A 144,179-nucleotide genomic window follows, 5' to 3' on the forward strand; every position below is an offset into this window, starting at 1 on the left:
AAAATTAAGTTCCAATAACATCAATGGAATCGGAGATAATCCACGACTAAAATTCAAAACACCTTTTTTCGTTCAATGCACCCTATTAAGAACTAAATTCAGCCAATGTGCAACAAAACATATGTATTAATCACAATTCTAAACAAGATTTGAAAATTTATCCTGAAGCGCCTTTATACCTTTTAAACTAATTGATAAAAACTAATAGCATTTTGTAGCATCAAATATCGACGGGAAAACATTATTTAGCACAAACACAGTGTTCGTAGATTTCCTTAAGAAAATTTCCCTCTACTGATTCAAAAACTTTCCCTTTTCTTATCAAATTTTCCCTAGTTTTTTGAGTATATAATTCCTGTGACAGAAGTTATATGATAAGATTAAATTAGCTATATTAAAGGAAGTACCAACCACATGTTTTATTCATTTACTTCTATATATTTTACTTTTTCACATAAAAAATGCATTCTGTCCTCAGGAAACTCTAAGCTTCTGGAGAACTCCTATGGGTGTTTTGCATTTACAAATGAAATTTTCTTCATCTAAATATGCTACCCAAATAATGTACAGTGGCTCAATAAAAAAGTTGGACATATACATACTCACACATTCCAAGAGAGAATAAACGTTCCAAGAGTACGCTTCATTGAACAAAAAATATATTTTAATTACTCTGTATTATTTACTTATGAAAAGTAGAAACATCAATGGCAAAACTTAATTTCATGACAATAAAAATACAAAAAGTGAAAATAGCGTAAATCCATCTCAAAAAGGAACTCGGACACTTAATTTGTAACAAAATTTTATAATGTTAGTAGATAATTTTAATATATATATATATATATATATATATATATATATATATAGGGTTTGTCCGGGAAGTAATAGGACTGATTTTATTCCGCCATGACTGTACTTCGGAGCGTGCGCGCACCGACTGGATCCGGTAGAGGGCGTTCCTAGCTAACAAACGAGCGGCTGGTCAGTTGTCTCCGAGCACACGGAGAGTCAGGACAGGCTTTTTCGCACGAAGTGTTTCTGTGAGTATTGCAAGCCGAAAATGCAGCGTTCGTTAGAGCAGAGGTACGCGATTAAATTCTGTGTTAAACTCGGTAAATCTGCGACAAAGACGTTTGATATGATCAAGCAGGCTTACCCAGATGATGCTTTAACAAGAAGTGGTGTGTTTCGGTGGCACAAGGTCTTTTTGGAGGGCCGGGAAGAGGTAGCCGATGACGACCGTGCTGGAAGACCTTCGACTTCGACAAACACCGACAATGTGACTCGTGTGCGCGAAGTTTTGAACTCAGACCGTCGACTAAGTATTCGTTTAATTGCCCACATGTTAAATTTACCAAAAACTGTGGTTCATGAAATTGTGACGGAGCATTTGAACATGCACAAGGTGTGCGCGAAGATTGTCCCAAAACTGCTCACTGACGACCAGAAATTGCGGCGAGTGGAATTGTGCCAAGAAAATTTGAACATGTGTGAAAGTGACCCCCAATTTTTGAATAACGTAATCACAGGTGACGAATCATGGATATTTGAGTATGATCCCGAGACCAAGAGGCAATCTTCCGAGTGGCACACGCCGACGTCTCCTCGCCCAAAAAAGAGAAGAATGAGCAAATCAAAAGTGAAAACGATGCTCATTGTCTTTTTTGACATCAAAGGCATCGTCCACCATGAATTTGTTCCTCCTGGACAAACCGTCAACGTCGAGTTTTACGTGGAAGTGCTCAAGAGACTCAAACGAAGGGTCAATCGGGTCCGACTAGACGTCGGAGCCGACTGGAAGCTGCACCACGACAACGCCCCGGTTCACACTGCCTTTCTTGTGAACAGCTACCTGACCAAGGCCTAGGGATGCGCTCGAGTCGAGACATGTCTCGAATGTCGACTCGACTCGACTCGAATTCGAGTCGAGACACACTTTGTAAAATTCGAGACGAGTCGAGACAAACGTATTTCTCGACTCGAATTGTCGAATCGAGACGGCTCTTAAAAATCTCGACACGACTCGAATGTCTCGAAAATCTTTCTATAATTTTTAATATTATAGAAACCAATTCCAGCTTTTATTCCTTCAGAAAGGTACAGAACGCATAAAATTAATAGTTAATCTTTAAAGATCAAGATTTAATTTTCAGCTCAATTCAGTTAATTAGAACTAATAGTTAATGTCGTTGTATTTGGTTGTACTGCAAATATAATGATAACGATAATAATAATTCCTTATCTAGTTTGTATAAAACTATTATCCGTAGTCTAAATCTAGTTTGTATAAAACTATTGCGATAAAGTGAACTTCATAAATTCTCTGAATGAGCAGTTGGTGGTCTATAGTAATTTAGCATAGTTATAATTATTGTGTTTTCGTTCCCATGAACGCAATAGGGTTACGTAACTTCTGGATTATTCGCTTGCCCAACTATTCTGAGGCTTTAATATGTTGCAGCATATCACGAGCTACGGATAATATATAATGTAACATTTGTTGTACATCACATATTATGATACGATATATACTATTTTACATAGTATATCTTATCTAATATAAATAAAATAAAGAGTTTGTTTGTGTGTTTGTCTGTCTGTCTGTGTGCGACCTGGGGACCAGACGAGTGGACCGAGAGTTCCCAAAATTTGGTCACGGGTACCGTAGTCCAGGCCCCAGATCAAGACGAAACGTTTTTTTTTTTAATTTCGAACCAGGGGGTCTCGGGGGTGACGTTTACTGGGACCGACCTGGGGACCAGACAAGTTGACCGAGAGTTACCAAATTTTGGTCACGGATACCTTGGTCCAGGTCCCAGTCTAAGGCGAAGCGTTTTTGTCAAAATTGGAACCAGGGGGTCTCAGGGGGGCATTTAGCGAGACACGTAGTAAAAGTAATCCAAATTGATCGACATTAGTGTCAAATCCATAGTTTTCACGGTCGCTGAGATCAATGGTGACACTTCCATCAGCGATGACTTGCAAATTCAGCTACTACTGTATGCGGGCCGGGTGTCAGCGGGTGAGGAATACCGAGACATGTATAAATAGCCCATATTGATTGATACTAGTGTCAAATCCATAGTTTTCGCGGTCACTGAAATGAATGGTGATACTTCCACAGGTGTTGACTTCCAAATACAGCCCCCATGCGAAGAATGGGTATATTAAGCTAGTATTACAATAAATGGACTGCTTGGATGCCAAGAACTAGTACAGATAAGTACCATTCACTTCTATGAATAGGTATTTTTTAAAAGGATTTTTGTAAACACTAAGTTATAAAACAATGAACTACATACAGTAGTTATGGTTTTGGTTCCCAACATAAAAGAAATATGGATTGTTCATGAGATATTGAACTTCAACTTTCACTCCTGGAAAATTTCAATTTTGGAGTTAGGCCACTTGGCATCAAAGCAGTTCACTGTAAGATAAATACATTCCTCACATTAGTAACATAGTTGTTCAGGGGCCTTCGATTTCCATCCTCTCAAATGAAAGCTAAACGATTGCTTGATACATGCTGACTATATAGGAGAAATAGTGTATTAAGTTTTCGAGCTTTGGTGCGTATCCGTATTTACACTGTGATATAACTTTAAGTTCACACTCAAATCGAGCTAATTGTTTAATGCATTTCGAAAGCTTTTGTTTTTATGCAGCTCATTAAGGAAAATCTATTTCATAATCGTAACATTTATGTACTAAGAAACTATGAACGTAAAGTGGACTCGACCTAGCCCCGTGGCCGCTGTGACTCAGTGGCACAGCTCTCACCCTTGGTGTGTGAGGACTGTGATTCTGTGTGTGTGTGTGTGAGGCAATAATCCACAAATATTGCCTCAAGTGAGTTTAAAGATTTCTAAACACTAGTGCGAAACCGGGCTCTGCCGTTGCGATCGATTTACAGGTCTTGAGACGAAAGTAAGAAGGGACTTACAGTAAGTAAAAACAATTAATATGCCTGTAACTTTCCCCCAAATGGGTGTATCTTAAAATTAACCTCACCATTATTTTTCTAATTAAATTCTAGCCCGAAATTATGTATCATATTACCCTATTCCCATTTTGAAAACTTGACCTTAATTCAAAATGGCGGATTTCAAGATGGCTGCCATCAAGGTCATATCTACCATACGACTTCCCCCCAGGACTTATATGTATCCACATGGTTTTTCTTCACTTTTCTTCATTAACGCTCCGTTTACAAAGGGTAGTAAGGGACTTCTGTAGTAATCTCTAATAACCACATCACAACTCTTAAAAGTTATTTAAAAAAAATAGAAAACATGCACCATGGCAAAAATTTGTCATCACAAGTAATGGTGCATGCATGCCTTCTATCAGCAAAAAAAGTTTCATTGAAATTGGAGCCGGACATTTGAGTGATGTCCCTTGTGGGATGTGATTGAACGTGACGTCAGAACACATCGCCCCCTTCCCGGAATTTACGGGAATTAGGTGACCTGAGTGAGCACATGTGGTGCCAGCTCTCTCCAGCGACCTATCAAGGATCATTGCCTGTATGCCAAGACGTGTCGCCGTTTTTATCCATGCCAAAAGTCGACATACTGACAATTAGGTAGGTAGTCATGATGGTCTGGCTGATGTGTGCGTATATTTTAACTCGTACATTTTGTCTCGACTCGAATTTCGAGACGTCTCGACTCGAATTCGAGTAGAGTCGAGACAGAGACTGTCGAGTCGAGACACGAGTCGAGACAGAAACATATTTTCGAGTCGAGACACGAGTCGAGACAACATTTTCTCGAGACGAGTCGAGACAGGCTTAAATCTCGACTCGACTCGACTCGAATGCATCCCTACCAAGGCCGGCATCCCAACGCTTCCACAGCCGCTCTACAGCCCAGGTGTGGTCCCCCAGGACTTCTTTTTGTTTCCTCGCCTGAAACGCCCGATGAAAGGCAAGCATTTTGAGACGACAGAGGGGATCCAAGCAGCTTGCACCGCGGCTCTCAAGGCTATTCCGGAGAATGACTTCCGTGACGCCTTCAATGCTTGGAAATCGCGCTGGCAGCGCTGCATCGACGCAGAAGGAGCCTATTTTGAAAGTTTTTAAAGAATTGTAACGATTGGCTCAATAATTTTTTTTAAATCGACTCAGTCCTATTACTTTCCGGACAAACCCTATATATATATATATATATTTGGCAATCCTTTATTTTCACGATAGCTTTCAATCTTTGGAGCATTTATTTTACAAGTTTTTTGAAGTATCAATTTTTGCTCATTTAGTCCGAAGTAGTGCTTTCAACGGGTCGGGTTGAAGACCGACCCGACCCGACCCGTGACCCGAATTGACTGACCCGACCCGACCCGACTGACCCGAACCGTGATCCGATCTGATTGACCTGACCCGATAACACGACCCGAGCTGACCCGGTTGACCCGGCCCGACAACCCGACCCGAGCTGACCCGACCCGAGAAGTCTGACCCGACAACCCGACCCGAACTGACCCGACCCGACCCGGTTGCATAGTGTAAACAGTTGCAGAGGTGAAACCATTATAAAGAAGAACTAATTTAGTCCAAGTTAGATCACTAGGACTTTCATTAGTCCATGTTAAAGAAATACAACGACTTAATTTGCATATCGGTAAGAAAAGTGAATAAAGATACCAATTATTTGAGTACACTTTGGCTCTGACCCATTTATACATAAATAGATACCAAAGATACTTCTGATTTTAAAAAAAAGCCTCTCGTGAGGTTTGTATGAACCTCTCCCGCCACAAAAGTACGGCATTTCGATGTATTTTATCAATAGTAAACATTATTAAAACAAAACAATATTTAGATTTTTTTATTGCAATTGCATAACGATAATAACAAACTATAAAAATCACAAAAGAAACATTCATAAACTTATAAAGAAACAAAAGTTGTTTTTGTAGTAGGTCTATAATCTCTTTGAGTAATGAATACGGAATTTGTCTGAATATAATACGAATATACGGGAGTGAAACGAAATAACCCACAAATGTGTGCTTATCAAGAATTTACGAACACTTACACTTTTACAAACGTTTTTCGTTTTTTTGGTATAAACTAGTTGTTTTTTTTTAAATTTTATTTATTATACAAAAGAGATGCTACAGAATTTAGACCAGTGCTGGAAGATTTAAAAAGATATCTACATTTGTTCTCAATATATTATACATTACAATCAAAACATATTTTTACTAACACAAGTCCTTAAAAAAATAAGAGGAAAAGAAAGAAAAGAAAAAACAAAGAGTAACAGAAATACCATACTATACGGAAATTGAAAATCCAAATTTCCTACAATTTATTTTGATAATATCCTAATTTCTCACACTTAATATTTCTAAATTAATATGTAAATAATAGGGAAATCGGTCTTCCAGATTTCTCATACTTAATATATCTAAACTATAAAGGGATAAAAGAAACTAACTATAATATGTCTAAACTATAAACTGGTCCTCCAACTTCCCGATGACTGACATGCATAACATGTGGATAGTAGAAGTTGGAAAATGTTGTCCCAACGAGCAATAGCTCACTTTAAGGGACTAAGAATTTCTTTTTGGTATTTTTAATGTAGTAATGTGTCAGTATCCACTGTCATTTATCATTTTTATGGCTACTAGATTATTCAGCAAATTTATTCCAAAAGTGTTTTTTGATTTCTATTTTAAATAAAGGTATTGTTTTTGTGTCCTTTATATCTTTAGGCAGATTATTATAAGTTTGTGTAATGTTATGCTTAACGCTATTTATACCATACTTTGTTGTATTAACACTATCAATATCAATATAATTATTTTTTTCCAGTATTATAATTATGTACCTCTTTCCTCTTTATTAAAAGTAGATTACTATGTATATTATTTGAAAGTACATTATGGACATACATTCAGGATTGGATTTTAATTAATAAATCGAATGGCAATATATTTGATTCCATAAATAAACTCTTACTTGGATAGTCCATAGGTCGACCATACATTGCTCAAATGGCTTTCTTTTGTAATATTATGAGTGGTTGTATTTTAGATTTATTAATATGTCCCCAAATAATACACAAATATATCAAATGACTTTGTGTATATGCATTGTATACCATTCTTTTTAAGTTCGTTGTTCGGGTTTTTCTAAAGCGGTACATAATACTTACAATAGGAGTTATTTTCTTTTCTAATTTTTTAATGTGTAATTCCCAAGTTAGATGTTGATCTATTATTATCCCTAAATATGTAGTGTATTCGACTCTTTTCACCTCCAAATTCTTAATTCCAATTTTGTTAGAAAGAATTAACTTTGACAACGGCTTGTGAAAAATTATATAATGAGACTTTTCTAAATTTAATGACAACAAGTTTATGCATAACCAATGATATAATGTAGATAAGTCTTCTGTAATGTATGTTATCAGTTCCTCTACAGTATCAGCTTTATAGAATATAGCACTATCATCAGCAAATAAAGTTATTCTACCTCTTAGATTAAGCAGATGAACATCATTTACATAAATTAAAAACAGGAACCTTGGAACATTAAATATGGAACCTTGTAGAACACCATACTCTATTTGAGCCTCATTACTTTTTTCCATTTACTAAACATATACGGCCTTATACAGAGTCGTTCTGACGCGTGATTAGTGCAATACTAAAAAGTTCTACTAGAATATGTTACCTGCAGTAGTCAGTCCTTTACTATGACGCTAATCATACTTCAAAACGACTCTTCATAGGCCCAATTGTGACTTTTTAGACAAGTAACTTTTAAACTATGAAAGAGATATACCTCTGAATCCTAAATTTTCTAGCTTTTGAAGCAATATGTTATGTTTGAGTGTATCAAATGCTTTCTTTAATCAATAAACAATCTTGTTGCAAGTTTATTGTTATCCAAACATTCTTGAATTTCTACTACTATATCAGTTACACATTTAAGGTACTTGATTTTTTCCTAAAACCATATTGATATTTATAAAAATAATTTATAGACTCTAGATAAGTTACCATTCTATTATGTACACACTTCTCTATTAATTTGGAAATGCAGCTTAATACTGATATTGGAATATAATTATTCGGTTTTAACTTATCTCCACCTTTATAAATTGGAATGACTTTGGCAGTTTTACATTGCATTGGAAATTCGCCTAGAGTAAAGGAAAGATTTACTAATTCAGATAAAGTATGGCTTATGGTGTCCTTGCAATTTATTAACAATTCATTATGTAATTAATCTTTTGTCTGATTTCTTTTTCCTTTAGCGAACTAATAATTCTAATAATTTCCATGTGGGTAACTGGCGTAAAAAAAAGAATGACTCGTTGTATGGTATACCCGTATTCAAAGCTGTATTTTCCATTACGGGTATCTTTGATGTTAGTGTTTTACCAACATTTGCAAAATGATCATTCAACACATTTGGTATACGTTCATTATCAACTAAGGCATTTCTACAAAAACTAAGGTATTTCTTAAAAGAAAAAAAGCTGGTTTAAACCAGCCTACCCTGCTACGAAGGTATGATGAAATTCGTTCTGTTAGAACATGCATATCAGTAAAAACACTACCACAAACTTACCTGATCGCTTCGCATATTTTGTGGCTCATTTCTTTTTAATTGTTTGTTTATGTGTACGGTACAATATGTAAAATATCTAACATTAAGAAAGATTTACGTTGTACTTCTAATCAAGCATGGAATTCTCTCTCTCTTTGTAAATTTCGCTGCGCGTTTGCAACGTTTACGAAAATGAAACAATTTGGCGATGAAAGTTTCAGAAATTTCCTTTATTAATTACAACTTCTTTATTTCTGAATTTTTATAGAAATATTTTTGAAATATGTGTTGTCTATTTCTGCACATATCTAAGAAGACCTTTAACATTTTCTATAGGAAGAAAGAGAGTTTATGTAATTTTTGAAGGACACGCCAGACAGTTAGAAGTGTGTCTACTATTAATATCTCCGAGAAGAAAGAAAGAGTCCGCAATCATAATATGTTTACTGTTGTCCGGAATCTTTTGATTCACATGGGGAATGTGGGTAGGGGATAATTCATTCGAAATAGCGTTAGAGATCTAAGGATAAAGTAGTGCATACTTAATGTAAAATAATGTGTCACGCTTGTGTGGAGTTTTAAGGAAGCATAATTTGTAAAGATGTCTCGCTTTGTTCCTGTCGCATTATTACATGGTAGCAAATGCCATTTTCCTTTGAAGCTAATTGCACAAGCCCAAGGAAAGGTTAGTATAGTTCTTCGTATATCATTGTCAGGAACAGCATTATGGTTATAATTTTGGGTAGGCCCGCACCATTGGTTATGGATACATATATATACACATTTGATTGATTAATGACAGGAAATTACGGATGGCATTTAGAACTCCCCCCCCCCCCCCGAATTCGTTTCCGGACTCCATAATCGGGTACGTTGTTTTCGTCTAAATTGTGATAAAGGTAGAGGTCAATGTTCCGTTAAGGGGGTCCAGTGTCTTTGACACCACTTTATTCTATTGATTTTCGTTTATTTGCATGAAATAACGTTATATTAGGTTAGCTTAGCTTAAGAGGTCCAGTGTAGTTTTGGGCCCCCTTAACGGAACATGGACCAGGGTAGAAAACAAACGAGCCCCACGGGGCTTATAATCTTCGGTTGTTCAATATATGTTGTGAAGTAAATAACTGGAGATCTGCAAGATTGTGTGAGTGACTGAGAAAGAGAGTACGTGAAGTCAAATCATAAGTAAAGACCACAAGAAAAATAACATCCACACTTCCGCGTTCAATCAGAAATTCATCAGTAACTCACCACGTGACTCGATATCAGTAACGAACCTAGAACAGATACATTCTCATATCCGGAATCAAAAGATCCAAATCACTGAATCGAATAAAATGACCAAAGTAAAAACTTACCAAATGAGTAATTGCATGTAAAAGAGGATTCTATTAGAGGCATTTATTCCGAAGTTGGGCATTCGCTTTAGCCACGTTTTGTCGCTGTCATCTCCTTTCCACATTTTCTACAATTTGTTATTAGGTTAATTAATTCGTGCTCTTCACAAACTTTTGAAAGATTTTGCTCGTTATCAACGTATCGCTTCACAAATGTTAAAACTGTTACTTCACTGCCCTTGTACATTCGCCATGTTGATAACATAAATGCTCGTTTCTTTCCCACAATGCAACTGTTCGGTTATCTTGCGCCAAGTAGTTCCCTCCACTCGTCGAATAGTCCCATGTTTGTAACCTTTATATACAACAAATAAAGATATTTTTCGAGATCCTTATATATTATCAAGCTCACAAACGATCAAATTATCCATATCTTTACTGTAAATTTTAAAAATTTTGCCGGAAACGGACGCCCAACTTTGGAACTTAACCCCCATTAGATAATGAGGGTAACGTTCGTTAGTTGGGCAACTCATGTATATTGTGAATGAAACAACATATTTTAAAAAATTATTCACAATATTATAACACGCAGCTCCGACAAACGCTAAGAGAAAAAATAGTGGAGTATGTTGACTACAAAGGGTCCAGAAGCACGTAAAAAACACAAAAGTTAAAGGAGAAATGACTAGTGCAAGTACTTAGACGTAACAGAACGTAACCAAATGTAGCCTAACCTAACCTAAAATAACCTAAGCTAACCTGATCTAACCTAATATTAGTAGAAATAAGCGAAATTCTATCATTTTTTGGAAAATTATGCTAGACTCATACACTTAATATATCATAAACCAACCTGACATCAACTAACCGAACCTAACCTAACCTACCCTGAAATAACCTAATGTGAACAGAAATTACCAAAATTGTAACATTTTTTTTAGAGAAAAGAGCTGGACCCCTTTTGCTAAACATAGGCCAAAATAGTTGTTAACCATGTTTGCTCTCCCAACCACCACACAGGCAACATTCGTACAAGATTATAACACACCCAAGGCAAAACACACAATCTCGAAGTTCATATTAACTTTGATTCGAAACATTCTCTGTGGAGTGATGATGAATAAACACAATACTAACCTTTATATTGAATGTTTTAATACAAACAAGTTGGAAAAGACGAACTAGTAAAAAATTACGGATCTCTCTCCCAAATCAATCGACGTCTCCGGAGCCGGTATTGCGACAATAGTACGTCGTTACGTGCTTACCCACCGTCGCTGACGCGCCTACTCCCTACAGACGCACCCCCTCGTTGCCGCCCGGCCCCATCTGGTGCGCTCGTGCTCTTACTCGGTTAGATAGCATTCGTGCGTTTTAGTGGCCGCCTAACAAGTTTTGTGTACTTTAGTTTTTATGCGTATCGTACGTCTACACTGTATTTATACTCATCACAGTTACATACAACGAATAGTAAATTCCACCAGGTGAGCTAGAGTCACTACCAAGTGATTTAGGGGAGAAACAGAGTAATACCCATTCTGATGTGTATAGTCACTTAACAACAAAAAAAATCTCTCTAAATGAAAGCAGCAAGTGAAAGAAGATAAGACTTGATATAAAAAAGTAGTTTCGATATTCAGTGGGAAAGTTCCCCCAAACCCCATGACTGACTAAATAACAATAGCGTTAACATTATAACTAATATCTGATATGCTTAACAATTTTAAACTAACAACGTAACACACTAGTGTCACCGAACTACTTTCCCCAGACTCCAGTGTGCAGTGAGAGCTTCTTCGTAGCTAAGCGATTAGCGTACGTACCATTCGAATGGGGAACCCGGGTTCGATTCCCGGCGGGAGCTCGTGTGTTTCGGATTCCACGTTAATCAATAGGTCCGCGTCTCATATAACCTCACTGCAGAACGGAACGTTAAACTCAAATTCAACTCATCTCCAGTGTGCAGTGCGTGTCTCAGAATACCAACTAGAGATCTAGACCCGATATTAATTTCCACCGGTAGAGTACTTCTGGTCATTATATTGGACCTGTATTTTATATTTATAAATGTAGAGTTACTTGTCTAAAACCATGACAAGTACTATAGCATGGTTAAAATGATTGAGTGCATCCGCCTGTAGATTATTTCAGTGAATCAGTACAGTGTAGAAAAGCTGTATTTTATGTTTACGAGTGTAGCGTTACTAGTGTGTAACCACCAGAAATGCTATAAAACTCATATAACTGCGAAAAATCATATGTACGTGCTCGTAAATACAACATACTACGTAACCTATCCGAATCATTCTATCCTAGTAACCTAACCTAATTTATCCTAGTAACCACACCTAACTTTACTAGCCTAGACTTAGCTAACACATCCTAACCTATTCTATCGCACCATAACATGTTAATGTGTGTTTTTTCCATCAGTAATCGCTTTCATAGTACATCAGTTTCCAAGCATATTGTCAACCTGTACTCAATTATTTTCTCATGCGCTAAAGAAAAAAACAGCGCGGAATGTCTTAGGAAATAATTTAGAGCCATAAAAAGGTAAGAAAAATTATGTTTTAATTTTACGACCTATTCTCAATCTGCACGGCTACTGCTACCAAGGAACAAATTTTTAAGGGACTACAAGTGAATTTCAGTATAAAATAATTGCATATAATAGGATAGCAGGTAACAAGAAATTATGTAATCATTTTAAGGGCATGTCACTTTGCACGCATATAATGGATCTGTATTGTTTCTTGCGCATTCACCAGGATAATAACAGCCCAGAATGTCTTAGGGAATCGTTTAAAGCAAGAAAAGTCCCCTCTTGATTTCACGGAGTATTCTTAATCTGCATCGAAAAGTTTTCTAAGTTCTTGCTGAGTCTTTACTTGCAAATGATGTTAAGTGTCAGTGAGTAGGTCCAGAAACATTAACCTAAATTAACTTAACCCTGAAACTACACACTGGGGTCCACTAGACCCCGAGTTGAAATTATCAACTATGTTTTAAAAGTATATATTATCTTTGTGTAAACTGATTTGTAAGCTCTCAGAAACAATTCTGTTCTTGTCAAGATTACTAGATTCATTTTAGTTGAAAAATGTGTGTGTTGTTCTAGTCTCCCCAGACTCCGGTGTGCCGTGCGGGTTACAGAATTTGTAATAATTTTATTTATATGTTTATTTTATTTATTTATTTATTTATTTATTTTACAAAAGCTGTTGGGCTTTGTTCCTCAGATACGGGACAGAAGTACTCGAAAATTGAATATTTTGTAGGAAAAATAGAGTAGTAAAAGTATTCTGAATATTACATAGTTATCTTCTTGTTCACCGTGGAGCGTGTAAATCCATCACTATTCTTTTGCAACATCCTCGTTTATGCGCATAGCCATCGTCGCTGATGCGCCTACTGCACCCCTGCATTGACTTAGTTAGGTATAATTCGTGCTCTTAGTTAAAACGTACCACAGTTTCATGCCTTTTTTCCCCCACTTTTACAGCATATGTTCGTATGCTGTATTTATACCCATAATAGTTAAGCCTATCTAAAGTTTTTCTGCACGAAAAACATCCAGGACATAAATGGCTTAAATAAAATGCTGGAAAGTAGGGCCAGAAATATAAGGATGGTCCCATGCCAAAACGGACTAACTGCATTTTTGATGAAATTAAAGTAGAGTGACATTTGTGTTGAGAACTGTAAAGTTCATCACTCGCCATAGAATCCACCATCACAACTTACTCCAACAAATTAAAGAAGCTACAAACTTAATTCATCCTGGCATGATAAAGTTCTCAGTTCACAAAATCTCAAATTCATCACAAATGTAGTTAGTTCGTTTTGGCATGGGACCACTTATAAAAAGTATGTGAAATTTACGGGAAGAAAATGGTAAATAGGTTATTTTTCGTGAAATTCATACAAACTAAGCAAGTTCAATCCGTTATTTTCAAGTGTTAAAAGCTGCTTCTTTTGTATACTGTTTTGAGGAGAGGCATGTTAACGTTAGACTTTAGAATGTATCGAGCTAATTAGTTTCCTGTATTGAAAAGTGACAGTTCTGCGTGATAGATGTGACATTTCGACTTTCAGTTTAATAACAACGTGCGCTGGTGAGGAGCAGGAGTTATCAGTTTTGTGAAAAGATACAAAGTATTGAAATCAGGGTTGGCAAAAACCATGGTTTTTATTGAAAAATCCAAAAACCCGTTTTTTTTTTTTTTGTTTAAACCTTTTTTTTTTTTTTGTTGTTGTTTAAACCAAGTTTTTTTGGTTTAAATAATTTGCTCTATGTATTTATATTAGATGTGGACAGAAAGAAGTTTGTTTGTTATTATGCAACGACAGGGTTATGCTGGAAGGGGTCTTAAAAGCTTAAAGCGGGATCCAAACAGCTTCCCGGCTTACATCCGAGAGAAATTGTCCTCCATTTGGACTCCAGGCCACAAATGCAATGAGTCTGCCGACTCACTCACAAAGGACTCCTGATAAAAATACGTTGTACTGACCTTTACATACTTGTTAATATAATTGTCAAGGGTCATTTCAGGACAAAAAGATAAATAGTTGCACAAGTGAAACCATTATACAGAATGACATATAAATCGGGAAACTTCCGCGTTAGCCATTGTTAAAATCCTGTTATTACTTTAAATGTAAAGCAAATCCTGTTATTGCTTTGCATGTAAATCTAAGGTCAACGTATCATAATCAGTACGCTAAAACTGAGGTATTAATTTCCAAATTTAGTATGTAGATATCATTCAATAAAATTAAAACTAAGTCCAATTCAAGCTAATGTTGGAAGCTACGTAGGCAGACAATTTGGCTTCGTTTCGTATCTTTATTCTTAACATCTTTATGTAATACCGAGGTTATAAAGAAGACTTTCGCTTTAAAGTGACATCCAAACCGCTACTTGGTTTACACATGAAAGAAGGGTTATGGTTCGACCGAGAATTGAACATGGGACACCTTGATTAAAAGGTGAAAAGGAGATAAAACTAATGCAGATGGTTTGATATGTGGAAACGTCACCATGAAGTTCACACGATTTCAAGCATTTTTCGTTTTTTTTTTCTTTCTGGTTTCAACCAGTTTTTTTTTTTTTTTTTAAAAAAAAGAAAAAAAACTGGATTAAACTAAGGTTTAAACCAGGCAACCCTGATTGAAATTGAGCAGAAATTGTGGTAAATGTATGAAGATTTTAAAAGTAAAGAAAGGGGGAATGTTATATATTTAACTCGCCCTAAATGCTACCTATTCTTAAAAATAAAGAAATAGAGAATGTTATATATTTAACTAGCCCTAAATGCTGCCTACTCGTTTTATTATTATTAATATCTAGTCCTGTGATCTTCTGCGTTCCATATATCTTCTGACTTTCGGTAAGTTTAAATCCTTTATGTGTAGTGTTCCCATATTTAGCAATTTAACCCCCAATTCTTTCTTTCTTTTTTTTTTTTTTGTGTGTGTGTGTGTGTGTGTTAATTATTAATACAAATTACATCAATAAAAACAAAAATTAAAGACTGCAAATATTTTGATTAATATTAATACTTATACTTGATTAATATTTTAGAAAAACATACGAAACATAGATTGGGGGTCAAATTTGTATATAAATTGGCAACAGTGTTAAATGTAATTATATTGTACATACAGGATTTAAACTTACGAAGGGTTGGAAAACATATGAAACGCAGAAGACCATAGGACTAGATAATAATAATAATAATAATAATAATAATAAACAGAATAGGTAGCATTTTGGGTTAGTGCACAAACTATTTTAATATTAAGAGTTTATATATATTTTCACACACTGTTTGTTAGAACATAAACATGTGAATAATACCGTAGAGGATATTCTTAAGCCTTAGCCGTGAAGAAGAGTGCCCGTGGGGAGTAGTTGAAATGTTGGCTAAAAATTCATTAAAAAGAAACATTATAAGGTTAGTTTTTGATATTTTGTATATAGGAATTTACCTAGGAATTAAAATTACTAAGGAAATTTAAAATAAATTTTCAGAAAATTTTAAAGTTTACGAGATACGGCAAATCTGTTGTGCCATCGGAATTTATATCTTCTGTCGAAAAGGCGGGCGAACCAAATTGAGAATGCCGATCTAATATATATCCGATACATTCATTTGTGTATATATACAAATGAAAGTAAATATATTTCGGGAATTATTTAGCTAATACTAAAAACAAATCAAACACTTCCAAATTATCAAAATTGATTCGTGAATTCAAACAATGGCTAAATGACAACTGTTGATGTTTTATATTTGATAAAGGAAATTCAGTTACCATTATCAATAAGGATGATTATTCAAATAAACTTTTAAATAAAATTAACAACGAAGGTTTGATAAAAATGGATACAAATCCTTTGCTCGAGATCGTACGGGAGAAGATAATTGAAGAATCGTGGTTAATTGCTGACATCTTAGCTGATCATCCCTATACTAATGGATTTAGCATACCTATCGTCTACGGTTTACCAAAATTGCATTAAGCTAATGTTCCATTGAGACCGATAATATCAGGCAAACGTCATCTAGCATACAAAATAGCCAGATGGTTGGGTAGTTACATTACTACTTACATGGCAAATAAATTTACCGTAAACAACAGTTACGAGCTAAAAACAGACGTTTGTTCGTTAAGTCAATGCCAAGAAGTTAAAATTAACGCCGATAAATGTAGTGGATATGTCTCGTTCGATACCATTAAGCCAAGCTATTATGTGTACCCAAAATGTATTTTGTGAAAACAAATTTGATAAGGAAAAATAATTAGACTAAGGGAGACAAATGATCAAGACAAGTGAATTATGATGGAAAAATCGATGGAATGAATGTGCGAGTAAAACTCAGGGACACGATCTAGTTCAGCACAAATTTACGTGATCGGGGATCGAACTGGGGACCCCACGCATCATAGGTAATCAAGCAAGTTTCTGTTTTCAAATCAGATATTTCATCTGTTTAACATACAAGCGAAGTTGTGGATAAATTTTTCTTAGAGAATACAGGGGGGGGGGCAAGATGGCGACGGACATCTTTACATCTGGAGTGTCATGCTCTTACAATTGTGCAATTGTGAATTTGTTCATAATTTTAAATTTTGACAAAATTGAATTCTTTACAATTTTTATATATTATTACATCTTTTTTATATGTCCTGATTCTCTAACCCCCAAGTAATTTTACAAATAGTGTAAAAACAAATTTACTTAGAACAGGCGAATTCGTCCATGTTGGAACGCGCCATTTTATACAAATCTACGTTTTCAAAAACAATTAAAACAAATTTAGTGAAGCAGTCCACTGGGCTATAAGGCTGGGACTTTCTTTATAAATCTGCCGAAAGGGAGATAACTAGAACTAGAGAATACAGATTAGTATCTTTAGAAAAAAGTTTGGAACAACAATTAAAAGTAGTTTGCTTAGGCCTGTTTAACGATTATTCCAAAACAACATTAGAACAATGGAAATTGCTGAAGTTAAAGTAAATTATTTCCGCAAGTGACTAAAAGCAATATATTTTCATTTTCAGGCGAATGTGTACTTGACTACCAAAAATTTCCAACAAGTGAAACATCTCCATCAGTCCGTTTGTAGAAATGTGGTTATATTTACTAGGACAGACCTTAAGAGAAGTAAATTACTTCGTGTAAATAAGCATAGTGCTTGTTTAAGCAGTGTTGGTGTAGTCAGATATGAAAGCACAGAAGTACCAAACATAAATGTTAATAGCGAAAATGTTACGAAAGTATCATCATCAGAAGTTGTAAAAGAAAGTCCACTAGATGTTATCCCAGAACCTCCGCCAATACCAGCTCCACCTCCAGAAGTGATTGATGCTGTACAAGCAGTTGGAGAGCCAAGTTTTGCAAGTTTAGGACTAGGTGGTTGGACGCCAGTAGGTCTTGTGCAACATGCGTTGGAATTCTTGCATATTGATTGTGCTTTGCCATGGTGGGGCTGCATAGGAATAGGTAAGTGTTTATTATTATTATTAATATTATTTGAAATAAATTATTTAATCACAGTTGATGTCAGATTAAAGCTGCTTACCAGGGTTGGCAAAAACCATGTTTTTTATTGAAAAAACCAAAAAACCAGGTTTTTTTGGTTTAAATAATTTGCTCTATGTATTTATATCACATATGGACAGAAATAAGCTTATTTCGCCTTGGTGTTAGTATGCAACAACCGGATTATGCTGGAAGGGGTCACATAAGCTTAAAGCGGAATCCAAATCGCTTCTCGGCTTACATCCAAGAGGAATTGTCCTCCATTTGAACTCGAAACCGGGACTAATTGGCCACAAATGCGATACGTCTGCCGACTCACTCATGAAGGACTCCTGATAAAAATACGTTGACTGATCCTTACATATTTATTAAGGTTAGTGTAAAGGCACAAGTTTTGCCAATAGATGTCACTACAGTTTTCTTATCTCTCTCATGTATTTTTTACCTTTCACGAAAATTTTCAATTTCTTTTATAAATTTCAACCTAGAGACTTCAAATTTTTAGACAAGGAACTTCATAACCTATTAAAGGGAACAATCCGTGCCGATTTTTTATTTAGAATTTTCTTCATTGTTGAAACAGTTTCATTGTTAAAGGTTTGGATATCCATTTCAACAATCAAGTCATTTCAACAATGAAGAAAATTCTAAATAAAAAATCTGCACGGATTATTGCCTTCGATAGATTATGAAGTTCCTTTTCTAAAAATTTGAAGACTGTAGGTTGAAATTTGTAAGAGAAATCGTGCATTTTCGTGAAAGATAAAAAATGCATGGTAGAAATACGAAGACTGAAGTGCCATCTAGCAGCAAAACTTGTCCCTTTAAACCAACTTTAATATAATCGTCAGGAGTGATTAGGACAGAAGGACAAAAAGATAAACAATTGTACAAGTAGAACCATTGTACAGAATTACATATGGACAATTTCAAAGTACTACAGAGTACAGAAGAATTAATTTTGTCCAAGTCAGTTCACTATGACTTTTATTAGTCCAAGTTAAAGAAATATAACGACTTACTTTGCATATCAGTAAGAAAAGTGAATAAAGATACGAATTATTTGAGTCCACTTTGGCTCTGACCCATTTATACATAAATAGTTACCAAAGATTCTTGTTATTTCAATAATTGCCTCCAGTGGGTTTTGTATGACCCCCCCCCCCCAAAAAAAAAAAAAAGTACGGCATTTCGATGTATTTTATCAATAGTAAACATTATTAAAACGGAACAATGTTTAGAATTTTCCTTTTGTTGCATAACAATAATAACAAACTATAAAAAAATCACAAAAGAAACATCCATAAAGTTACATAAAAAATGTTGCTTTTGTAATATAATCTCTTTGAGTAAAGAATGGGGAATTTAGGTCTGAATATAGTACGAATAATACATGGGAGTGAAACGTGATAACCCACAAATATGTGTTCATCAAGGTTTTACGAATAGTTACACTTTTACGAACATTTTTCATTTTTGGTTTAAACCAGTTGGTTTTTTTGAAAACCTTGGTTTAAACCAGCCAACCCCGCTGCTTACCACGCCAACTTTAGTTAAAAGTTGAAAGTTTATGTAATCCACAATCATGCCAATATAATGAGTCAGCGTAACACATTTATTCGCAAATCTTGCTTAAATAATTAGCTGGAGATGATATTTGAATTAGACGAAAAGACTTGGTATCCTAGGCAAACTTCTGATAAATAATGAAAAAACAGTCTTTCGACATTTTGGGTCTCACGTTAGCTGCAAATCAGTCATAAATATTAAAAAGCAATTTTCGAAGTACAAAAATTGTTTTGTGTGTATGTTGAGGTGTATCAGACTAGTTGTCAATGCAATAGTTCTTGCATTGGGATGACAAAGAAGGGTATAGGAGCTAGAATAAAAGAACTTGTAAGAAAAGTTTGAAAACAACTATACATATCTAAACATAACAACAACAAAACAATTATTAGGAAAACATCGTCGCTGTTATAATAAATATGTTTGTTTTAATAATTAAGAGAAAAGATGCAACCTTATCAAGAATTTTGGTGTAATTGCCGGTATAATAAGCTTCATTCAAAAACTAAATCGTCAGTAACTTTAAATTGTATAGGTAATACAGTTTCTGAGTTGAAGCGATTTGTATAATATATGGATGATACTTTAAGGAAACGAAATGAAATATTTTAATATGTAAATTGTTGGGTCTAAGATTGTTTTATTTTTTATATCTTTATTTTACATTAAATAACTTAATATTATGAACATGACAGTAAACTGCTCAGAAATCCTTCTGAATAATTCTTGGATGGCTGTGGAATTCCCAATGAATGTGACTGGCATTTTCAGTCCAAGCGCACGCCCGTTTTCACATTGTTTGGAATTCATTCCACGAAATATGGTGTACTTGGATAGATGATTCCATATCTATTCCATAGATGGGTTTGTTCAACGAGGCATTTTTCATAGGAGTAACATTTCGTCTGATTCTTTTCCTGGTGGTATATCTCCAAGTTTGAATTAGGGTGTAGGTGAACAATTGTGATATTAATATTAGCGTTTTCTTTTAAAAGGATTAAGTTACATAAGATGTAATTACCTTTGTTAAGCCTATGTTCTTCAATTAGTGGTCTGGCAGTCGATAGCAATATAATTGGTGCCTCATAACCATCCGGGGTAAGGATTCCCATGACACTTTAAAGAGGTTATTCATTGTTAATTTAAGTAAAATAATCTCTTAATTAAGCTTGAGTTCTTAACCAAATGGTGTTTCGACTCCCAAAAAAATTTTTCGACTTCAGTTTTTTTTTTTAAACATTTGCTTGTAATGGTTATTCAGATTTCGAGATGACTCCAGCGGGAAAATACTGAATCTAAATCAAACCTAAGAACTTACTAATTTTAGAATTATTGTATACTGTGCCTCCAAATTGTTTCATTAAGAACTACGGAATAACGAAGATGATCATAGTTACAGGTGTATTTAGCTTTGCTATAGACAAATAGTGTAAAATTTGCTTTCACTACACAATGTTCTTTTTGTACCCTTTGGAAAATATGAATACCTCAACGTGGTTCGCAGAAGAACTTGTAATAGAACACTGAAGAAAATGTACCTAAGTTTGGAAAATTAAGCTGAACATATGAACTAAAGGTCAATAAAATAGTTGAGTCGTATATCGTATCATGAAGTCAGCGTCGACATGTGTAAAGTCAGCGACTAAAGTTCTTTCCGTTTGATAAAATTAGTTTAGAATGGAAGGAAAATGTAAGTACAGTTTTCAGTAAATTAAAAAGAATTTAATTTTCTGTACGTTCCAGCTATACCACTGTTATTCCCAAAATAAATTTTATCAAATGGAAAGAACTTTTGTCGCTGACTGTACAATCTTTGGAATGTCTATTTAGTTGTATTCAGTTTTACTAAATAATTAAGCTCAATAATTGTTAATAAGCCGTTTATATAAAGAAACAAAAATTCTTGTCCATTATCTAATTATGATATATTTTTGCTTGTAAATATCAAGATTTTTTAATGTTAAATTGTGCCCATGTTCTGTTCTGTTTGTAGGTACTGTTGTGGTAAGATTGTTAATCTTTCCGCTTGTGATCGTCGCACAACGCAATGCAGCGAAAATGAATAATAATCTTCCTCAGCTTCAAGTGCTTCAAATGAAGATGACTGAAGCACGTCAATCAGGAAATACCTTGCAAGGTAAGAATCACCTTAGGATATGTAATATTAACAAAATTGATATTTCTTCCTAGCGTTATGTGAATAATAGTGTGGCGTTACGGCTGTGCGTGCGTAAGTGTTGTTGATGATATATCTGTGTTATCGGAAGGTGTAGCAACGAATTCCCTTGTGCATGTGCTAATCTTATTTGTCATTGTGCATGTGTATAGTATTGAAACAAAGGGATCCCAAAGCTATATGGAAATTGCTTTTCAGAAAATATAGAAAATACTGAAACACAATCTCACACACTTAATATGTATACGTATTTACGACAGCATTTTTTAAACCTGTTAAAACGCTACCAGAGGAGAAGCAAATAAGAAGACATAGTAAGAGCAAATAAGATAAAATTCTTCTTTGGACATGGCTTATTCCATATACCAATAGACAAGCTATGCTGTTCAACCATTGTGGAATACAGAGCTCGAGTGCAATTAAAGCGCCCACCAAGTGTGAACTACGTAGTGTAATTCGATTTCTCCAAGCGGAAATATATAATACAATCATTATTTATAATGGAATTAGCAAAGATTAAGGCTGGAATTCAACAGCTGTGCGCACGACTGCTTTAGAGAGCTTAAAGAAGAACTTACTGACATACACAACGATGTCTGTTAAGGGCGGAAATCTGTCGTGGCAGGCAACTTTGCTAAATGCGTGAATTATGTTTCGGAAAAGGCGAGTATGGTATAATACGATTTCTGAACTGTCTGCTGAGTTCCCTGAAATTTTGAGATTAGCTCTGGAATTATATCACGTAGTTCACACTTGGCGGGCGCTTCGACTGCATTTGATTAGATTTCACACTCGCTACTCCACAGTGGTTGAATGCTATTAATCATTCATTCATTCATTCACAATTGTTGAACGGCAGTTTGTTTCTCAGTGTGTGAAATGAGCATCGTTCAATTGAGGGTTTTGCTTTATCCCTTTTATGTCATCTCACGTAGTTCTTCTCTGATAGTGTACTAGAAATTGAAGAAAGTAACATATATATATATAATGAGTGGTTGAGCACTGAGTTGAAGAGTGGTACAATGTATGGCTGTTTTGAGAGCGGAATGGGTAGCATAAACGCATAGGCTCGATCAGCCAGAAACCCAGGTTCAATTCTCGTCCAGTCGTGCAGATTTTTCACTCGTTGTGTATCATTGTATTAGCACCTACAGAGAAATTCGTGCAATGTAATCGGTCTATTTCGTATATATATGTGCATGTACACTATAAGTGTTTCTGCAAATCACTACATCAAATAAGAAAAGAAGTACGGAGAAAAGAAAAATTGAAGAAGAGTGTGGCCAGGTGAGCAGTATGTTGTACTGAAGAGAAGTTTTTCAATGTAGGATTATACTTTAATTATTTTCTTATATCAGAAAACCTGGCCAGCCATGGTCCACAGGTGTGCATTCTATTCCAAAACCACTGACAACTTCTAAAGTCTATTTTCTCCCTAAAATCTTGACGTACATAGACGTCTAGAGATTGACGTACATATAGTTGTTTGCAAAGCTAAACCAAGTTTTCTTATCAGCAGTAAAACTGTCAAATTGTTATTAGTAGCCACGTACGGTTTGTCAACCAGTTGGATGTTGCCGGTATTCCAAAAGCTTAGCCGCTCTTCCTGTCGCCATGGTAAACAATAAAGGCTGGGACTTTTCCGTACTGAGTGTTGCAAACCAATAAGCAGATAAATAAAACAAGAATAACCATTCAAAATAGGAATAAAATACACACAGGTCATTGAACGAAGTGTTTTCTCTCCATATAATAATAATAATAATAATAATAATAATAATAATAATAATAATAATAATAATAATAATAATAATAATAATAATAATAATAATAATTTATTATTTATTATTATTATTATTATTATTATTATTATTATTATTATTATTATTATTATTATTATTATTATTATTATGTGCTCATATTTTGTGCCGGGCTACTGTGCGTTTTCGGTAATGTTCGGAAAATAGACTCGATTCTGGACAGCCTGTTGGACCGATATTGTATTTTTACCCTATGAATCGGGCTTGCCCGATTGACCCATATGAATAGGGTTGGCCTGATAACCCCATTTTTATGAGAACAAGCTTAGTCTGTCATGATTGTAAATGGTGTGTTGTTTCACCTTATTATCTTAACACAAATTGTTCTAATTATCATATTGGAGCTCGCAACAAGTTTACTAGGTATAAGGATCGAGTAAACCAAATACAACGGGTACCGGACGGGTACCTCTTTACCTGAAAAGTTCAAGCACTAATTATAGGTTAAAATCATACTTAATTAAGAGCTCCAATTGTTTGCATACACTTTCTTTTAGTTAGCCGACCAACGGACTTGCGGTTACATAAATATAAATGCTCAAATTTAAATTATTGCGTTACATTATTGCAATGAGCATGAATGTGATTTACTATTAGGAGTTAGCGTGATGCACTTATGTTAATCTTTTATAAATAACATTATTATTTATTATTAATATTTCTTGTTTATGCCCTTCATGCAACTTAGAATCAATCTCACATAAAGCACTATATTATTTTGAAAATTCTCACATAAATAGATAAAATTAACAATTGGAACTCATCACTCCAAGAGTTTAAAACATGTCCTAGTTTTCGTTTTCCTCAGTTTCTGAAGGTGATTGATCTATCCCAGTGACAACATGATCCTTGTCTCCATCAAAAACATTTTGCAAGACACGATAACTTTGTTCAATGTCTTGGGGCAACCTATAATAATAATAATAATAATAATAAATAATAATAATAATAATAATAATAATAATAATAATAATAATTATTATTATTATTATTATTATTATTATTATTATTATTATTATTATTATTATTATTATTATTATTATACTATATACTATACTATACAAATGTAATACTTGTCAGAGAAAATGTCACTCAGCTTGCTTTGAACAAATTAGTAAAAAGGAACATATCCAATTAAGTTAATTTAAATGTAGTGCTTGTGTTCAAAAAGATAATTTTTTGTTTGTGGTAGTTCAACTAGTGCTAGGCAACTACGTGTCTCTGAAAATGAAAAGAGACAAGATGACCAGTTATCTTGTTGTAAGGGTTCTTCTATGGACTTTGAAATGATATCAAAATTACTTGAATTTAGTGTAAACAAGATCAAGAGTGAACTTTTACATGAACTATTTGAACTTAAAAATGAAATTGTAAGTCTGAGGAAAGAAAACTCTTTGTTGAGAAGTTTGTTAATTGGAGAACAAGTCTACACCCGTAAGATCTCAACTTCTAACCAGGACTTTGAACAAGACTTTACACCGACTCCAAACATCAATGATCAAAATAATTTCCCACATTTAACGGATAATAGTGAAACTGGAAAAGATGAGCAAATATCCTCTAAATCCACACCTTCACTCTGGTCTCAAGTAATATCCAAAAATAATAAACCATTTCAAGCTCTGAGAGCTAACAATTTGCCGATTTCAGATTCTCGGAGAGAACCAAGGAAACTCACCGTTGGCTGTGGCTCAGGTAATTAAAACCTGGTATCTAAATCAAGAAGAAAAGCACTGTTTGTAACAAGACTTAACCCGTTAGTTACTAGTGAAGAAGTTGAAGGAATTGTTAAGGAACTCAATGTGAAAGAAGTGGTTTGTACCAGATTGAAGACTAAACATAATTCTTATTCTTCCTTTCATATAGAGGTGAATGAATTAGACTTTTCCCGAATTAATGATCCTAAAGTGTGGCCTACAGGTGTTCTCATAGGTCCTTTCTATGGTAGATTGCGGAGTTATGGCGAAGTTACTAATCATAATTCTCCTACTAAGCATGATGAACCTAAACCTTAAAATTTGGTATCAAAATGTCCGTGGACTTAGAACTAAAAGTAGTGATTTTTTCTCTTCAATTTCTGATTGTGAATATGATATAATTGTAGTAACAGAAACATGGTTATCCGATATTCATAGAGACTACGATTATTTCCCAGATACCTATACATGTTTTAGAGCCGACAGATTATATAGTGAAGAGTCATGTCAAAGAGGTGGTGGATCTTTGATAGCAATAAAGAAAAACTTTATGGTGAATCGCAGGTCTGATCTTGAACTTATAAGTGAATGTGTGTGGATTGAATTAAAATGTAATACTGGAAAGAATCTCAATATCGTGTGTTTATTTTCAACCAACTTTTTCCCCTGTGAATTTTGAAAATTATTTGAACCATATTTCTAGTAGATTAAATCCTTTGGAAAATGATATATTGATTCTTGGAGATTTCAATATATCCAAAGTTGATTGGTTAAATAATGAACAGCTTCCAGGAATCCATTATTACTCCAAATTGAAGTTTCAGCAATTTTCTGTTTTTTTGGAAAATACTAACCTGTGTGTTGAACCTTCAGTTTCTGCTCTTGATCTTGTTATAACAAATGCTACTTCTATGTCAAGAAAAACCAATCAGTGCATGGTCTATCCTGACATTTTTCATTATCCGATTGAAATCATTGTGTTTTTACCTAAAGGTTGTAAAATAAATAAGTTTTCTGAACGTTTTCAGTTTGTTAGAGGTGATTATTATGCATTATATCAACAACTGGCCAATATAGATTGGTATAATATCTTGTTAAAACCAGATATAAATGAAGCTGTTGTCGATTTTGAAAAAGCAATTGTATTAGCTATGGAAACAAATATTCCGAAATCTAGGCCAAGAATATCTAAATATCTCCAAAAAATCTGTTTCTTTATTAAAAGCAAAGAATTTAGCTCATAAAAAGTATAAAAATACATTAAAACACGAAGACTATTTATTATTTCCTAACTACCGCAAGGCTTTTAAGACTCAGTTAAAAGATGACAAACGTATTCACTATACTAAAATGGAAAATCAATTAAAAAGTAATCCTGAGAAATTTTGGAGATATGTATCTAAGGGTAATAACAAGACTGCAACTGGAATAGTAGTAAATGATTCTCTGGTTACCGACTGCGAGTCGTTGGCAAATTTGTTTGCAGAGTACTTCGCATCAGTCTACCAGACATTTTCAAATATTAGCAATACAGATAATTATTTAACATCATCAGAAACTTTTTGTGAAACGAAAATACATCCTATTACAACTAGAAATGTAAGAGATGCTATTAAATCCTTAAAGACTAAATCTGCGTCAGGTATAGATGGAATACCTGTTTTTATAATAAAAGGTATAGCTGAGGTAATCTCACCAGTGTTAGCATCTTTGTTTAATTGGAGTTTAAATGAAAACATTTATCCTGAAGCCTGGAAAATTGTAGCCGTAACACCAATACCTAAGACTAAAGGTGACAAAATTAACGATTATAGACCAATATCTATAATGAATGCTATTCCTAAAATTTTTGAAAAAATAATGTACAACTACTTGTATAATGCTGTACGTGATCAGTTGGATGTAAATCAACATGGGTTTATAAATGGTAAATCAGTTACTACAAATTTGGCATGCTTTGTACATAGTTTGTTTTCTGTTATTCGATCGGGTGGTCAGACAGATGTTATTTATTTTGATTTTGCCAAAGCTTTTGACAAATTACCTCATCACTTATTGATAAGTAAGTTGTATAAGTACAAATTATCGAATCAAATAATAAAGTGGCTAGATTCGTACTTAAACAATAGGAAATTCAAAGTAAGGTATAATGGCTATATGTCTTCTATTCATAATATAACATCTGGTGTGTCTCAAGGCTCTAATCTTGGTCCGTTGCTGTTTTTGTTGTATGTAAATGATCTACCTGAGAAGTTAAATTGTAGATATTTGATGTATGCCGATGACATAAAAATTTTTAAAGAAATTAAAACCTTTCAAGATCAAGTATCCTTACAAGATAATATTGAATTAGTGGTCAAATGGTCTGAAACCAATTTTTTGCCTTTGAATTTTACCAAAACTAAAGGCATAATTTTCTCAAGGAAAACTAATCTTCTTTTGTATAATTACACAGTCGGTAAACAGAGAATCGATTTTGGAGCCTATGTCAAGGATTTAGGAATAATTTTGGATAACAAGTTATTATTCAATAAGCACTTACAGGTAATAACTTCTAAGGCTAGGAAGAACTTAGCTATGTTAAAATGTCTATGTCGTAATTTTTCGAGTGTCAACACCTGTAAGACTTTCTACATTTGCAATGTGCGATCCCATCTGGAGTACTGCACTGTTATTTGGAATTGTGAAACTAAGTATTTTGTAAATGCTATAGAATCTGTTCAAAACAATTTTTTGGCTTGGTTACGATGGAAGTTTAAAAACTTCAAAGATAAGAGTCTGTCTTGCATATCTAAAGAGCTTTATTTGTTACCTCTAACTGATAGGCGGTGTATTTTTGATTTAAGTTTGTTTCATAATATTCTTCAAGGTGTCTTTTCTATTGATGGTCTCTGGTCCATAAGAATTCCATATCGCAATGTTAGAAATTTTGTACCCTTTGTTTCGGATGTTCCTACCCTGAAGAGTTCAATTTATAAAACTATAGATACAGCCAATAAATACTACAATGCTATAGATATCTTTCAAAGTAATTTTATTAAAATTCGTTCACAATTAATTAAAATTCTAAAGGACAAATACTTTTTTTTTAACTTGTAAGGTGCCATTTGAATTTCTTTTTAAATTTGAAAATTTAAATTTTTTTAGGTTGTTTTCTCGTTCTCTTTTTTAACTTTCTTTCTCTTTTCCTATCATCTTTTTTCTTTTATCTTTGCTTTTTTTTTGGGGGGATACTACACTTCTTTTTATTATTATTATTATCTCGGTTATGAGTTTCACATGCCATATGCTTATTTTGTATTCTTTGGTAAATTTATCTTATTTTTATTTCTGTCTTTATATGAGTGTACTTTAATTAAGGTGTCAATTGATTGGAAAATCATGCTTAAATTATTTTATGATTTTCATGTATGTTCATTTGTAACTTTGACTATATGTATGTTCCTTCTAATATGGTATATACTTTTTTTCCTACTGTATACTCATATCAATGTTATTTTAGTCTTTAGTCTCATGACAGGGTGTACTTGTTTGAGATGTACTTAAGATGATATTTCTGCTTATTTGTTTTCTCATTATGCTTTTCATTGTATTTCTATCTGTAATACCCATTCCTTTTTTTTTTTTTTTTTTTTTTTTTTTTTTTTTTTTTTTTTTTTTTTTTTGCATGTCACTTTCATGTTATTTAAATGTAAGCGCCCTATATTTGTATAATCCTTCTTGGGGGCACTTTGTGGCTGTAGCTGTTTGTCCCTAATAAACATTTAAACATTATTATTATTATTATTATTATTCGACAGGCCATCTGTGTATAATGACAATTTAAAACGTTTTTCTTTAAGAAAGAAAATGCTTAAAAAGCTTTCTATTAAGTACCTAGATCCTCATATTTATTAATGTATGCAGGTTAATATCTGAGTAATAAAGCTATCATTATTAATTTCATGTGTGTAGTATCCTAATTTGTAGTTTGGCCAGTTATCATACACGTGATGAATCGCATTAGAAAGAAACTGACCAATTATTGACCTGCCTAACTATATCATAAAGTTAGAAATGGTGTACTTAGGTACGAGCAGAGCGAACAGGCAGAATCTTTATTAAGCCTATTGCTAATGTTATTATTATTATTAGCAATAATAATAATGATAACTAAATTCCTGGCGCAACAGCCCTTAGGACGCCTAGACTTAACGGCACTCATTTCTGTGGGGTGGGATGATGTGTTGTCAGCAGATCGGCTACCCTCGCCGTTAATGCTGGCTTCCTCGACAGCAGTTTGCTACTTTTTTCAAGTAGCTTCCCAATTGTCCTCACGATGCTGGGTGGACGCCGCAACGCAAACACCGTCTACGAATGGTCACACCTATCTTTTCTCTGACCAGACCCAGGACTGCTTGACTTCGCTGATCTCGCGGGGAGTGATATTCCAGTGTGGCTAGGGCGTTGGTATTAAAATAATAAATACATATTTAAATAGTGATGAAATTAGCTAGGAAATATAGATAAGTACTAAACTGACTCCCTGGAGCTACGGTCCGTGAGGGGCTACGCCTGCCCAATGTCGCAATATAACAAGCATTAACTACGCATTGAAAATATTCGAGATAGGAAGATCTCGGTTTTTAAACTGTGTTGCTATTCTTTTACGCAGTGCTCGAGGTGGAAGATCTAAGGAAGTATACCCCGCATACTCCCCCCTCATTTATTTAGAGCATTGCCTTTACGTCATTTATGGAGAAAACATAATTCAAATGCTTGGATTGGAAGTAGAAAAGTTTTGCTCTATTCGATAACATTTACATACATCCCGACATAAGTTACATCAAAATAATTTGTGTTTTAAGCTGAACAAAGTAGAATAAAATAGCTTTCATATATTGTCACATGACGTGGACTGATTGCAAAGCCTAGCAACCGATATGTACCTTCTTCAGTCACGCTGCAAAAGCTACGGATGTCAGGCGTACGGATGTTACTGTACAATGTTACTATGATAACAATAATGGGTTAGCCATACTGAGAGCTGAATAAAAGTTCTACCTGGGTTTTAGCGGCAACGTCGGAATCTAGTTACAAAGAAAAATTTATGGTAGGGACAAGTAAACCCTTAGATCTTGATCTTCGAGGAAAAAAAATGGTTATGTTTTGTCGTGTACTATATCAAAGCTATCAGTATCCCCTCATTTCAAGAATTCCCATTCGCTACACTGAATGATCCCTACCTATGCATAATTCCTTTTGGCAATGCGTGTCTATTTTACCACATCGTCCCTTAACAATTACCTTAACTTCCTCTATCATTGGGAGACCTGGGTTCGATTCCCGGCGGGAGCTTATGTGGTTCGGATTCCACGTTAATCAGTAGGTCCACGTCTCATATAGCCTCGCTGCTGGACGGGACGTTAAACTCAGTCAACTCAACTCTGTCATGGCATGAGTGGCCAACTCGTCGACCGGCAAGTCGTGGAAGGTAGCCCGCGGCGATCTGTTCTTAAGCTACCCATTCCAATGCAAGTGCCCTAGTGGATTAACCCCGTTAAAACTAAGCAGCATAGTGGACAGTGCTGCTCAATTTGTACAATCGTAAGTAAGGATAAATACATCTTTAAATAAGAACTCTCTGCTCATACTCTGCAATCATTTTTTATATATTTTGCATAATAAAAAAGTTTTAAATCGTAAGACTTTTTATCTATTCATAATTGCCATAAAGTCCAACGAAGTGCCTCTATTTTTACAGACAAACAAGTTGGCATCTCTATTCCTTTTATTTAAAAAAAAAAGAAAAAAAAAAGAAAAAATGTTTTTCTACTCATTATGTACAGGAAAGCTTATTTGTAAATTGCTGAAATTACTTTTGTGAGATAACTCATTTTTGTTTACGTCAACATGATCAATTTGTGAGTTTCTCAAATATACATTGTTATAGGCTTGGAGAAAGACTGGAAAGAAGTTGTTTATTTCTTTTCAAAGCTGTATCACTTTATCTTAATAGTATTATAATTATGACCTTTGGGTTATTTATAATTGAATCACTGATCTATATTTAGATAAGTAAGGCCAGTAATTTCTGAAATGAAAATTATTCCTCAAAATTAAAAAGGTTGGCCATCGTGCTTTATGGAAACTAAGGAGTCCTGCCCATCCCATACTCACCACCTTACCTGAAACCAAAAAGATTTTCCCGATCCATCCTAAGATCATGACCGAAGCGTCCGATTATTGTATTAAGTACAATACATCCCGCTCACCAATTCCTAGACATCCATCTTATGAAACAAATGAATCACAATTTTTGTGCGAACTTCTCGTGTCTTGTATTTTAAGAACCTTTCATTCAAGCTGCACTTCTTACTGAAAGAGATGGAAAAAAATATTTCTATGTTGTCTGCTTACCTGAGCTAAAACTTGTTTCCTCCCTCGCTTAAAAAAAAATAGTGTAAGGAATGTAGTTGTTTAATATTATTATTATTATTATTATTATAGCTGCAAGATATGCGCAGGAGATGGTACTCTTCATGAAAGAAAAGGAAATGAATCCTTTCAAGAACGTCTTAGTTCCTCTAGCACAGGTTAGTTTGTATTTATTTATATACATATAAAGCCGTATACGTTTTATATATAGATAGAGTAACAATGATATTGTGTTCCAGTCTGGAATTACGAAAATTAATTAAATGAAAGGAGGAAAGTCGACTGTTTCTAAATCGTTATAATAAGGATGACAAAGTGACCAGAGTGAGCCACAGAGTGAAATTTCAGCATCGCACTAAAGTTAGGCTGCTATATGTCAGGTTTTGACATGATTATAACAATGTTGCAAACTTCCACTCGCTTTGCAAAGGAGGAGGAATGGGCCAGAACAGACTTCAGTGGCCAAGTGTGGCACTTTTGGATTGCAGCAATAACTGGTTTCCAAGGTAATGCGTTGAAAGCGATGCCATTCATTGCATTTAGTAGGAGTATGTTACGTCGTATCAATGTATGTTTTCTTGCTTGTATAGTTGTCAGTCAGAGATAGAACGGTTCAGATATAAATGGAAGAGAATATTCACTAATAAATGGATTTATGGGTATATGTGAACCATTAATATTTGATTTAAAATACAAATGTGCTACAGCTTATTTTTAAGAATGTGTGTAAATACCCTAATATTAAATTGGTTTGTAAGGAATGTGGCGTTGACACATTGTATCAGTGACAGTACATTGAGCACATTATGACCATGCCCACTCCAGATAAGTTACTTAACACAGTTTTAAAACTGCTGATTCGTGCCACCTATTCTGCAACTAGACGTTGCAAATATGTTTACTCAGAAGATTTTCGTAATGTTCTGGGAACTATGGTGGTGTCGTGTTATATATGAATGTAAATAATTAGTTTATGTAAGATGTGTATACTTTTCAGTGATTATTTATCTAGATTATTGTATTGAATCCATATTACAGTAGATAAATACGAGGGTTGTGGAGTAAGTCATGGCAACCCAGTAATATTTCGACAGTTGAAGGATGCATTAAAAATGTATTACACACAACTGAATGAATATCCATAATGGATATTTTGTTAGTGGGAATCATGAAAGTAAATCCAAACAATCCTGTGACGTACACATGTATTAGTGCACATGTTACAGAACCTCATTTTATTATGACAAACCCTCAAAATAATCTCCCGCACTGTCCACATCACTTTGCCATCGATGTTACACAAAATTGTCTGATAATGATAAACCCTCAAAATAATCTCCCGCACTGTCCACATCACTTTACCATCGATGTTACACAAAATTGTCTGATAATGATAAACCCTCAAAATAATCTCCCGCATTGTCCGTAGCACGCTACCATCAGCAAAACCAACCTCTGCACCATGACTGAAGGGGTAGTGTTGCGTACAGCATTTTCAATGTTCGGCCGGCTCGCCTATCAGTCTACTTCACACAGTGGTTTCTTCATTTTGGGAATGAAGTCAAAATCACACGGTGACAAATCCGGCGAATACGCTATGTGCTTTAATTCTTCCTATCCTCGTCGGCACAGTAGGTCTCGTACGCGGGCTGCCTTATGAGTCTTTTTATTATCGTGCAGTATAATTGGATTATGCAGTAGATCTGGATGCTTCTCCGTAACAGTACGTCGTAGATGTAACTGCAGGACGTCTTTGTGATACACTGGTGTGACTGTGGTGCCATGAGGATCGAAGTGGTAAACAAGTACTTCCTTTGTGTCATATACCATAATCACCATCAGTCGCGTGGGTGATTGGTTCTGCCGAAATTTCTGTCTACACGTTGATCCTGGATGTCTCCACTCTGAGGACTGCGATTTCCACTCAGGTTCATACACTCTAGGGCGAAGTTGTCCCTCTTCATACTTAAAGCGCTGTAGGTGATCGGAATAAAGTGCATATCGTGTCCATTTTTGAACTTTCGTGAGGGCACTTGAAACCCATTTTGATACAACTTTATGTAGGTTCAGAGCTTGCGTCAAAATTTTATGAATGGCGTGTTTCTTAATCGTACTCTCCGTGTCATGTCTCGTTCTCCAACAAATGTTCCAATACGACACGTGGCACATCGGTCCGTGTACTGTGGCACGTGACTATTCCATGTCGCTGGTTGCTTGGGTTCCTCACTGAAAAGCTGTTACCCATATTGCGATATTTCGATATGGCAGAGCATTATTCCTTAATGCTCCTATCAATTCATGGTGATACTTCCATTACTCCACCGGAAAACGGCCACTTTGATCTAAGATCGCTATTCCACTCTGGTAACTTCCATTTTATACCACGACTGACTCAGCTGTTTTCCCAGCGCTCCGTGCTCATCCAGTACGACACAGAGTTATCTATTGATCAGTGTAAAGTGGTCGTGCCAGACTTCTTCCCAGTCTGCATTTTCCATCCACATTTTCATATCGTTATAAATTACTGGGTTGCTATGACGTATTTTGAGGGTTTGAATAAAATTATTAGTTCAGTAAATAACATTTAAATATAGCAAACACTAGCACGCTAGTGCTAATAAGAGTGTCACTGTATTTACTTATTCCAAACTGCTTACTCGCATAAATAACGCAGAAACGAAGTCAATGACTATTACTTGTTTCTTACTGATCCAGGACTGAGATATTCATGTACTTCGTTAAAATTGAGGTAATTGAGGTTTTGTGTGTGAGTCTTGTGAGAGAATATCAGCCAACAGTTTGTAAAAGTTGTGAATAGTAACAAATTGGTATCATAACTGTACTGAAAAACCGGAAGACGAAAATCCTATCTGGATAATGAATTTTCATCAAAATTATTTGGGAATCAGTCCTGATCAGATCGTCCATGAACATGTTCAATATTTTATAAAGGAAAAGAGAAGAATACAAATTTCCTTCTGAGAGTTACCAGTATAGCAGTTATCATTAAAACTTTTGTCAATGTGTTCGTTGGATACAAAATCGTTGGTGTGTGTAGCTGACGTTAGTACATAGACTTTTTTTTTTTTATATAATTCTACAAATTTTACGTCTCTCGTACAATTAAATTAAAGTGTTATCCTTGAGAAACTTATCGCCCTTTGTAATTTATTCTTTTTAAACGGAGAATAATGTAGAAAGAACAAGCCAAAATTAATATAATAGATCGAATCATGCTCTTCCTTCCTGTATTTTCTTTTGATACTGTTTTATTTGCCTATAGGCAGAGTCAGATTAGTAAATAGACAAATCTCTCACGTGTTACTGTTCTGTGTTGTTTTAATTACCACTTTTTCTGTGTCTATTTTTCTTCCGTCTTTTTAAAAATAATTAATCCAATTATAGCTTGTGATTTAATTCCAGGCCCCAGTATTTTTGTCGTTCTTTCTGGCTCTTAGAAGAATGGCTAATACCCCGGTCGAAAGCATGAAAACAGGAGGAATGTTCTGGTTTACAGATCTCACGGTACCGGATCCATATTTCTTGTTACCAATTGTAACAAGTGTTACAATGTGGATCACAATTGAGGTGAGTATACGAAGGGTTAACTTCGAAATTAGATTGTATATTTATACAATGATAGCCGAGTGGTCACCACTCATACCTTGGTTGCTTGTCCCTGCTTCTATATAACAATGGATTTAGGATTTTCGGTGTTGATTTCATTTCGAAGTACTCGGGGAGCTACTTTACTTAAAAGGTAACGAACTTCGGTCTCGAAAGCCAAAAGTCAGTTAACGTTAGGAGACGATGTATTGACCATGTATCACCTAAATGAACGCAACATAGCCCTTTGTAGACTCTTAAGTAACGTCATGGAGTTACACAATATGTAACAGTGTAATCTTGAAACCATCGTTAACTATTCTAAATGCGAGTTTTGATTATATGTATTGTTATATATAGACAATTAATTAACAATATCGGGTACATCGTTCAGAAACCGCATCGTTTTGGCATTAAAGAATGAATTAACCGTACATTCATTTGTCATTTCTCAGAGGTCGGTTTTGCTAAATAAACAATGAGATTGCATATCAGAATTATCGCTGGAGTCCAAACGCTTGTGTGCTCCCTGGAAATTGGTAACGAAAAATATACATAAATAATTCACTACTTTCAGCATTGTGTTTGGATAAGTTTCGTATTTTTTAATATAGTTTCCTATACAGAAAAGGAAATATTAATCGTCATAAATCAATATTTTTCTTAACTGTGAATGTCACATCAGCATTCTTACGTGTGTATATCACAAGTCAGTAGTTATTACGCAATAAGTCAATGTAAAACTGAGAATCACATTCAAAATACATGATGATATTTGTTTAAATGATTGTTTTTTTAATTTAATTACAAAGGGGTCTTTAATTTAATTTAATTACAAAGGCGTCTCTAGTGATGAACTTGTTTTCATTTCGTTCATTTTGGAAACTTACATTCAAAATTTAGTAGTTGGTAGATACTGTTTTTTAAAAGTTCCCAAAAAACTTAAGCAATTGTATGAATGTGTGCGTAACGGTTGTTGCTTTCAAAAGAGACAAATGGTAATCTTATTACGTTTTCTGAGAAGCGAATAACGTTTTGAAAATGTTGCTTAATACAAAACATTATTTTCTAAGTTTGCATTTCGCCATTGTTTAGAGAATGTGCCATGTAGTATTGGTAAAAGGATTGCTAGTTATTTTTGGAGATATTTAATTGAACCTTTGCTTTATTTACACTTGCAGGTTGGAGCAGATTCTGCAAAACTATCATCAGCAAATATGCAAATGATGAAATACGTTTTACGAGCTATGCCTGTAGTAATACTTCCATTTGCAATAAACTTCCCTGGGGTAAGTTACTATTGGACAGATACATCCTGTACTGGACATTTGGTATCGTAACAATAAAATAATAATATTATATGGATATACGTAGTAGAGATATTATAAACTTTTTCTAATCCTTTTCTGCATACTTTTTTTTTTTTATCTCTACGTGAACATATTTTAACTTTCTGTTCGTTAAGATTTTTGTAATTTACTTGTAGTATTAACTACTACAGCATTATTTTGTTTATAAAATTGAAGAAGTTTTTAATTGATATCAATGTTATATAGGAAATACAAGTTCTTAAAAAAAAAAAAATAAAACTGTTAATTTTATTTTCTCCTATATTTTGTTCTTTACGCTAAAAGCATCTGAGGGAGAATCCTTTGAAGAAAATAGTTACTGAAACACATGTTGGTCAAGTTTGTTTTCATCCGTGTATATAATAGATGCTTCTTTTTTGTATGCTGCAGGCCTATATACAAAAATATATTATTTCTCACTAACTAAAATATAGGAATTCTTACTTTTCATCACCATGAGCCATAGTGACCAGCTCCTGTTGTGACTGTGTAATTACTGCAAGTTTGAAAAATTACTAAAAAGAAATTTTTCCAATGGTAAGGACATTTATGCTTATTAATTTTTTTTATCATAGTTTAAGTAGATTTATTTGCGTTTCTTAGATTTATAATGTGGTTCCACCTTGTATCTAAAAATGCTGATCCAGATTTAATTCATGCACCTTTGTCCTTAAGTATGATTCATACGTTGCATTCTCTATTTGCGATGACGATTTGTGGTTTATTTTTGTCCTTTTTAATGGTGTGCTTTAGAGGCTGCTAATTGTTTAGATAGGTCTAGCACAGAATGTGTGCCTGACGTGCTAGGACTATTCATACACTAACGCTTATAATTTGTAAAGATATTTTCTGATTTCATCAGTAGTTTGAGTGCTGCATAAAACCTATACTTTCTAGATATTTTCTGTAATTTATGCGAGAGTGAACTCATTTTTCAAACTAGCAGTAAACAAAATCACAACAGGAGCTGGTTACTATGGCTCATGGTGGGTAAAGGTAGAATCGCTATATTTTCAGTTAGTGACAATTAATATGTTTTTGTATATAGGCTGTAAATAAGCATGTGCATGTTATAAAGACAGAAAATAAATGTCTAAGAAATTTGCAGCCCACACGAAGAAGTATTCATCACATACACAGATGAAGATAAACTAGGCAAGTATGTGGTTCAATAACTCTTGTTTTCTTCAACACATTCTCCTTCAGAAAATGTTTCCAGCATAGGAAAAAAAATATAAGGGGAAATTAAATACATAACGCAAGGCATGTGAAACACTTTACTTTTTGTATGATATACAGTTGCGTAAATCAAAATGAAAACCTTAACATATTATGATTTCAATGTTCATTATTAATTCTGCAACACATGCAAAGTCGTAAGACTGGAAGTTCGACATCTCATTTACTTGGTTTCAGTTTACACATCTATATGCATGTTCGCAGTGAATGCTTGCAAGAGGATTTTTAAAAGTAAGTTTTATGCCAATGTATAACCGTTCCCACTTTTGAAACTGGACAGTACAAAATTACACGAAGTAAAGCAGTGGTAGACTTGTGTGCTGCGTCACACTTAGCCTGGCAATCACAAGTGAGATCGAGCGCGAGCGTTTAGAATAACTGTTTTGAGAATGTTTATTTACTAGAATTTTGCAATGGAGTCTCTTCATATATTTACACACACACACACACACACATGAAAAGCAAAGAATATTATAAATCTGGTTTTAAGTATCTGTAAAGCAATATATTAAGGTTTTCATAGTGTATAATATGCAGTTATGTATATAAAATATGAAAAATATATAGTAGCTACTTTACCTTATGGGCATTGTTATATGATGGGAATTTCGATGTGTATACTTATCTGCTGACATCTTCCAGGACAATAGTACTTCAAATTGTCTAATCGGGTGTAGATCGAGTATAGATATCGAAATTATCAGCATATAATGAAATTCCAATACGCTTAAGATAAAGTACTATAATTTTATCATATTTATATACTTTTGAATAAAGTTTTACGAGATATTAACAGTGAACATTTGTGTATGACTAATTTTTGAAGAATTTAAAAAATATTTTTATGGATATTGCATGTATATACAAGATAACCAAAAAGAAAGTTCGTTTTTGATGTCTCATTTGATGAAGCACTCACAGAGAGGAAACGAAGTTACGTACAGGAAAGCGATGGGAGTTGGGGTAGTTTAACTATCGATCTGCGCCAATATAGGGACGTTGCGCATGTACAGCAATCACAGCTTGTCCAGTGTCGAAGAGAAATAGAGGTATCGAAGTAGCTCGTTCGTGGTTGTTTGCTGTATGACATTTCTTATATTCTTATATTCTTGCGGTTGATGTCAGCAGCCGCATCAAGTCAGTAAATACGTCAAGCATTTGGGGGAATGTGAATGAATGCACCGACAGGTATTGATTCCAGAAGTTCAGGTCGGGAGATCTAAGGCATTGTGGTGTACCCCGTAGTGATTGACACAAGTATTGGGTTTCGAGGTTCTGAAGGCTGCCGTAGAGAAGGACAACAATCAAACGTGTTTCCAAGGAAAGAGATTTCACCTGCACCACATAGGAAAGGTGTACAAGTTGACCAAATGGGTCTTCACACATTTTCGGCAGCTAACAAGGAAGATGAGTGACAGGTGTCATTGCTATCTTGGCACCGCACCACGTCCATACTTGGTCGAGTGCTTGTGAGTAACAAAGAATGAGTCCAGTACGACAATTCCAAGCATACCAGACATTGGTTGTCACCACGATATCTTGCACCTCTCACCTCAAGACCACCGCTGCACCCACGCAAGATTATGCTCAGTGTCTAGTGGACAAGTCAGCAAGTGGTGTATTACGAGTTCCTACCACCAGGCCACACCGTCACTGCGGATGCAACATGTGGTGCGGGACCTCATGTGGTGTTCTTCCCGGGTCTGATTTCCAGTGGTTCGGATTCCACGTTGAGCTGTAGGTCCACACCTGATTTAGCCTCGATGCTCAAAGGAGCAATAGATCCCAATCCAACCAACCAAACTCGCATGCCATTGAACCAGAAATCTTTCGTACCAAGGTAAGTACACTTCCACTGTGCCCGCAGATCGTTTAGACATAGAATTACAAACAAGAAAAAAGAAAGTTATCATAACTTTAAATTGGGTATGGTCAAAAGTTACATTTGTGTGGTTGGGGGGGGGGGGACTCTTGCGATTGATGGAGCCTGCCCCTTTCGATTACAAGACTGCTCTATGACCCCTCGTAGCGTAATCGCTAACCCTCTCGCCTTTGGTACGAGCGATCCCGGGTTCGATTTCCGGTGGGGACACTCGGTCGAAAAAATGTAATAACTTATTCAGGCCAGCCATCCTGAGTGAGGTTTTCCTCATTCACACTAGGCAAATGCCGGAATAGTAACCTTACTTAATGATTCCAAGTCGCTTCTTTCTTCCTCCCCAGTTCCTTAGACTCTGATCGCCAAGAGGCATCATGCCTCATACGTAACGGTTTAACAGCCGTAGCTGCCGAAAGCCCAGAAATCTAATTCATAATTCTAACAAGGCTGTTTACAGTGTCAACGGTTCACAATAGAATATGGCACCTGTGGTTTAAATGGCATTAATGTTTTGATTAGGATCCAGGATCACTTAGCGAATTGCTTCTTTCACATCATCTTAGCTTAAAATATGACCAAAGCAAACGCTTATTATTAACACTGTGTTATAGTTTTGGGAATATATCATTTCCTTCATAAAGTACATTCGGATAATGCGTCTGATGAAGGTGTCTAAATTATAGTTCGAAAACTAGAATGAGAACTTGGGGTGAAGTTCTGGTTTGGATATCGAAAGCGGCAGTTCAGAAACTCAACATACTCCTGTGACGCTTTATACCTTCTACACAACTTAATTCTCATTGTCTGTGACGATGCGAGACAAAAACTATACCGGAAAAAAAAAGAAAAAAATACACGTCGCAAGTCGCCATTCTCCGCGATTTACTTCCAGCTGATGCGAAACACGCGTTGAGTAGTCTTTCGACCGTTGTTCTATGCACCTGATGGGTCAGGTAATTGTCTGTGGGCTGTTTCTTGTATCTTGATCACGATCCTCTTCGGAAAACAATGCTGGACGTTTAAACGGATCGTTTCAGGTTGTTTCCATCCCTAAATCGTCGAAACTAGTGACATGTGCTATCGTCAGTTGCATTTTCCCCATACTTATTTTAAGCTTTTATTTACTGTAAATAAATAGCAATAATTAGAATATAGTCGAAATGGTGTACATATGTTTTTAAAATATAATCTCCACATGTTTAAGGAAGCTTTGTAACTTTCATTTTAAAATATGCGTTTCGAATATAATGTGTGAATAGTTTTAGTTACTCTATAACAGTTATATGATAAATCATCATTTTGAAAGTGTCTTCAATGTAAGCGCTGACTACGCGCCCTCAGCTGATATCGGTTATGGGCGTACCTTCCTGCGTGCGAGTGCTATACCAAACTCCCAGTATCTAAAGTTATTACCACACCCACCAGTTAACAGCTATCTTTCCAAAAGAATATTCCTCTGGAGGAGGAATGAAAGGACCACTAATTTCAAATAATCAACTTCACCAAGGTTGTTTCCGACCAGATCGGTTTAAGATCTCCCTCTCTCCCTTATTTCCTTTAACTTATTCAAGAGAGGCAGAGACAAAAGATGGGTTAAATATCTCTTAATCCTTTAAATATCCTCGTACAACCTTTCTTGTCGACCAATTCTAAATTAACCAATTTATTCACCCTGTTTGCAAAAATCTAGGGGAGTTCTTAGTATAACTAGCATACCAGACTCAAATTATAATGAAAACTCATCAAGTTTCCTCTTCCAGACATCTTTATTTCAATAAAGAGCGAATGAAAGCAGAGAATAGTCTATGATCTCAAGATAAAATATTTATCTGTCTCTATTTGTCCTCCCGGAGACTGAGAGGGACTTAAGTATATCTCCATCCTAATCCCTAAAGAATAGGGAATTAGTTCCTACTATAATAGATCTAAGAATTTCTTACTTCAGTCATTAAGACAAAATTACATAAACTAATACTCTAATTAATCAGGATCCACTCAGGAAGCGTTCTCTTACAAGCTGATGAAGTGAATCAATGTACAGTACTAAAGGTGCCTTCACCACTTATCCAGCACCTGGCGTAAACCTAAGCGAGGAAAAGCCCGGAACCAGATCTTCCTCAAGAGGAATACTATCTAACAAAATTTATTAGGAATAGGTTCAACGAGGATATAGGAACAGACCCCAATAAGAGGCCTTTCTAGATCAGCATTCAGATCTATAGAGAGAGGTTAAATTCACCCGTTCCAGTCCCCTAGCATTCTAGAGCAGAACTAAGTGTGTTTTTAAAAACAAACTATCAGCCTTATATAGCCAGACGTCGGCCGGACTCGAACCCGGAGCCTTCCAATTCAAAAGCAATAAGCCTGGCTACAGGACCCAAGCAAGGAGCCCAGGCAAACTCAATGTAAACTACAAACACTAAATATCCTAGTTAAAATGCTTAAAGAGAAATCGCGAGCTAAACATTATCCAAATATATATATATATATGTTTATTTCCTTAGATTGAGAAGTAAAACAAATATAGCTCTAAGCTACCCCGTGGACTCTCTTGCCCACTCGCTATACTATACATGAACTTGTCGGCTTATTCTGAAAATACCCGTACGACAGTCATCATTTAGACTGTTCTAACCAAGGAACTCCCATCCCCTGAAATGGAACCAGAGAAGGACAAAACTGCCTCTCCCGCTATTCGAAGCACTAAATGGTTCCCCGCCTCAAGAGAATGCCTTCTATATATATATATATATATGAGAGGTTCGGAAAGATATCAAAGTGTTTTTCTAGCAAAACTACCTATTGGCCCATATAGATGGCATAGACGGAATAAAAGAAAACGAAAGTAAACCCAGGTCCCCGTTCCCCTCCGTCTGTATCCTAAATGTTGCTGGCAACGGACAATGTTTTCAACTAACATTCGTTATCTATAAAAAGAGGATTTTTTTTTTTTTTTCGTTTATATGCTACAGAAAAGAATATGCAAGATTAATATATGGATTATACATGTAGAGACCTGCTCGGGCCGAACTTTTCGGCCCCAACCCAATCCAGCCCGAACGTACCTAGGCCCAGCCCGGGCCCGAAAAGTTTTGGAGATTTTCGGCCCGAGCCCGGCCCGATAAGTTTTTCAAAATTCTTGGCCCAAACCCGGCCCGGGCCCGATAAATTTTAAAAGTTTTTGACCCGACCCCGGCCCGATATTTTTTTTTAAAAATTAGCTCGAGCCTGAATCTTTTTAAAAATTTAGTACTAAATTTGACCTAACCGTCAGAAACATTTTCTAAACTCTGGTTCACAACCTGACGCTTGCCTCTCGAATGGTACCATTGCCTCTTAGAACTTTGCCTGTCATCGAGAGAACAAAAACTCCATTCCCTGTAACAAAAATCTAACTTAATTGATTTTTAGTATAAAGTGAAAATGGCAATATTGTTTAGCGACAGGCAAAACATTCCCACCCCTTCTTTTTATATTTTGAGTTCAGTGAAGGTCAAGGTCAGAGCTCAATTTACCGCATAATGCCTGCAATCCTCTATAGTGAAAGTGGAGCCGCTAAGCATCACAAACTGTAAATAGCTATTGCATTTTTCGCGGACACACTTTTTCAACGTTTGGCTTTATTCCAATTATCGTTTAACGAAAGTCAATAATTATTAAAGAATTGCAATTGATCGGCCCCAGCCCGGCCCGATCTGAAGAGAAATCAGTGTCGGCCAGCCCAAGCCCGGCCCAAAGAAAAAACAGTGTCGGCCCGCCCCAAAGAAATAACAGAGTCGGCCCGCCCAAGCCTTTACCTTTGAAACTAGCGCTGCTTTATCTTATATTGTAATTACAAATATACAAAAATATATTCATGTTTATGTATATATATATATATATATATATATATATATATATATATATATATATATATATAAAATATAGTTACCTTGAAATATATATGTACAATAATAATTACAATAATAGAAATATATAAGAAACTAGCAAGTGGCCCTGAAGGGGTCCCTTGCATCAATTAGAGATCAATGAATATATGATTGATCCAGATTGCTAGAAGGTAAAGTAGTTCTTTTCCAGATTGTTCAAATTGAGCAAGCGATAGCTGTTGAAGATCTTCCTGTTGCTCTGGTTTAAATAACTGAAGAACTCTACACATATACAGACACACAATTTTTAGATTTTAATATCCAGGAACAATTTTTTCGTAACACTATAACAATAATGGACCAGTGACATCGTAAAGTTAAAAGATAATCATAGCTTTCACGTATTAACATTTATGAACGAGTGTCAGTTTGAATGTTGACAGATTGATTAGGAAGAGAAAGAGGTTTAAATTGTTTGCGTTCAAACTACTATAGTAGATAGTGAGATTATTAGTTTTATATTTATTGGTTGTATAATTTTTGAATTCCAGGCCATACTGTGCTATTGGGTATCGACGAATTTTATATCGTTGGCGCAAGTTGGATTCCTTCGAATACCTGCTGTACGAGACTATTTTAAGATTGATCCTTTAGTGCGTCATACTCCCGATACGTTACCTGTGAAGCCAAAAGGATTCGTGGAAGGGTTTAAAGAATGTAAGTTAAACTTATTTTTATGCTTCCAGGAGATATTTTGAGATTATTTGTATGTCCACATTCTATCATTATACTTAGTTGCTTCATAAAAACTGTCAGAAATTTGGAAATGAAACACAGGCACAGTGTTGACAATATATTGGTGTCCTTTTGCAAGATGATACAGGAAAGTATGGAGCATGAAGAACACCAATCAGTTTTCAAAATGTCCACATTAAAAGCCTGGACATAGTCCCGGAGTTTGGATGGCCAATTGCCAATGGAATTACGGACAGTGTCGATCGGGAAGTGGCGGGCTGCCTTGACAAGAGCGCGCTTCAAGGAGTCCATATTAGGACTTCTCTTCTTGCAGATCACTAATTGAAGCACTGACCTGTTTGTAGTCGAGAGAGTTCAGATCGGAGCTGCTAGAGTGTAATGTGAAGATGAAGTTTGGGTCGTTGGTTCATAGCCTCTTGTGTTTACCATACCTTATGAACAGGAGCAGAATCCTGTTGGAAGATCCACTGTTTGTTGGGGAACATGATGATATTCAGTGGTTTCACAGTAGGCTCCAACATTGTGTGTTGGTACCCGGTGTCTCTATCGCTTGTTTTCAAACTTACAAAAATGGAGCCATTTTGTGCTGTTGAAGCTCACGTCCCACCATACCATAGGCTATGCCGGGTGGTGGGACCTTTGCATCCTGGAAACACGTTCAGCAGCTTGCACTAATGATGATGCGTACACACGGTCCTTTTGACTGCTCAGCGTTGAATAACTTTTCGTCGGAAAAGAGAATTGTCCTGTGACAATTTCTGCGTAACCCTTGAGATATTTGTCTTTCACCATTCTCTGCTAGGATAATGCATCAGTCAGGAAATGACCTGTACGGTATTTGTAGGCTTTGATTCCCCAGGTCCTGATTGAGCATTTGTGACATGGTTGATCTCGAAATGTATATCTCTCGGAACATCACTGATTGAGTATTGACGGGATTTCGTCGAATCCTTACGGCCTCAACTGCCTGTGCTGTTCACACTGTGCGCTGCCAGTTATTGACACTTCCTGTTTCATTGAATGGTGCGGTAGGCAAATCATTTACTGATTTGCATCGGTTTCAGAGGCGAAGATCCGTGGTGGTGCATACACACCTTGTATAGCGCTATGCTTGCAACACGATTCTCGTAATCGCACCAGTCCATCGTTATATGTTTCCTCTGCCACGCGTCTCACCGTGGAATGGCCAGTTCAGGGACCCACTTCGCCCGTTATACCCAGATGGCATCATTCGCTCATACCAGCATGGTTAAAGGTGGTCAAAATCTCTGACAGTATTTATGAAATAATAGATATATACAGATAAGTAGTTATTAAAATAATGAAAATACCTTAACAAATTGCAACTTGCCTGATTAATACGACGTTGGATCACATTGAACGTTACTGCAGCTTATATTTGTCGTGGAATTGAGACATATTACTCATGAATCGTTTCTAGAAGAATAATGGACCAGGGACCATCTATACATTGTAGTATTCAGAAGGAGTGTTTTCCAAGTGTAAAATATTTCTTTTTTAAAAAAAATCTGAAAGCAGGCTCATATGATCTCTCTTTTAAGGTATAACAGTTTGCAAAACATTATTAGAAAATAGTATCAAAATACATACGCAAGCAAAATATCATCAAATAAATAATGTCAAATTAAAGTAATAATCTTACCATCTTGTTCTTAGTAACAGCTTATAGGTGTGAGTTTTGAGCAGGGTGGATTGATTTAAATCAGTCTGATTTAAATCAAATTCTGAAATGAATTAATTTAAAGTGAAAGTAAGTAAAATCCCGTTTCTCTTCTGTTATTTCGATTATGGAAGATAATAATCATAATACAGTGGGACTCAAATGTATGTAAGCACAGCATGAAACGAGTATCATGTGGGAACTATCAGGGAAAATCCCGTTTGAACGGGTTACGGGTGAACCCTGCTTTCTTCTCTTTGTAACACAGGGTTTTAAAATTTCTGTTCCAACGGGGAAATCACCATAGACATTTAAGATGAAAGCTCTTTTGTGTTCATGTCTATTTGTTTCCAGATAATAGGGGCGTATTTAGAGGGTTCGATCCCCTCTCCGAAACAAAAACAAAAAAAAAAAAAAAAAATTTTAAAATTTTGGGCGAAATTTATGTACTAAATACATAGAAGTTCCTCGGGATCGTAATACGACAAATTTTGGATACGTTAAAATATCGAATAATACTTTTGATAAAGTGGATACTTGACCCCATTGCAGAACATGCCGCGATCTGCGATGTGATCGCAGAAAATTTGCCGCGCTTGTGCAGGAAAAATTGTAAGAGGAAATAAAATAGCCAACAGAAAAGTATAAAAACGTGCCTGGTATGTATAGATGTCTTAAATGCACGAACAACTCGCATTTGAACTGTTTTTCACGTCACATAAAGCATATTTTTAACAATCACAAGTGTTTCTTCTTCTGGAACTCATCATCTTGATTTTTCTTTTTATTTTGGAATTTCTGCAGGGAATTCGTGTTATTATTCAGTTCAAAATCTCTTATCATCGCGAATTGTGTCGAGGAATTTGAAGCTTTAAAATATATAAAACGATAATTATGCCTGTTGTGCTGTATGGTTGTGAAACATGGTCGCTTACGCTGAGGGAAGAACGCAGACTGAAAGTATTTGAGTTTAAAATCCTGAAACGAATATTCGGAACCAAAAGGAACGGAAATGAGAAATGGCGAAAACTTCATGATGAGAAACTGCATAATTTATACCATTCACCAAACATTGTTAGGGTCATCAAATCTTGGAGGTTCAGGTGGGCAGGACTGTAGCGAGAATGGAAGAAAGTAGGAACGCTTTCAAAGTTTTAACTGGAAGTCCAATCCGAAAACGACCATTAGGAAGACCTAGTCGCACATGGGAGGGCAATATTAAGATGGATCTCGCAGAAATAAGAATACAAAATAAAAACTGGATTCAGTTGACTAAGGATAGAAGTCAGGAGAGCTTTTGTGAACATGGCATTGAACCTCCGGGTTCCATAGGTCATAGAGTGAGTTTGAGCAAATACAAAACAGAATACTTTTTTTTTTTTTTTTTTTTTTTTTCAGTAAGAACAACATATTAGGTGTCCAAACGTCAGAGTAAATAATGCCGAAAAACGGTAAATGGGACATCCGTGCCCATCAAACAGTGATGCCATTCATCAATGTGAAATCTGGATACATATGATGTTAACGTTTATTGATAGCATGTAGAGCAGGCATGTCAAACTCGCGAGCCGCATGCTACCTTTGACTCATTTTTCTGCGGCTCTTGGTTCAGCCTGAGGTGATAAATATATAATTTCCTTATTTACAAAATAGTATTGACGTTGAGAAAGTTCCAGTTTGTTTACAGATGAATGAATAATGATTCAGTGTAACTCAACTCTAAAGCAAAAACTTAGTGATGTGGATATCCCCGAATTTTACAAATACTTGCGTGTGCGTTTTCCAGAAACTTCCAAATTTGCATCGTACGTAATTTCCATATTTGATAGCGTAAACAACTTTTCTCACTCATGGAAAGAATAAAGTCCCCAGCAAATTCCGAATTAACAGACATTCACATGGCCTCTGTTCGAAAATCATTAATGCGAGCAGCATGTCTTCAGACATCCGAAGGTTGGTTGCCGGGAAATGAGGGGAAAGAAACAATAGAAGTATCCATGTACCTAGTACTAACCGCATTACCTTTTTTTTTTTTTTTTTCCTTTCTTCTTTTCCAATAAAGAACTACAATATTAGGTGAGATTTTATGTATTTATTCACTTTTTAAACACATCAAGTATGGAAATGCCTTTTCTTTTTCGGCCCGCACTACTGTGCTATGACTGCTATTTGGTCCAGTTGAGATACTGTGTTTGACCATGCCTCCTGTATAGTATGTGTAATGTTACCAACATTTTTTATACATCGCGTAAGCACACTTGAAGATATTTAAATTTTCTTAAAATTTTACTATTGTCTGGATTCACGTTCCTTAGAATTTATTGTGTCATTGAAAGATTTACTTAGAAAGCGTTAGTATTTTGTAAATAACCTTAGTTTCAACAGATTGCCTCGTTGATAACACTAGTTAACAAATTTAAACTTTTTGTTTGTTACATGAGAAAAATCACCTGATCTTAAAGGAACTTTTTGCGCTGAATTCGAATATGCACTCGGTTTCTCTCCATCACGTACAGTTTTCCCGTAACAGAGGGATTTTCGGGAAATTCCCTCAAAAATTTCCCTTTTTCAGATATTTTATTCCCCTAGCTCCTGTCCCCTTACATATAGTAACATAGAAATTATACCTAAGTATACCTTGATTTATATTTAATAAACCCTAAAAGTTTCGTAAAAATCGCTTTGTTCTTTCTAGAGAAATAAATATATTTGTATGTATACTGTGTGCACTGTTTATTGCACCTAATAGTAATGCTTTCAGATCTCCTGAGTTGGGGTAAAAACGATTTGCTTTATTACTACAAACACAGACATAAAAATGAATATTTACAATAGTCAACAACACACTTGTATTGCTCTCTCTAAATTAGAAACGTGTATAAAAATAGAATGTACTTCCAACGTATATTTTTTGTAAACGTACAGTATATGTATATCTTAATACATATATATACAATTCTCCAAGTTCTCCATATATATAAAATTCTCCATATATATATACAAGGCTCCAGCAGTGGAACTTATTGGATGCAGAAACGAACATATCAGTGTACAGGAAAAGGCATGTTCAATTTTCAAGCTATTTCTCAATGCAAGATAATGTGTGCGTATGTACGGATATAAATGGGTTGATGGCGGAGCTAGGAATTCCTTACGTTCCAGAAGAATGGAGGTTATTTATCGACGCGTCAAAGGTCAGCCTTAAAGCTGTCCTTTTACATAATGGAAATAAAAAACCTTCTATACCACTTGCGCACTCAGTGAAGATTAAGGAATCCTATGACACCATGTCAACTTTGCTAAATCTTATAAATTACAAGGACCATTGTTGGCAAATATGTTGTGATCTCAAGGTAGTTGGTATTTTATTAGGACTGCAGTGCGGTTACACGAAGTACCAATGTTTTTTATGTTTATGGGATAGCCGAGCTGATGACAAACATTATGAAGTGAAGGAATGGGAACCTAGAGTGAATTACGTACCTGGAGAATGCAACGTCAAATACGCTCCTTTAGTAGATCCTAATAAGATATTACTACCGCCACTTCATATCAAGTTAGGACTTATGAAAAACTTTGTCAAAGCCATGGACACATCTGGTGAAGGTTTCAAGTATTTGCGAGATAAGTTCCCTAACCTGAGTGATGCTAAGATTTCAGCGGGAGTGTTTATTGGTCCCCAAATTAGGAAATTAATGCTTGATGATAGCTTTGACAGCAAGTTAAACAGTGCTGAGCTAGCTGCCTGGACAGCATTTAAGTGTGTTGTGCGCAACTTTCTGGGCAATAACAAAGCTGAGAGTTACACAGAAATCGTACAGGACATGATACAGAAATACAAAGAGTTGGGTTGTAGGATGTCTTTAAAAATCCACTTTTTGCACTCCCACCTCAGCTTCTTTCCTGCTAACCTAGGTGCTCTCAGCGACGAACAGGGGGAAAGATTCCACCAAAATATAATGGCAATGGAGAAAAGGTACCAGGGACGATGGCATCCTTCAATGATGGGGGACTGTTGTTGGGGTCTTGTTAGAGAATGCAACATTTCTTACAAAAGAAGGAAGTAGTGTACGTTTTTGTAACCCAATGGAAGTTTCATATATTGTGATAGTTTTGATTGTCTTTTCATGACCTTTTGGTACATTTGTATTATTGTTTATTGTAAATTGTCACACTTGTAAATTATATTGTATTATATTTTATATATGTGTTTGTGGTAATAAAGCAAAACGTTTTACCTCAACTTAAGAGATCTGAAAGCATTACTATAAGGTGCAATAAACAGTACACACAGTATACATACAAACATATTTATTTCTCTAGAAAGAATAAAGCGATTATTACGAAACTTGGAGGGTTTGTTAAATATGAATCAAAGTATACTTAGGTATAATTTCTATGTTAGTATATGCAAGGGGACAAGATCTTGGGGTGTAAAATAAACGAAAAGGGAAATTTTTGAGGGATTTTCCCGAAAATCTTTCTGTTACGGGAAAATCGTACGTGATGGAGAAAAACCGAGTGCATATTCGAATTCAGCGCAAAAAGTTCCTTTAAGAACAGGTATTTCCTTTTATGTAACAAAACCTTTGTTAACTAGTGTAATCATCTATTGTCACCCATTGAAATCGGTACTAGATTTTTATTTATTTATTTATTGTCATTGAAGTATGGGTTCATTGATGTCTTCAAGCAGGTGCTATAACTTTTTATTTAGTATTATTTATTTATTTACGGCCATTACAGGTATAACTGTGAAATGTTGGACCTTCAGAAGGAGCATCTAAATCTGCTCTTAGGGTTTTAAAAATCATTTTACAGATGGGAGACATTTCTACTTCAATTGCTTCAGCTGAAAGTTGCGCTACGGCTTACTGTTTTTTAACTGGCCATGAATGTTGAATAAAGTTCGAATCGGGGTATTGAGCGGGCATGGAGAGATGTTGAAGCATTAGTATGTTCCTTAAACCACACCTGACCAGGTCTTCAAGTGTGTATTGGCGTATTGTCATTTTGGAAAATTTCATTATTAGGAAACTGCACTGTAGAATGCACCTCGTCACCTATAATGTCTACATAATCATATGCGGTAATTCGTTGTTTGAGAGTAATAATCTCACTGTATAATCCAGTGGTGGCTTGAGTATGCACCTTATCGTATCACTGTAATTTGACAGTGATATACTCCATTTAAATTCTCTAGATAAAAAAAGAAGAAAAACAATGGAATCCAGTTATCGCGATGGCCCGAAGTTTTTGACTGGTGGAGGGATTTTCTGTAGTGAGTAGGACTGTACCGATATTTCCAGTTCCGACACCGAAGCGTTGAGATCAAATACCCCTTGGTGCCAAAGTCGCCCAACACTGCGAGGTACCGAATCCCAGGTATCCAAACCGTCAGACCCTAACCAATTTCTGGGAGCTTCCTGAAAACTAGAAAAAGCTCAATATCCCGGTCGTTTAGATTACAGTTGTACCAAGTGCACTACCGGAGCCAATGCTTCGTACAGGATTCTCATCCCATCATTTCCGCGCTATCGGTAGGGATCCAAGGTTATGAAATCACAATTCGACCACGGATGTTCAGGTTATGCCGCTTTAGTCGAGCTGTGATTATAGAAAGTGTTAATTCTAGACGCTGATTGAGTTGTGCAGCCAGTTATGCCACATTACCTTTGTGGTCCTTTGCGAGAATCCTTTTCAGTGTTCAGTGGTCGATTCCGTCAGAACGACTGTTGAACCTTGTGATTTTTCTCCATGTGGGGGTCAAAGATAATGTCTTTGTGTCACTGTTATCAGAGGAGATTATGCTTAAACTGCAAGCGCATAACGATTTATACGGTATTACTGGAACCCTCATGGAAGTTATCCTTAGACATTGGACGACCCTCATTATCTTATTTTTTAAAAGAAATCTAGTCATTTTAACTATAAGTTAGTCATTGTGTTGAAATTGTTTTATATATTTATTTATTTATTTCAGCATGGACCAATATGAAGATATCTAGGGAACTGGAAGACAGGCAGCGAATAGATGAGATGAGATTCAAGAGAGCTGGAAGAGCTCCGATAGTAAAAACTTACAAATACGATCCGACTCAACAGCGAGAAGCTCAACAACATCCGTCGGTAGTAGCAAAGAAGAGAGAACCTTCTGGTACATAGTGTACTATGTTGTTGATATTCATGTATCATATACAAAGTAATATAATATAGTAGTTTGTTTTTCCAACTTTTCTTATTATTTCTCAGAAGTTCAGTAAAATAGAGAAAAATACACATTAGCAAGTTGCTTAACTAGGAAATGGCTTACACTTCATTCATATTGATCGTAAAGTGGAAGAAAATTGCTGTCCAGCTAAGTACCAAAGCTGAAGAACCTAACAGAACATCGACCATGTTCATATTGCATTATTTCTTTCTTGATTTGGTAGCCACATTGAAAGTTTTCTTAGAAGCAATGGCTTAATAAATCTGACGTGTCTGAGCTGCTGTAAGATATCATAACAATAATTTGTTCAATACTTTTTCTTTTTACTCTGCTGTAAGAACTTTTAGGATTATTTTACTTTGTTGTGTGTATACTCACTAAGTCATGTGAAAGTCGTTGCACTGTCTCATTGACTGGTAGTTACGATGTCAGTCGTTCTGGAAATTACGTAGTTAAGTTTTTTAGCCTAACGTCTCACGATTATGCTCTGAGGCTAAAGGAAATTATTGTAATGAACGAAATGGTGGAATAAAGGTGAAAGGAAACGGGAGAACCCCGAGTACATCCACGCACACTATATCTGTCATTACAAAACCCACTTGGCGAGAGCTGGGATCAAACCAGGAACGCTCTACCAATGAGCAACAGCCGCACCCTATATAGTTTTATCAGTCGATGTGCTTATCATACTGATAATTAGGATGCTTGGTCCCTGTCGTAACGAAAGTTAACGGTTTCATGAATGTACTAGGCCATTTTTTGACTTCCAGGCTTTTAACCATTTTGACAGAACAATTTGTGTATGTAGTGTACGATCTTTGTTACGTATCTATTTAAGGAATTTCCAGATAGTTTGCGAGATAAAGCTGAATAAAAACTCATTGTGATGCCCGGTCACTGGATTTGAACTCGAAACCACTCTATTACGAAGTAAGAACTACCCCTAAGAAAATAGTAACATTTTGTTGGAAATTCAGCTGCTGCTTTCATAGTTTACGTAATTCCAGCAACAGACCATATCCACTAAGCATGGTCCTGACTTACAAAACAGAAGCTCAATATCCAAAGTTAATATGATCCTAGTATCTAATCTATCCGATTGAAACTGTATTATTTATTATTAAGCAGTATTCACAATTTCGTCACTCAATCTTACAAGCTAAAAACAAAAGTGCTTTCACGCCATTAGCTTTTGTTTCATCAGTAACCGGAGAATAACTGGACCAATTTGAATGATTGTTTCCTTCATACACACACACAAAATTCAGTGTACAGCCGAGGACTGTGAAGTTGCAAATGATGTTAAACACCTATGAAATGGTAACTCAGGAAACAATCTTAATTGGTTTTGTTATAAACTTATTTATCTTTTCTCTGTAGTTTCGCGTCCTCTTTAATATCAGTTTCAGAATCTATTTCAGAACTGAGTCCAAAAGTGATTTATCAGTAAATCTGCGTAGTCTGGAATCGGTTTTTCGGTTACACCTATCGGTTCCATTAACAATACTACATGTGGTAAATTCAAATCAGAATTATTTTTGTAAGCCCTTATTCTTACTCATTGGTAGTATTGGATGCCAGTAAATCCTTTCTACAGTCCTATCACTTCTTTAATTTTACTTTTTTAGTTCTATGTAATTATTGGCAGACGTCTACAACTCCTTTTATTATTATTATTTATCTTATTTCTTCAATGGAGTATATTATTAATGTGGGTAGCATTCGAATAATTTCGAACAGGGAAAAGCGCGTGATTTTAAGAGTTAATACGTACTTACGATAAATGTGAAATTGAATTGTCCATATGGGTTGTTTCGTTCGTCGAAACTACAAAATATTTGGACAGTTCAATTTCACTTTATCGTAAGTATTAACACTCAAAATGGTGTGTTTTTCTGTGTAGTATATCCTGTAATTTTAAATGCAAGGACAGCATTGATTTGAAAGATTGAAAAGAACATCGTGAAAATTAGAATTTACGAGCTCTTAAAATTCGAATAATAAGGCAATAGAACATTTTTTTCTTTGAATTTTCGACCACTTATCGGAATGAAAAGTAAGCAAATAATGGTAAGAAAAAGTGTTAGAATAATTTTAACTCCACTGAAGTATAGTGGCTACATTCAAACCATTCTAGGCGGCGTCAAAGAAAGCGGCACACCATTAATACAACCCACGCCCCATTGACAAGATGGATGTCGTAAACAAAGTCCCTTCAATTCAGGTATGGTCTTCCTTGTGCACTGCTTAAAGAAAGAACGGTCTTGATATTTGTACACTCACTAGCCCTTTCTGTCCTTTCTGTGTATGTTTAACAGTAAGGATGTGCCAATGATTTAGTTGCTGCTTCGCGTTTTATAACCAATTTCTTTTTTCCTTTATTATTTTCATTTTTGTAATTTATGTTTATCTAGTTCGTTATGCACTTGCTTCTTGCCGAAATATCAGAATGAATTAGATAATAGGTCAACATTCACCAAAAGTGACAGATGGTAAATTATTCTTATTAGTTAAGTATTGGCGACTAATGAAAGCGGGATTTTAAAAATATTGCACTGTTCAACAACGAAAATGTAATTCTTATTGATTTTGTGGTGCTGATCACGAATTTGAAAGTTATTTTCGAATATTAGCTCTACTTTTCGTTTTACAGGCATGTCTAATAATAACGCTTTAAAAATAAATATATTCGCTTCGTTTGGGGTAAAATGTTACACTGATCCGGCAACACTGGAGAAACTATATGAACGCTTGGTTTCATTGTGTTCCTTATCTCAGTGGTGTTCTGCTGCTGTTAGAAAAGACAGGTTTAGTGCAGTTATCAGCGTTTTGGGTGTGACGTTTGTGTAGTGCAGGACATAAAAATACAACTACAAGTACGCAAAAATACTGGTATTTCGAATGTATATTTTTAAATAGTTGTCGGAACTATTTCAAGTGACATTTTGAGGATTTCAATAAACAAAAATGCCGCAAAATTGTGTAAAATGATAGCTTCTGCTACGTGTGTGGGGAAGTAACATTTTCCTCACAAAAGCAGACTATAACACCACTAATAAGAAAAGCCTATCAATATTACTTTGGTTGTAACATTGGAGACCAAGATAAATCTTGGGCACCCCACATTGTGTGTAACACTTGTGCCAGCAATCTAAGAAATTGGATTAATGGGAAGGGGCGCTCAATGTCTTGCAGTGCCCATGATTTGGAGGGAGCCAAGCGACATCAGAGACTGTTATTTTTGTATGGTTCCTTCCGTCAAGAAGGGAATTTCCACGAAGAAGAAGCGGGCCTTGATCTATCCTAACATTCCTTCTGCAATGCGCCCTGTTCCACATGGAGAAGGACTACCTGTTCCTGACCCACCTAAAGAATACGATCTTTTTTCTGATGATGATCAAGCAGTTGAAGCTCCTAAATCAAGTACTTCGAAGAACCCTACGTTTGTTGTAGAAGAACCTCTATGTGAACCACATAGACTTACTCAAGAGGAACTAAGTGATCTAATCAGAGACTTGGACCTCTCGAAAAGCAAAGCCGAAATTTTAGCGTCACGCTTAAAGCAATGGAATTTATTGCAGGAAAAAGTAAATATTTCAGTGTATCGGAATAGGGAGAAGATGTTCACTTCATTTTTTACTATGGAAGACACACTTGTGGCATGTACAGATGTAAATGGTCTCATGAGGGCACTTAAAATTAATTACGAACCTACGGAGTGGAGGCTCTTTATAGATTCGTCCAAGGTGAGTTTAAAGGCAGTGCTTTTATATATTGGAAATGAACTTCCTTCAATTCCTGTAGGTTACGCAGTTCATATGAAGGAATCTTATGAAAACTTGAAACGTTTACTTCAAGCCATTAAACATTACGATTTTCAGTAGCTCATTTGTGGTGACCTTAAAGTAATAGCACTGTTGCTAGGTATGCAGTTAGGGTATACAAAGTATTGTTGCTTTATATGTGAATGGGACAGTAGAGATCGTGGATCTCATTACCGCAAAAGTGATTGGAGTACCAGAGAAACTCTTCAGCCGGGAGTGAAAAATGTGCAGCATGAACCACTGGTAGATCGTAACCGAATTTTGCTTCCCCCTCTACATATTAAATTAGGTCTTATGAAAAGTTTTGTTAAGAGCATGAACCAAGAGGACGAGGCCTATAAGTACCTAAGAGGACAATTCCCTCGATTAAGTGATGCCAAAGTTAAAGAGGGTGTTTTCATAGGGCCACAGATTAGGCAACTATTCAAAGATCACAAGTTCGACGAAATTCTCCAAGGTGAGGAGAAAGCTGCGTGGGAAAGCTTGAAGAGTGTTTGTTCACAGTTCTTGGGAAGACACCGAGCAACAAATTACAAACAACTGGTAGCAAAGTTGTTATTGTGCTACGAAAATCTTGGTTGCAATATGTCTCTGAAACTCCACTTTCTTCATTCACATCTAGACTTCTTTCCCGAAGATTGTGGAGCAGTAAGTGACGAACATGGTGAGCGTTTTCATCAAGTTATTGCAGCCATGGAGAAGAGATATGAGGGAAAGTGGAGTTCTAACATATTGACCGACTACTGTTGGACTATTGCAAGGGATGCTCCAGATGTAACCTACAAAAGGCAAGCCAAGCGAAGACGCTCAAAATAAAATAAACATAATCCTGTACAAGGGATCACTTGAAACTTTTGTCTTCATTGCAGTGTAGTTCTTGCACAAAAAGGTATTTGTACATATTTTTCATGTTTTGATGTTAATACTGATTTTTATTACGGAATTGTTAATGTTTAACTTGACCACGGTTACTTTATTTTCTGTATCGCTGTGAAACTGGTATTTGCGCAATTTTGAAAAAGGAAGTACAAGGGTATAGAAAACTATAGGTTAGGGTACTTCTTAACTCCCCAGCTTATCACATCACAGTGAAATAGATAAAAAAAAAAAAAAAAGTGAAATGTAGGTTTTTACAAGGATTTTGCTTAAATGTTCTATAAATATTAATACATTTGTATATATACAGCTACTGTTGTACATACAAGGGCGTTTTTTTTCACAACCTGAGCTAAGAAAATTCTTCTATCATCATTTCCTTTCATATTATGCTTAAATGAATGTAAAAATCGCAATTTCAAAGAATTTACATACTTTCGATCAAAATTTGTTGAACAGTGTAATAACTTACGTTTTGAAGGAAAGTCGGGACATTTGGAGTTTCGAACTTTTTTTTTCTTGGGAGCGAGGAAGCGTATGTAAACCTGGCACTTGGGATCCCTAGGTGTACCTCATACTGTTGATAAAGACTTCTAAAACCAATATGTAGAGCCTCAGAATACAAGTAATTACGCAGCACAAACTTTCGAATGGCCAAAACTATGAATATGATGGAGAAAATAAGAAAAAGACAATTTCAGAAATTCAAATTTAATCCAAAAACTGAGAATAACAACAGAGAACATTACATCTCTAGAGAATAATCATTTTATTATTATTATTAATATTATACAGACACAAACATCTTTTAATGATCTAGCTTCTTGATTATGCTGGAGTGTCATGTCGGATGCATAGTACAAGTGTGCAATAAGTATTTGGGCAATTGAGTCCTTGTATATGTGGTATTTTTAAAATGCCTGTATAAGTGACGATGATAACGCGTCACCCAAACTACACACGTGCGCTGTTTATGGCTTGGTAGAAGAGTTACGGTCATTAGATGATGTCTTGCTTCAATACAAAAGCAGCCGGCTGGAGATAGTTTGGCCGCGTCGACTTGCTAAGAAATGACTTGACATTGATTGACAATGGAAATTATACTTAATTGATCACAACACCAAAGCTGTTGAACATCTACATCTTAAATCTTGACGAAACAATTACACTAACGTATGCGTCTTAACAATAAAATTTATACAGATTAGCGCGCATTGCCTCTTCTAATTTCAGGAAACAATTACAGGACAATGAAAATGTCTGATTCTACCCCGAGAACTGTTTCCCAATCGACTGATCTCTCGCTTTGGTGATTTGACTTGCCTATATTGCTTCTCGGATTTAACAACTACGGACTACTTCATTCGGGAGTATTTGAAAGAAAGACGTCTCATTCGTGTCTTAACTCAGAGCAAACTCTTCGCTTACTTACGCTGGAAGGAATCGAAAAAACATCAATCCGTCATGAAATACACGCGATTTCTCGGGATATGGTGCTACGTGCCACAGGCGCTTTTCTTGCCGTTTCCAATAATGCATCCAATGGAAACGAAGGACATTTTGCGGACATTATTTCAAACCATAATGAAGATTATATATAACCTTATATAAAAACGAAATGAATGTTGTCCGGTATACAAATCCACACCGTTTGGCTTATTATACTTTTAAGTAACTGTATTGAAGAAACCGTACGCTGTTTATTTTTTAAAATGCGTATCCTAAGGGGAAAAAGGGGATCTCAAAGAGGAAGACGTTGTTTAAGATGTATGCTAAAAATATCTCGCTAGCTCCTCATATTAGGAAGGTGAATCTCGGCACCTAACTTCTTAAGTTCACACACACACACATACGACTTACAATCTGGAAAGAAAGAAAAAAAATACAGTGGGGCTAACACAGCCCTAAGGAAGTGACATGTAAAAATAATCAAAAACAATCAATATTAGTGTCGAATCCACGATTTTAGAGGTCGCTGATATGGAACTGTCATGCCGCCCAAGGGGCTTAAGTTTGGGCTGAAAGGTGCATATTAGCTGGCCCGGGGGCGCTGTTCGTCGTTACTTCTACTCAATTTATTCTACTTTTCAAATACTATGCATAAATATAATTCTTCCCGTGAAAAACCGGGCACTCCTGCTAGTACATTATATTAAATCCGATGGTATAAACTTTCATGATCCAATCAAGCTACTGCAAATTTTCACTGTTCCGTAATCGTTCCTAAAATCGGAAGATAGAATAAATGTCACATTATATATACACACACAACAGTATATCACAGTTTCTTCTCGCTATAGGAATACAGTACGCACATACACAAGCAAAAGTCTTAGTCCATTGGCTGTTTAGTTCCATGATTAGCACAAATGTTTAATTCACTTATGAAAACGACTGACTACGCACGGTATGCTATGCACTGATTGATAACTTCCAATAAATTAGAGTTCTCTAGCGCAGCGGCCACTCTTTCCTTATCGGCCAACTGTTTGTTGATAGCCTTTTCGGATTCATGAGTGCCAGGAGCTACTTCCACTGATACCTTGAAGCGAGTTGGTAGTGATCGTAATAGCTGGACCCTTACAGATAATCCGATAAGAGTTGCCATACTGCAGTGTGGAATTGTAGGAGTAAAAACTACTCGAACTGTATTATTGGAGTTATCCACCTGAAACAAATAGAAACTTGGTATTATAATCTGTTCTTATTCTATAATCTAACTATGGGATTAGCATTACGAATATAAAAGTCTCAGTGTGCTGTTTCGAAAATTAACAATTTGAGATGTGTATTATTGAGGAATTTGTATTTAATCTTAAAGTGGTTGGGTAAAATTTGAAATTCCTCTCAAATTTTCGAAGAAGTTGTACAGGGTTCCTACTGATCTGGTGAAATCTATTTCCTTGACTTCTTCCTGACCTTTGGCAGGAAATTCCCTGACTTTCATGACAGATGTCGGATGACGTTGACATATAAATAAGGAATAACTATTTCTTATGGTTATTCTTATTAGGTTGCATCTCTCTAAATAGTTGTTCTAGCAATTTGATAACGAATTCGCCTGGTATTTCTTATAATGTTAGTATATGTATAATCGGCAAAGACATGTATGTGGCAAATTTCATGTCAAAAGAGCAGTAAATAAGAACAATAAAACGAAAATAAAACTTTGTCCATTAGCAATATTTTGTTTTATTCATTATAATTTTCGTATTTATAATTCTTTTCCAATGAAATTTACCATAAATATACATTTCCCGATTATACATAAAGTATTAGTATTAAAAGTATCCTGCAAAATCATTATCAAATTATATTCTTACAATTTGGGTAAGAATATCTTTATTTACAAAGATCTATTACTTTTATATTCTTTATCAGGGTAGTCTTCTGGTCATTGACCTCCAAGAACAAATAGTGCGAATCCTTGCTTCTTTTCTCCAGTCACAAATACAGAACATCTGCCTCTCATATGGAAATACGAAAGAGTTAAGAAAAACAACAAAACGGTATTTTGCGTGGTCAAGATACGCAGATAAATTTATCATTATCATCATAGGATAAACATTGCTTCAGTGGCCCAACTTCCAAGATAAACAGGTGGCCAACTTATAGAGTAGTAAGTAACAAATGTCTTATGGGAAAATGCAAGTTCAAGACGAACTAGGCCAAGATAAGCAGGTGGCCAACTTAGAGAGGTGGTCAAGTTGACAGGTTTCACTGTATATTATTATTATGACTTTAACTATTATGGAACTTAAAGCTAGAGACCCAAATAAATCAAGAAATGTTATTTTTAAAATAAAATAGACGTGGTTTGTTTTGACTCTGTGCGGACTTTACGGTACAACCTCCGATGCGGACTACTAAAGTTAAGAAGATCCTTCTCATCTTCAAAAGCACTCACAAAATGGTTTTTGATTGATTGGATTTTAATGTACTTTTTCAGCACCGAGGCTATGAAGTTTTATCCGACGCAACTATTGGAATCGAACCTGCGACATGCGAACAGAGAGGAAAAAAAACAAACGTAATTTTATTGAATACCCTCGTTAGATCTAATTCTCCTAGCAGAGATATTAGTAGATAAACTTGGAGTCTCAGAATATTCTCTGCGCACCAGTTACATTATATACAACTCTTGTTTTATTTATTACATCTCTACTCATTATTATCAAGCAATAATTCTTCAACAATGTAAAGTGGTTGCCACGATCCTACACCTTAAACTTTTTTTTTGGAATAAATACTGGTGGGAGGATAAGAGATGGCGCTGTAAACAACTGAGTATTGGGGAGCTTTGCTCTTAGTTTTTATTCAATTTTTATTATTTACATTTCACTATTTTTGACAATTTTAATATACTGTTATTCAATTTCAATATGTATATGCGCCGCTTATCCTTCCTTATTACATTAACAGTGTGAAAAACAATTATAATTATGACAGGCTAATTCGGCCATTTTGGCACGAGCCATCTTAATACATAATCTTATTTCAAACAATTTTCATTTAAAACAACATTAGTGAAGCAGTCTACTGGACTCTAAGGCCGGGACTTCCTTCATATAAATCTCCCGTAAGGGAGATAACTGAAACTGAAATACTGGTGTCAACAAAATTGCTATTGACAACTTCGATATATTGGTTCCTGTGATAATATACTACTAACGCACAGAATTTGTCTTGATGGAGAAAACTTTATCCAAGGAATGATCACCTTAAAACATTAACTCCACAGAGTTCTCAATACCGTGCTTCAACATCCTCTTTGGTTTGTAAATTAAATTATTTTTAGGAATGTAAAAGCGTGAGAACATAGTGGAAAATAAATAGGATGGAATATGAGTTGTATTTTAATGTATTTGTGGACTAGTGTGGGACAGTAGATGATTTTTACTGACCAATGATTTTTTTTTCTGAAGCCGAACGTAAATTTTCAATGGGAAAGAATTTGGGAGGACAACTATTAACATTATTGATATAATTTATACAAATTTACCATTATACTTACAAATATGTTATCTTGATCAACTACATTCAACTCCTCCAGAGTTAATGGATGTTCAGGATCATTTATACTTCGAACCAAATCTTAAAAACACAATTAAGGAAAATAATACTCGATCATATTGTCATATAATAAAATCTCAACGTTTTAAACCTTTATTTACAAACAATGAAGTTACATGCAGATTCAATTTTTTGTATTCACATCATTCGATGTAAGTTTGTATAAATAATTCCCACCCCATACTCATGGTAAATCATTATTTCAAGTCTTGCTTTAATTCTATGGCCAGTTCAAATGTATTTTAATAATTTCTATTTTAGTCTAAAAATTACAATATTCTTAATTGCCTCTTTGTGATAATATATTGAACTTTGATCTAAAAAATTGATATGAGTAGATTTGACGCATTCAATAGCCTATATAATATATGATAGAGATTATCGATCGAAAGCTCTGAAGAACTCGGATCCGGTAAGTCTGTACACTCATCACCTACAGCAGTGTTTTTATTTAGAATGAAATGACTAACTGTTCTTTGGAGAAATTTCACGTTTTCTATTTCAGTCGTTACATAGGTGTGCGAAACATACGAAAGAGACCCTTCCACTATATACACTCGTATAACGTACTGAAAATTCAGTCGCTCAGTTGTTTGTAAATTATTACGTATGTGTGTTAATACAAATTTCAATGTTAAATTAAGAATGTTTTGACCACTATTCCCCAATAGCATGATTAATCTGAGCTACCTTTATTCATAAATCATATCATCAGTGCCCACCATGTATAAAGTGAATATTTAAAAAAATGACTGTATCGAGCCGATGCGTTAACCAGTATGCTACCCGGTTCGCTGCCCGAAGAGCCATACATCCCACCATTCTTGAGGTCGATGCTTATCCACTCAAGACCACACTGACTGTATCAGAACTCGTATATACGTAATAAATTCACCCGGTATAGGTGTTCTGTAATGTAGGTACTGAGTTGTCCAACACAACAAGACTTGTGTTACAGTCCATGTGAAAATGAAATCTTAACGGAAGTTGGAAGTTTTACGTTCCACAGTTATGTCGGCTAGGCTAAAGGAGGCGGTGATGATAAAGACATGAAGGAAATGGTGGAATGAATAACATTAGAAGAAATGGGAGAACCCCGAGAAAATCCACGTACGGTGTTCGTCCAGCACAAAATTCACTTGAGAACTGGAACGAACCAGAAACCCCATGCATCAGAGATGAATGCTCTACCGCTGATACAGTCCAGGGAGCGGACTGGATAGCGTAGTGATTAATGGATCGGCACGGTAAGTCAGAAATCCTAGCTCGGCTTTCGGTCCAATTGTACAAATTTTCGCTCTGTGTATAATTGAATTTACACCTAAAGGGCAATTAATGTTACACAAAATCGGTTATTTTATTCATTTATCAATATAATATTTGGTATTTATCATTTATCGGTTCTCGAGTTATGAGTGGCAAGCGATACGCAAATCTTAACGTCTTTGGACATTTTTTAAAACATAGCATCCAAAAAAAGAAGAGATGACCACATATGAAACGCACTGTCCTTTTACTGCAACCTTTCGAAACTTAACTACCATACATCAAATCTTACCACTTGAATAAATTCAAATTTTATGAAGGGTTCTACTTCAGTGGATCCATAACTTGAAAATCTACAGGTAAAATTCATTACTGAGCAATGAATAGCATGTACGTTAAATAAACCCTATATATGCGGCAGTTTTCACCAATAATGAAGATAAATTTGAAAGTAAAATATAATTTAAAATGGCTATTACAGTAACAAGTAAAGCATGTTCACTCATGAGTTGTATAAATTAATTTAGACAGTGAATGAAACGCAGAAGCAGTAACTCCAATTCGATCACTTCATGATGCCGGAAATATATATGCAGAGATTGGTCAATCGAAGAAATGCAAAACGAGAAGATACCAGAAATTAAAGTAAATACAAATTAAGCTAGTATGGTATGTTTCTAACAGCTTTTAAACGCATTATTTTATTTACTGCGTCTAATATTTAATGTACTATTAACTGCACTGTTTCGGTATTCACTGACATATTCTTCAGTAAATCCTGGTTACACACGTGCATGTACGATTAACGTTCAATCATAGATTTAAAATCATAACAGCACTTTCACAAAGTAGTGGTGAGATATAGGCAAGATTTCTATAACCTAGCAAAAAATTATACGACTTTTAGAAAAATCTTCTCCGCAAGTTTATAACAGAAATAATATCTTCGAAAGTAGAGGATTCTAGTGCAAGTAAATTACATTATCATATTAACATTTTTCAACACTATTGTTTACCATGCACATGATATACTGCAAGTTAAAATTCTAAGAAATGAAATGAGTTGTCCAGATCTGTTGACGAAGGTGTCGCGTCACAAACAGTATATTAAATATTAGATGCACTATATACAATAGTAAGTTTACAAATTAGCATAAAGGAGTACTAATTAAGATTTCATATTTCTCTATTGCGAGAAGGCTTTTTCAGTAGGAAACATATTTCATCCTCTGCATGTAAACTAAGTTTAGATGGGGGACCGTCGTGGTTCAGTGGTAGAGCGCTCACCTCCGATGTACGGAGTCCCTCGTTCGATCCCAGCTTGCAGCAAGTGGGGTTTGTGGTGGAGAAACTGTGCGCATGGGTTTTTTTTCGGATTCTCCCACTTCCCTCATTCGACCATTTTCGTTCATTCTCAATCATTACTGTGTCCCTTCACTTCGTTTTTTCCTTCCTTTGGGAAAATGACAGCACCCGATCAACTTTGTATAGGTTAACTTTAGGGATGGCAAACAACAAACACGAACCAACCAACTTGTAACATGTATAGGCATATGAAAATTCATACTAAAAACCGGGACACATTATTAAAATTTACAGCATAAGCACCTGATATTTGTTGAAATATCAAATTATTATTAAATTATAGGGCAACACAGAGTAGATTATTCCTATTAGTTGAGTATTGATGATTTAAACGTCATATGAATTATATTAACCTATGTATTGGAGAAGAAACAGGACTTTTAGAGTTTTGAACAATCTTTAGACGGACACATGATTTGAATCCGAGACTATCTCGGCTAAACCGAAACGTCTGAAAGCTCAAACACGTGGTCACTATAAGTTTAGTTTGCATCTAATTTCTGTCCATGGAAGAGCGAAGGTAAGGAAAAGAACATAACATAAGGCAGCGTGGGAGAACATTTAAGTAGTTGTAGCGACCTCATCTTATATCCTTAACTAGTGTGACTTATTTGTTCTGATTAAGAAAATGAAATTTTAGCGGTCAAAGCGAAATACTTGAAAAGAAAGCCCTTTTATGCAAATGAATACATTTCTTGCAGTTGTATTGCATGTGGGAAAAGTTTCAGTTTTGAATTACTAGTTACCGCACAAGATGCCAGGCAGAACGATAGCACTGTTAATACTCTCGCTCTGTAGGCCGCAGGTAAAAAGAGTTTAGAAAAAAAAAAAAAAAAGAATCCTAGGTAGTTCCTCATCACATTTGGCTTTATATTTTGTAAGAATGATAACTTACAATTATCAATGGTATTTTCTTTTTCTAATTTTCGAAAAGAAATACACAATCACAAAACATGTGTTGCATTATCACCACTGACGATTTTAGATAAAATGCACGGGAATTTCAGCACTGATCAGCCATAGAAAAGTAACTTTTGGTCGCGTCTGTAATATCACATAGCAGTAAGTCTTTTCAAGCGGGTTTTTTTTTTGGGGGGGGGGAGGAGGGAGGGGAGGCAAGATTCTTCAGACATAAGAAGCTTCACATTTTTCATTAGTGTGTGACTATAATATTGATTTATACACCGGTACTATATATATATAATCAAGCTTAGGGGACAATTGCAGCACAATCATCTTAGATTTTGCTTGGGGAGGACAAGGTTATCCGAGAAAAGTTTCACCTATTTTATTAATATATACCTCAAACTCAGATGAAGGGGCATTACCAGTGGTCGAAGTGAGACGGTATGTGTGGTATGCCATACCGCCTCTGGTTATTCAGTGATGAAGTCATACCACCTCTGGTTTTTCAGTGATCAAGACATACAGTTACTGGAGAGTAGATGCTAAATATCTTTACTTTCTTATGTATGTATGTGTGTTGCCTTAATGTATATGTCGTGTTTTGAGCATGAACGAATTTGGGATTGTCTGCTGTGAAGGGCGGATATTCCGGGAGTTTGGAATACCTTTCAATCAAGTAGGGAGGCCGGGAGTTTTCCCACAGAAAATTGTTAATATAGAAGCGTGATTTTCGTGTATAATTCTCTATAATACAACATACGGGAATATTTAAAAAAATAATCAGAAAGTTGTAGGCGGAGGACGAAAGTCTCTCCATGTCCACCGCGTAACTACAGAGAAGCTCTCTAATGGTTTTCAGTCATTATATAAATAGAAATGTTTTCAGTCATTATATAAATAGAAATACAATCTTTTAGGCAACATACTTTCACTGTATTTCAACATTTAGATAGCCGGTATGTTGAGTCAAAATCGTAATAAAACATACCGCCTCTGTTTTTTTCCACTTCGAACACTGGGCATTTCTGTACCCTCCCCGATGCCGACCCTGACATATAGCCATTAAATATTAAGCATACGTCAGGTTATCGTTTATATATAAGCACCAACTCTCAAGAATTACTAGTCAGTCTTCCCGTCCGACCCCCTTGAACACTGGCCTCCTCCACTTAAGTGTTAACTCTCCAACATTCTCAAGTATGGACAGCCCTGCTCAGATCGTCTGTAATAACACCAAATTGTACTTTGTGCTTGTCAGTTCTGGTTACTACGAAAATGAAAATTTTCTCCACGAATTCTTAAATTTTTTAACGTATGTATTGCGGTGTAAGATTTCTAAAATCCTGCAATACATTTTTGAAAATGCACCTACAAATCCGTGTTTGCAAGCATAAAAGGAAAAATACTCTTCACTAAGTTTGAAAACGATGTAACTTTTGCTGCGCAACACTATGGCGAAGTTGCAATGCATAAAAAGTCTCTTAATTTTGGAAGAAATAAAATCAACATGCAAATGTGTTACAGGCAACTGTTTAATGTCATCACAGAAACATTTTCCTTCTTTCATTAGCTTTAGTTCCCTTCGGCTCGAACACTACCCATTGAGTCACGAAAGCTATACCCTTGCCCAAAATTTACCTGGTCGCTATAAATGTGTTTTTGAGTCATTAGGACACGAGTACTGGTGCTGGGAATATCACACATATTTCGATTTACAGCTCTGCAAGAAAAATTTCAGTTAAAAATTACGAATAAACGATGACACAATTCTTTATTTTTTTCTGTCAACTTCATATTCTTTGCTATTGTGTTGAATTAGCTCATACATGCATTTTGCATCAAAACCGCTTTGCGCAGCTGACCAATCTGATGACCACCACAAAATGAGTGCACACTTGTTGTTTGTTTACATATAATAACTCCTGCCTTAAAAAAAGGATTATCTTATTAGCGACTTTCATTTATACTGTCACCATGCTGAGTCAGTACAGAATCTGTGTAACCACATGACAACTTCAAATACTGTATCTGTATACAAACAGCTTCTTTAACACCTGAAAAACTTTCACTACAATATAAATTTACATTGTACATAGGCATGCTAGCATGAGTTAAGTGACACCGAGAGTTAGAGTGCAAAATGTGTACGATCGAGTGGTATTTGCTCTCACTTTAATCTTGGAGAAATGAACATAGAATGTGCTGTATTCCCAAGTCGAAGATTACACGATTGCGCTGCATGCCTTATTTATTTATAATTTATTACTTCAATCAGAGGCTTTGATTCGCAAAAGTAAATTTCTTATCACACTATCTTGCCTCCACGACAGCTGCATTACAGGACCACACCACTCCAGACTCCAGCTCTGTTCGGAGGAGTTGTTCAAGTTTATGAGGTAAAATGTGTTTAAAGGAAGGGTAATGTTAGAGGAAGTTATTTATGTAGGTGCTAAACAAATAAATTCTAAGTGAAAATACAAATAGCGTGCTTTATAATTCATTACTACACAATGGTAATACAAAGCTGGCTTATAGTGAGGTTATTACGCACGTATCTTTCTTCATGCATATACCGACCAGCGCCTGACCGTACGGAAGCAACCCTGCATGGGTTAACTAGTTTCGCTATGCTCTGAACCAGAATAGATGCAAAGCTGATTTTAGTGAGCACCTAGTACAGGTTGCTGAGTGGTCTTCGGACTTGTCATTTTTATGATAGGTAAATTTACACGCGCATTATTTGGGCCATTCTAATAAAACGTGGAAAACAGTTTGACAGCTTCCATTGAATTTTGCTTATGAAATACTGTATTTAAAACATTACGTCCTACTGAAATTAATTTGTACCAAAGAATGCAATTTCACCTGTTATATGCGATTGTTGAAGATACTGAGTATTTTGCCAAAAGGACAGTAGCCCTGCATGAAGTAAATATACTTAGTCTTTGATTCTCAATCTACACCTAACATCTGATTAAAAATTAAATGGCTTATATTGAACTTTTCCAAATACGAAAACTCTTAATCTGTAAATGTTAAATCTAATGCATCAGTCCATACCATATTTACCCTTGTACTGTGACTACTTCAATTATATAAAAAACATTTTTAGATAAGAGTGCACTTTATGCATAACAACTGATTTTGCCATGTTGACATGACGCAAGGTAGGAATAAAAAGAGTAGGGTCGGGTCAGCTTAGGGTTAAGAAGAGTTTGGAAACATTCTGTTAAAATCAACAGGGTGTAATTGCTCGTATTACTATTTATTGTATCGGTTCCTATGAGTGTTCTACACAAAGTGTACTCTTACTCAATTGTATCCCCGTTATTGCGCTCATATCTTAATATTATGTCATTCTTAACCTGCTCCGCAACAAATAATCCAACTGATCAAAATGTAAAGGATACCAAATATTTCTCTAGCATCGAATTCATCTACTATGTCTTCATCTTCTTCCTCCGGTGTAATCTGTCTATCTTCACACTTTCTTGATAGTTTTGGATTAATATTTTCAATTCTCGAAGCCCCTGACATTGTCACTATGCCTCCGTTCTAAGATTTAATGTCAAAATTCACAAATATAATACAGTACTTCAAAATAAAAACATGTTTTCTTCCTCTTCTTCTTCAACAATGCCACAGAATACAAACCCATTAACATCATTATTTCTATATAATAAACTGGTTAACTCTGGTCGCAGCTATGTAACCATGTCGACAGATAACTTAATTTTTTTTTTTTTTTTGTAATATAGATTATCAAAATAGTGTGCAAGCCTGTTATATACAAGAAAAAAAAACAATGTTTAAAATCTCAAACCAGTAAGGAATGAGGACATCTTCTGGTGAACTACAAGACATTCTATTTCGTGTAATCTGTGGTTGAACTTGTGTAAATTTCTATTATGGGGCGTTTACACTTAGTCGATTTGCGTTCGATTCAGTTGAATTGACGTCACTTTCAACTTAATCGACCGTGTAAACGGGACTTCAACTTAATCGCTTGTTGATCGAAGGCGACTAATCGACTGGCAACTGAATTAAAAGACGTTCTATTTTCTGTGGTTGAAATAATTGAACACATCCATCAATCTGATTCGGCCTAGTTGCTTCGATTTAGTGGCAAATGCAGCGAGTCGATTTAGTCGTGCGACTAAATCGACTAAGTGTAAACGCCCCATTAGTGTGAGTCAATCTTCGAAAGAAGATTCGGTGTTTGAGTTTGTTGGAGTGCAGTTAGATTTTCTCTTTCGTGATAGTGTTCCTGCGAGTGCTGAATTTTTGACCCCGTGTTCCCTATATATTTGTGTCCTTTGTATCTGTGACTTATGTTCACCTATCAGTTTTTTGTGTAGTGTTCCTATCTACTTTCTATACTCTTGTTTTCCGCCTTGATGGCGGCAACTTCCGACGTTCTGTGCCTAACCAGGCCACTTTGACGACGACTACTTCTACTTCTTCTAATGCCATGGTGATCGATTCTACAGATAATCATTCAACTACTGCACCTATTGTTCCTAACAATGTTTATGCTGCTCATCATTTGGGCCCTTATATTGTTCATGTCAGATTCCGGCAGTATTGGTAGACAGTATCGTATGAAATTGGGTCGTTTATTACATACACATGGTGTTGCAGACGTATTGGATTTGAAACAAGTAGGTCGTAGCTTACTTAAAGTTTATTTTCGTACTGGTTCTGCAGCGATCCAATTCCTACAAATCCATTATTACAGGCAAATAACTGGAAAGCTTATGTGCCTAACTATCAAGTTTCCCGCAAAGGTGTTATCCGTAATGTGGACCCGTCTCTCAGTGAAACCGATCTTCTGTCGCATATAAAGAGTTCCGCTAAAATAATGCACGTGAGACGCATATTTCGTACCAATTCTTCTCCTGTTCCGAGTTCTAACCCTCCGTCTGCAGCGGTCGAGGGGCTCCATTTCCCGCGCTCCCTCCCCGACCCCCATCTACATCCTCTTCTTCCTCTCCGAAAACACCTACTAGCACAGTTGTTTTAACCTTTAATACCAATATTCTGCCCGACTATTGTACCCTTTTTTACATGCGTCTTCCAGTGGCCACTTATATATCTCAACTGAAATAATGTTATAAATGCTTCCATTTTGGTCATTATTCTCAAAATTGTAAAGGGCGCTCACGTTGCGCCACTTGTGGCTTAGAAGGGCATACTTCATCTGTCTGTAATGCACAACCTCACTGTCTCCATTGTTCCGGTGCTCATGTTGCCACATCTCGTACCTGTCCCGAACGGGCCATCCAAACCCAAATTAATCAGCTTACGGCCCTGGAAAACCTCTCCTTTCAAGAAGTCAAACGCCGCGTGCATAATACTACACCCTCTTCTGTTCCTTCGACTCAATTCCCTACGCATTCCTTTACTTGTCCTCCTCCTTCTCGCCGCCCGTTATCCTTTGCTGACACTGCAAAACTTGCTCCTCCCGTTTTTTACTGTTGGTTCTACTTCTCCTGACACACCCCGAAAGAAACGATCTTTTGCCCACGTCCCTCCTAATCCTTCTAAGGATCGGGTTCAACCTGTTTCACGGCCTTCGTCCCCCACGCACACTTCTCTTAAATCAGATTTTACTTTACATTCACCTTTTCGTGTATCCTCTTTTTCTTCCTCTTCTCCTACCAAACTGAGTGAAATTCAACCCCATTTCTCCAGTGCTCTTAAGACAATCCTTCAAGTTCTGGAAACACGTCCGACACAGTTTACCTCCCAAGAATTGATTACATGTTTGCAAGTACTGAAATTCTTACCTTCACTTTCATTAGATATGCAACTCTTAACTGTATCCCTTCCCTCCATACTCCAATGGAACTTGCGTAGTTGCACTCACAAGATTTTTGCTCTCCAAAAACTCTGTACCTACTTTCACCCCGATATTATATTCTTACAGGAAACATGGCTTAAAACTCCTTCTCCCCGTGTCCTTTCTAATTATAATTGGCTCCATGAACTTCGTGCTTATGGCTACGGTGGTAGTTCCATCGGAATCCGTAAATCCCTTACGTATTTTCTCCTTCCCGCCCCCTTTCAACACTCCAAGATACATTGTCAGAACGTTAGAGTTGGCTCTGTTACCTTCATCAATATGTATGTACCTCCTCATCTTGATCTGCTAGCCTCTGACTAGATCTCTCTTTTTCAATCTTTACTCTCTCCGTGGTATCTTGGTGGTGACCTTAATTGTAATCATTCCCTCTGGGGGGTTACATTCGCCAACACGACCGGTAATGAATTTTATGGTGACTATTTTCAATCCTCTTGTTATCTTCTAAATGATGGCATCCCCACTTGTATTCCCCGTCCTTCCGAATCTCCTTCCACTCTGGATCTGTCTCTCTGCTCTCCTTCTCTCAGTCGACTCCTCCGTTGGGAAGCCTTCGCTGACGCTTTCGGCAGTGATCATTTCCCACCTCTTATCCACGCCTCCTCCCCAACCCTCTTTCTTCGTCTTTGTCTTCGGGTTTACCTCCCTCTCCTCCCTCATTTACTCGCCTATCCACCTTTTTAGACTGGGCTCACTATCAAACTATCCTCCAACATTTACCATCAGCACTGCCTTCCTCCTCTTCCCACGACCAAGCAATCCATTTTCGCTATAAAATTGCTATAAACACCCGTCAATCACGCCTACACCCTTCTGTTTCCCCTTCTCCTACTTGCCGTTCCGCTCCCCCGTGGTGGACCTCTGAATGTCAAAAATGGATAAATCAACGTTTCCATGCTCAGCTAACCTATCTCCGAACCCGTTCCACAGCTAATTTTCTTCTTTACCAACGTGCACAAGCTCTTGCCAAACCCCATATCCGCCTGTCTCGTCGTTTAGCCTGGGGACGATTCTGTTCTACTCTTCCGGTACTAAACCTTCTAAACTTGGGTCCTTTTACCGCTCCCTTAATCGTCCGGTTCGTTCCCTTACATCTGGGATACATATTTCTTCCTCATGGGTTTCCCAATTTCATGCCCAATTAACTCCGGCTACGAATATGTTACCTCCCATTTGGTTTTCTCCTTTCTTTCAAGATCCTACTGTTACGCCTCTGGATTCGCCATTTTCTCTACGTGAATTACCCATAGCCCTTTTAAAACTTAAATCCACCACTCCCGGTAAAGACGGCGTCTCGTTTAGTCACCTTCAATATCTGCCTCCTCCCCTTATATCGGAGCTTTTACATCTATACAACACCGTCTGGACCACTGAAGATTTTCCTCCCTTTTGGAAGGAATATGTACAGGGTGCGGCAGAACCGACTAAGCAGGTTCTATCGATTACCGCGAGAGCTGTGGTGGGGTTAGGCAGTTGCACGTGATCTGCTTTTGTTCAGTCGTTGACCCTATTTCAGTAGCTGATATGGTCTGGACCGGTGCACATAGTGGTTTTGCCGTTCGCGCTTATTATGAAAACAACAGATCTGTGATCGCTACACAACGAGCTTTTCGGCGACAGTTCAACTTTCCACGCAACAATGCCGTTTTCATCTTAGTGGGTGCGTGAAATAAGCAAAACTTTCGCTACTGGGCTGAAAGTAACCCCCGAATTATTCATGAAAGACCGCAACATTCTCCTAAAGTGACAGTGTGGTGTGCCATATCACAATTTGGCATAGTAGGCCCTTACTTTTATGAGGAGAAAGGAGTGTCCGTTACAGTGAATTCCACACGTTATGTTTCAATGTTGAAAAATTTTCTGCAACACAAAATGGACGAGATTGTTTAAAAACATGGACTGGGGGACTTGTGGTTCCAACAGGATGGGGCTACTGCTCACACAGCTCGAATTTCACTTGATGTTTGAGAGTAATGTTTCCGGGACGCCTCGTCTCTTTGAGTGGTGATGTCGAGTGGCCTGCGCGGACACCAGATTTAGAAATTTGTGAGTAAGCCTACTTTCTTTGGGGATATCTGAAGGAAAAGGTTTCCAAAACTGCCCTCACACCCTACCAGAGTTAAAACAGCGAATTATTGACGAAGTGAATGCCATACCTCGCGATATGTGTGGAAGTGCTGCTCGAAACTTCAGGGATTGTCTACAACAATGTATTGATGCTAACGGCCGCCATCTTGAGGACATTATTTTCAAAACTAAATGAATGTAAAATGGTATATTGTACTAATTTAGAAAATTAAAGCATTTTTTCTCTATATATCCAGATTTACTTTTTATTGCTCCTTAAAACTGCTTAGTTGGTTCTGCCGCACCCTGTAGTTCTTCCTATCTTAAAACCTAATAAAACTCCTGAGGTAGCTAATCATTACCATCATATAACTCTTTTTTCCTGTTTTTTAAAAGTCTTTTAGCATCATCTTAAAAATCAAATACAATGGTTTGTGGAACATCATAATCTTCTGTCCCAATATCAGTTTGGATTTCGTGTGGGGCGTTATAGTTATGACTGTCTCACTACTTTGGTTTCTGATCTCTGGTTGGCCTTCACTCAACGTAAATCTCTGTTCGCAGTGTTTTTGGATCTTGAACGAGCCTATGATACTGTTTCTTTTTATTATCTTTTAGACGAACTCCGGCAACTAGGTCTTCCTCCTAAATTTCTTCGTGTCATTCATAATTTACTCATTAATCGTACTGTCTACATCCGCATTGGTCACCAGTATACTTCCTCCAGACTTACTTCCCAAGGCCTTCCTCAAGGATTTGTTTTAGGCCCCGTTTATTCAATTTATATATTGCTCATCAAATCCGTCATCTTGGTAATACTGTTCATGTCTTGTGCTTTGCAGATGATATTGTCGTGTATACTCCAGCCTCTTCCCCTTCCCTAGCCTCAAATCTTCTTACTACGGCTCTCACATCCTTCGCCCTTTGGTGTGATAAATATAATTTTTCAGTTAACTGGACTAAAACACATCTTGTGGAGTTTACCCGGGAACGTTGTACTTCCCCTCTCCAATTAGTCATCCGTGGAGTTTCAATACCTCAAGTCTCATCTGTTAAATATTTGGTTATGTACTTGGATTTCTCTTTGCGTTGGACTCCTCACTTTCAATTCCTACAAACTAAAACTGGCCGTTATCTTCATCTTCTCCGAATAATCAGTAACCCCCATTGGAGTGTTGACATTCGTTACCTCCTTACCCTATTCCGTCAAGTTTACCTCCCTATGATTACATATGGCCTTTTCCTCCTTACCCCGAAACCTGTCAGACGTATTAAAACCATCCAATCCCTTCAATATCGCACCCTTTGTCGTTCCCTCTTACTCCCTTCCACTACTGCCGCCACAGCTCTATTTACGGAAGCACTGTTCCTCCCCTAACAATATATGTTAAATTCCTCAGTGATACCTTCTGTCTTTCTCGCTTCTCCAGTACCTGCACTGTTTTCCTACCCAAACTGCAATTGTTATCATACCTACATACACCATCTCGTCATCGTCCCTATCATTCCTCCCTTCCCTTTATTTATTACAGTTGTACCACTCTTTCCCCTACTTTCTCGATCTCGGACTCCTTTGCCTTATTTGTATGATTATTTTCTTTCACCCTTAGATCTCAATATCGAACTTCCCCCCTTACCCTCCCTCTTCGATTGGTCTCTAATACCCCAGTATTTGTGTTTCGCTTTTCCATTCCTGGCTTTCTCACTTCTCCTCCAATACCCACTATTTATATACAGATATGGCTCTAAATCACGTGACTGTCGGTTCGGGTTTCTACGATTCTTTTCTCAATCAACATTTCAGTTACAAATTGCCCTCTTCTACTAGTATCTTTCAAGCAGAAGCTTACTCTGTAGCTGCTGCCCTCATTCACTGTCTTCAACATTCTTATGCTTCAGTATGTCTTGTTACTGATTCCAAATCCCTTCTTTTCACATTACAACCATACTCTTGGACTTCTACAACTGACCGTATTATTTTAGAGATCAAATCGTTGGTAGCTCTACGTACCACTCATGGCTTTTCTACTTTCTTTTTATTAGTGAAAAGTCACGTAGGTGTCGTGGGCAGTGAGTCTGCAGACCGCACTGCACGCGTTGGCAGTTTGTTTGGTCACCCGATTTTTTCAAACTCACACCTTCCTCTTACCGCTCCCATTCCCTCTCTCGTCATATACAGCGTTGGAAACATCATAACTCCCTAAATCCCACAGCTAATTGGTACTGGTATCACCCTTCCCCTCTGACCTCCCCTCCTTGGTTTTTTCCACCTCCCTCTCCAGCTTTCAAATTCGTATCTTACTCCAACTCCGTCTTCATGTCGCACCTACTCCCCTTCGCCTCTATCGCCTCCATCAACGTCCCTCTCCCCGCTGCTATTGTGGAGTGGACCTTGGTACAGGTAATCATTTGTTTTTTTCATGTCCTCTCTACGCTCTCTATCGTTCCCAGCTCTACTCTCTCTTGTATGCAACTTATGATTCGGGACCTTTCGACTTGGATTCCATTTTATTCACGGCACCGATTTCTCTTCTCAATTTTTTCTCTTTTATCTCTCTAAAAATCGCATGTTTCCCTGTAGTTCATAGTGCTCTCTCTTGTCAGCCGCTTTTCTCCTAAATTTCAAAGAGTTTCTTCTCTACCCTATTTGACCTATTTTACTTTTTTGTTGTTACCTCTGTAAATTGCCGATAGGTCTTATTCAAGACGGTGGCAACATTTCTGTGTCGTATTGACGCAACAGCAGTGAGTGAATAGATCTTCTGGTGCAAAATCGCATCTTGAGATGGTAATGGTATGCGTCCAGAAACCGTGAGTGAACTTGAGGAGGAGAAGAATGTTTTTGTGAAAAAGTAGTCCTTGTGAATCTTCAATCATCTGATGGTAATTATACAAATATTAAAATTACCCACTCATTTCTTCAATACTAATTTATCAAGTTTGAGGAAAAAAATATAATTAGTGAATTAGTTATATCACGTGTACATGATGTATGATGTAGCGGTTTAGCAGTGGCGGAAGAATATCTTTTGACAAGTTATGCATTCACTCTGACTGGTGGCGTGAAAATGAAGAGAGGCAATTTAACGTCAGAGTGGAAAAAATAGCAAGAAATTGTGAAAAATAAATGATGTTTGCTTTAGTAATATTTGTTGACTTTGTTTATGAAAAGATAGTCGAACAATAAATATATTTGATGATGATAACTTCAAAATCGCTGAGAAAATTCAGAAGATTCTTCCAATTACAGTTTCCAAGATAGAAGGTGCACGGTATCAAACTATGAAGTACTTACGATTTTCGTAAATATTCGTGTAGACGACCGTAATCGTCCGTGTGTGTTCTGCCGGTTTTGTGCTTAAAGCATGGGCTAAAGGACTGCTATTCATAAAAATAGAGATTTGAAGTGAGATATTATATCACTTATCTATTCTAATATATCACAAAATGTGAGATTTGTATATCCGTGTAATATGGAAGGGCAGTGAAAAGAAATGTCATTACGACGGCCCGAGAAATATACGAGTTATTTAATCAAAGTGTTATTCTTTAATTGTATGATTAGTTATAAGTTGCACGTATGTTGATTTTGTGATGTTTGTGCTTTAATGTGAATAACTGAACGAAAATCATACCGGTATTTCATAGTTATTCACATGGTGATTCTTAGCATGTTCGCGCTATTGAAGGATCTGGTCACTGAGAGACTCATGGTCTTGGTTCGAATCCCAATATGGTAATATAGAATAAAATTCCGAAAAGTTTATGAGACGAAATTGGAATTGAATACGGATAATAGGATGTACGTTCACTAGGAAAGGGAATCGGATTACTGATTCCGAACCAGCAATTAGATAAACATATTCGAAATACTAATTATTATTATAAAAATATTGCCCGAGAACCTAATCCAGTTACAAAAATAGCGCACCGAACAGGAACTGAACCCTTACAGTTATAATAGTAAAGTACTAAAGTATTGAAAGTTTGCAGTATAACTGAGAAACGAAAAGTAAGAAAAACGAATGGCACATACTATTGTCTGATTTGGAATGGTATGTCATGACTAAGAAATTGATTAAATACGGATTTGGGGAGGGAGAGATAGAAAGTTGAATTGTTTTGAAACACACAAAGAGAATTGCACGAGTAAAGTAGTTGTCAAAAGGCAGAAGATGATTGCACGTAAGAAGGCGGCTTTAGGATTTAAATTTTGGGTAGGCCCGCTCCCTCGCTTCTGGATACATATACACATTTGATTGATTAATGACAGTAGGAAATTATTTTTACAGTAGTGATAGATGCTATTTGTTAAATAATTATCTACAATTAATATAAATAGTGGAAAATATATTTACTCTTTATTGTATCTCTTAGCGTTTATATATTTTACAGTTTTTGGGTAGCTACGTGCCTACCGTCCTATCCGCTAAAGCCGCTACTGGCACAAAATGGATGAAAAAAAAAAAAAAAGAATTGAACATCGAAGCACACTCATGTTGATCTGTTCTTCACTTCCCCATACCACTTACGGTAATAAAAAAGATATGCCACTGAAACATATTCATGTAGGCTACAATTGCAAAAATTGTCTTGTGGATACCTCACAATGAGATCTTTAAAATGAAAACTAAATTGTCCATGTGTTATGAGTTCCTACGTCTAGTCAGCAAAATGGCGAATTTAATGCATAGACAAAGAATGTATATCTATTCTTCGTCTGTGACTTACATTTTTCTACAAATTAACTTATTGGCTTATTCACGTAGTGATCGTTTTTTGTTAATATTGTTGCCAAGAGATGCCTTTTAAAGTAGGTAAATGATTTACAAATTGTCACTAAAATGGTTAAACTTCTCTATAATTACCTGAACTCAAAGCAACTCCGGATAGAAGATGATCTCCATTTTTATACCAAAGGATTACAGATAATACTCTACAGTTCATACTGGATAAATTTTCAAGATATACTATAAAACTACTCTCAAAATAAAATGAAATACAGACAACCCCTTTAGAGCCTAATTCTATACCAGTTTTTGTAAAAAAAAAAAAAAAAAAAAAAAAAAAAAAAGACATTGTGGAGTATAACTCAACGCAAAACATCCAAGAATCAATTATAACTGTCATTCCTATTATTGCAAATTAAAACCAGTAGCGGCGCTACACGGGGGAGGAGGGGCGACCGATACCCTAATAATTTTTCTCGCCGTCCTTCTTCCCCCACCATTTTTCTATGTACAACCGGTGAACGAATGATTATGAACTGCTGCTGTTGCATTTGCCACTGACATCTATGACATTGAGATCTTAGTTGTTCATTGACATGTTTAAATATATAGAAGGTAGCGTTGTTCATTAACGCTTTCTTTAACGCTTGTTCTAATCGCTAATTAACTAAGATCTTCTGAGTGTGGCTAACAACTGAGTATTTCCCTTTCCATGTTTTATGTTGAACATTTTACAATCTTTTTGTACTTCCGTCTATTGATAACTATTGATAAACTGCAGCCATATGTGTGTTTCGGCACATGTGGAATATAATGGCATTTGTGTTTTGGCTACAGAACCTCCTGGAGATCATTGGCGGCGTTATGGGGGACATAGGGGGCATAGCCCCCCAACTTTTTGACAAAAAATAAAAATGCCACCTATAAGATGGCCACCTACCAAGACCTCCGAGACCGACCGAAGGGTCTGTCCCTCCACTGCTCCCCCAGCAGACAATTCCTATCTATGCTGCAGATCGTGCTCGAAAACTCCCCAAGAAGTTTGCAACCTTTATTACGGAGTTGAGAAGCAGTGGAAAAAGAAAAGTAAATACTGACGACGATCTGAAAACAATGATTTATTTTCCCATATTAGACAGAATTATTAGCAAACTAAAAGCCAGGTTCACTGATAATGGTTCGATTCTGAAAGGAGTAAGTGCTTTGAATCCTGGTAGTGACTATCTTTTAAAACCTGTAGTCCGTCCTTTTGCCGTTAGTAGCGCACTATGAATGGGACATAAAGATTTTGGAAACGGAGGTTAAATTGCTTCCAGAAGTAATCGAAATGTATGAAAAGAAAAACCAAATCAAATTTTCCACCTTGTCGAAACTGCTACTTATGCTGGAATCCTACAACCTCGCCTTTAGTGAAAGTCACAAACTGTGCATAATCGCAATGTGCATTTCTCCATCAACAGAGGGGGGCCGCGGTGGCTCAGTGGTAGAGCGTTCACCTCTGGTGCTAGGGGTTTCGGGTTCAAACCCTGCTCCCGCCAAGTGAACTTTGTGGTGGACAAACACCGTGTGCGTGGGTTTTCTCGGGGTTCTCCCGTTTCCTCCCACTTTCTTCATTCCACCATTTCATTCATTACTCATCATCACCGTCTCCTTTAGCCTAACCGGCATAACCGTGGGACGTAAAACTCAAATATTTCATTTCATTTTTTTCCATCAACAGAGGGTGCGAAAGAACTTTACAGTATCTTGTCTCAGAATCCTGAAGTCATATTTGAGAAACACGATTGGTGATATTCAGCTAAATTCACTTGCTGTTCTTTGAATTAGAAACGAATTTCTAAAGTTCTGGATTTGCAAAAAGTTATAAAGGAAGTCGTTGCTGTACCGTACATAAAAACATAATAATTTTGTTGTAGCTAAGATCCATTTCAGTTTTGTTAGATATGTTGTGATTTTTTACTTTTTAAATTTGCCATTACAATGAACAGAACCATACATAAAATTTGAAAAACTCTCACAGTAGTGGACATAAATGTTTCTTTGAATGTAATTCATGATACTGTTACATGTCTTTATAAAGTTCATATAAGCTATGTTACTTCTTGTTTCAACCGTGCATTTTTATAGCATGTAGGGTAGGCTGTAGGCATACGTGCTTCTAACATTTACAATTCACTTTACTGTATTTGTGTGATATGTTTTTTTTTTTTTTTTTTTTTAAATATTTGTTGTAAGTTTATGTTCCTGTGTTGTGCTTACATTAAAGTGTGTCCAGAAACGTGTCGATGTTCATTTGCTGACCACGGGCACAAAAGTGTGCAGTCAGAAATAAATTGGATTGGTAGAAGCTCATAATTAAATAATAATAATAATAATAATAATAATAATAATAATAATAATAATAATAATAATAATAATAATAATAATAATAATAATAATAATAATAATACAAGCAAAAACGTGTGGTTGCCTCGCCTCCCCAAATTTTTTCTTGCCTCCCCTTTGTTCCCTACCGTTACGAGCCTATCACCACCCTGATTAAACCCACATTTTGTGATGCATTAACGCAAACTGTTAAAATATATGAGCCTTAGGTCTATATTTATAGTTATTTATTTCTTGCTATAAATTGAATCGTTTCATCACCTAGGACATTTTAAGAATACAAAATCGGAAAATTAAAACGAATTAAAATATAGAAATTCCCCTAGAAGCAGAATTTTTGAGAACACTAAGACACGACACTTATACTATTTTTAGTGAGGAGTTTATAAGCCGAGTTTAATCTTCCCTTGAGGATCGTGAGATATTGTATTGTCGAAAAGAAATAATTCTTCTCCCTTCTTAGGATGAGTATCAAAGTGAAATGTTACACTCAGCTCGACCCAAGTGCTATTTTCAAAAAATAATTTTGAATGACTCGGTCATTTCCTCACATCGGATATTTTATGAATACAAAATTGGAAATTAAAATATTATGGGAACCACTTCCATTTATTATAATTTATGAGTTTTTACTCTGAATTTCATCTTTCTAACTTGAAGGGTTATGTGATATTTTAGTTTTGTTATACATTTTGAACTCCTCCCTGCTATTCGGATATACGTTTTAAGCAAAATGACATGGTAGAAACACGTCTTGAGGAACAGCGCTATATGCAAAAGTTTAGTCGTTTCTCATTTCTATATAAAGATTATGGTTCTCAGGTTCATGTATAAATTTTTGCTTTAAAATTTCTACTTATATAAAATAAAGGCTGCATCGTTTAATATACTTGTAAAAACAAACACAAAATACTACAAAGATAATATTCTGTCTGAAGGCTACATGAAAGCTACACTTTGTGATCTACACAAACGGCACACGTATGTTGAACACACAAATTAAATAAATCTGGTTAGTTGGCGAACATCCTTTCAGAACCCGCCCTTTTGATGTTTAACCTATGGGATTAAAGACTGTTTTAAAGAAGGTACTATTTCTCTGCCGCCCTAATGTAAATATAACCCAGCAAGGATTGAAATAAAGGAAACGTGAAAACACAGGAAGCCAAGCGAAGAACATGATCGCAATGACAATAATTATTTTTCTTCCTATTGGACCTACTGCCCATATTTACATCTGGTTCATGATAATCGTTAAGAATATTAAATCATAAAATTGTTATTTTACAGTTAAAGTGAGGGGACACAATGAAAGAGGATTGTCTAAAATATTTATTTCTACTGTTGGAGCATTTCTGCACAGTGCAGGAAACGAGTATTTTGTGTTTAGCGGTTAAATCACGAACATTTCGTTTTCGTAATGTAGAGACCCAACTACGGATATTTCATTTTCGAAATACGACCACAATAACTTTTGTACCACTGATAATTCTGTTTATTATCGCACTCAAAGAGCTCGAATAGCTTCTGATATCACCTTTGAAGAATGGAAAGAACAAAGAGGCCTAAATACTTGATAATGGACTAAACCAAACATTAAAAGTTACGTTTTTTTTTTAACCCTACGAAATCGGTTTAAATGGCTTCGTAGTTTACGAGACGCAGGAGTTTTAAAGCGCGCGCGATTTAAATGTTAGAAACGAAATAGTATAAAACCATTATAAGTGTTATAGTAGGGTGAAAATGAGTGAGTGCAATATCAAATATTCGTTGCACAATATTCGTTCATACGGCTACCCACCGTTGCTGACGCGCTGTTTGTAGTGAAAGACAGGAAAGTATCTAAACGGCACTTTGGGCTGTGGTCTAGCCTCAGGACACGAATGTATAAGAGTATGAATATATTATAGAGCTGTCGATGTACTACATGGCCTATGCAATTTAAGTGGCCTGATCTCATGTAGGTCAAGGAAAACCATTATAAAATGTTCAAGAAAGTTTAGAAGACAAAGGACACGTTATAGAACCCTTAAAGATGAAACTAGACTACGAAAACCATCATACAAGGTTTAGAGATAAGAAATATAATTTTTAGACACACTCATTTTGGACACACCATGTATATATACATAGTACTCTCACTATCATTTTTTAAAAAAAAAACATATATGTACTATTCATTTACCCCTTCGTGGCCCCACGTGGCGTATTTGCTAATGCTCTTGCCTTTGGTGCGAGGGGTCCCGGGTTCGATTCCCGAGACACTCAGTCGAACAAGTGTAACAGCTTTTTCTGGCAAGCCATCTTGAGTAAGGATTTTCCTAGGTTTTCCTCATTCACACCAGGCAAATGCCGGGATAGTACCTAACATAACGATCCCAGGCCACTTCCGCAATCCTTTCTCCCTTCTCTTTCATTGGATAGTGTGCTCGCCGAGGGACGTCATCCCTCATATACGTGACGGGCTAAATAGCCTTCGATGCTGGCAGCCAAGAAGTCTAATTCCTAATTCATTTACTCCTTCTGGGCATACCCTCTATTTAATTTTTCGCATTGATCTAATGACTTATTTAAGTTATTTAATATGCCCACTCCTTCACCCCTCTTTGTGCGCTTTAAGACATTAAAATTATCTCTTTCGTCCTGACATTCATCATATGAACAGTTAGGAAATATGCATTAGTTTAAGTTTGCTTTTTATTAAAATATTACAAACTATGGGACGGAATGTGTATATCTTTAATCACTATTTTTTATATGTATGCGGAACAAAGTCAACTTCATTGCCTCTCTTCATTGCTTTCTCCAACTTAATTGCCATATTCTCCACACCAGTCAGTTTACGAATGCCAGATTCACAAACAAGATTTACTTGTTTGACAAATAGTACCCAGTTAGGCACATTAGAATTTAAAGAATCTAATAGTATTAGATTTTAAAACGGCCTGGTTTGTTAAACTGATCCTGCGTCGCCATTTCACTAGAGATTTTTTTATCTTGTGAAGAATGTTGATGATCAATGGGAATGTAACTTGAAAAATTTACAATGACTTCAAAATTATGATATCTATTGCTATATACCTACAGTGATTAATGTATTTAATTGATATGATGGACTATATCACTAAAGTCAAAAATACAAATGATATACTGAGTATTTTCGAAGTACTTTTTCAGGAGCAAACAGTTTTTTTTACGTTATTAGTCTACCACTAAAACAGTACAGAAGTACCGTAAGAAATATCAAGAACAACATATAGCGACAAAGGATCTAAATGTTACAGTCAATATCGCAGATAGATTTAATCAGACTCTGAAACAATGGATGTGGAATTACTTTACCAAATATCAAACTTACGATTATATCAATGTATTTCCACTCCTTGTAAAAGTATATAAATGAAAGTCGGCATTCCAGTGCTAAAATAACACTAGCAAAAGTATCTCAAAACAATTTATTCGAAATGTGGTATAACCAATACGACAAGAATGTTCAACGTTCATAGCAAGATACGGATTTATCTGTTAGTGATACTGTACTTATTAGTAAAACAAAATGTATCTTTGACAAGGGCTGTCTTGAGAACTGGACTTGGGAAATTTTTAACCCTTTCCGGATCCTGGCTTTTTGGGCTATTTTTTAGACTTTCAGTCAACCAGCTACTGTATCGTCACTATTTATCATAGGATCATGGTTCATACCTCATTCTCTTCAGAATAGAGCTGGCTTTCAATTGGTACCACTTGCATGCTCATACCATATACCAGAAGCGGGAAAAAATGTCAAAGTGAAAGTTTTGGAGGGAAATTTTTTTCTCGAACTTTGGCCCCCCTGGACCCCTCTGTGTGAACGTAGCCATCTAAAAAAAAATCTGAGAAATAGTACTTGGTATACTGAATTTGTGTGCCAAATTTCAAATTTCTATCTTGAATAGTAAGGAAGGGAGAAATTTTATCAAAATTTCCCACCATGCCCCAAATTAGCACAAAACACTATGATCTCAGGGGGAAAAAATCCTGAGACATCCCTAATTACCCTAGGGTCATGTGTCGCCCATATTCCCTTCTGAATAGAACTGCCTTTCAGGCGGTACCATTCACATGTCTCCATCATGTATCTAAGGCGGGAAATTCCAGAAAAAGGGATTTTTTGTCTAAAAATCCCTTTTTTCAAATTTTAGCCCCTCTGGACCCCCTGTTTTAACGCAGAAATCTGAAAAAAATCTGTTAAATACTACTCGGTGGACTGAATGTTTGTGCACAATTTCAATCTTCTAGGTGCAAAAAAAAGCCCGCCAGAAAAAAAATCAGAAATTTCCCCATGTTACCCTATACATAAGTATATTTTGAAAAAAAAATCACTGAGACGTCCCTAATTACCCTAGAATAATAATTTGACCGTCATTCTCTTCAGAATCGAACTGCCTTTCAGACGGTATGACTTACGTGTCCCCATCATGTATGTGAGGCGGGAAAATGACGAGAAACGGAATTTTGGGGGTAAAAATATCCCTTTTTTCACCCCTTTGCCCCTCTGGTTCCCCCCTGTTTTAGCACTGACATCGGAACAAAAAATCTGGTAAATACTACTCGGTGGACTGAATGTTTGTGAAAAATTTCAATCTTCTACGTGGAAAAATAAGCCCGCCAAAAAATATTGAACATAGGCTTAGTAAATGAGAAAATAAATTTTTGAATTATGACGTCATCACCTCCTATGTCTGGACGCAGGAAGGTCTGAAACCATACGTAATGTCTTCTACAAGGCCTCTGGACTTGGAAAACAAAAAAAAAACGGACGAAAAAGCTCAAATAGAAGAGAAATAACGCAATGTACCATGAAAAATGCGTATGGTACAAATTGTACCATAGGATCCCGAAGGGGTTAAAGTAGAAGTCATTGTATCGAGGACACCAATTATTTATCGACTGGAAGATTTAAATCTACAACTTATTGATGATGTTTTTCACGGGGAAGAATTACAACCAGTGTCCCCTCCGTCGATGTTCTTAATAGATAAAATGCTGCGTACTAGAAAGAAAAATTACGTCTAAGAAAAAGAATAACGTAAGGAGAATCTCGTTCAATTGAAAGGTCATCCTTTAATTCGTGCATAGCAGCATCATCGATAAAGGAGAAGAATGAAGTATCATCAAAATTTTTACGTCACTCTTCCCAGTGATAGTTCCATGGGTATTTTTCAGAAAATACATTGATTTCATACACTACAAAATTACAACGTTGTATCATTTCGTCAGAAATGGAATGTCACATTAGTGAAAATATCCTCATCCACATTCCTCATACTAATGATGAACGCACACTACTAAATATTTCATCAACAAACATACAATGCGAAACAAGTCATTTCTCTTGAAAACATTCAGAAGAGGTACTTTATTCTTAGGTATGAGTTTTATTTACTTATTTATTAAGATAATTTTCTCGAAATCGGGCAATGCTATTTGTTCATACACATTTCACTAACAACTCTAGAGTATTATATCATTCTCCTAGAAAGAAGCTAGAATGCTTAGTTTACAACTATGATCTTCTCTAGAGATAGCTATGATTGAACCTTTTTGCCTCTTCGTTTCGATTTAGCTGAATATTTCCCCCTACACTACTTAAGTCAACTTTAGTCCACGAGGGAAGATAAATTTTGTTCGAAAATATTCTTACATATTTGTCACACATATGAAAAACCAAAGTCATTCTATCCATTATCTACAGTAGAGTACTCGTGCACTTATATGAGGAATTACCCCAATTAATTTTTAATAACTTTCTAGCTAATTTCATACAAGGAATTAGCAATAAATCAAATGTGAAGTCTTGGACAGTAAATGCATTAATTTGTACGGATCGTATATTTCTGGTTATCCGTACGAAATTTGGACTGAGTGCTTAATGGAACATGTAGATGAGGAAGAAATGGGAAGACAGGTTCTCACTATGTTTGGAGTTGCGTTGGGCGCCATCTTGGAAAATGGCATACTTTTCACAGATTTCCCAAATTCTGTCCGAGTTACAGTGTGTTTGAACTCAAATTTACAGTCAAAACGAGTAAGGAAGAGTATGAGCTGCAAGAAGTTGGGAATTCCAGCATGTATTGACTATTACTACACACTTCTGCTGTATACAAAGTTATATTTTATTAGAAATAGTAATCCTCCTTAAAACATTTAATTATTCTGCAACGTACCTACAATGAAGCATTTAAATAATATATTTCGTTATAATCCTATTCTTATAATAAAATGCGTAGGTATATCATTAAAAATTTTGAGTGTAGAAATTATAAAGAGTGCAACATATAAGGGAATTAGTAGATAAAGCTTTGCGCAGGAAGGTGTATTTTTGGTCTTGTAAAAGAATGATTTTAACGTGTTTTCGTTTCGTTTCTTTGCAGTATATTGTTTTGTATTCTATTGTAATATAAGTATCATAATTTTGCCATATGACAGTAATCGCAGTAATAACATCTTACTTCCTGTTTACACTACGTAGCGCAGCATACTTTGATAGTTGGTGGTTGCGAGATTCTGAACATTTTCATTCCGAGTGGTTTTTGCGTGAAACATAGAAGGTTACAGATCAAAGATGAAGAGGCACTTGCATCTCGCGGAAAGTGTTTGCAGAATACCTGAATTATTGGTTGAAATGCATTTTGAGCCAAGAGAACAGTCAGGGAGGCATCAATCCTACGTGTGATTGATAAAAATATCTTGCGGATAACTTGATTTTACTAAGAACATAATTCCATCCATTTACATCCTACTAATGTGGACGAAAATCACGACTTGTTCGTGCAGCTACTGTCACATAAAGAGACCTATCATAAAACTTGTAAAGCAAATTTTAAATTCCAGATGGTTGAATATCTGCTGCGGATGTGTCCCTCACAAGCACTTCCAGAAGAATACGTCCCTACTACATCCTTAAATACTCTGTTCTTCAGTATTACTGACGGGTTTCAAAATGCCTGTTCGTTTTGTAACAAGGGCTTTATTCGCGAACACCCTGAAAATTGGGCCAAAGATACATGCATTTGCTGTGGAGTTGGGAGAAGACATATTGTAAGAGAAACTTACATCCACTGACATGGTTGCGCTTTGGGCTAAGTACCATAAGCATTATTACGTCGACATTTTTAGTAACTTGAAGAACCACCAGGACTTAAGTTAAAGTTGTCAACAACTCGCAATACATTGCGCATGGATCAGTGAGTCAAAAGATAAATAGAGTATCTTTATCCATGTATCAAAATCGCTCCCATATTCGAGCTGTCCACATTAAGCCATACTAAACGATTGACAGACCTTGGATAACATGATCTTTATACACACTCTACGAGACTTAAAGAGCAGTTAATAGTTCTAATTCCAGGTCTTCGTGAGGATAAGATTGGGAACGGTATAACTCTTTCATTAGAAGGTGACGCCCGAAATGCGATCAAGATAGTTTGTGAGGACAATTATTTCAATGAAGGAATTTGTTTAGCCCAACCTGTCAAAATTATCGGAAAGACTTATTGAAGAAATATGCGAAGTTTGATGATTCGCTATCTGGTTATTTCACTTCTACAGAGAACGTTCCTAAAACTGTTGTTATGTTAATGAGAATGCTTTTGGAAGTAGGAGAAGCAATTGATTCATGAGCAACTGCCTAATATATAAATATTTTCAAGTGCGCTATTACCTTATGCTCGGCATAACGTAACATGGCCCGGTGCTTTTGGGCACCTTGTATATTGAAAGGAAAATTTTAATTTTATTTAGAATGTCAGAAAAACATGTTTTATTTTGTAGTAGGAAACTGTAGGTCGCAAATTTTGCGTAATTTCAGTTAAGTAAATCGTTTCAACGAATATTACATGAAGAATATATGATTAGTAATTATATTTTGTATATTTTACGTATTTATCCAAAAATATAACATTATTTTAGAAAATAAGTGTATATTCCAGCTTTTCCAATGGTTTTCAGTTTAATTTTATAGATATTTCGGCATAGGGAATCTTCACAAGAAAACTAAAATTTTAATTTCGTGAATCTTCTTCAAAATTCCAAATTAAGAAAGTCAGCCATAATTTCTTCTTGGTGCATCTCTTTGTTTTCGGAGTAAATTATTTGATTGGATAATCCGCAATCACAGCTGTAGCAGAGATTTTCGGTTTTCTTTGATCTTAGCACCGAAGCCTATCATCCGATAGTTACGTCACAATTATCTTCCAATTAGGGATCATCTTCTCATTGTTCTTTGTCTTACATCTTCAGCCATTACAGGAGACAGGCGTGCAGTGTTCGTCGTCTGTATAAAATTGTTAAAATAATTATTATTTTGGAATTGTGGATTATTCTTCGTCTTACATTTTCAGCCATTACAGGAGACAGGCGTACATTGTTCGTCGTCTGTAGAAATTGTGAAATAATTAGTTTTTATTTTAAAACTGTGGTTTATTCTTAGTTTTGGTCTTACATCTTCAGCCATTACAGGAGACAGGCGTGCAGTGATCGTCGTCTATAACAAAATTGTGAAATTAACTAATATTTCTAAAGCTGTGAATTTTTCTTCGTTTGGTATCAGTTAGTACTTGTATGGAATGGTGCTTCCAGTAAGTTTTACGTTCTTCAACAGCGAGGAATTGCAGTAAAGACGGTGGCAAAGACTCTTGTCTTGATTTTGGTGAGTGGTGACGAGAAGAAGAGGTGAGTTTAGTAAGCTAGATCTGCAGAAGGAGAATTCGTTTGGATATCTCGCAGCTATGTCAATTTTTGAAACCACCGTAAATGATTCTTTCTAGAATCAGGTGGAAAGATATTATGGTAAAATACTCTGGTTAATAGGTTTCGGCTCATCGTTGGATAATCAAGTAAGTGTAACTAGAAAGTCAAAGGGAAATCGTTTTGGAACTCCAACTTCGAAATCAATGTTTTGTGGCATAACATTAGTAGTGTTGTTTCTTGTGCTTGTGTAAAATATTAACATGATGTGCTAACTGCATTAAGTTTTCCCAAACACCGCACACATGCGGGTCTGGACAATGTGACATCGTGATTTCATTCAATGGGGGGGGGAAGAAAGCTAGAATTATCTCAACGCAGAGCGATTGTCATAACAACAAGAAAATGTGTGTACCACACACACATTTTCCCCCAGTGAAAAGAGATGTTTAGATTCCCTGAAACCTCGAAATTATTCATTTTTCGGTAGTACTGCTCGAAATTAATTTTTATAATTTGGCATGTTTTCTTTGGTTTGAAGGTAATTCTAAACGTTATAATAATTTTGGAAGTAAATGTCAGATTCACGGCTAAAGTCAAGTGCAAGGGTACATGAATTTTGCGTACTGGTAACAGGAAGCTATCGTCAATAGGCTAAATCTTCGTGATATTTTATTCTGATACCCATCGAGTTTTAAAAATTTAAGTTCTAATGATTACTAGTGGAAATATATATATATTTTTTTTTAGAAAACTCAGAATTTCAGAGCGACGCTAAAGTAAATAACCACTGCGTCTTTGGTTGTAATGTGGTAGCAAAACAAAAATATAAATGCATAAATGAGAATGGTGCTTCTTGAAATATGTGTGTGATTTTTTTTTCTTACTTAGGTTAAGTTAGTATAGTGTAGCTAGGTTAGGATAGGGATTTTAGGTTTAAGTTGTGCGAATAGGTTATATGAGTGTCTACCTGTGCTAGATTGTTCAGTGGGTCCGAGCTAAAAGAGAGGTAGCGAAAAGCGTAAATCCTCTATGCCGGCCACATTCTCACTGCACAGAGGATTTTGAGCACCAAAAGAATAGAGAAAGAAAGTAAAATATAGCGAACCACAACCATATGTAGTGAAGTTTTTTTTTTTTTTTTCAATAGTGTAATGTATTTATATTGTGTTATTTTCATTTGTTTTGTGTCGCTTTTAATGTGAATGTTTTGAAAAGTCGAGAATATTAATGAATATGAATATTTCAGGAATATCTGTGGAAAATTAAATAATGTTTAGGCTCTGAAATTTAAAAAAATCGATAATGTTAGTTTCTTTCAGCTTAATTCAGATGGGTATGTCAGAACATGCATGTGTAAAGATCTTTTTTTATAACATTTTCTTGTTCAAATCCACTTCTCATAAAGAATGTCAAATAAAATTTACTAGCCGTGAAAACATCTTTCTTTTCAAGTACAAAATATAATTCTTTGGTAGTTTTAAGTAATAGAAATCTTGAGTTACAGTTATATTTGATATTTATGTGAAGCCCGATCAAAACAAAGAGCAGTACGTACATAATAACTTTAATGGGAAAAATGAGAATAGCTGTGAATCAAGGGAAGAGACTTTTCCTTAGTGTGACCGGGGTTGGAAACAACCGAATCTGTCGAAATTTTCTTATTTTATCAGTTTTAAATCAAAATCTCAGTTTGGATTTTTTTTAAGTTGCACGACAAAATTCTGTTTCGAGATTTGTAAGATTTTTCTTTTATTTAGATAGGACTTTTACAGACAACATTAAGATCTTCTTTGTGCTCATTGCCAGCTCCACTCGTAGCTCGATGTCCTGTGTCTGTAGTCGTGGTTCACAACCTATTTCCGGATGGGATGTGGAGGATGAACTGCAGGCCTGGATACCGGACTGTGAGTTGAGATGGAGGAGACTTTGGAATCTTTACATTTTTGGGCAAGATTTGAGTTCTATTTTCCATAGATAATTGGCTTGGTGAGTGTATTAGTGACTGTTGATGACGAGCCCATACGGGCCCAGTAGGTTCGGTGTCACTAGTCAGTGATACATTCAGCATAGCCTGTAGTCTCAAGGAAAGGGAACATCATACAAAATACATACAACAATATCAGCATCATCATCATTTTAATTCTTTTTTTTAAATCATTTTAATTTATTTTAATTATATTTTTTTTTAAAGTAAAAGCGCCGTGGACATCACTGGTTTAGTAAGGTTCAATGTGGTGAAACGGAAGAGATTAAGCTCTGCTAAATTCCAAAAACACTTCATCGAGAAGGAAACTCCCATTAGCTCTATACCTTGGACTACCAGTGCACGCACACACAGAACAGAGGTGGTTAGTTGATATTTTACATAATTTGGACCAATCTTTGTCATACAACCGTGTCCAAGAAATAGAAGCGACTTGAACCAACAAATGCTCTGAAAAGATGGCGTTGTCTGTCCACCTAATTTTCAGGAGAACCTCTTCACCACAATAGCAATGGCCAACATCCTTTCCTATATATGACATCACAATACTTCCACGGGACTTGAATTTCAGTAATCCAACATCTTACGCAACCAACTGTGAAAAAAGCTTACGTCAATTTGTGCCAAGAGGTCTTTGCGAATGAGGTGACTATATCACTTCCGTCACCTTATTTAAAACTTACTCCAAGTCCTGTGTATCGGAGTAATATCGCAGTAGCTACTGCTTGTAAGAGTATGGAGCCTGCACCAGTGCAGTCACTGCCAGATTCTTTCAAACCAATGATAACGCAAGCGGTTTGTCATGGCCAGCTTACAATGAGAGGCAGACTGAACGAAACGCCGTGCGGAGTCTTTCAGCAGGGCTACAGTATGACATTGGTTGGACAATTTTAAATGGACTACTAAAAATGTAAATCCTTCACTTTCTACATTTAATGGGAACCGTGCCAGAGGTCATGAGGTCACAATTACTGCGCTACATGCCCTACTGTTTCACTGTCTACATCACAACACTCCAACCCATGTATCCCTGGTATTTACCTTCGGACTGCTGATGATTGCCCGTCTTTCTTCATACGCTGAAGCAACTTCCATTTCGTCACCCAAATATATTTACGGAAATCTATAGTGGACATTTCACCAGTACTATCTTACTAACAATTTTATGTATGTAGGACGACCAGCTTCACTATCAGAAGAACAAACTGATATAAGAAAGTGGTTTTCCATGAAGAGCTTTTGACAACTCATTAAAGCTTTTAAAGATAATAATTAATGACCCAGAAATCGCTCATTTATTGGCTGACTATGAAGACAATCATTTACTGACTTGCACATTTCAGAAAGGAGACTTCACGTAGGCATGAATGCATAGTGTAGAACACAGGTGATGGACTTAATTGATATGACTAATGTATATATTGAGGACACGTGTCCACAGTTGGATTCGCTGGATGAATAGCGCAAGAAGAATCGTATCAGTCTGGACGCGTCGCAGGCCCTACAGAAACCAATACGTGTAAGGACTTCGTCTATAACTGTCTAGTGACACACAAGGAGATCATACACAATTTTGTAAAGAAAGCTAATTTGCAGCTTTTCAATTTACCTCGTTGAAAAAACTTGAGCAGTGATATTGCTTCCAGTTTTGCGAAAAGCTTGGCGATACCCAAGCGTAAACATTCGATCGGATCGGTACATACAATTTTGAACGAGAATTCGGGCATGAGAAGAGTGTCCGCTAAATTTGATTCAGGCTTTCATCGCCAAACACAACATTCCTGTGTGTTTCTACTCATCCGACGTTGCTCCGTGTGACTTTTGGTTATTTCGCGAGCTGAAACTCCTACTAAAAGGGACCCGATTTGAATCAAGAGGAAACATCATGCGGAATGTGACAGCACAGTTGCTCACCATTCCAAAAATTCCGTTCCAGAAGTGTTTCCAACAATGGCGGGAACGGTGGGAGGAATGTTCGCATTACCAAAGAGACTACTTTGAAAGGGATTAGTGTTTCGGATTTCCAAATCAATAAATATATTTTTGCCAATCAAAGGTTCGATACTTTTGGAACACACCTCACATTTCATTTCCTCGTCAAAACCATTACTGCTGCTAATGTTTCAAAGATTTATTTGATTTTGTTTAACTTTAGCGCCTCTTTTAGCATCGAGGGTATATGAGACGTGGACCCATAGCTTAACGTGGGATCCAAACCACGTGAGCTCCCGCCGGGAATCGAACCAGGGTCTCTTATGTCAAAGGCGCGTACGGTAACCGCTCAGCCACGAGCGAGCTCTAATGTTTCAAAGAGAGAAACATTATGTACAAGAGTAAACCAGGTCGTATCCTCTTCCCCAGATTTGCATATTATTGGCATTTCTTCTTTGTCCTATATAGAAGCCGAGGCAAGGATCCTTCTGCACGTCCGTCATGCCGTCAAGAAGTGACACAAAAATCTTACCAACTATACAATTGATTCCGATGTTCTTTTTTGTATCTCTTTGCATTTTCGCAAATTTCACTTACTCTGGAGGACCTATGGGTAAATTTTATTTGTATTAATATATGACGCTTCATTCCTATACACGCCATATGTATATAGGTAGTTATATTCTGGAACAATAGATTCACTGCTGTTTTTCCACAGCTTTATGGGTAGCGACATGCTTTCCTACGCATTGGCAAGACGTGGATGGCGTCTAGTGAAGTGGGTACAGCTTTCCGTGAATTGTAAGTCGCTCATTATCATGTTGTATGCTACCAATACTGCATGCTAATCCAGCGATTTGTAACGTTCATATACCGCAGATCAAATGCATATACAGAAGTAAAGTCAGACGTATTCTATTCAGCAAGGAAAATAGCACAATAGACAGAATACCTCCCATCGAGGAAGCATTGAAAATGGAAACTCCATACCAGAAGTCTTCAGTGCAAGATCCGGCTACAGCACTTTGAAAAGGATATGCATAACATTTTGATTCTCTGGACTGGAGTTAGAAGGAGGAGAGAGCTGTGGATGACGGCTCGATTAGCAGCCAGTGTGAACTCCGTTGAGCACTATGTCCGCTATCAGTTGAGAGTTGACAGCTGGTGGCGTGCCGTTCAGATTGCGCTGTACTGGGAAATGTACTCAAATTAAGAAAGGTATGTACTCATGTAAACATTGTTCTGCTAACGTGAAGGACAATGTTCATGTTAGTATCACTATGTAACCACCAACCAGGCATTTCTTTAACATTGTGAGAGTGCACATTAGTTATGTAGATATCGCAAACCTGGTGGAAGACTGTTACAAATCGAAATTACACATTTGTGGGAACATGACCTTTAAAGTTTGTTGTGGTACCAAAATCGTTACCTTTAATACTGGCATTTCTGCCATCTAGGAATTTAATGTGTTTAGTTACGTTTATGCGATAATACCACAGGAGAGGTAGTATTCTCTTCTCTATTCATTTTTGAGCGGTGATAACTCAAAATTTCCATTTTTTGAGTTGTAATACTCTTCCACCTGGTGTTCGATATATAATATTGTAGCAAACTTATTACGTTTCAGTATGCTAAAATATATTACTTTGTACTTGAGATATAACAGGGCGAAACTTTGACGAAGTTCAATACAATCGCTATATTTCTAAATGGTGTTACTGCACAATAACCAAGTCTAAAAGAGTCGCGTAAGTCGACCGCCCACTTTCATGTCCCAGGCGCCCATACAGATGTAAGCATGTCTGGAACCACTGCTGCTAAAACTCTATTCCGTAGTTCATCCACAGTAGCTGGGAGTGGTGACACATAAACAATGTTTTTAGTATACTCTTAGAAAAAAAAAAAAGCTCACAAGATGAGGTAGGTTGACCGAGGAGGCCATCCATGCAGTGAAGCGACTTAAAAATCAGCTAAGTCTTGGTATACACTGTTTTTATTTTGTCTGGCAACAGAATGGAGAAGAAGACAACTGTTTTCTAAAGCTTTCATGTAAAAAAATGTGTTAAGTTCCTAGAAGTTCGTCATTTTCCAAAATGGCGTTCACTCTCAAACTTAAAAATTTTACAAACTGTCTTCCGCTAATTTCCAGATTATGAATGAACATGTAACAATATTGTCAACTTTCATGCTGATAACCGGAAATGCAGGATACTTGCACTTACATCCTTCTAATAGAGTCCCTATCGCTACACTATACATGCATAAAAGCATTACTTGCTGAAGTGCATAGCAAGGATTTTTTTCTGGGGGACACAGAGTTAACATTTAACAGTAGTGAAACGGTTAATTAACGATTTTTAAAAATCCTAGATATACGTAAGGTAAATAGTTTCTGTTGAATCTAGTCTAGACAATTAAGAGTAACCTATTGAGCTTAACAGACCTGACTAAAGCCTCTTGTGTACAATGATCTGAAAACTCTTTCTTCCTCGTAAGATTTTTTAATGCTAATGAATGAAGTGTATGTTACCCAAACGCTCCGATGGATAGATAGACGAAAACAAAATACTTTTCGGATAACAGCCATGTTTCCCTTGTATACACACATTTCCGATCTCGATTTTTCTAAATGTTTATATCTTACTGTCTGAAATCGGGTTAAAAAGAGGGAGAAAATGTATGCTTTCTATTTTAAAGTCAGAAGACAACTTGAAGACAGCAGAAAAAGAAAATCTGAATGCTCTCCCGTGAAACACAAACTGACATAAATTCACCGGAAGTGTTTTCCCAAGGAGAAATTGTTAAGAGAAAATAATCATCTGAACATATCCTGTGAAAACAAAAGGCTACAATAGCTCCTGTCTTGTTTTGACATGTTCAATAGTGGATAAATGCGTTAGTTGAAAGAAACGTTAGCAACAATTACTTGAAAGATGCAACAATAGATATTGTCATCATCAGCATAAGTTCTTGTTTTATCTTTTATCTTGTCAACAACGTGTTGAAAGGAAATTGGGATGGGAAGAAGAATCAATAGACATTGGAAAACAGAACGAGACATTTGTTAGTATACGAGGAACGAGATTAAAATAGCAGAGTGGATAAAATGAAATTGACTCATTATTTCATTTAAGACAAAGTCAATAAACTTGTTCTTCCGTTGAAATAGGCTACATTTAGTTTTGAACATTGGCGTTTCTAGCATGTAAAATTTGGGGGGGGGACATCAAAGGAAATGATCTAACTGCTAGTGAGTATCTAAATAAATTAAATTAAAATAAAATATTGAATATTTCGTATTTCAAAATATTGGGGGGACGCATCCCCCCGTCCCCCCGCCAGAGACGCCCATGGTTTTCAAATAAAAGCCATGTTATAAAATGTGTTATCACGAAACTGCTTCTGTGGATCATCTTTTTATAGTAAAAGGTGGACCATTTATCCTGACATGCCCGTGTAACTTTTAAAATAATAGATAGAAAACGTTGAAATTTTGCATCATGAAAATATCGGCAGAGGGACAATGTTCGACATATTCTGTAACGGTGGTTCTCAACGTGGACGTTGTCATTTCCAAAAGGGCGGTGGACAAAAAGGAGCGATTGGGAGGAGATAGACTCTTTAGGGGCGAGTGCTGGAAGGGATATAAGGGGGAAAATGGCTAATACAAGAGAAATTGTAGGCTGATTTTAAGAATTGGAGCCTATTATGGTTCTTAACCCTTTATTTACTACCGGTACTTTAAAGTACCACCGGCAAGAAATCATTATGCGAAAGGACTCGTACGTTGTGTTCGAACGGTACTCCTTGGAAACAATTTTCTCTGTTTTGCAAATCGACTAATAGCTGACCATAGGACGATGTAGAAAAATATATTTCCCGCTAAAGCCATTTTGTTTCAGGTAGTCAAAGGAGCTGAGTTGTTGGTTTCACTATCCAGTGTTTGAGAGACCCGCTAACTTAATCTAATAAAGTTAGGCGCTCGAATATTTTTTATTTTTATCAATACACTTGGTAGCCGTATATATATGGTGAGTCAAAGCGATATTTGTTAAATTCTCCGAAACAAGGTAACATTACTAATTTCAGGTTTTATTCAACGCTAATTTTCGCATAGTGATAATTATGTTTGGTGATAATTTAACCGTGAAGAAGGGAAGGATACAAGACAAGATTAGTCTGTTTCGTCTCGAAAATATGTCGTGAAAGTAGTTTCTCGTCTCGAAAAATATACCTTTTTCTATTGCAAGAACTCTGTTTCGTCTCGAATTTTGTAATGAAGTGTCTGTCTTATCTCGTCTCGTTCCCATCTCTCGCAAATCTGGAACAGGAAAAAGTTAAAACTCAAATGAAGGAATTATATACAATCCAACACACATACACACTATATATATATATATATATATATATATATATATATATATATATATATATATATATATATATATATATATATATATATATATATATATATATATATATATACATTGTATATATACACAGGGTGTTTCATAAGTCCCCTAACAGGGTAAATATTATTGGATTTACAACAAAATGTAAGAGGGGAAACCGTCACCAAATAAGATGTTTTCAATCCAAAAGTGAAGGAAGGTATTTTAAATCCTACTACTATTTGGGCTGTACACTCTTTATGCGTCCAATAATGAAAATTTAACGTTGCCATTTATCTGGATCAACAACATAAGTGAATGAAGTTACTGTCTTTTACGCTAACGTATCGATGGTCAGCCTCCATTGAAAACACAGCTCTCATTCACCATACTATTACAAAATTTATTCACCTTCTGACCCGCCCTTCCCTCCCTCTATTAATGGAAACGTTGCATTTTCATTTAACATTATGCACATAAAGACTACAGCCCAAACTGCTAGTCCGATTTAAAATATTCCTTCACTTTAGATTGAAAACATATTTGGAGACCGGTTCCCCTCTAACATTTTGTTGTACATTTTGTTGATACTAACAGAGTTACGCTATGTCAAGGAAGTTTTGAGACGCATTGTATTTAAATGGCTTGGGTAAACTACCCAGTTATGGGCCCGGAGGAAGTTTTAAAAAATCATATATTTCACACATTGTGTCACTAAATTTTGTGAGTTTCTTTATTTCGTGAACAAATATTTTTTTCCTGAAAGGAAGTCTATTTAGACATAGTAAAATCAGAATGTATTTATTTATTTATTTATCTTTTAATGAGAACCCGAAAATGACTAGTTGTTGGTACTTACCAAATAGTCATTTTGCACTTTTAAGCCTAATTATTTGCACTTTATATTTAACTTATGTTAGTCCTACCAATGTACAAATTTGTGTGCGGAATGAAATGGATATTTCTCCCACTCTAAAATTTTTGCGAAAGATCATGAAGAAATAAACCAATTTTCAGATTTTATTAAATGTTTTGGTAAGGAATAACTTTGTTATACAGGGTGTTTTAGAACAAGACCGGCAACGTTTGAGAGGTGATTCCTAACACCAAAATAAGACAAAAAGTATTGACCAACCTATGGACAAAAGTGCATAGTTTGGGAGTTACAGGTTGCTGGAAACGTGATAAAATTAACTTAAAAGGTCCATTGCTACACTATATGAGACTGATCGAAGTTGGGTCAATACATCATTTAGGAATTAATATGCGTTCTACCTAAATATCTATGTTTCAGAATTCCCCGGTACTTGCGCAGCAGTTTTTACAGAGGCAGTTGGAAAGTACTTCAAACCTTTTGAGTACTGTTCAGCTGCTTCTCCAAAAATTCTTGTGCAAATTCCGGGAGATTCTGAAACATGGATATTTGGATAGAACACGTGCTAGTTTCTAAGTGATGTTTTGGCCCGACTCCAATCGGTCCCGTAGCAGTGGAGGGATTGAGATTGACCTTTAAATTTATTTTTATTTCACGTTTTCGGCAGCTTGTAACTCCAAAACTGTCCACTTTGGACCGTAGGTTGGTATATAATTTTTATTTTGGTCACCTCTGAAACGTTGTCGGTATTATTTTAAAACATCCTGTAAAATAGGGCCAGGGGTGGATCCAGGACGGACTTTAACGGGAGTAGTGAGAGGGGAACAGTCGGGTTTGTGGTGGTAAAATATTCCACTGGTGATCTGTAGTTCGTACAAATTGCTACTTAGGTACATTGTTGTGTGGTAGGAAAGGGGGAGGAGAACAACCCTTTCCTGAATTCATTTATAAATAGTACTTTATACATCTAAAAAAATATTTATCTTCAGACTTACTCGGACGCAGACGCGCAGCCAGAATTTTTTGTATTGAGAGGTGTCCAGTACTACAAGACAGTGCTTGTATGTAATATTGAAACGATTCTGCACTTGAAAAAACTATACATATTTAAAATTTTATCAAACTTCCCTATGATAGAATTAGATTTAAAAAAAAAAAAAATAGGATTTATAGTACAGATGAAATGTAAAATCAAATTATGAGAATACACCAACAATTTATCTGCTAAGGAAGTGTGGTTTTATTACGGAAGTGTACGGAATCTTTTGAGTTATTGTTTTTGAGGGTCTGGTGTAAGCGGAGTAACACGTGGGTGCGCTCGTGCTCAGAAATAAGCTTAGTGGCTAAGGCATAAGATTCTACAAGACAGTTAGTGACTAGTTGGGATAATCTTTTTTAAATTAAAAATTAAGAAAATCAGTATTTTTTTATTTTAATGATTTACTCTTATTCCATGGTGGCTGCAGGAGATCTACTGCCTTTAGTGGTATCTGAAATTTTTTTGTTCTACTGTACCCTATCTCTTACCGCAATTGAACCCTGGATAGCCAGCTCCGAAGGCAAGAGTGCTAGATACTAGACCAAGTAGAAGACCTTAAAATCAAATTAATCTCTAGTAGACTGTTACCTTGAATAGTATCAAATTAACATCTCTAGAACTGCTTTATATCCTTGTGCCAAGCAAAGGGGGTCTATGTACACTCATGTACAAAATCATTGTCGCATATCTATAATTGTCTTCTTGTAAGAGTATAATTTGATAAGGATTTTGCAGGTTGCTTTAAATACTGATACTATGCGTATAATCGGGAAATGTACGTTTGTGGTAAATTTCATAGGAAAAGAATTATAAATATGAGAATTATAATGAGTAAAATAAAATGTTGCTAAATGGACAAGGCAATTTTATTTTCGTTTTACTGTTCCTATTTACTGCTCTTTTGACATGAAATTTTCCACGTCATTTGAAATTTGCCACATACACACATATAACATTGTAAGAAATACTGGGCAGATTTATTATCAAATTTTATTCCTAGAACAACATATTTATAGACATGCGACAATAATTTTGGACATGAGTGTACATTAGAAATTCTAATTTTTAATACCGTTCAGGAACGTAGCTAGAGTTCTGATTTTGGGAAGCCATATTAGCAAATGGGCTCCATATAAATAACTTTAAATAAATATTTGGAGGGCTAAGCCAACTGTTATGGGGTCCGTGGGCCCCCATGTCCTCTCCTAGCTACGTTCCTGGCACTGTTGTAAGCATGAGACGAATGTACAATTTTTAACAGTATGACATAAATGCACATTCTTTAGGGCTTAACGAAGCGATCAATATAAAATATGTGCAACATTTCCATTAGAACAATAAATAACGCGAAAACACTGAAAACATATTCCTTAACCTATTGCCTAGAATCGAGCAGACAACTTCAATATCATGAAAGCCTTTCACTTAAAAGCGAATTTTTTTACAATAAATTAAAAAAAAATAAACAGACGCCACTTAGAAATGTCATCGACGAAAGACAGGGGAAAAAGTAGATAACGCCGATGTTAATAAATCTGAAAAAATCTAAAGTGCCAAAAAAAAAAAAAAAAAAAAACTGGCCTATGCCAATTTCAGGGTGATTTACCCTGTACTTTAACGAAACGAAACGAAACCATTTGGTATGTTGAGATGGAAACACTTTGAGAAGCTAGCTCCAACTGAATTCACTACAGGTGCTAGAAACGACCTACGCAGGTGACCTCTCTTGATACAGATACAAACTACGTAGTGGATTCGCCCGCTTTAAGTTTCGGAATCCTTTGAGTGTTGTGTGCGAGAGAGCCAATTGCTTTTTTTGGACTTAGAAGTACCGCCCGGGCTGTAAAGTAACACTTTATGGCTCTTCTTTTTTTTTACTTTTCTTTTGTTTTGTTTTTAGGAAGAACTTCGAATACCCTTCTCCACGAATTGTGTTTGAAACTTCTTTCAATAATTGAAACAGACATATATCTGACTCAGATGCAAGCAGTAGCGCATGTGGGGACGCGGCAGAAGTCCTAAACGGCAGAAGTCCTAAAAGGCAGAAGTCCTAAACGGCATTAGACCTAAAATGCACAAGTCCTAAAAATTATTTCGCGGCACAAGTCCTAAATGGCAGAAGTCCTAAAAGGCACAAGTCCTAAAAATCATATCGCGGCAGAAGTCCTAAACGGCAGAAGTCCTAAAAGGCAGAAGTCCTAAACGGCAGAAGTCCTAAAAATCATACCGAGGCAGAAGTCCTAAAAGGCAGAAGTCCTAAACGGCAGAAGTCCTAAACTGCAGAAGTCCTAAACTGCAGAAGTCCTAAAAATCTCTTGTGGCGCTACCATCGCGTCCGTAAGAAGATTGATTGATTGATTTTTGAGTTTTACGTCCCGTTCAGCAGCGAGGCTATATGAGACGTGGACCTACTGATTAAGTGGAATCCGAACCACATGAGCGTCCGTAAGAAGAATACTGTCAATCTGTTAGTCAAAGTTTTAGATATACTGTTTCATATTACAGAGCCTTAGTTCTTACAAGTTATTTGTATAAATACATATTGTATCGTTCTGAAATAATAAATAAATAAATAAATAAATGAAGCCTATTGCCCTTTCTTACTCTTTCCATGACAAAATGTTCTTTTCTATGTTGACAAAATTTTAACTTTCTACCAAATGTGATTCCTAGATCTTTCATAATGTCTGTTTTTCTCTATTTCCACACCACTGACTTCATATTAGTAACATAATATTGTGTTTTAGTTATGTACGTCATAAATTTTGCTTTCCTTGTGTTGTTTTGAAGTAAATCATTTTTACACATATATTTCTTGTACAGAAGTCTTTCTGTAGCCTGTAGAAGTCTTGTCTGTACAGAACAATTTCCCCTTCCATATTTCACACAGCATGTTAAAAAATTCAGCATTTTTAATATATATGACTATTATATATAACTAGATGGAATACCCATTTTTCGCATAGGACCAGTATTTGGAAGTCAAGGCCTGTGGGAGTATCACTATCTCAGCAACCGCGAAAACTACTGTATGTATTTGACACTAATATCGGTCATTTTGTATTATTTTTACATACCAGGGTACCCCCTCCCCAGCAGGTGAACCCCGGCTTGCATGTACCGGTAGCTGAATTTGAAAGTCATCGCTAATGGAAGTATCATCATTGATCTCAGCGACTGCGAAAGCTATGTATTCGACATTAATATCGGTCATTTCCGACCCTCCTGATTGAAAAAAAAAAAAAAAAAAAAAAACGCTTCTTCTCGGTGTGAGGCCTGGGACATGGTACTTGTCACTCAAATTTCGTAACTCTTGGACTCTCGTCTGGTCCCCAGGCCGCACACAGGCAATCAGAAAGACAGGCACGCAGACACACAGACAAACAAACTCTTTTTTTTTTTTTTTACTTGTATTAGATATGATATATAGGCGAGGATCCAAGGGGAGTGTTAAAGGGGTTATACCTCCCCTTGACGCTCAGCTATACACTATATAAAATGGGCTTCAATCCTACTTCTTTCTTTACACTGGATAAAATGTCAAACTATGGTTTAGCCCCTCCCTCGATCATATCCTGGATCCGCTAGTATATATATATATATATATATATATATATATATATATATATATATATATATATATATATATATATATGTGTGTGTGTGTGTGTGTGTTGAGAGAGGGAGAGAGATGACTATACACATCAGCAGTGGATTTTATTTCGGGAGAGGCTTGAGAACGAGTAAGAAATATTTGTGTTGTACGTGCAATGCGAAAAAATGATCACAAATCTATTTCGGGAGGGGCTTCAGTCCGATAGCCATCCCCTAAATACGCCACTGAACATTAGTCAACCGTTTCCATATTACCTAATACAGCAACGAAAGAAATTTTGAGTAAAGGTCAATCTTAATAGTTGTCTATATCAATATTCGAGACGAGACCGAGACTTTCGAGACTGACCTAAGTCTCGTCTCGGTCTCGTCTCGATTTATAGAGGCCCGTCTCGGTCTCGTCTCGGTAGATAAAAGGCCGTCTCGGTCTCGTCTCGGTATATAAAAGGACGTCTCGGTCTCGGTACCATCCCTAATCTTTTCCTAGGGGGCGCAAATATTAATACTTGCCCCTCCAAAAGAAAATCTAAGTTAAGGCGCTGAATATATAAGTTACGGTGCCATTTCTCATGAAACAAGCAACATGAAGGTTTGCTCTTTGAGACGAGTTCCTTTTCGTTTTTTTTTTTTCTTCTTTCAAAAACGACTCGGATGATTTTCTTCATATTTCATTAATACCCTATAATATTGCGAGAATTATTTCTTATGAGGGGTATTTACTTTGAGAGTGAGGTTTCTCCGGACAAAGTTTCCCTAAAACTTGTTATAATTTTGTTCAAATTTCACTAATAAATTTTTCAGTTATAACTGCAGTATAACGTGGTTTAGTTTCAGAAATTCGAGCAAGAAAATTTAGTGTGGTAGCTTGTAGCTTTTTTGGTTTGATTTAGTTTAACGTCCCATGGTTATGCCTGCTAGGCAAAAGAAGACGTGGACCTACTGATTAGAGTGGAATCCGAACCACTTGGCCTGTATCTTTTATGTACTGCCGGTACACAATAAAAATATATCGATGTCTGATGGATAGCGGCAATAGTAGTTGCCAGCCAGATAGCACGTCCACTCCATAATACTATTTCAGATAAATAACTAGTATTGCAATATTGAGACTTTGTTAGGTATATGCTCGACCACTTTCAAAAATTTAGTTTATACCCACTCACGTACGTATATACTATTTACTTTCATTCGTAAATTTAAAGTGAGTATAAGTTGGTAGATATACATATTAGTTGGGTATAACCGTACACTTTCTCCGGATTGGTCCCATTACATCCTTTGTGTAACCATTTTTGCTTATAGGGATAAGACGCTTTTTTGACACACAAATGGATCGCATTGTTCTTAAACTTCACTTACAAGATAAAAGGCACGTGATCTACCACTCCATATTATTTTATTAGTAGTATTATTTGTTTAATTTTGATAGAATCAAGAAAAATCAGGGAAAAACTACAACAGAGAAAAATCATCTGAGCAGCGCTTGGAGCTTCCTTGATGAAACCTAATCTACGTAACCCCTTGCGTCATTCGACTACGAATGATGCCAAGGTGCCTACCAGAGAGCTATTCTATCCATTCAAAACACTCTTTTCCACTATCAATCAAACACCAAGAGCATAAATGATCATAACAGGAAATTCCATATCGTCTTCCTTCTTTAAGTGCTTACGCATCCTTCATTTTCTGTTTATTTTAGTGACACGCTCCATTTCCATCCCCAATGCTGCCCTCAGGTCTATTTTCATATAATGGAATAAAAGAAAAAAAATCAATATTCTTTTTCCTCTTTGACGACAGACGGAATCTTATAATCAAAAATTTACTCGCTACCTTGTTTATAATAGCCCACTAATGTATTGGAGACGATTAACACATTCTTTGTATGGGTATATTATTAATTGATAACACAGCAATTACGTGGCGAATTATTTCAGCACAAAAGAACTTTTTATTGATAACAAAAAACTACAAAATGTAATATTAGTTATACATACCTAACACATCCATCAAATAATGACATAATAGTTAAAATAACGGAGTAGTTTACTCTTGGGAGTGATTTTTTTTTTTTCTCGGATGATTTCTTCAAGCAGACGCAGACGATTTTGTTCAATATCTATTTTGATGAAATATGCCATAAGCCTTTATTTCCTTTTAAAAAAAAGATCAAAAGTGGTGATTTTGTAGGATGATTTTCTCTAAACCTGCTCACGTGATTTTGTTCATATTTCATAACCAATATTTCGTTAACATCTGTTCTTCTTCTAGACCTTTTTCTCCAGTTAGCTGATGTCGAGTTTTCGCATCGCTGTTCTCCACCTGTTTCTATCTTGTGTCAATCCACTCAGACACAATACTCCGCCATATAGTTATTCACACTTCTCTGATCGGCCTCGCTTTCTTCTCCCCTTCAGTTCTATACTATCTACTCGGTAAGTACATATTCCGAAGGTTTTTTTCCTCACATGTTCAAATCATCGAAATCTCTTTTCTTGCAAGGGCCGCGATGGCTCAGTGGTAGAGCATTCACCTCTGTTGTATGGGGTCCCTGGTTCGATCCCAGCTCGCGCCAAGTGAACTTTGGGGTGGACAAACACCGTGTGCATGGGTTTCCTCGGGGTTCTCCCGTTTCCTCCTACTTTCTTCACTTCATTAGTTTCTCATCATCACCATCTCCTTTAGCCCTAGCCAGCATACTCGTGGTACGTAAAACTCAAAATTTTCATTTCATTTCTTTCTTTTCTTGCAGTTTTTTCTACTATTGAACTTTACTATTCCTCGGATCACTTCATTCTTAATTCTGTTCATTATTCCACACATTCAGTACAGCATCTTCATTTCCGCAAGATGGAACTTCTCTTCCTCTCTCTTCTTCGTCGTTTAACATTCCGTTCCGTATAATATAGCAGCTCTCATCTTGTATTATTTTTCTTTAAGGCATATTGGTACCCTACTGTCATATAATACTCCTGCCACTACTCTTCATTTTGTCCAACCGCTTCTGCTGTTTACATTTTCGTTTGTTGTTACATTTTCATGTAGTATTGATCCCAAGTACTTGAATTTCTTCGTCATTCCCACCTCTTCTTACTCCAGTTGTATTCTCAAACTTTTGACTACATTTGTGCTGAGTGGGCAATGTAGATAATCTATCTTGTTTTACTAATTCTAAGCCCTTTGCTCTCCAATGCTACTCTGCAGGCATCTAATTTCTCTTGCAGAGCTGCCTTGATCTCAATCGCCAGCATGATGTCTTTCGTAAATAACATATTCCAAGTTGCTAACTGTTGGATACCCTTTTTAAACTCGTTCATCATAACTACAAAAACATATGGACTAAGTCCAGGAGTCCCACATTAACTCTGAACTCTTTTGTTATTCAACACGTACTCCTCTCTCCTGTCTTACATCCATCATACGCATCTTGAATTATGCAGATGTGTATATTCGGAACACACTTTTTCTTCAGTGTCCACCAAACAAGTTCCACTAGGTCGATAAAAACTATATGGCGGTCCTTCTCGCATTCTCTGTACTTTTTCATTACCATCCCAAGTGCAAATGTTGCATCCGTTGTTGACCATCCTCCCATAAAATCGAATTGGTTCTATGCTATTTCTGCCTCTTTCTTCAATCTTGTTTCTATCACTCTCTCCCAGACCTTCATTGCATAACTCATAAGCTTTATTTCCCCTGTAGTTGCCAGTCTTGCACATCTTTGTTTTTAATAAACAGTGCAACGCAGCTGCTTCTCCATTCTATTGGCATATTTCATGTTTCCAACATCCTATTAAAAAGCCGAGTAAACAACTGCACTCCTTTTTTACCTAAACTTTTTCGTCCTTCGATAGAGACATTATCGGGCCTTGGTGTTTTAACACTTTTTATTTTCTTAAATGGTATTTTCCACCTCTACCATAACCATAGGCCGAACTGTAAATGTTGGAATAATTGGGGCAATATACCACATCCTTGTCTGACCCCTCTTCCAATCTCCACACTATTGGTTTCTTCTTTATTCAAGCACAACTCTATTCGTTGTCCTATGTACAGATTACGAATAAGCCGTCGGTCTTTCCAGTTGACCCCAATTTCTTTAAGTATATTCCAAAAATTGCACCTTAAAAGCGCAATCGTAATCGTAATCGTTATCGTAAACGTAATCGTTTGTGTACCACATCGTACACTGTTGACTTTGAAATTGCCAATTGCCTACTCGCTGCGCGAATTGACTTCATCGGGTTACGTGAGAAACACTCTCTTATTGCTTCCACATTTTCTTCACACACACGATTTACCACCTCTGTGTTGTTTCACTGCGCCCTCCGTTGATAAAAATTGATCCTTCCACGGCTGAATAATGTTGCGTGATAGAGGATCCTTGTGGTAAACACGTGGAAAGTTTCGTTGAAGTTGAACAACACTTTTTGTCTCTGCAATCAACCACACGCATTGCGCCTTTCCGACTGCCGACGCCATTTCTGTTTATCGGCGATATTTGTTCAAGTATGAAAATATGCTGAACAAAACTTTTTAAGTTTTCCTTCAATATGAATGTTTTCTTTTCCTTCTGTACCCCTGACCATATTAAAACTATGCACTTTTAAAAAATATCAGTCCCATTCCGGACACCCTGTATATGAATGGGACTGACAGGCAGTAGCTTACGCAGGAATTTATTTTGGGAGGGGTCCAAACTCAATATGAGGGTATTTTATATTAAAATTCCTAAAAATGACTCTAAAATTAGGTTAAATTTACACAAAAGTCGAAATTTCTGGGGAGGTCTGAATCCCCAGGACCCACCCCCTGCATACGTCTCCGTATGAAGGCTACGTTTTGTGTAAGGTTCGATTGTCAATAGAAGCAAAGATAATGCTAGTAAAGATAATGCCATACATCTTTGTTTTTTCTTTCTACGTAGTTATCATGTTTGTTCGATCATTTATACAGCGTTCGACAAGTTTTTGTATCTCCACATCGTATAAATTACCCGCCTGTGACCGCAGCCAATCTTCAACTGTTGTTTTCACTTCTCTATCGGTGTCAAACCGCTGACCGGCGAGAAAGTGCTTCTGGTAGGGAGAACAGATGATAATTGCTCGGCGCTAGCTATACGATGGATAGTCCAGTAACTCCAATTCAAAAGATTTGATTATCTCTTGAGTTTGAGCAGCAGAATGAGGATGTACATTGTTATACAGGAACAAAACATTAGATTACACTAGACCATGGCGCTTAGGGCAGCTTCGATGGAATAGGGCCATATGATGAATTGGGCCAATCATTACGTCATTCACCTTACTTGTTTAGAACAGAAGCAGAGAAACGAGAGCCACGCCATGTCTTCACTGTGAGTCTCCACAAGTTTATTGTGCAGTTAGATTGAGTGATTATTGGACGCTGATTTACAGAGCAACTTTCATTATCAATTGAAAGCAAGTGTTAAGAAAAATAGAATATTTTTAATAAGAATATTTTTAATACTTCTGTCATGTATTCTTTCCTGTTACGCTATGTAGTTTTGTTGAAAGTGCAGAAGTTTCATTTTCTTATATTTAAAAAGATTGATTCAAATTGTTGACTAACATGATAATTGTGAAGGAACTTAAACAGTGTTGCTAAACTCATTTTTCTATTTATTACCAAGTAGGGTGATAGACCATATCTAGTTAGGTCCATGCTTTTTGATTAGGGAGCCGCGATGGCTCAGCTTCAGAACGTTCACCTCCCGTGCGTGGAGTCCCTGGTTCGATCCCAGCTTGTGCCAAGTGCTAGACAAATACCGTGTGCATGGGTTTTCTCGGGGTTCTCCCGTTTGCTCCCACCTTTTCCATTCCACCATTTCATTCATTCTCATCATCACCGTTTCCTTTAGCCTACCCGGCATAACCTTGGAACGTAAAACTTAAAGACTTTCCCTATTTTAATTTTGTGAAAATGCATGCATCAACCACAGCCCAACCCATTCATCCTATCTATCGTCTTATATATAATGGTGATATAAGAATTCGATATTTTTGTTTCTGTTTCTTATTTCACATGGAAAATATAAGCGTTAAACACAGCAGAAATAGAGTGAAGATAACATTCGTCCTCTTGCAGAATTGAAATATCTAATAAGGAAGTAGAAATTAACGCTAACAACTCAAGGCCTGCAGAGAAAGAAATATCAGCAACTACATCTCTGAGAAAAGAGTTGAGTTCTGCCTATGTCTAAGGAGGTAAGCGTTTCTTTCCATGATTTTAATACCAACTCCCAAAAAGATTGTTAAAAAATAACCCAGTAAATCTAGACCTAAGCAGCGTGCTGAGCTACTAACATCTCCAGAATCTGTTTGCAAGCATTATTTAAAAGGGATCGGCCACGAAGAACCTCAGCATTTCAGAAGACCTGACGGAAGAAAAAGAATATGATGAAGATGAAGTAACAAAAAATATAATTACAAATGAAATGATCGTGTGCGGGTTTTACAGCATTTCCTATCACTACCCTTTATCTTCATCCTTTGGGGACTAGATATGTAGCTACAAGTACAAAGCGTGGTATCATACTCGATATGTTGAAGCAGAACAAAGGTAAATGTTTCCTTGTGGACGTCATCTCAGCAATCCAGCAACAGAACTAAAGAAAAGTTCTAAATGACAAGTTTACTATTTTCTGTTATGCGAACTGAAGTTTTGTTTTTGTTTACTCTTTTCGTATATAAGAGGCTAGGCCTATATACAAGGGTTAATTAACGATTTTTTCTTATTAGCGTTGGGGCGTTTCTTATTAGCGTTCGTATTATTATTAACAGACTGTTCAAGATTTTTTAGTTGTAATGTGATTATTGTGCTTCAAAAAGAAGGTATTAAAGACCACTTATTTGTGTTATGTTTTCTTAAAATACATTGGAGAGAAACTTCTTGCCACTCATATATAACTATATGAATTTATGAGATTGTAAATCTATCTCATACACCATCTATAATTGTGAAATATTAAGTATACGAATTGTATTCTACGTTTTAATACGACTTTACAATTGTGTGTGGTTTGAATTCCCTTAATACATGCTGCCCTATTCACCTTACAAACGGGCAAACGGGCTATATATACATTTTTATAGTATTATACAATTTTTGAAGAAAAAGATTTTATGTAAACTTTGTAGTAGAGATGTAGTATAATTCTGTAACAAGTTCTTTACTAAAGCACTTAATACATAAGTACACGGTAATTTTCTTGAAACTGGCCCTATTCATCCCAATTTACCCTATTCTGTATAGCACATCGAAGCTTTTTCGAGGTTGCGCAGTACGCAGCTGAGTTGATGGTTGTTCCTCATGGCATAAACTCGACTAACAGACAATATGGTGATACCAAAATACGGTAGCCATGATCTTGCGTGTAGACATTGTCTGTTTGGCTTCTACTTTGATTTGAGATATCGCGTGTCGTCACCATTTCACTGACTGCCGCTTCGATAGTGGAGTCATGGGGAAACCCATGTTTTGTCTGTGACAATGTGGTCCAAAAGGTTGACCTCCTTCCATATTATATTAGGTTAAAAATGGTCAAAACATAAACCAGTCCCGTCTTTCTGTGTTCCTCAGTAATCTGTCTGGGAACCCTCGCGCTTATTGTTTTCGGAACTTCAAGGTTTGAGAAACGATTGCTTACTGAGGAAATACCGTAAAATGTGTGGAAATTCTAATGACAACCTGAAAATCGTGAAACGCCGGCTTTCATGAATTTTAACATCAACTGCACGCACCAACTTCGCTGTGGTTACTGAAGATCGTTCCGGTCATCTTTGCTGTCACTCATTGCAGCCGGGTTTTACACCTCACATATCTGGCGGAGAATTTCTACTGCTGACACGTTCTTTCCTGTCAAAAATCGAATCAAACCATATTTTACACTTGGCGGGATGCACGTAGCACGGATATCTTGACATTTTATCTGCTTGAGTTTTGAGCATCCTGCTGTATGCTCCTGCCTCTTAACGGAGATGAGTTGACTGACTTATTGATGGTAATATTATGAATGCACTTCAGACGCAACTGTCACAGTCTGGTTGTATTTGTAGTTTGAGATGATGATGAGAGATGAGGATGATAGTCGATGATTGGTGAATTTTAAAGGAAAAGTCTGGTGATAGGAGAGTTAGTGAGGGCCAATGAAGTTAGCCAGCACAATGACTCTAATAAGGGTGTGGTCCAGTATGCAGTTTTTCTTCTTAGAGATGATTGCGGTTTAATCTTGTTTTGTTGACAGATGATCCACCACTATTTCATATAAGAGGAAAATCTTAGTAATCTTATTAGTAGCAGAACGTAACTCAGGTAGTTTTAGCTTGATAGCACTTAATAATTGCGAAAAATGTAGGTCTTTGAAGAGATCCATAAGTTCTTTGAAAATGGCACTAGGAGAGTCGGTTTGGTCTGTTGCCAGTGCTGGAGAAGACAAGGGAATGATCTAGTCTTCTAGTCTATGTGATCTAATCTTCTGTGCGTATGTTGATCCGGAGGTGGATTGTCTGGAAGAAGAAGAGGGGAATTCGTCTGGAGAATCTTGTAGCAATGGCAGGAAGTCTGCTTTCTTAAAAGTCTTCTTTTGGGCGCTTTGTCGACTGAGAACTTTGTGGACGAGAGGGCATCTTGGGAAATAGGCAAGATGTCCTTCTCCACAATTGATGCAAATCACTTTGCTTTTTGTGCATTTGTAAGAAGCATGATTACCTGATATTTAATGCATGTGGATTTGGCATAACAAGAGGACTGAGTATGGCCCAGCCTCTGACAGTTGTAGCACTGCATATACGGTTTTCCTTTACAATTTTCTATTTTAACTCTGTAGAATTCCAGAAAATCGAGTTTGGTAATATCAGGTGCATCTATGGTCTTCTTTAAAGTGACGAAGAAGAGGGGAAATAATTGCCCTCCCCTGTCTTTCATTTGACTAATTGAGAATACTGGATATCCTTTATTTATCAGATCTACTTTGATATTGCCAGTGAGAGTGTCTATTGGGAGCTGGCGGATTACTACTTTGAGTATAGGTTCTTTCTTGACCATTTCTAGAGCGTACTGTAGATGGAATTCCTTGCAGAAGTTGATCAACGCCTCATAGTCCTCCTGAGAATTACATTGATATTTAATATGTGCTTTAAAGACAGCGCAATATGGTAGTTCTTTGCACACAGCGGCTGCTTCAGGTGACAATTTATATTCTTTGCCGTCGGGGTAGTCATAGATAGTAAGAGATTTAATATATCTACTAATGCCAGATGAAGAGCTTGTACTGCGTTTTATTTTACTGGAACCTTGAGATGTGGTTTCACCAGTGGAGAAATCCATATTGTTATCTGGTATCTTCTCAGAAGGATCAGAATTAGCGAGAGGTGCAAAACCATTAGTTGTCGATACTTCACTAGGTGAAATTATTCTCGGTTTGAGCGTGCGTTTGGTAATATTGAATGGACGATCAGTAAGAGCTGACTGGTCCTGAGAAGAGTCACTTTGCACTGCTGTGACCGTTGAAGATGTAGGTTCTGATTGAACGACGGGATCAGATACTGAAATGGGACGGTTTGGTATCCCATAACAATCCTCATGATGATTTTCAGTGTGAGGTCCCTTACAGTAGTGACAACTATAGGTGTGGTTCATAAATGTTTGAGTGTTAAAATAAAACGAATCTTGTTGAAGTGCGAGATCATACAACCAGACTCATCGGTTTTGATTCGGATACGATAAATACATTTTCTTAATTATGTTCTTCGTTTCCATTGTGAGGAGCGATCGAAATACGTGACCTCGCCACTCAATTTGACTAAATATTTCAACTGCCGACACTGACGTTATCATTGTAACTAGCATCATTTCGACACACACAAAAAGCATAGCCAATTGCTGCAGTGAAAACAATGGTTGAAGATTGGCTTCGGTCACACGCGGGTGAATTCTACGACATGGGCATACAAAAACTCTTCGAACGTTATGATAAATGTTTAAAGAAACATGTTAACTATCTAGAAAATGAAGTATTTCAATTTAACGTCACACGTTTATACCCTTTTGGCTAAGGGAGACGGATCATTAAGGCAAGTAAATGATGATGGAAGAATTAATGGAATAAGAAAGTTTGATGAAATGAGAGGGCCTCGAGAATACTCACGGACAAGATGATGTCCACTAGTGGCCGGGAATCGAACGAGGGACTCCAAGCACCAGAGGTAGGTAACTATGTAGAAAAATAACTTGATGTGTACAGAGAAAATAACAACTATCTTTATTAGTTTTGTTTCCATTGACAATCAGACCTTACTTGAAAAATAGCCCTCGTATGTTTTCAAAATATACAATAAATTTGCTTTCAAAATATGAATGACAAAACCTATACGTATCATTAAATAGCAAGGTTTGAGTTGAGCTTTCAATGAGGGTTTCCGTTGCTGTCAGTAGCTATGTAAAATATTGATATCTATTGATTTTAATCTAATTGCGTTAATAACGATTGATCAGTGATTAAAATTTCACAATACTTGACCTAATTTGGCTCACATAGATTAATTAAAAGTTGTCTCTGTTCTTGTCAGTGTATCAGTTTACAATTGATAATAATTAACTGGATGTGTGATGGCCACAAAATCCCAGAGAGCAATATTCTTTTTTTTCTAATATTTATTTGACATGCTTTCTATCAACAAGGCTTCCATATGCTTTTGGTATTCGTATTGATCTAACATGGATTTTCCACCATCAAGTCGTCAACAGGGAATTCTCGTTTACTTTTATACTACAGGTACATCTGAATATAATGAACTGAAGTACGAGATGTACAGTATAAACTTCAACACTCACTTCCGTTTCAGAATCCCTATGTCTATTTCCATTCATTGGTGAGATTGGAGGAAGAAAAACAGACAGATGTTCGAAGTTTTCAGACTATATTTCTGAAAGAAACACAATACAGAGCTTCAATCAATTGTATGATGTCTTTAAATATATTTTAAGTATTGTTCCCTAAAAATCATTAAAGTATTTGACACAGTAACTTAAGACCTATGATTATGTGTATAAGTACCGATATAAGCGTAATAATGATTATCAACAATTGTTGTATCCACTTGGACAAAAGGTGACGTGCAGTTTCTCACGGTGCAATTTCACATGGTGCTCATTATCGAGCAATTCACATGGTCCTGTGTATCGGATTAATCATTCTGGAGGTGTCGTGCATTTTCACACGATCCACCTCTCAATCACGTGATTCATCCCGAATACGCTTTCACTATAGGGAGAGGAAGGATAGAGAACATATGTGAACTGGGTAAGAACAGGAAAAGAGCAAACACAAGTAAAAATAAATGTTAACAATTGCAATTAATACTAGAAGAGCTTAGAAAATGTTTCACTTTCACAAAAGCAATAAAAAAATAACCAGAAATTAAAATAACAAAGAAAAAGACAAAGAACAAACAATGAGCAAACAAATGTTATAGTAAAGAAGAGAAAAATAATAATATAATGAATGTGAAATTTAAATAAATAAGTGAAAAATGATAACAAAAACTGTCGCAAATTGAAATAGATAAGAAAGAATAGCAAATGAAAATAAATGAGAATAGAAAAATAATAATCAAAAACAAAATAATTAGAAACAGGAGATAGAATAATCACAAATTAAAATAATAAAAGAATAAAATAAGCTGCACATCAGAGAATTCAGTCAGGAAGTTTAAAAATCGAATAAAAACATGCCCACTTCAGAGCATAAACAAACGTTGTGATTTGTGAAACATAAGATTAGCTCCATACTCCAAGGCGATTCTAAGAAGAACCTTGTCATGTAGTTATTTTCTTAGCGAATAGCACGTCGTCATGGTGGAACCTTCATACTTCTGTACATCGTCAATCCGTTTTGTCCAATTCATAGCTCACTATTTCAGCTTTTGAAGAAAACCAACGCTTCTCAAGCGTTTTTTAAAGTCTCCGCCATTTCCTAGTTTCTCCAGGACTAATTGCAATCGTCAGTCAAGACGGATGTAAGTGGATTGTCTACACTTCTCCGGATTACAATCTAAGCCCTGTCTCGTAAAGAAATGAAAACTAGACATAGCACCTGCTTTTAGTACACTGACAAGCTTCAAGATATGTGTTCTACTTTGCAGTTTAACATATTGTGTCAACTCTCCAGAGGGTTGTTCTGTGCCTTTTGAGCATTATAGTTCCATATTTCTCTTGGAGTGTTTGGATTTTCTATCCATTGTTCAATGAAATAATCGTTGAACTCTTGAATTTTCTGGCCAGATGGACAGTCCTCCATGACGCTGAGCCAACTTTCATTGACCCTGCTTGCTGGTATTAATGCTAATGCACTACACATACAAACATGATGGCATACACTTTCATCACGCTTTCACTATAGGTGGAGGCATTCTTCAATGAGACCTATACGCTGAACCTTCCGCCAGATGCTCTGGTTGAAATGGTAATGGCAGCCGCAAACCTGTGAATTAGAAACACCGCAAGCAATGCATTGATTGCAGGAAGCTCAAAATCCACTTTCAGCACTCGAAGTTCGTTCTGGCCAGATCACATTTTATGAAATGTAAATAGTTACTTACCGGTATATGTTCACTCTATTTTATCTGGCAGCAATGCATACAAGATCGATATAACCAATGTCTTATCACGTGTGCTTCCTATATCTGAATGTGTGATGTACAATTGGAAAAAATACTTGCAGCAACTCTTAAACAAGAAACCATTACTCGCTGTCCTTCAGAGTGCAGAGACGAACAGGAAGAGAACAATCACAAAATTATTTCTTAAATAAAGGCTCCGATTTGATTAACAAAGTGCTTATTTTATTCTTTGCTGTTGAGAATGAATATATTGTTGACATACGTTAATTTCCGAAAACACAGGTTCTGACCAACATAGCCGCAGAATACCTTGAAAGTCGACCTGTAGAACTATATCAATTTTCGAAAACACTGGAGTGGAAACCAGTAACACATTTTAGTCTGTTTTCGCAAGTTTATGTTTCTTCTGAATTTTTATTTTTATTTTCATCGACTTTAATTTGCAAGTTTCGTTGGGTGCACTGAAATTGAGCAAACTTTCACTCCCTTATCTGTTGACACAGATAAAGCCTTAATGAGCAGGGAACATATTCGGAAATTGTGCAAAAAATGTTGAGCAACATTGTCATTATTAAAGCCCTGATTTGACCCCCTTCAAATGGGTTTAGGCAAAAATCATAAGAGATCTAAGTATTAGCTCTGCACGAGTTGGAGATGTCCAGCAATTTTCAATTTGTTAGGACAAATACATACTGAGATACTAAAAACAACGTAAACTCCTAAAATCGAAAAAACGCAAAATGGCGGCAGCCGTTGTGTCACCATGGGATGCTGTAAAAAGTAATTCATTGTATTTTTGAAGTACTCTGATATAGGATAAACATTCATGAAAAAATTAGATTTTTTTGGAGATGGTCGAGCGGCACATGCTTGACAACTTAGAATGGATTACACACAATTTCATTCGCATTGGTCCACTCTTTTCGCCACCCAACGCTTCGGTCCACCCAACCGTATGATTATTATTATTATTATTATTATTATTATTATTATTATTATTATTATTATTATTATTATTATTATTATTATTATTATTATTATTATTATTATTATTAGAAAATTCGAATCACGTATTCCCTCACCTTACATCTACAATATCTGTACACAGTGTCATTCACTTTGGTCGACTCTTGCCTTTCGGGTGTCAACTATCAAACTTTTTAGTGGGTGCTTTTGCCCAAAAAACCGTTTCTCCGCAGAAAATAAAATACCCATATTCGTCTTTTTTTTTTTTTTTTTGTTTTTTTTTCGTATTGTTCCTATACAAAGTTTCGTTGCAGTTCTTTATGTTCTTTAGGCACTTCTGACGAACTGTTACTAGCACTTTTGATATTTCTTGATCAAAGGTTTGGAAGGGTCCGTACCCGACCCAACCGTTTTCTCCAGGAAAATGCGAAGCAAGTGTTCCCTCATTTTACGTCTACAATATCTGTGCACAATTTCATTCACTTCGGTCCACTTCTTGTTGCCTTTCGGGCGCCAACTTTCAAAATTTTGGGTAGGGGCTTTTGCTCCCTAAAACCGTTTTTCCGCAGAAAGTAAAGAATACGTACTCGTTTATATGTAATTTTATCAAAATCGGAGTGTTACACTTGGTAAGTGTTATATGTTAGATTTGTAGAGTTTAAATCGGGCTGCAGTGGCTCAGTGGTAGAGCGTTCACCTCTGGTGCATTCGATATCAGCTCGCGCCAAGTGAACTTTGTGATTGACAAACACCGTGTGCGTGGGTTTTCTCGGGTTTCTCCCAGTTTCTTCATTCCACCCTTTCATTCATTTCTCATCATCACCGTCTCGTTTAGCCTAGCCGACATGAGCGGGTTACGTAAAACTTAAAGATTTCATTGTAGAGTTTAATGTCCCTTCCAGCAGCAGGTTATATGAGACGGAACCTACTGATTAACGTGGAATCCGAACCTCATGAGCTCCCGCCGGGGATTGGAGGCTCACTGAGTACGTAAGAAGTAGTGACTATTTTTATGAATACATGTACCATATAAAAGTCTCTTCAAGCCTGATACTAAATTATTAATATTGTTATTATTATTATTATTATTATTATTATTATTATTATTATTATTATTATTATTATTATTATTATTATTATTATTATTATTATTATTATTATTATTATTATTACTTGAGATGCAAACTATAGTTGCAGTATTGTAAAAGGACTATTGCCTAACTAATAATGCTGATGAGAATTGTTAGGTTTCTAAAGGGGTGGATCTACTCTTCCCACCCTGGGAAAGCAGTAATTATGTAAATTCCTCTTCCACTCTACAAATGAAGCACTGTTTAACACACATAGCACTGTAAAAGGATTAAATTTGAAACAGGAAAGTAAAACTTTACATAGTGTTTTTTCTGTGAAACAGATGGTTGTTTAGCTTTACTGGTAAATGCTATTTTTGTCAAGAACATTGAACGTTGAAAGAAAAACAGTAATGGAACGAATTAATTTCTTTATACGGGCCAAAACAAAAAGCTGTCATTTCTAAAGAGAGTAGAAACATAGGAAGTAAACATAAATCGAAACCTCTGCTGAGCTAGTACTCATAGAACCGTATGTTATGTTTTAAAAATATCTTTTAACGTTTTGATTTTGTCTTATGCATAGAGGCACTTACAAGGTCAATACAATATTGTCTGTTAACGTCTAAAAAATGTCTGAAGGAAAGTGGAACAGAATACTAAACAGTTGTGCAGTGCTCACTTTAAGTCAAACAACATATCGAAATAAGGAGTGAATCCTGGCTGTTAGCAAATAAAAACTACTATTTTATGAGCTGCTGGAGCAACAAACTGCACATACTAATAGAAATAGAAGCTACTGCTAGAAATAGAAGAGATTCAAATGTTTCAGCAAAAGTGAAAATATGCTCGTAGCATTTGAATCCAGACTATGAAAAATTATAATAAATGACCGCAGTGATTTTCGTACACGGACTCCCACGTTAGTAGTCCATGACTTTGCCGTCTGAGCAACGACTATTTGCTTACTTTCTGTGGTATATCAATGCATTTCGGGCATCACTTTGAAACATGAACGTGGACATTGAAGTGATATAATTCGAATGATGGATTGACAGTTTGAGCTGTCCACTATTGCAACGCTAGTGGGGCAATACAACATTACGCAAACTCTATTTTATATACAACCATTATTATACATTTCATTTTCATAAACTTGCTCTTATGATAATAATACAGATTTCCTAGTTAAATTCAATGTATAGATAGTTGTTGAGTTGAGTTGATTTAGATTTTAGCGTCCTTTTCAGCAGCGAGACCATATGACACGGGATACACTGATTAACATGGAATCCGAACCACATGAGATCCCACCCGGAATCGAACCGGCGTCTCCCACGCCAAAGGTATAGATAATTGTGTCTTATATAGCAGCTAATATTCTTGCTATAAAGTATAAAATAACTACACATTTGATATAAATAAATGATAAACCTAAGATATTGCAGATTACTGAAATTGCGATTTAATTCAATTTTAACCATTATACATGTACATGATTATTCAAGTTGCTTTATAAAGATGCAGATTATGAATTACAATATTTTTTTCAATGAAATTAAATGAAATCTTTAAGTTTGACGTCCCATGCTTATGTCGGTTAAGTAAAGGAGACGGTGGAGAGAAATAAAAATTGTAGAACGAAGAAAGTGGAAGGAAACAGGAGAACCCTGAGAAAACCCACGCACACGGTGTTTCTTCACCACATATCTCACTTTGTGCAAACTGGGATCGAACAAAGGTCCCCATGCACCACAGATGAACGCTATACCACTAAGCCACCGCGCCCCTATGAAAAACACAACCATATTTATTCTCTCTCTCTCTCTCTCTGTATATATATATATATATATATATATATATATATATATATATATATATATATAGAGAGAGAGAGAGAGAGAGAGAGAGAGAGAGAGAGAGAGAGAGAGAGAGAGAGAGAGGGAATAGATATCAGGAGCATGAATCATTTTCACTTTTGGCGTATGGTTTCAAGTTGGTATTTAACTCAGAACTCTGTTCTTAATGTGTTGAGTTGATTTGGAGTTTAATGTCCCTTTCGACAGCAAGACTATATGAGACATGGACGTATTGATTAACGTAAAAACGGAACCACGTGAACTCTTGCCGAACGGTGATGATTATGATTTTGAGCTTAACGTCCCGATCATCAGCGAGGTTATATCAGACGTGGACCTACTGATTAACATGGAATCCGAACCACATGAGCTCCCACCGTGAATCGAACCCGGGTCTCCCACGCCAAAGGGGCGTAAGCTAACTCCCGCCGCGAATTAAAATCTGTTCTCATTGTAAGAATGTTAACGTTCCTTATTTTACTGTCTTCGTATAATTTGATGGACATGGCGAATAAATACGACTGAGCTTTGAAATGTGACAGTTCATCTGATTTTCTTTTTTCAAGCACTTCACAATAGAACAATATATTTTTAAAAAAGCCGTCCCTATATTAAAAAAAGTAAATTTACCATACTTAGGCTTGAACCGCCGTTTCTAGGTCTTCAACAGCATTATGAAACACGCTTGACCACAGAGGCAACTCACGGAAATGCGTTGTGATATACCCAATAGAACCGGTCCAAGCGCAGGTTTACATTTGGGAGTTTTAAATAGCCATTTTTTGCCTTTTCAGTAATTTCAACTGAAGATGTTGATTGATTTCCCATATTGAAACTTTGCATGAAGTGTGAATTGTATGTTCATCTCAAAAATGCATTATTTTCTGTTCTTTCAATTTTACGTATTTGCGAGTGTTCCTAATACCTGTGCGCTGTGTGGAGTCATTTTCCCTTAAATTTCCCTCGAAAAATTCTTCGCGTAATTATCTGACAGATTAAAGTTTAATAACAATCAGTTTTTTGCTTGTAATTTTCTTATTTTGCTTTATTTTTTCTCAAAAATCATAAATAATTATTCGTTACTACACTGCTTTGTTAAGAAAACACAAAGAAGTAATAACATATTAAGAAAACTGAGTTATTAATGAAAATGTGGAAGTTACAGTATATGCGAACTTTTTACTGCGGATGACGATACATATGAGTGAGATCGAGAGACCTGCCATGAAGCGCCACCATGGTTGGAGCGGAGGGTAATAAAACTTTTAAGATTAAACCCTGCTTTTCCTTGATTTTGAGCACTTTTAATTACTTTTCTCTTTCCATTTTATACATGTGCACATGCATTTTATTTTTCAAATTTATATACTATACATAGTAAAAACTTTATACTAACTAGTCACTGATTTGTTCTTATTTTATTAATATTAATTCTTATTATTTTCTTATTGATCTCCACAATCTGTCTGTTGTCTTGTATACGCTCTTGTATCAAATGCTTTTGAGCAGTTTTGCCAACCTGTCACAATATGAAATCCCATGTCGAGAGGCAAAAAATCCCATTTTAGGTTACAATTTCCCACGTTATACTAATTAAACGTATGCTATAATATTAAAAAAATTAAATTTCTCTGTGTTAGTCACTTTTTACAATATCTAGATGAATAAACCGTAAATTTCGATCTTCTCGAAAAATTCCATATATGCTGCTCATTATCTCTTTCCGATATAATAAGATCAAAAACTCCCACGATATGGGATTTTTCCCACAGGCTGGCATGACTGCTTTTGAGTTCAATGCTCTGCCTGCCACCGAAACGCCTCTTCTGTCTGTCTTTGTATTAATTTTGCACTCCACTTCTATTCTGCTTTTGTCAGTGGTACAATTTCCCGATTTTTCATTAAAGATTCTTCAAAATGTTTAGGAATATCAAATGAATAAAAGTGAAGTGTGATCACTTGCAACAAGTAAAGAAGCTTTAAAAGAATATATCAATTTATTTCAAGATAGGAAACTACACAAAATTTATGCCAAGTTTTGAAAAGTAGTGATAATAATTTACAGTAACTGGATACCTAAAAAAGAAAAAAAAAAAGTTACACCAATTAAGACAATTGAACAAAACGGCATTCTTCAAATTGCCAACTCGTTAAGAAATTGGTAACTTTGAGGGGGAAGCTCCCCCATACTCCCCTTAACGACGCCCCTGAGCAGAAGAGTAATGCTGATGTGTCTTTTTGGTGTGAGTGACCCCATAAAGTGGTTTTACAAAGATTCATTTTAATCTGATCAAGATTAAAAGAACAGAATATTCAACTCCAAACCAAAGTGTTTCCCATGTCTAGTCAACAGGACTGATGTCTAATTTAACGAATTTTGCTAACTGATATAAAATTTATCCTTACCGTTTTTTTTTTAAGAGTGTTGTATCTTTTATATTATATCTGTTACAATATTAGCACTTTAAGTCACTCAAAATTTCAATTACGTATAAAACTGTTCAAAATTTTACTTTTCATAAAAGAATTTCAGTAATCGTATGGGATACAGAAACTACAGACGATAGTCATTTGCAAACCAGCGTATAATATGTCACTACTATATAGTTATAGTGTTGCTACTTTCTAAGTTTGAAATGTTAGCTTCCGATAGCTACTAAGCATGTGAAGTTCTTTCATTGTGCTCCCTGTTTCACTGTGACTCATTTTCTCCTATATTCAGGTTATTCGTGTTTAGAAATATTAGAGATCATTTAGAAATATTAGAGGAACATCACTTACTAAATATAGTAGTAACTCGTCATGAAAACTTGACTATACAAATACGAGGATAAATAAAGTGGTTGTTTATGAAAAAGATAACTGCTATTTATTATCTTGTAAAGTTTCATGTTTGGTAATAAAGTAAACACTTGTAGTACTAAAGAAATTACTCTTTTAACGAATAATAGAACTATATTTTTAGGTATATAGCAAATATAGCAAAAATATTTTTTAAAAATCCATAAATGAAAAAAATGTACTTCAAGGACTTGGAAACTGATTTTATGCTTTATGAGACATATTCAGAAACAATAAAATATCTAATGACTCATCGTGATTTATGATCAGTTCGTTCCATGCTCGGCAATGTTTGAGTTCTTAATAACTCTCTGTATGACTATTTGAGGCATGAGAAATAGTGTTCCTTTTCTATTAGCGTTTTTTTGTTTATATTTTTATCTCTTCGATGCAATCTTAGGAACATAGTAACGCATTTCAGAAGTTTACAATTCTGATAGTTATTTTTTTTCTTAAAGTAAACTATACTCTCGTTATCTTTCGTGAAAAACAAAAGCAAGATATACGAAATGTCTTAACCATTGTTTTTATGTGTTGAGTAATTTAGTCCTCTTTCAAAAGTTTTGTATTCATGCCGAAAACAAAATATTTTGATGGGTAAAATATTAAGGGCTAGTTTACATTTAAAATTTTAATCTTAACAATTGCTCTGTGCAATTGGATGCATCAAGTGGTAAATTAACCAGCGTTCCTACACTGAAATCGGTTATCTGGACAGCGGTAGTATATTGTACAAATATACGGGAACCTTATGTTTACTACGGAAATCTTTACGAAGCATACATTATCCATATGCTACAAACGTACTGCCCTTTTTCTACTTAGATGTTGCATCATGCCGTTGCAGGATGTCTGACATCTAACAGTCTTCTGTATATTACATTGGACATCCCTCATCTTAAACCTTCCCTAGGTCTTATAATTTGATGACAATAAATTTAAATAGTTCTTAATTATATATTTGGAAGTATATATTTGAAAACAATTTCTTTTCCAAATTCTAAAACAAGATCATCTTCAGTGTGATTTGTGTTAGTAGCTGTACCCTTATACCTGCATGGACTTTAAATCTACAATTGGATGCATATTCAAATTTCGTATTGCATATAATGGGTATCACATAGCTTTCCTGAGATTGTAGATTTTATTTCGCTTTCGAAAAATTAACTATTTTTAAACATATATAATTTCGAAAAATCAAACATTTATAATTTAGAAAAATAAATCATTTTTCTAATGATTACATGCCCCAACTAATATTTGGTATAATACCATTATTTTACTCTAGAACAAGTAGTCCATGAGATAACAACGTGTTATCAAGTGATAGGACGAGGACCGAAAAGTGTACCTGACGAACCCAAAGTTTACTGATACTGTTCGAAAGGTCCTTATGACAGACTGTACCTGTAGAACATAAAACAAACCAATTGATTGATAATTAATCTCATAGCGATTTTTGACTCACAACATCTCAGACACTATATATACGCGATGTAACTTGATTATAGTAATTTCAAATAACTTTTGTATTATACCTACAAAGGTGTTCATTTTGGGAATTCACTTATGTCTCCGTATAAACCATCGCAGCTTTCTTCTGGTCGTCATGGAAACAAAATTTAAATGGTTACAAATATACTAAAAATTCATAACATTTTTGCAAACGAGTGTCCCCTTTGCTTTAATCATAGTTCACAAAAATTCCACAATAAGTTGCAAAATTACGAATAGGATCAGAAATTAAGATAGTCAGTAAAAGTGGCCATTTGAGTCAGGTGACTATTGATTTCTCTATAAAACTAAAAATAAATTTACCGGTATTATAGCTCATTAAAGGCTTGGCTAGCCAGATGGCTTTCAATTATATATTAGTGTGTCAGCCAGTGGCACCGATTTCTGTATAACTTTGAGGTGGATGCTCATTCAAGTTAATCAGATACCATCTAACAAGATTTCAATGAGGATTTTAATACAAATAGGTAGGCTCGTGCAAACTTCAAGGAACACTGGTCCCTCAATCCTTCCAGAACAGTTGCCCATAGTGTTAATACTGTCGGAATTACATGTATCAAGAGAATTCGCGAATCCATACATGAGAACAGAAGAGGTGAATTGAAACTTCACTAATTAGGCCAAGAGATGCATAAGTTGGAAGCTATACTAAAACTAGATCGGCAAACATATTCATAATTACAGTAAATGCAGAAATTCCGTTTAAAAATTTGCACTAGTTCTTCAAAACAAACATTTGGTTACCGCTGTTTTGACCAAACGATTAATTAATTTGGAATATTTTTCTTTAATTTAAACTCTTTTTTTTGGTAAGTAAACTGTCTCTTTCTAAACAATTTGTTCTGTTTCTAGGAATAATGCACAAATTATTTGAGTATTACTTTTTTTTTTAAATCACATATGAGATCTGAGTATCACTTTTAAAATAACTTAACATTACAATATACCTAGGTACTTCTCATTTCTTCTACATTCTCGTTCTCTTAAGACCATTTAGGCATAAGGACCAGAACTGTTCTTTTTTTAATCAACAATTGTGTATATTTGCTCTCAAAACTTACGTTAGTATAATAAGCCAGTTATGGATGCTTTTTCCATTCAAGAATAATGGCGTGAAAAGGTCACATGAGTCATAAACTTTACTCTTTCTTATATCAACCTCTTTACAGCTATAAGTGAGGACATTCTAGTTCAGCTGTCTTCCTTTTAAAAGTTTTTTAAAATCTTTTTTTAAAGAAAAAATAAGCAACATTTAAAGTCTATCTTTGTTCTACACGAGCAATAAAACCGGGAAACATTCTGGAACCTTTGGCAGCAAAAAATATCTGAGTAGATCAATAACCTATTCTGCCGTTGGAAAACTATTATTATTATTATTATTATTATTATTATTATTATTATTATTATTATTATTATTATTATTATTATTATTATTATTATTATTAAGTTTAAAATATATAAAATGATAATCATGCCGGTTGTGCTGTATGGTTGCGAAACATGCTCACTTATTTTAAGAAAAGAATGCAGACTGAATGTATTTGAGAATAAAATCCTGACACGAATATTCGAACCAAAGAGGAACGGGAATGGGGAATGGCGGAAACTTCATAACGAGGAACTGCATAATTTATACCGTTTACCAAACATTATTAGGGTCATCAAATCTAGGAGGCTCAGGTAGTATGTTATGTAGCCAGAATGGAAGAAAGTAGGAACGCTTTAAAAGTTTTGACTGGAAATCCAATCGGAAAAATACTATTAGAAAGATCTAGCTGTAGATGGGAGGACAATATTAAAATGCATCTCGCATAAATAGGAATACAAAGTAGAAACTGGATCCAGTTGGCTAAGAACAGAAGTTAATGGAAAGCTTTCGTGAACGCGGAATTGACCCTCCGGGATCCATAGACCAGGCCATATACTAATAATAATATATCTAAATACAATAAAGAGGATCACGTGCAGTTTCGCTTTCGTTCGGTAGATATCAACTGCTGGAATGTTTGCTGATATCTAATGGCGATATGTGCAACTTATAATATTCTACAGTTTCAATAGTAAAAACGGAATATGCGTAGCCATCCGTTAACGTCACCGTTTCCCGTAAGGATGTTAACGGATTGACCTCCATGAGTGACGGCCGAGATAATCGCTCTAGCTATCTGTAGAAGGAAACAGAAATGTAGTTGAACCTGTGTAGCGTTGTAGTTGAACACGCTTGCGATCGAGGATTTCTCCGTTTGTATAATTGTTTCAAATGCATAAGCGAGTCGATTGAGCATAGTATCTACATGAAGCCAGAGTAACACCCCGCGATCCTCCCTAGTAAGTTAAAGCAGCGACTAGAAGAACGAACACAACTGCATTTGATTACGTATCATATTGTTTTGGAATCATGTGAACTACTTTTTATGTTAAAACCATTTTGTTTATTACAAAATAAAATACAACTATTATTTAATTTTAATAACTGTAGGTTAAAACTATTTTGTTTATTAAAAACTAAATACAACAATATTTAGTTTTAATAACTGTATGTTAAAACTATTTTGTGTGTTACAAACTAAATACAACTATTATTTAATTTTAATAACTGTATGTTAAAACTATTTTGTGTATTACAAACTAAGCACAACTATTATTTAAAGTGAAGCATAAAATAAAGAGCCAATTAGTTATACTTATTAACAGCTATTTTTGTAAAACAATTTCGTACATTTATGCAGGTTTTATATTTTAATATTTCGTTCCAGACATAATGGGTATTATGATCTCTTTAAAGGGGCTTGGAAATGTTTAATATGTTACATTCAACAAATTGAAGATATCATTAATGATGTTCCTGATATGAGTAAAAGTAGAAAAAAAGTTTAAGAAAATGAGTAAAATGCAAACAAGATGTTGTGATTGCAATAAACATGTCTGCACAAAACAAAGTAACATAGTAAAAAGTAACATACCACAACTGCATTTAATTCACTTGGTTTATGAAACGTGCACACCTATTGTAATATTGTTATTTTCTCAGTATTGTAACTTTTATTAATTTTCTTCATGCCTTCAAGAACATGCCTTGTTTTCTTAACACATTCTATGAACAAAAATGTTTATTTTGTTTAACTAATAAAATCTAAAGTTCCTACTTTTTTCTTTCTTTTTTTTAGTTCAACAAGTCCACTCTAATCTGTTACATTATAGAAAATATTATACCTAGAAGGCCTAACATAAACTTTATTTAAAATACAATCGAAGCCTTCTATTAAACTAATCTTGAAGTTTTAAAATATCCTCAAGATGAAACACATCCCAAAATTGGAATTATTGTATAGTTTTTTTTTTTTTTTTAACTGCTTTTCTACTTTATAATTTGTATAGCTTTACTAACATGTCCTGTAGTTTACATGATATATTATTATTTTCATGTACACTTTTGCCGTACATACGCAATTACGTTCTACACAGCAGGTCAGTGAAACATGTTATACATGAGAGAAACGCAGTTTCAGTATGAAAATATTATCACGTACAGTAATTTAATTTATCTTCAGTGTTCATGGTTTTTATTTTGTTTCTAGTTTTCAATTTTTTTTTTTTTTTTTGTGTGTGTGTGTGTGTGTGTGTGTATGTTAAGTCAAGCACAAGATTTGGTGCTGATACATGAAGAATAATCTTACATTTCGAAACATTATATTTTATAATGTTAAAAAAAAAGAATAGAAAAAATAAAAAGGAAGAATAAAGGAAAGAATCGAACACTTTGTTGCAAATAATTGGGTTCTGTTACCTGATATTCAAGAGTTGATCTCCTTGTAGTAATTATAACTATGCCTGCTTTTCTGTGTTAAGTATGACTCAACAGTGGCAATTGATTGTGTTAAAGACTGACAAATGACATAAATAGTGTGTGTAGAATCGGTTTGGATTTCTTGTCTTCAATGAAGAATATATATTGAAGGTTGCTGACTTATATATAGTTGACTTGCCCAAGGGCGCCTATTTCTCTTTAACTTTGGGGGGGGGGCATTCATAATACATATAACAATACATATGACAAGAAAAAATACATATAACAATACGGGGGGCACATGAGTTTTGGGGGCCCTGGCCCCCCAGAATCGGCGCCCTTGGACTTGTCTAATATCATATGCTACTGTGTTTCGGTTGGAGTTTTCCCCTTACTTCCACTTACTTTTCCTTTCTTCCTTAGATCAAGGAGAGTATGAAAAGGATGAAATCGAAACCATTTTATACAATGCGTCCACAGAGTTACTGCTACAAATCTATAACAAATGGACTATATTATCATGTAAGACGAGCACTGAGCACATAGGAACAAAGACTACTTTTTAAAAACCTTAACTATGAAAACTTACTATGGGTGCCATACATCTAACCGGAACTCCAGTTCAAACCTTGTGAAGTGTAGTAAGTTCTCATATTTTCTGATATCACCATATCTTTCAAATACCACTTACAAAAGATCGGAGTGGCCATGCATTTGGACTATTCCGTTCAATCTAGTCTTCTTAGGGAATACAACGATATTGTATATCTATTTTGTAAATTTCTTCTATTTTTAAAACTTGGTTTTGGGCAACGGTGCTTAAAAGTACACAATCTGTTGTGTAGAAGAAGAAGAAGAAAAGAATTTAGATGTTGTTGATTCTAAATATAAAAATAAGATTTAATCTTACTTGTTAGTAGCTGAAAATATATGTTGATTTTATATGTATAACACTATGCAACACTCATTTTGTCCTTGTCTTATAATAGTGATTTTCTGTATTGTTACCTTGAAAGTAACTAGAAAAGGTGTATTTTTTCCGTGAAACTTCGCTTCTGTAAGTAGTAGCATCGAAAATATGGAATTTGTCCTATATTAATGAATTTATATGCGCGTATTAAAACGTTTGATGCGTTAAGTTGCATTTAGATTTCATCGAAGAATCTGCCAACACTGAGAGATTCGCGATAGAATCAACATGCATCGGGCAGAGTGTTTTAAGGCTATTTGTAAGAACTTAAAGGTATGTGTATATACAGGGTGGCCCAAAAGTAGGTATACACTCCTGCATTGATCAAGTATAATATTCTAGTTTATGGGTGTTATTTGCTTCGACTCTTCCGAGCTTATCTTGTAACATTAAGAACAAATAATAAGTCTACCTGATTGATAACAATAAGAAATGACATAAAATGCAATGAGCTGATCAGTACGGTATTATATATCTACTTTTGAGTCACCTTGTATATTTATAACCCTGGAATATCCTGTTATACTGCAATTGTGTCACAGCATGCCTTTCTTATTAAAAATTGCAGATATCAACTACTAATAGACAACCGTACTATCCTAACCAAACAGATTTTAATGATCTTACTCGAAGTTTGAGTAAAAATGGTGGGTAAAATAGTGGAACATAGTTGATAAATCAGTAAACGCAACAGCTCAAAGGAGATGGCACAAAGTTTTTTTTTTTTTTTTTTTTTTTTAATGAAGGCTGGATTGTGCTTATAAGTGTTTATGCTTTACAGATACCCTGCATTCTGAAAAAGTGGCGTTTGTTTATAGACAGCTCGTCTAGAAGTCTCAAGGCTGTGCATTTGCACAATGGAAATAAGCACCTCTCTATTCCTATGACTCATTCTGTCTCTTATTGGACAATTTAGAATATACAAAATATGGATTGCAATAGGGAACGTTAAAATTATTGCCTTACTCATGGGTTTGCCGGGTGGTTTCACCAAATTCTCGTGTTATCTTTGTTTGTGAGGCAGTAGTGACACCAAGACCAACTACCGGAGAAAGTACTGGCCACAACGGGAGGAGTACACTGTTAGGATACATAACGTAAAATACGAGCCACTTGCTGACCCTAAAATTGTATTGTTACCACCTCTACACATTAAACTTGACATTATCAAGCAATCTGTGAAAGCTTTGCATAGAGATTCTGACACATTCAAGTTTTTACAAGACATGTTTCCGCAGCTATCTCGTGTTAAGATGGAGGCTGGGGCTGGAGCGTAGAAGTGATGATAATAATGCAGTCCACTGAGTTCTCCACGTTGCTAACTGAGATTGAAAAAGAAGCCTGGAGCAGTTGTGTGGCAGTCGTTCAGTGTTTCTTAGGATATTACAGAGCTGAAAATCATGTGGAACTTACGAACATTGTGACAAACTATGGCGAAAAGGGTTGTAGGATGTCACTTAAATTACATGTTCTTGCTTCTCATCTGGACAGTTTTAATGAAAATATGGGTACAGAGGAGCACGGTGAGCGCTTTCACCAAGACATTATGACTTTCAAACGCGGTTAGGACAGTATGACGAATATGATCAGGAATTACATCTGGAGGCTAATTCACGAAAATTATGATACGCATCAACGAAAATGTAAAAAAAAAAAGGACACATTTCAAGGATATACACAGGTGCACATAGATATATGTCATGGTCGCACAAATGGGGCAGAGAGGGGCCCGGGAGTTAATGTGTACGTAATATAGCAACCATATTTATGTATATTAAATACCATAAATATCAGACGTAATATAGCAACCATAGAGATGGCCCCCTAAAAATTTCTTCGGGCGCCCCTGATATCTATGTATCCAAGTTATGTATTTAAGCAGCCTACTCTTTTGATGTTATAATAGGGGTATTGTGGAACTTACTACCAAACTTCTTTGATTAATTTAAATGCAAATCTAATACATTTCAGAGCGTTATTTGTTTTTGCAAACAAATCGATATTAAATTTACAAAAGCGAAGTTTCGTGAGAATTATGTACATTTTCGTAAATGTTCAATGAATATGACTAAGAAATCAACAATAGCAACCGAAGGACAAAAAAAAAAATTAAGTGTTGCATAGTGTAATTGGTACTCTTAGTTACCAAAACAGCAGATAGTTGTTTGTGGAAAAAGTTGCTAAGACAACCGAAAAGGAAAAAGTATAATTAATGGAGTTTTGAGAATAAAAGGTAATAATGATTCAGTGTAGTGTGTCTGATTTTATATAATTCAATCGTGTTGACATAATTTAAATAAATATTTACACGAACTGTGGGCTGAAATGTAACGTGCAAAATAAGAATAATCATAAGCTATCATCGTTACATTTTATAGACGTTACGTTTTAGATCGCGGTTTATCGACCAGGATTACCTTTAGATTAGTTTGAAGTTAAGTAAAACAGTCTCATCACAGCATTCAACACGGAGTATACTTTACTCAGAAGTAAGAAAAGAATTTATAGAAACATTAAAATGAGTGTTTCTGGTAATGAAAATATAAATGAGGAAGGTGGTGATATAGAGCTACCAGGTATGAACTCATCAACTAACGTGGCTGATCTTGTAAGACAGCTTGGTCAGCAAATAACGCAGCAACAACAACAAAAAAAATGGATAACAGGTTGGAGCAAATGTCACAACGACTAGCAAAACAGATGGATGATAAGTTTGAACAAATGAACCAACAAATACATTCAAAATTAGAACAAACCGATTATAAGATGGAACAGATTTTACATCGATGTAATAACGTACAAAATTTGGTAGAAGTAGTAGAAACTTTAGTTAATGAGCATACTAGTCAGATCCGGGAATTGCAGAAAGAAGTGAATGCAATCAAAGAGAAATGTAGTACTGCAAATGTTGATCGAGTTCCGGATGTCAACGTTGAACCTATACCATGTGAATCCAGATTAATAGTGGAAGATAGCAATTCATCTGAAGGATATTCCGAAAATGACAATAGTGAAGCTAGCATAGAGAGAAATGGGAGAAGAAATCACTCATGTCATCGCCGGAAAAACATCTACGTAAATTCCAAACATCGTAAGCATACTAGTAAAGGTTATCATTTTCGGTTTAGTGAAATTAGATCCCTAACAAAATTTAGTGGAAGATCAGATGACATCCCGACCAGCACTTTCCTAGAAAGGTTCGAGGAAGAAAGTGATTTGATTGGAATAGACAAAACTAAATTTTTGAAAATTCTACGTCATATTTTATTATCACCATATTCCGTATGGTTCAAAGCAATCCGAAGTAATTTACGTAATTATCTAGATTTTAAAAATGCCTTACTTTTGAAAATGATTTCATGTTGACCAATAGAGACGCCTTAGTTCGAAATAGACATTATAACCCAAAATTGGATAAAAGTCTCACTCATTTTGTAATATCCGTATATAATGAATTGAAATTAATTAATCCATACCAATAGGAATCAAGAGTAATAGCATTAATCCGAATCTTGTTACCTTTTAAGTTGCAACAAATGTTGATTTCTGCACAATGCGTTAATTTCAATCACCTTATTATGATAGTGCAAAATTTTGAAAGTCAATCTATGTTACAGGCTAATAATAATCGTAATCAAGCCAATACTAACCGTAATCAAGTTAGTTATGTACCTGTTCGCAACATTGTCAGGAAAGAAGGTGATCCTAATGCTAGAAATAATAATAGATTCCATTGTAACGAGAATAGAACTGAACATAATTTTACCGGTAATAGAACTGAATCTAATTTTAGTAGAAACAGGAACAATAATTGTAATGCATTTAGGAATCAAGCGAATAATAAGTTTAACTTTCCACGAAATGGATTTCATAATAGATTCATAGATGGCAGAAATTCTCAAAATAGAAATCGGAATACTGTTGAAGCAAACAATAAGCAGAACTGTATACAAGATTGTAGCGTGCAATGCAACTTAACCGAATTCTTTGGTAATATAACTTAAGCTAATGTGGCGTCCGAGAAAGTATATTCAATTGATTTTTGTTTTATTTCACTTTGTTTTATTTCACTTATGATAATTGTATTATCATAATACAATTATGATTTCATTTATAATTCGTACTTTGAATTCTGTACAGATAATAAAATGATGGATGCTAAGTTTCTTCACGTTGTGGTATGAACACGAATATCGCTTATTAAAAGTTATGATAAATACGCTTAAATAAATAAAACGTGTTATACTGTATTCTAACCCACATAAACTTTGCTAATTCTTGATATAATAATTTCTTTATTTGTATTGTTCCGTTATATTAATCAAGTCTTGTTTTGTTTCACTTTGAATAGTGTTATGATTTCTTTGTAATTCGTATTTATTCTGAGTTCTATGCAATTTACATCTATGCATTGATACAAATATTGTTTATCAGTATTGTACTTTTGCCCAAATGGAAGAAATAAGTTATATAGTATGTCAACATATACTGAGTTGATTCGTCAATGAGCTCCCACAATGTTGAACTAAAGAATATACCTTAGGACCTGAATAAATAAATAAGTTAATCGCTTCTTGAATAAGTCCTCTTTGTTGATAAGTTTATAGAATTAAAATGGAATCAAATGTTAAATGAATATAAGAATGAGATAAAATGAAATTAATATATATGTATTATAAAATATATGAGAGCTATTCGGAAAATAATGTAATTATATATGTAAAAATAGGTAACGATCCAGGATTCTTTCAACCAATTCAAGAAGTCATCGTTCGGGAGCCATATATACAACAATATTGTATATCTATTTTGTAAATTTCTTCTATTTTTATATCTTGGTTTTGGGCAAGGTGCTTAAAAGTACACAATCTGTTGTGTAGAAGAAGAAGAAAAGAATTTAGATATTGTTGATTCTAAATATAAAAATATGATTTAATCTTACTTGTTAGTAGCTGAAAATATATGTTGATTTTATATGTATAATTGGTACTCTTAGTTACCAAAACAGCAGATAGTTGTTTGTGAAGAACGTTGCTAAGACAACCGAAAAGGAAAAAGTATAATTAATGGAGTTTTGAGAATAAAAGATAATAGTGATTCTATGTGGTGTGTCTGATTTTATATCATTCAATCGTGTTGACATAATTTAAAAATTTACACGAACTGTGGGCTGGAATGTAACGTGTAAAATAATAATAATAATAATAAGCCATAATCGTTACATTTTAGATAGTGGTTCCTACACGTTACAGGAACCTCATATGGTCTACCGTTTGGCCTAAGCGACTGTAACAAATGTTGTTTATATGGACGTAAATGTCTACATAGTAGCTTGTGAACAGTGGATCTAGGCATTTGTGGTTAAACTGCACTAAAGAAATAGGCTTCCTTGCTTTGCGTGAAAATGGATCGCAAATACATTCGATGTTTGATAGCAGCCACTACGATATTTATCGAACACAAAATTAGTATCCATGAATTTCTGGTGTCATTGTCAAATGCTATAAAAAGTTGGCATAACTATCCAATTAGCTTCAAAATGTCGTGCTTTTGGATCATATTTTGCTTTTCGGTGAATCAAGAAGCTACATACAACGCCATTTCGTGGACCACATTTTCCTGCAAATAATAATAATAAAATTTGAAATAAGACATACATCTTGACCATAAATTTTGACAGACTTTCCTACTTCTTTCTACATTCCCAGAGAAAATTTAGTAGATTTCCAAGCGTGCTTTGCACTGTTAACAATACTACAATATGAGACACAATAAACACTAACAAAATTGTATAAATGAGCTTGTCCCTATTTTACATTTTTGTTTCTGACAATCAGAAAATTTTGTGAAAATTATTTTACCTACACTGAACGTAAATTGATCTACATTTAGCTCTATAATATGAGAACATGTAATGAAAGGTAATAAAATCACTAAATAGCAACATCTAGTATTTTAAATAGAGAGAAATTCCAATTATTCGAATTAATGAGCTCCGGGCGTAATCCGGATACGCAGAAATCTGGATAACTGAGAAAATCATTTAAAGAAGGTTATGTTGTGATATTTTAAAAATCTCTAAAATTGCTTTTGTTTAATATGATAAAAAGATAGGATTAATGCATGTAGTGATGAACAAATGCAAGACCAAGACCAAGACCCGGGTAGTCTTGGTCTGGTCTTGATCTTGGTCTTGCACACCCAGTCTTGGTCTTGGCCTTGGCCTTGCAAGTCTTGCTTATAAGAAATCTTATGCTTTTCATAGGTAAATTTTACTCTGTATATAACGGTTAATAAATTCTACAATGCGTCAATAGTAACGGATATACAATGTATGTTTCTAAATGTAATAAGTGTAAGTATGATGATAGTGTTGTGTGTTGTATATACCTAGGTATAATAACACGATAATCAGTTTTGTGTTGTTGTGACTTGCAAAACACTATGTACGAGTTCAGCTGGCATCATCTATTGAACAATAGCTATTCTATTTTTAATATTCTGTTGATTCTAACAAACATCAGCTGTACTGTATTTTAGTTTAATATATTAACGATGATATGATTTGAGATTATACAAAGTAGCAGTTTTATAGGGTATACCACGTGAAAGAATCTAGTTCTAATTTAACGTCTCACAATTATGCACCGAAGCTAAGGACGATTTTAATGATAATAAATGAATTAGAAAGTAGAAAGAAACGGATAAACCTTGAGAAACTCCACGAACATTGTGCTTATCCATCACAAAGTTGAGTTGATGCGATCAGGAATCGAACTAAAGACTCCATGCACCAGAGATGAGCACTTTGCCACTGAGACACCACGATACCCCCAAGTGAAGGAGATTGGGTTGATTTTTAGTAAATTTTATCAAGTCTAGGCTTAAAGTTGGTATTTTACCTCAAAGCAAATGAAGCGTACTGTAAGGTGAATGAACATTTGGAAATAGAAAATATTTAAGTCTTTAGATTAGTCGACTAAAAAATCATTTTAGCGTTATATTCGAAGGATATTAGTATTTTGCATCCTGTGCAATAAATTAACCCGCTAATCTGAACAGTACTGCGGGTAGTCTGTCATACAAGGATAATATCCATAATTACACCCATAAGAATACATGGAAAACACATGAAATACATGGAATCATATGAATTTTGATTGTTCACATTTCGGGATTAATTTGATGAATCACGTCCATCACCGAATCATCCTGGCGAAAACTGATTATGTTCCATCAGGCAATTCTTGAGATTTTGCATCCCCTGGAGGATATACAGACAGACAGCGTAACTGTATAAATGAGTTTGTAGTAAATCATGCTCCTTTATATATATATGAAAAAAATCTCACAAAAAAGTTTCCTTCAGTTTTTATGAATGAAAAAAAAACTATTCCTTTCCAAGAACAAATTCACTTTCATTATTCGTGTGTTTGTAGTCAATGGTGTAAAGAAAACACTAATTTTCCAAAGTGTTTGGTAGCGAGATGGTACCATTGGTTTGCGTGCACGACCTTTCTTGAATTTTTCACTGAACATTGCATGACCTTGTTCACAATGTTTTGAGACTTCATCTGCAGTGTTATCAACCTGTAGAATCCAGAAAACGTTTTGCATTGTATGTGCGACCGTAAGAATCTTCAATATTTGGGTTTTTTGTGACATCAAAAAAGCTTTTTACATGCCAAGTGATTTTAAAGAAAGACAGTCACGAATATCACAGATCGGAGTCGAATTACATGTACCATAATCTTTAAAAAAAGAATAGAAAAGAAAGGAATTGTATGATATTTATAAATGTCGGATTTAATTATTGAAACGTGACAAACAATAACATTTTAATTTTCTTCCTCTCCCACTACCTAACGTTCCTTAAATTTAACAATAAATAGTAAATCTACTTTTTAGTTTCGTCAAATGCCTTTCTTGATCTTTCCTTTGTAAGTAATAATTTTGTTCACTATGGGAATATGTTTATACCATTTTTTCCATCACAGTTAGCAATTCTGTTCGTTTGTTGTTAGTTCAAGAAGAAAAGAAATCACTAGTTCAGTTAAGACAGTTCTTTACAAATTCTTGCTGCCGCAGTGTGGCTGCAATGACGTGACAGCGCTCCAGTAGCCGACTTTCTGCATTTTATTTTCATACATGATAAACTTTCGTACTGTTTCGTTTCCATCTGAGGAAGAAGAAGAAGAGAAGGAAGAAGACGAGCATGCTCTATTTCATTTTTAAAAGATAACTTTATAAAAGCAGCAACGATAACAATAAAAATTATACTATAATAGAAAGACTTTGGAAAAAAAAAAGAACGTTACGATGGTCTGAGCAACACGTTCAGGAAAGAATGAACATAGAAAAAATCCACCTGTTCGAAACCAAAGCACGAAAAGGAATGTTTAAAAAATGATTTATGGAAGGTAGAAAAGAAACATTGGACATAAATCTTAATCGTAATATCGTGTTACTCAAAAGATGTTTCTATTCATACTTATTTGACAATTTATTCGTAAAACGAATGCATATTGGTCATGGAAATTCAAATTATGTTCGAATATACCATTTCATTTCTAAGTATTTATTTTCCAAAAACTAATCTATGTAATAATAATAATAATAATAATAATAATAATAATAATAATAATAATAATAATAATAATAAGAAGAAGAAGAAGAAGAAGAAGAAGAAGAAGAAGAAGAAGAATGAGGAGGAGGAGGAGGAGTTATTTCAGCGCCGCTGACAGCTTGTTGGCAATATGTACATTATGTGGTCTCAGAACACTACATTACGATGGAATAGTAATGCTAATGATAATAATAGTATTTCTAATAATAAGAAAGAAAGCCGTGAAAAGAGGAGCACTAATATAAAACACAATGTTAGGTAAAAGTCAGTTAAGCAGAAATAATTCCTTGCCAACGCTGTAAAAATTGTCAAACTCTCAGTCTGTCTAAAAAAACGAAAAGCTAAAAACAGCAGTTTTACAATTACATTTTAGCTTAATGTTTCTAAACGTCTTTGCTTAAAAAGTATCAGTCTGATCTCATAAAATTTTCACTTACTTATTACAGTAAGTCTAAATTTATGTACTTAAAGAATCTCTCAATCTTTTTAAAATTTCATATTTCCAATTCAGAGGAACCAAAATCGTGCTATTTCTTATGCTATTATTTGGTACTTCAGAACCTACGTTTCGTAAACAATATTTACTGATATAAACATTATCAAGTACTTTTTGCATACATACTTTGTCACTTCTTTTTCTATTCGTAAGACTTTCCGAACTCCAATAATTCATAGCTCTGTGAATAGTAGCTCATTTTCATCTTAAAATATAGCAGTCGAATAAAACACTTTTGCACAGATTCTATCTTTTTTATCACAGTTTTAGAAACGGTGTTCCATAGCATAATACCGAACCAAATTCTAGTCTTGGTCTTACAGGTAGATAATTTATATAAATGTTATATTTAAAAAAAAAACAATCTAAAATTTCGATAAATAAGATAGAATCTGTGCTGAAACCATCAACGAATAAAGTACGGTATTATTTCCTTTGCCTCATTAGATTTTTTTTTTTTTTTTAAATTTTTAGAGATGCGTGATAACATATATTCTTTGATTTTTTTTTTTCATAATCCCAAGTTAGGTTTAAAATTAATTAAGAATGAGTGATAAATTTAGCCCCGTAACGTTCTGTGAATTACCTCAATCTTGAATTGATAGATAGACAGATATATATATATATATATATATATATATATATATATATATATATATATATATATATATATATATATATATATAGATAGATAGATAGATAGATAGATAGATAGATAGATAGATAGATAGATAGATAGATAGACAGACAAATCTTGAATCAGTTGTTTATGCTCCTGAAAAGAGGACATCTGATTTTCCTGAACTTCCCACGCGGGCAATTTTCAGGGCCCCGAATACAAGGACACGTCCGGGTAAAATAAAATGTCTACTAATGCAGAAATTCAAACAAACTAACACAAATAACCTCTTTTCATTGTTCGGAACCGAGTTCTAATTAAGGGGAGCAAGGCGAAGTTTGAACCCTCCCTAGCTCTTGTTTACTATAAGCTGTCAGATTATTATTTGTTAATCTTAGTTGAAAATACTGTATTCGTTGTTCCCTCTATCTGGACCTTGAAATGTAGGAGCTATAGCATGAAACAGTCATAATAAGAACAATTAATCGATTTTACAGAGACTTAAAACTACAAGCATAGTATCGTTGTGGTTAATTGCATGACGCTTAAAGAAAGTAATTTAGTCTTCTAAAAAAAGAATAATCAAAATCTTCTGGATTTTATTGCCTTAGAACTGTTAGCTTTTCCTGTAAGGTGTTGGAAATAAAGGCAGCTGAAGATGTAAGTATCCATAACCTTGGAACTCATTTATTGCACACATCCTGTGTGTAAAGATCAATTATGAGTTGGTTAGTCGATGAATTCTCATCACCAATGTCAATATGTGAGAACGAGCGATCGTGATTAAGGGAAGGACGATGACGAATTCCTTAGATAATCGTAAATTTCATGGGTAGGCTAAGTATGAAGAAAATTGTTTCTTCTTACTTCCATATCTCATAAAGATCCTTTCGTGATGTCAAAGGGCACTGAGGAGTTACTTACATTACTCCGGTAATATCCTTTCAGAGTGCACAGAAAAATATTTTATATTCAAGTGAAACATTAATTTGAGTAAAAATCAAGGGAAATTATATACTGGAAGGTTTATTTGAAACATACAAAAATTAATATACAAACCGCACATAATCGCAATGACACAGTAGTTCTAGGTTAAACCCAGAAATGAAGCACCGTAATGTTCCCAGTGATACACAAACCACACAAATCAATAAAATGGAACCCTTCTGTTGTACGAAACTAGATTTTTAAAAATATATATTAAAAGTATATGCAGCAAAGAGCGTCGTTTGACAGATCTGCTATTGTCACTTACTTAATTATACCAGAATACCACTGGGTACCGTAATTCTCTTCGCGTGCGGATGCCCATGTCGCCCGTCGCGAAGAATAGGGTCTAATAAATAACATCTAACAAAGCCGTTGCACGTAGAATATAAAACTGGATTTTACAGTCAATAACAAAAGTTCTTTCCGTTTGATGAAATTACTTTCGTAAATAATTTCAGAATAGAAGGACAATTTGAGTATAGTTTTCAGTAAATTAAAAAGAATTTAATTTTTTTGTACGTCCCGGCTATACCACTGTTATTCTCAAAATAAATTTTACCAAAGGGAAAGAACTTTTGTCGCTGACTGTACGAGTCGATCATCATAGTGTCGGAAGGCCTCTGCTTATCCGATGGCTGCAGGTTAGGAAGGTGCTGGAAGAGACGAAGGGAGGAGCAATGCAGAAGTGTCGTACCAGGATAACATTGTTGAAGCAAGGATTTTTTTTTTTTTTTTTATTGACGTCGTCCATTTTTTGTACAAGGATCCTACGAGCTCGCAAAGTGTAACGGAACTAATGAATAGATGGTAATACGGAATAGGAAAACTTTAGGACTCGCAAAGTTAAAAGTTTTCAAACTGAAATGGTTTATTGAAATATGTTTACATGAGAGGACGCGAGATGGTGTGCAAGTGAGAATCCTTTGGAGGAGAAAAGTTTTAAATAAATAAGTATGAGAACTGTAAACGTGAATAAATCTGTTTCGAACAATATTGGTAGATATCAAAGTGTTCAAAACACTAAAGAAATATGTGATTTAACTGAAAATTCAATAAAGACGGATGTTCCAATGGCTCTGATTAGTTTTCTGCAGGAACAGTTTGGCAAATTGCTGTCTCAACTTATGAAAGTTAACACGAAATGTGCCATAGAAGAATATGAAGTTAATCAGGAAGTTCTTAGAAATTATTTCCATCAACTTCGAGAGGACAAGAGCTCCTTCGTGGCTAAGCGGTTAGCGTACGCTCCTTTGGCGTGGAAGACGAGGGTTTGATTCCCGGCGGGAGCTCATGTGGTTCGGATTTTACATTAATCAGTAGGTCTCGTCTCATATAACCTCGCTGCTGAAAGGGACGCTAAACTCAAAATCAACTCAACACAACTCAATTCAAGAGAACAAAAGTAAAATGCGTATTACACCGTCAGTAGATGCAACAAAAGATGATACGAGTAAAGTGATAATTGAAACTAAAAACAGAAAGGAAGAAACATGCTGTCTTCAGAATGAGAATGAAATGATTAGAACTCAGTGTAGAGTGCCAAGAAATAGAGGATGAAGGCGATCATGGATATTCGGAATACAAGAGAAATACCAAGTGAAAGAAGAATCAACGGAAAAAGAAAAGTGAAAGATGAATGATATGCTCGTCCGAATAATAAAAGAAATAACTGGAGTCTGCGAAGACAGTATTGCAAAGGGTGTAACAAATCAGGAAATAGATTACAGACACCGATATGTGTGGAAAAAGAGTTCGAAGAATTGGGATATTTTGGAGAACATGGACTAAAAAGCAGAGGCGGCTGTTGTTCTTGTGGGGCCCTGGGCGAGTTGACACTCTGGGGCCCTACTATTTGGATTGGTGACACTCGCGAAATCATACTTTGTAGTCTTTTGTTTAAGACAAACTGTTGTAAGATGTGAAGTACACTCATATCCAAAATGATTGTCGCATATCGATAAGTGTCTTCTTGTAAGAATATAATTTGATAATGATTTTCCAGGGTACTTTTAATACTGATACCATGTGTATAATGGGGAAATGTATATTTGTGGAAAATTTCATAGGAAAAGAATTATAAATACGAAAATTAGAATGAGTAAAACAAAATGTTGCTAAATGACAAGAAAGTTTTATTTTCGTTTTATTGTTCTTATTTACTGCTGTTTTGACATGAAATTTACCACATACATGTCTTTGCCGATTATACACATACTAACATTATAAGAAATACCGGGCGAATTCGTTATAAAATTATATTCCTACAAAAACATATTTATAGACATGTGACAATAATTTTGGACATGAGTGTACATACTGCTTTAAAATAAAACACAGGAAACTAGAATGCTTACTTTAAAAATAGCTTTGCGACTTTTCAGTTGACTGAATTGAATTGAAAATGCCTTTATTTATGAGGCGAGCCCATCAAAGCACTATAGTCTAAAGAAGAAGCCACGTCGTTTTCGATGGGAAGAAGCGTGACTGGTCAGTGTCTGTTGGGACATGGTACTCCTCAGGTATGTCTTTATGAGTTTCAGTCTTGAAAAGTTCATCTCTGCGAATGCAACGGTAACTAGTATGTTCATTATATTCGTAAAGCAACGTCTACATTAGGGTAGATTTCCTCCAGTTTGTTTTCACTTATATATTTAAGCACTGATAGTGGATTATTTTTGCCATCAAAGGTTCGTGAGAACATCTTCAATTCTTCATAGTTCTAGTCGTCCATCTATGTCATTTTTTTCTCGGACAGTTAATGTTTGTTCTGAGTTTTTTTAGGCACTTCATAAAGTCTTCGTCGCTCATGTCAATCAAATTTTTAACCTGGTATAGAAAATCAAATATGGTTCATGCTTCTTCAGAGCTTCGAATCGTAGTTCACATCTTCGTCGGATCGTATCAACAATTACATAGAAGTATTCTGTTTTGAAGCAGTCTTCTGCTGAAAGCTTTCGGTCCTCGTCCTCAGCTGTTAGCAGGGTTGTCCGAAAGCCACTTTCCCGGTAGTCTTCAAGCCATTTCAGAAACACTTCCAAGTGCTTCCTTGTCACATCTAAGTTCATTTTTTCACCTTGCCACACTTTACTGATGACATTAATCTTGTAAGGAGCTCGTTCCACATTACAAATGAGATGACAAATTCGTCAAGTTGTTATTTCTGCTTCTAGTGACTGGCACTCACTGACAAATACATAGTCTGTACTTCTTTCAGACAAACTTCGAATACTTATATACGAAGAAACGTAAATTTAGAAGATAACAATTATTGTTAGAAGCTGAAGTTAATTAAGATATTTTCATTATAAACATAGATTTAGTTGTTTGCTTTGTGAATAACGACATTGTGCATGTGTCGCAGGGGACTCTCGATTCAACCTTTCAGCTCTTACTTTTCCCAGGATACTTTGCGGTCGGCGACGTCACGTGGAGGTATCGCCAAGGATGTTATAAAATAGAGGATCTGTGTACACCACAAAATCGTGAAGCCACACGTCACAGCCATACATATCCTATGACTGGTGATTTTCTTACCTGTGAAAGTTTATTTCGAGTCTCACTCCTATTTGTACTGTACACCCATACGTGCATCATGTAACCATTGTGTAATAAAAACCTGAAGCAACGACTTAAATAAAAGTAAACGACACACACACTGCATGTCTACATATGAAGATCGCAATTTTTTGAGCCAACATCTATGGCGGTCGCGGTCATTCAGTTACCTAATAGGATGAAGATCAAGGATCTTATAAAATATAGGATCTGCCCTTACAACAAAATCTTGAAGCCATACGTCACATTTTCGCCACCCCTACTCTGCTCACTCTGCCCAATAGGATTGCAATGTTTTAAGCCAACAATCATGGCGGAAACGAAAGTAGCCAATCAGACGATGCAAGAAACGAGAGCAGCCAATCAGACTTGGTGATGCTCGGTTGTTTTTTGGCTTCATTGATTTAATAGGACGAAGATACATTTGGGCAGATCCTCTATTTTACAACATCCTTGATGAAAATACATATCGGCAGATCCTCTATTTTATAACATCCTTGGATATCGCGAGGTAACGTTCAAGAGAACAAATGAAAAATTCCATACGCAATTACGCTAGTTGGTATATGGTATATTGTTTCAAGATGGGCAAAAGTTCCTCCACAAGACGTCACGGACTGGGAGGCAATCAGAACACTAAACGCGAACTGGGCTATCTGTTATTTTATATACCTTGCAGGTGTGGAATGTCAGTAGAATTAGCTCAGAAACTTACGAATTAGTCGCAAATTACCATAAAATTACTTAAACCAAGGTATGTAAATGGGACGAAAACTGACAATTCACGCGCAACTAATATCATGAGAAGTTATGCTTAAATGTATAAATGAAACTCAACAATTTCAAATGATGAAAAAGCGGCTAAATTAGGTGGAAGGCAAAAGAGAGAAGAAAAGAGAGCGGATTTGACTACTAAAATAGGAAATGTGCATTTGCTTTAATTATCGTTTGTTCTCGGCAATGATTAAGTTATTTCAAGTGGTAAGATGATTCTTAAAACTTACTGAGAAACTTCCTGGTGTAGACCTCGGTTTTGTGTCATGAGCTGCTTCTGTGGTGATGAACTTTTGCAAGTGATAACTGTCGGTCG

General features: G+C 35.7%; 2 protein-coding genes across 2 annotated transcripts; one reads left to right on the plus strand and one right to left on the minus strand.

Moving 5' to 3' along the window:
* Nucleotides 1-9,015: 9,015 nt before the first annotated feature.
* On the plus strand, nt 9,016-52,252 carry OXA1L (OXA1L mitochondrial inner membrane protein). The gene is made up of 8 exons (XM_081765391.1): nt 9,016-9,257; nt 17,485-17,926; nt 21,525-21,668; nt 31,714-31,799; nt 35,065-35,229; nt 36,429-36,536; nt 44,135-44,300; nt 52,004-52,252. Exons 1-8 carry the CDS (start codon nt 9,174-9,176, stop codon nt 52,183-52,185), a joined length of 1,377 nt encoding a protein of 458 aa, XP_081621517.1. The 5' UTR covers nt 9,016-9,173; the 3' UTR covers nt 52,186-52,252.
* Nucleotides 52,253-57,626: 5,374 nt separating this feature from the next.
* galla-2 (MIP18 family protein galla-2) lies at nt 57,627-69,187 on the minus strand. The gene is made up of 3 exons (XM_081765392.1): nt 68,952-69,187; nt 61,946-62,025; nt 57,627-59,599 (listed from the first exon to the last, which is right to left on the minus strand). The coding sequence occupies exons 1-3, from the start codon at nt 69,076-69,078 to the stop codon at nt 59,330-59,332; spliced, it is 477 nt and encodes a 158-aa protein (XP_081621518.1). The 5' UTR covers nt 69,079-69,187; the 3' UTR covers nt 57,627-59,329.
* Nucleotides 69,188-144,179: the final 74,992 nt, after the last annotated feature.

The sequence above is a fragment of the Thermobia domestica genome, chromosome 7 (assembly GCF_964235325.1).
Source record: "Thermobia domestica chromosome 7, izTheDome1.hap1.1, whole genome shotgun sequence".
Lineage (NCBI taxonomy): Eukaryota > Metazoa > Arthropoda > Insecta > Zygentoma > Lepismatidae > Thermobia > Thermobia domestica.

Excerpts from the sequence above, each read along its gene's own strand:
- OXA1L (XM_081765391.1), top strand. The coding sequence starts at position 9,174 with ATGTCTCGCTTTGTTCCTGTCGCATTATTACATGGTAGCAAATGCCAT. Across the intron at positions 17,927-21,524 it reads GTGGGGCTGCATAGGAATAG|GTACTGTTGTGGTAAGATTG; the intron begins GTAAGTGTTTAT and ends TTCTGTTTGTAG. Across the intron at positions 44,301-52,003 it reads CGTGGAAGGGTTTAAAGAAT|CATGGACCAATATGAAGATA; the intron begins GTAAGTTAAACT and ends TATTTATTTCAG.
- galla-2 (XM_081765392.1), bottom strand. The coding sequence starts at position 69,078 with ATGTCAGGGGCTTCGAGAATTGAAAATATTAATCCAAAACTATCAAGA. Across the intron at positions 62,026-68,951 it reads CGATGCTAGAGAAATATTTG|ATTTGGTTCGAAGTATAAAT; the intron begins GTATCCTTTACA and ends TGTGTTTTTAAG. Across the intron at positions 59,600-61,945 it reads TTGATCAAGATAACATATTT|GTGGATAACTCCAATAATAC; the intron begins GTAAGTATAATG and ends TATTTGTTTCAG.